The sequence below is a fragment of the Muscardinus avellanarius genome (genome assembly GCF_963383645.1).
Source record: "Muscardinus avellanarius genome assembly, chromosome: 12".
Taxonomy (NCBI): domain Eukaryota; kingdom Metazoa; phylum Chordata; class Mammalia; order Rodentia; family Gliridae; genus Muscardinus; species Muscardinus avellanarius.
Genome location: NC_137798.1, coordinates 95,963,234 through 96,072,321, shown reverse-complemented (window position 1 = coordinate 96,072,321; position 109,088 = coordinate 95,963,234). Strand labels below are relative to the sequence as shown.

The 109,088-nt window shown below is 52.4% G+C and overlaps 1 protein-coding gene across 1 annotated transcript; it reads right to left on the bottom strand.

The window, feature by feature from the left end:
* Positions 1-2,304: 2,304 nt before the first annotated feature.
* On the bottom strand, positions 2,305-78,733 carry RIN3 (Ras and Rab interactor 3; the record flags this gene model as incomplete). Its single annotated transcript, XM_080707191.1, has 10 exons — positions 2,305-2,711; positions 5,385-5,548; positions 11,592-11,723; positions 14,427-14,735; positions 18,943-20,526; positions 29,072-29,163; positions 34,216-34,288; positions 67,295-67,412; positions 76,725-76,932; positions 78,702-78,733. The coding sequence occupies 10 exons, from the start codon at positions 78,731-78,733 to the stop codon at positions 2,391-2,393; spliced, it is 3,033 nt and encodes a 1,010-aa protein (XP_080563317.1). The 3' UTR covers positions 2,305-2,390.
* Between the last annotated feature and the right edge of the window lie 30,355 nt (positions 78,734-109,088).

Here is a 109,088-nt window from a genome sequence, read left to right as displayed (position 1 = left end):
TTTCTTCTCAAGAAACTCCGTTTCATCTTTGATACACCAGGTTTCTTCTCAAGAAACCCCCCGTTTCATCTTGGGGGCTCAGAAGAAACCCCCCGCTTCACTTGTAAGCTGAGAGGTACCAGAAACACACAGGGAAAAGGCCATTTGAGGGCAGGGGAGGTGGCCCCCTGTGCGCTGTGACCCCAGCCACGGAGCCCGCTCTGAGATGGCAAGAAGGAGCTCCTGCTGGTAAGTCCAGGCTGCAGCCCTTTCTTATGCCCCCCCCCAGGCCAACTGGTTGTCCCTTCTGTGAAACTCGATGTCCTCCTTCACATATACCTCCCCAGGGGCCATTGCGTGGGACCAAATAAAGCCGTGCAGCGGTGCTGCTAGTCAGTGATAGGACCCCAGCCACTCCAGCGATGCTGTCTCGGGGCTGGGACCAGCCCCAGCCCAGCCCTGCCCTGGTTGGTTCTGTCACACTCCTCCGGGAGGCTCTGCCCGTTCTGCTCCCTGGTCTCTTCTGACAGGTGGCCCCCAGCACTGGCCTTGGGATGGGGGCCTGGCACATGTACACACACTATCCTTACAGTGATCTCCATCCAGCTCCTTGGCTTCGTCCCCTTCCTGTGAGCCAGGAATAAGACCCCCAGGACAGGGCTGGTGCCCATTTAACCCCTGACATCCACCCCAGCAAGCCTGGTCTCCTGCTTCTTGGGCAAAGGGGCCCCTCTGGCCTTCCCTGCCTAGCTCAGGCCTGGCAGGAGGCAGTGGGCATAATGCCTTCCATCTGGGGCCACATAGCCCAGCCCAGCTGAGGCCAGTGGCCATGATATACCCCTAGGAGGACGATGGTGTGCACTGGGCTGGAGGGACAGGCAATCTGGGATCATGGTTGGCCTCCCTCAACACCGGGATATTTGCCTGTTTTCACAGGGGGTACACTGGGCTTCAGGGCGAGGCTGCATCTTGGAGAATCCCCTGAGTCTGCTGAATGAGCTGGCTGGTGCCCTGGGGTTCAGCTGAGCTGAGCTCAGGCTGCTGCTCATGCTGGGGCTCCACAGGGTGAGCCTGTGCTCTCTCTCGGACCTAGCAGGGTACGGACATTTGGCAGGCACTCCACACCCCACAGATGCCTATTTTTTAATCAGTGCTAAGGACACGAATATGAATGGTCCAGATATGTTGGAGAAGGGGGATCTATAAAGGACAACTGCCTTTTGCTGGGCTTTCTCTCCTAAGAGAGGTAAGCCCAGGGGGTGGTGGAGAGAGAGACTCCTGGGAGAGAAGTTTTGAAGGAGGTGTTGACCAGGTGAATGGTATTTCTGGGAGGCAGCAAAGGCAGGAAGGTGAGGGACGGTGCTAGAAATCATCCTGACCTGGAAATAGGAACCAAGGACGGTGGGGACGCAAAAGCTAACCAGGCCGAGGGGCCAGGGTCCGGAGGGTGCGCTGGCCCTGGCAGAGCAGGGTCTTCCATGCTCCACCTGGACAGGGTGGACAGGGGCCTGCGCTGCCAGCAGAGCTCTGCGCCGTCAGAGAAGAAAATGCCATTTCCAAAGGGGCTTTTATTGAACTCCTCCACAGTGCCTGCAACACCTGCCACGGCCCTGAGGTGTCCACCAGGTGGACATGATTCACACTCATGAGTGTGAGCTGAGGTGCCCTGTCAGCTTTCCCCTGCGGCAGGGACTGGGCTTGTCCACGTGTCCGTGGAGCTGGCCATGCTTGGTGGCAGAGTGTGTCCAGTTGCCTCTGCCAAGCTCGGGTGTTGTGAGGGGGCGCCGAGGGCTGGCTCCAGGGGCAGGGGCATGGCGTCTGTCTCTTCAACACACACCCTGAGAGATAGTCCTGAGATGCTGGGCAGGTCCAAAACATCCCAGCCCCATCCTGAGTGGCACAGGGAGCAACTCTGGCCGGATCCCCCTCCTCAGCCAGTCCTGGGGAAGCTGAGCTCAGGGTTTTCCCTCGAAAGATCAAAGATGGGGTAGATGGGGGGAAGCAGAAGGAAGAGCCGAGGGGCTGTGCATGCAGGGGTGAGTCTGTTTGCTGCATCTGGCTGGAGAGTCTCTTCCCTTTCTGAGTCTCAGTTTCCCTTTCTGACTAATGAAGAACATGGCCTCTCGGGGCTATACTTCAGCCTCAGGAAGTGCCTCTGGCTGCGGCTACTTGTTATTTTCCAATTATTTTACCGCAGTGGTTCAGGCAATGTTCAGTGAACGCAATGCACGCGTCAATGCAGACAGCATGTTGGAGTGTGTGTGTGCGTGTGCGTGTGGGGTCAGATGTGGGGCCATGAGTATAACACGGTGCAGCTGTGCATGTCATGGGAGCGAGTGCCCAGTCCCTGCTCCTCTGTCCCTCTAGTCTCAGGAAATACTGTCATGGCAGAGGCCAGGGTAGCCCGGGCCTCACAGGAAGTTGGGCTCTCGCACCACAAGGCAGGGTGGGCTCCCGCTGTCCCCACCAGCATCCAAGGGCCGGTACACGAAGTGGAAGTCGCGCTTGGGCTCGCTTCGCAGCAGGTAGCCCTTGATGAGATGGGGCAGCGCCTCGTCGGCCAGCTGGAAGCAGCGCCCGTCCACCAGCACGAAGAGCCGGTGGTTCTGGGGCTGCAGCACCTCGAACTTCTCAGCGCACTGTGAGCACAGCGCCTGGGCCGCCGTGTCCGCCCGCGAGGCCAGCGTCCGTGACTGCTGCTCAGGCTCCAGGTAGGACACGCAGATGAAATCCTGCAGGGCAACATGGAGGAGGTTTGAGATCTCCCACCCCGACACCGGGAGCTCGGGCGAGCGGCGAGAAGCTGAGTGGCCAGAGACCAGCCTTTGGCCTCTCTTGGCCCCAGGCTCCTCTCTGGACAGAGGAGGGTCCTAGGAGTGGCTGTGAAGCTGAGAGTTGGAGCATTTGCCTCTGTCCTAACTGTGACTGAGACGACGGCGTGATCCTGCCCTCTAACTTCTCCACAAGGCTGACTCTTCTGGATGGAGTCATTTGTGAGTCCAGGTAACAAGGAGCACGTGCGCCCCCTGGTGGCTGTTTAGCAGGACTGTGGGCGTGCGATGCCTGTGGTGCTCTGGATGGCGGCACTCGCCCACACTAGGACAGCACGCTCATTCCACGCTCCACCAGCCAGGGAGAGGACGTATGGCCATGAGTCCCACGACGCCCTGGCTTTGAATCTGTCCTTTTCTACTGTGTGCCTTTGACCTCCACGAGCCTCAGCTTATCAACTGTAAAAGGAGGATTCCAACGGGGCTGACAGCATGGTTGCAAGGAAGCAGACACAGCTAGAGGAGGCTGGAGTCCCCTCCCTTGCACCCTGACAGCAGGTGCTCAACGGTGCATGGGACTGCCCCCTTGTGGGCATCGTAGAAACTGCAGCGCCCAGCCATGAAGATCTTGACCACCAGGAGTGGGGAGTGGCTGAGGATGGCCAGTGCTTATGAGGTCCCGAGGGCTTCCCTGGGAATGTCCGTGTTTTCTGGGAGGGACAGTCCCAGCCCCCTCGTCATAGGGCTGTCTGTGCTCTCCCTGTCCCCCAGGAGGTCTCCCATGGACCCTATATATGGGAGCACCTAGTGCTGACTGTTGGCTCTGGGCTTTCACTCCCCAGGGAAGGGCGTGTGTGTGTGTGTGTGTGCGTGTGCGTGTGCTTGGAATTGAACCCAGGGGCATTCTACCTCCAAGCTATATCCCCAACCCTATTTTACTTATTTATTTTTATTTTGAAACAAGGACTCACTAGAGTTGCAGAGGGTTGCTGAGGCTGGCCACAAACCTGTGATCCTCCTTTCTCAGCCTCCCAAGTACTAGGATTACAGGCACGTGCCGCCGCGCTCAGCTTTAAAGGGCTTGCAGGTGCAGGCACAAGGGAAGCGCAGGGAGGAGGCAGAGCTGCCCTGCCCAGGTCCCAGCAGCCATGCCCAGCGGCTTCTCTGCACGGCCTCCTCCCAAGCTCGGTCTTCCCCGTGCTTGTGTGTGGGCTCCCTCTCACCAGTGACCTGCCCGCCTCAGTAGCGGGGACCCTCAGGGTGGAAGGAAGAAGTAAGAGATGCCTGGGCCAGGCTCCAACCAAGAGCGTCCATGCCCTGGGGCTGGTGTGGGACGGGGCCTGGGGGCGATGGCTGGCTGGAGCTGGCTTGTGCCACCTCATACCAGCTCACACTTTGCCATGCAACTCCAGAGAAGCTAAATCAGAGCTTTTCTTTCTTTTTCCTTTTTGCCCTCTCCTGAGAGACAAAGTATTGTTGATTAGAAAAGGGGGTAGAAGCCGGGCGTGGTGGCGCACGCTTGTGATTCCCGCACTTGGGAGGCCGGGACAGGAGGATCGCACAGGTTCGAAGCCAACCTCAGCTACTTAGTGAGGCTCTCAGCAACTTAGTGAGACCCTGTTTCCAAATAAAATATAAAATAGGTCTGGGAATATAGCCTGGAGGTAGAAAGCCCCTGGGTTCTACCCCTAGTACCACCAAAAAGAGAAAGAAAGAAAGAAAGTAAGAAAGAAAGAAAGAAAGAGAAAAGGGGGTAGGAACCTTAGCTTGAACACGCAGTGGGGATCAGAGCTCACGGCAGGGATTGCTCTGGGTCATACAGTGAGCTAGTACAGAGCTGGGTTCAGAACTTGAGCCTCCTGCATTCCAGGCTGGGGCTTTGTTTAGTATAGATGGGCCATCTTGAAAGCTAGCAGTGGGCGTCAGGACTGGTGTGCTCTGGGTGCCAGCATAGGGGTCGAGAGCTTTGGATTGCTGCCTTGCTTGCTGCGGGACTCCCTCCACTGTCCACACACCTCAGTCCTGCTCTGTCCCACCCCTGGGTGTGGGGCCCTGAGGACGTGGACTGCAGGTGCTGCCCTCTAGAGGAGACCCCCTACATAGAGGGTACACAAATTAGAGAGGAGGGCCTCACCCAGCCGGGTGGGGGCAGAGGTGTGTGGGCACAGGGAATGCTGCCCAGAGGAGGCTGCTGGACACTGAGTTGTCTTACAGGGTTTGGTGCAGCCTGGGGCTGTGTGGGATGATGGGAAAGGAGACCAGGGCAGGAGTCTGGCCTCAAATGACCTAATATAGGGAGGCAGGCTGAGCAGCTGGTTGGCTGGGGCGGGGGAAGGGCAGATGCTGCACTGGTTCAGGGACCCAGGCGGGTAGGGTCCCTGATGCTAGGATGAAGCAGGTGCTAAGGATGACGGTCTCTTTCCTCTAAGCTCCGTCTTGTCTGCCTAGCACCCAGGCCCACCCACGTTTCCCTGTTCCCTGGCGAAGATGGACCGACACTGGCAGGCTGGGGTTGGGGGTCCCCTCCGCTGGTGTGGGGGGCCCCCTGCCTCCCCAAGGGCGGGGCTGCAAGCCGGCAGCAGGAGGAGGGTGCCTGGGCCGGGTCCTCCCCCTCCCGCCATCCTGGGGCATCACCTGCACCGAGGAGCGCGAGGCCCGGGCCTTGTTGAGCGTGCGCCGGCGCTCCCAGCGGTGGATGGAGTCCTGCACCTCCACGCTCAGCTGCCGGGTCACCGTGATCTTGTCGTAGTTCTTGATGTGCTCCAGGGCCCCGTAGGTGGTGGTCAGGTAGTAGGAACCTGGAAGGTCAAGGGCCAGGAGGCTGAGCTAGGATCGGATTGGCTCTAAAGGCGGGTCCCAGCTGGCCCGTCCCGCCCACTTCCTCCAAGCTCCACCCGCCTCCGCCGCCAGGGGGCGCCTGCATCTCGGTCTCCTGGTCCAAAGGACGAGCTGGATCCAGGACCAAAGCACAGCCTTCGCCAATGCCCCAAGTCCAGCCCTGCTTCCTATTTTTTTTTTGTTCCTGGGGATGGAACCCAGGGGCCTCTACCTCTGGGCTATGCCCCCAACCTATTTTATATTTTATTTTGAATAGAGTCTCACTAAGTTGCTGAGAGCCTCACTAAGTAGCTGAGGCTGGCTTCGAACCTGTGCGATCCTCCTGTCTCAGCCTCCCAAGCGCTGGGATTACAAATGTGCGCCACCACACTCGGCTGAAACACTTGTCTATTTTTATTTATATATTTTTTGTGTTACTGGGAGTAAAACCCAGGGGCCTTCCACCTCCAGGCAATACTCCCAGACCTATTTTATATTTTATTTGGAAACAGGGTTTCACTAAGTTGTTGAAAGCCTCACTAATTTTTTTTATGGGTCTGGGGATGGAACCCAGGGGCATTTGACTGCCACCGTCCCCCTCCGCAAAATGCAAGCGTGACAAATGCTTGCATTTGGCGAGGCCCACGGAGGCCACGCCCTGAGGAAGGAGATGTCATTTCTGGCAAAAATACTCCCTGCTCTTAGATTTCTACACTAATAAGCTCCGATGATCTAAAATAGGATCCCAAGAATTAGGACTGTGGAAGACGTTGAGTCCATGAAAGATACATTTTCTAGTAAAGGGCAGCCAGAATTCAGGGGCTGCAAAAATTCCTTTTGTCCCCCCCCCCCCCCCCCCCCGCAGGCAGGTCCTTTGGTCTAAAGATTAGCTCCCAGCACCTCTCTGCCAGCAGGGGAAGCTACAAACCCACCTCTTGCCCCATTTTCCAAAGAGATGTAAAACTGTCTCTGGAACCTGGACCATTTGTTTTTCCTCTTAAAGAGATGCTAATAAGCTCTTATCTGGCCTTAAAAAGCCCATCATTAGTGACTCAGCAGCAGGACAGTAAAAAACTCAAAAGTCTGCCTCAAAATCATGCATTAAAGAACAATTATAGAAATCCAATCACCTGTGTTATAATGTTTTTGCCCTGTTTACTAACTGTAATATAAGTATTGCCTTACAGGGGATGGCAGAGCAAACAGGACTGGACAAATCTGCAACGCAGCCCATGGATCTTGATAAAGGAGGGCCTGGACTAAGCCCTAGAGACAAAAAGACTCTGGAAGGATCAAAGGAGATCCTAGAAGACTGAATTTCCCCAAAACAAACTTTGGGTGTGACCCCCGCCTTTACAGACAGCCTGCCTGTCCCGGATGCCTTTCCAGACTCCGGACCCTAGGGCTCATCTGTGAGGACAGAAACCTGATTCCAATGACAAAGGCCAAGAGGGCTGACTTCAATCACCTAGTCCCAGACGAATCTCAAACTGTGACGCCATGGACCCTCTTTTATCCTGTTTATCTTGTTTACATTTAATGCCTCACTATTGTCCTTTGGTGCTTACATGGGGTATAAGGTATAAATACTGGTGATGGAAATTAAAACATTGTCAATTGCACAGAAGGCAGTTGTCCATGTCAATTATTTCAGATTTTTTTCCCGGAGAGGAATCTCCACTTTTAGCGCAGTGAACAGGAACTTAAAGGAGTTTATTTCATAAAAAGGGGAAAAAATCGCTGCAGATAAGTGGCTGCAGAACTGCAACGGAAGCCCTTGTCCATCTTTCTGAGGATCTCGGTCCCAAATGGACTCAGTGCCAGATTTATTGCTCCCAGGACTGAGCAAGCTCGTTGTAGCATTTGACCTCTGAGCTACACCCCCTGCCTTATTTTTTATTCTTTATTTTGAAACAGGGTCTCACTAAGTTGTGGATGGCTTCACTAAGTAGCTGAGGCTGTCTGCAAACCGTGATCCTCTGGTCTCAGCCTCCCAAATGCTGGGATTACAAGTGTGCGCCACCACGCCCGGTTTAGAAATATATATATGTGTGTGTACATATATATATTTGTGTGTGTGTGTGGTACTGGGGTTCCTGGAAGCCCTTCTACCTCTGGGCTACAATCCCTGACCTATTTCATACTTTTTTTATTTTTGGAAACAGGGTCTCTTAAGCCAGCGTGGCTGGCTTCGAACCTGCGTGATCCTCCTGTCTCCACCTTCCAAGCACGGGGATTACAAGCGTGCGTCACCACGCCCGGCTAGAAATACTTTTAAAAGCTGAAAAAGGCCAAGCGTCGTGGCACACACTTGTAATTCCAGTACTTGGGAGGCTGAGACAGGAGGATCGCAGGTTCCTTACCAGCCTCAGCTACTTAGTGAAGCCCTCTACAACTTAGTGAGACCTTGTTTCAAAATAAAGTATAAAAAATAGGGCTGGGGGTGTAGTTTGGAGGTAGAATGTCCCTGGGTCCCATCCCTAGTATTGGAAGGAAGGAAAAAAAGAAAGAATGGAAGAAAGGAAAAAGGAATAAAATAGGGCTGAGGATATGCCTCAGAGAGAGAGAGGGAGAGAGAATGCCCCGGGGTTCAATCCCCAGAACCACAAAAAGTAAAAATAAAAATAAATAAAAGCCGAGTGTGGTGGGCACACTTGTAATCTCAGTGCTTGGGAGGCTGAAACAGGAGGATCGCACAGGTTCAAAGCCAGCCTCAGCTACTTAGTGAGGCTCTCAGCAACTTAGTGAGACCCAGTTTCCAAATAAAATATAAAATAGGTCTGGGAGTGTAGCCCGGAGGTAGAAAGCCCCTGGGTTCCACCCACAGTATCACCAAAAATAAATGAATAAATAAATACTGTGAAAGAAATTTTAATTATTACATGCCCCCCCCCTTTTGCAATACCAGGGATTGAACTCAGGGGCATTCTACCTCCAAGCTAAGACCCCAGCCTTATTTTCATTCTTTATTATTATTATTTTGGTGGTCCTGGGGTTCCTGGAAACCCTTCTACCTCCGGGCTACACTCCCAGACCTATTTTATATTTTTATTTGGAAACAGGGTTTTTTAAGCCAGCAAGGCTGGCTTCGAACCTGCAAGATCCTCCTGTCTCCGCCTCCCAAGCACGGGGATTACAAGCGTGTGCCACCACACCAGGTTTCATTCTTTATTTTGAAACAGAGTCTCACTAAGTTGCAGAGGGCCTCACAATTAGCTGAGACTGGCCGAGAACCTGCCATCTTCCTGTCTCAGCCTCCCGAGTACTGGGATTACAGGCGTGCAGCACCACGCCCGGCTTTCTCATGCATATTCTTTATCCCTACTGTCTCCTGAAGTGGTTCTTCCCTTCAGAGTACTCCAGATTGCAGCATGAGGTTTTAAGGTAAAAGACATTCTTTTGCATGGATGTTTAGCTTATTATACTTAGTGTTGGTTATACAGTTTGAGAGGCATTAACCTTGTTGAGGCATAGAGGAAGGACAGGTTGGCCTAGGTCACACAGCGATGGGGCCCAGAGGAAGGGGAGGTCCTCGGCACCCTGCTCCCTTGAGACCTCAGCATGCCCTCTTCCAGGGCACTCGCTTGGGCCTCCCTATCACTCTCCAGACCTTCTCCCTAGCCCCTGAAGTGCCAAGCTCTGCCAGGGACCTCACCAACCTCCTGAGGCTGCCAGAGAACCTGCGATCTTCCAGTCTCAGCCTCCTAAGTACTGGGATTATAAGCGTGCACCACCACGACTGGCTTAGCAGGGTTTTGAGTGATTCCTCCCCGGCCCCCAGGTATAGCAGCAGCGCACGGCCTTGGGACACAGAGGGGTGAAGAGGAGCTGCGTACTGCTCTGTGCCCAGGCGCCCCTTGGTCAGCCAGGGCCCTCCTGCCCAGCCTTCAGCCCTCCAGCCACTGTGTCGCTTCTCAGTATGCATCACATGTGGTTAGATCTGCAGCAATCTTGTCCGCCCCTTTGCTTAACCCATCTGAGGACCGATTTCTTCTCTTGGCAAGAAGCTATGAGAAAGTCCACGCAGTAGAAGCCTGGTGGTATATGCTGGATGAATGAGCAGATGGCCCTTGCCAGGTGCCTGTTCAGAGTCTTAGAGCTTTTCTTGTTGATATATAAGAGCTTTCTAAAGCGAGGTGTGGTGGTGCACACTGGTAATCCCAGCATTCGGGAGGCTGAGACAGGAGGATCACAGTTCGAGGACAGCCTCAGCTACTTAGTGAGGCCCTTTGCAACTCAGTGAGACCCTGTTTCAAAATAAAGAATAAAAAATAGGGCTGGAGGTGAAGCTTGGAGGTAGAATGCCCCTGGGTTCCAGCCCCAGTACCGTACACCCCCCCAAAATAAGAGCTTTCTATATATTGAGGCTGTTAATTCTTTGTTTACTGATTTCTCTTGGTTTTCTATTAATATCTTGTATTTATAGTCATGTTCGACCTTTTGAGGTTATGTGTAGGGCAGCCCCAAGACCACAGAGAAGATTTCTGCTGAGAGTACTGGGCAGGCTGCGGTCTCTGTTAGGGGCAAGCCCTAAGAAATGGAGTGCCCAGGGTTGGGGTGGAAAGCCAGCTGGGCTCACAGCCCCTGATCCTCGCCACCTCCCACTCTCTTCTATTCTTTCCCCTCAGGCTAATGGGGCCTGTGCGGGGTGGGTCTGGTATGGATGACGCACAGGCAGAAGGATGGGTAGACAGACTGAAAGGGGAGTCGATGGGTGGATGGATGAAGGGATGAGTGGGTGGATGGACCGATGGGTGGGCAGATAGATGGGTGGATAGATGGGTGAATGGCTGAATTGATGAGTAGATGGGTGGGTGGTTTGGTGGATGGGTGAAAGGACAGATAAATAGATGGGTGGGTGGATGAGTGATGGGTAGGTGGGTGGGTGGGTGGATGGATGGATGAATGGGCTTATGGGCTTATGGGCCCATTCATGAAAATGGGTAATATGGATGGATGAGTTGATGGATAGCCGGGTGGGTGGGTGGATGGATGAGGAGATGGGTAGGTAGGTGGATGGATGGATAGCTGAGGATAAATGAATGGGTGGGTGAATACGTGGCTAGATAGATGGGTGGGCTAAAGAAAAGTTGGCTTCGGAGTTTCTGGACCTCCTGGAAGACAAGTTTTTCCAAGTGCAGAAAGCATTTAACTAAAGAGGGGGAAAAAAGTAAATCCGGAGATTCTAGAACTATGGCCCAAATTGCAAATGGTGACAGAGCCCACAGCTTTAATGCTCCCTGCCCCGAGCTGTCCAGAGCTCACAGATCACTTCAGTGAAGCTCGTACCCTGGAGACACACTACACAGGCAAACAGAGGCAAAGCAGGCCAGCTAATTTCACAACCACAAAGTCCCGAGGGCCATCAGGGTCTGGGAGAATCACTCTACCCTTCAAGGCTGACGTCTCAGAGGACAAGTCGGGCTCCATCTGAGACCGAGCTGGGCGGCTACACCTCAAGGGATTCTGGGTGGTGGTGTCAAGGCGGGGGTGGCTGAGGCTCTGTGGGTGGGAGGAAGTAGTGGGAAGGGGAGAGGGGAAGAGAAACAGGCTGGGTGCAGCAAACCCAACCCCGTCCTCTATCAGTGACCTCCTCCCACCCACAGAAGTCCTGGGGCGGCAGAGTGAGCGGGGCGAGTCTCTTGGGCCACTCTGTGTAGGTACTGATCCTCACCCCTGCCAGGCTCCTAGCATGGGCACTGCCCGCCGTTCCAGACTCATCTTTTCTTACCAGCTCCCGCTGCCCTTCCAGGTTGAGCGGCTTTCCCCTTCTCCATCTGTGGGCTCCTGCTGTGCCCGGCCCAGCCATCCTCCTCTGGGGAGCCCTCCCTGACTGCGCTGTCTGGGTAGCGTGCGCCATTCCCTCCTAGCTTCCCTGTGTCCCAGTCCAGCCTTCTCCTCCACGGGCTCCTCCGCCCTCCCAGCCTGGCCTGATTCAAGTCCCCAGAGCCCCAGCTGCCCCCCACCGCCAGAGGAGCTCGCTGGGTTTGGGGGGCATGCAATGGGCCGGGGGTGGCGACTCACCTTCTCCCAGCTGCAGGGCGGGGTCCATGAGCTCCATCATGTACTCCACATTCAGGAGCATCTCCGTGAGGTTGCTGCGGGCCAGCACATACATGAGCACGGGCAGAAAGTCGTCGGCACCGTGGGGCTTCCCTAGGAGAGGGCGGAGGGGAGGGCATGAGACCCAGCCGCGCGGGTGGGGCTGGTCACCCCGGGGAGAGGCGCATTCCTGCTGGGATCTGAGGTCCCGCAGCAAGTGAGGTGAGCCAGATCCCACCCTCTTCCTCTTTCCCAGGGCCAACCCTGCGGCTGCTCAGCCTCGTTCAGCCACCAAGTTCACGTCACGCTGATTCATAGGCGCACTGGTCGCAGCTGTGGCCTCACGCCGCCCATGTCTTCTGGGAAGGTTCCCTGTCTGTCAACCACAATACCACCACCCTCTCCTAAGGGTGGGCTTCTCCCCTAACCCTGGAGGGGACCAGCTGTCCCTGCCGCCTGTAGGGGAGGTGCAGTGACTGTGGCCTATGGCATTTCTAGGCCCAGAGATGATGTCACCGTCCTGTGGGGTTTGGTGAGAATTCTATGGCAGGATACACCCAGAATGCCCCCACCAGGCTCCCATGACAGCGTCTACTACAGAGGAACATCCCTTCTACCCTGGCTTAGATTAACACAACACCCAAATCAGAAGAGAGCCGGGCATGGTGGGTCTGGCTGTGCCCTCAACAGGAGGAAAGGAAGGCTTAGCTAAGTACCCAGGACGTCTGTACAGTCACGCAGCTCAGGGGTCGGGGCTGGAGGGACCGGGCACTTCCAGGTTGCTGAGTCCCAGGGACAATGCCCTTCCCTCTGGGGCTGCCCCAGCCAGGGCTCCTCTCCCTTCTGGCTAGACGCAGTCTCGCTACCGCCGCCCTGCAGGACACCCCAGCCCAGGCCGGCTGCTGCAGCCCTCGGCAGAGTCAGGATGGGATAGAGGTTACCGTCAGCGTACAGGTTGGCCACTTTCCCGGGGCTCTGTGGCTCTTGGCCCACCACACAGCTCTTTAGGGGCTCTGGGTTCTGTTCGCTGACCCACCTCTTACTTCCTTGAAGGATTCTTTTTTGTTGTTGTTGTTTGTACTGGGGATTGAATTTTGGGCATTCTACCTCTCAGCTAAATCCCTATCCCTATTTTATTTTTCTTTTGAAACAGGGTCTCACTAGGTTGATGAAAATCTCACTATTTGCTAAGGCTGTCCTTGAACCTATGATCCTCCTATCACTGTCCTTGAACCTACGATCCTCGTATCTCAGCCTCCCAAGCATTAGGATTATGAGCGTGTGCCACCATGCCCCACTTCTTTGGGGGATTCTCAGGTAGGTAGGTACTCAATTGTGTTTATATCTGAGCCTGTTCTGTGACTTGCAGACTGCACGAGTCACCTGGCCTCCGGTCTAATGTCCACTCCGTGAAAACCAACTGTGCACTCGCCCTGTCTCTGGAGGTCCTCATTTCCAGTTCAGCATTATGACCAGCACGGAGGTCTAGCTCAGTGCAGCTCTGCCTTTAAGGAACACTTACTTTCTTTCCTTCCTTCCTTCCCTCCCTCCCTCCCTCCCTCCCTCCCTCTCTCTCTCTTTTTTTGTGGTACTGGGGATGGAACCCGGGGCATTCTACCTCCGATCTATACCCCCAGCCCTATTTTTTATTCTTTATTTTGAAACAGGGTCTCACTGAGTTGCAAAGGGCCTAAGTAGCTGAGGCTGGCTGTGAACCGTGATCCTCCTGTCTCAGCCTCCCAAATGCTAGGATTACAAGCATGTGCCACCATGCCTGGCTCTGGAATACCTTTCTTGAAAATGGCGTTAAGACACTGATCAGTTTAATATAAAAACATGACTGGAACCTGAGACTGCAGCCTGGGCCAGGCCTGTGGGGGAGCTTTTCCAGGGGGAAAGGACCTTGCTCCATGTTCCAACTCCACACCTACATCAAAAGGTGTCTGTGGGCCTGTGGCCAAACTGGCCTGCCCTCTTGCAGGGAGCAGAGCGAGCCCCTCCTGCCAGAGCCAGGCTAGAGGCTGACATTTCAGAGACTGTCTCTAACAGTCACAAGTGATTGCCATGTTCTCTGAACCCAAGCAGTTTCTGTAAAGGGAGAAACCTCCCAGGGGTTAAGTAAATCATTCACGTTGCACAGGTAGTAGTAAGAGATGAGTCATTTGTGCCCAGGTCTGAGTAGTTACAGAGGTGACCCGTCTTTGCACTGTTTCCACGGCTGCCACGCACATGTGGACACGCTGCATGAAGGAATCCAGCTGAAGCCCCACCCCAGACCAGCCAGAGACCCCATGGACAGGCATGGCCACTCACGGCTGGCTACCCGCCGGCCGCCTCTGACTGCAGACGCATGGAGGCCAGCCCGGCTTGCGTGCGGACAGCTGAGCAGCCCTGCCCGACGGCCCACGGGCTCCTCTGCTTTACTGGAAATAGGGTGGTTGTGGATGCACTTGGCTAGGACAAGGTCAGCCTGGAGCAAGACAGTCCCTAACCTGATATGACCCCCGTCTTTGACAAAAGTGGGCATGTGGACACGGGGGACGATCTGCGTGGACTGGAGCTCTGTGTGCAGCCCGAGCAAGAGGCAGGAGGGCACAGGCCTTCCAAGGGCCTACAAAAGAGGGAGCTTTGTGCCACCTACACCTTGACCTTGACCTTGGAGCCTCCAGACCGAGACAGAGACAGTGCATTTCCGTGTTTCCAGACACCGCTGAGCTCTGCTCTAGCACACTAGATGAAGTGTATAACCTATGGCCTCGCGGCAAACTCCGGGGGATGTGGGAAGGCCGACCCCCCATTCCCAGGTCCCCCACCCACCTGGGCTGCCGATCGCCATGGAGTCATAGATGAGCTTGCAGGTCTTCAGCAGGATGGTGATCTTCTTCTCCGGGGAGTAGGCCTTGTGCATGCTGGCCAGCTTCTGCAGGATCTTCTCCATGGTGGGCGTCTCGGGCACGCTGGTGGTCACGCCCAGGTCGGTGGTGGTGGTGGCCAGGATCACCAGCTGGTTGTCCTTGAGCTGCTGCAGCGAGCCGTCTCGGCCATGGATCTCACGCAGGCTACAGTTGATGGCTTCCTTCAGGGGCTTCAGGACGCACTTGTACAGGGCCGACTCCACAATGGCTTCTGCAGGCGGCGAGAAGGCGAGGGTGAGGACCCAGGTGTGGGGACCTCGCCACCCACTGGTGCAGCCCTCCCCATCCCCAGTCCCTGGAAGGACCCAGAAGTTGTACCCCGTGGCTCCGGCATGTGGGGTAGTGCAGTACCTTCAGCAGAAAGCCACACTGCAGGGACAGCATCACAGGAGCCCCCGGGGCTAATACGCTGGTCACTCTAACCTGGTGCTTGTCACGGGGCCTGACGCAGAGGCTGCCCTGTTAGTACACAGCCTCGGAGGCCGCTGCCCCTGGTGGATCTGGGCAGTGTACAGGCCAGGCAGCCGTATGCGCAGGGCCTGAGCACTCAGTCCATGATGGGTGGAATTATTCTTGCTGTCCCACATGGGCTTGACTCTAGTCTCAAAAATAATGTCTCTCCAGACTTCTCATCACCTCTGGGGATACTATTTTGACCTGGCTGTCAGGCCACCGTCTCCACCTCTTGCCTGGGTTACATCAGTAGCCTCAGGCCCTGGCCACTAAGGTTCTTTCTCCGCAGTGACCAGTGTTATCCTGTTTGGATGTGATGTTCATCTGTTTTTTATTTTATTTTTTTATTTTTGGTGGTACTGGGGTTCCTGGAAGCCCTTCTACTTTAGGGCTACACTCCCAGACCTATTTTATATTTTTATTTGGAAACAGGGTCTCTTAAAGCCAGCGAGGCTGGCTTCGAACCTGCGTGATCCTCCTGCCTCTGCCTCCCAAGTGCGGGGATTACAAGCGTGCGCCACCACACCTGGCTGTTCATCTGTTTAGAACCTTCCGATGGCTTCCATTGGAGAAGTCCATTCTGAGCCAACCTCTCCCCACGGTCTGCACCGCCCACTGCACCTGGCCCTGCACCCTACGCACTCAGGCTGTGCTCGCTGCAGGGTGCTCCTGCTTCTCCACCGACCTGCCCGGGCTGCTTCTGGCTCAGCCTCAGCCTCAGGGCCTTGGCATGTACTAGTCCCCCCGCTTTTGCTGTCCACATGCTTTCCCTTCACCATTCTGAGGTCACCTAATCTGAGAGGTTCTTTTTTTTCCTTTTTGGTGGTACTGGGGGTGGAACCCATAGGCTTTCTACCTCCAGGCTGTGCTCTCAGACCTATTTTATATTTTATTTCAAGACAGGGTCTCACTAAGTTGCTTGAGAGCCTCACTCAGTAGCTGAGGCTGGCTTCGAACCCGTGCGATCCTCCTGTCTCAGCCTCCCAAGTGCGGGGATTACAAGCGTGCGCCACCACGCCCGGCTATCCAAGAGGTTCTGACCACCTCCTGGGATGGGGGGTCATGCACTTTGACCTCCCAGGAACTCTGCTGCGTCCTGCTATTACCCCTGCCATGGAGCGGCCAACTCTGGCTCTAGTGCGCAGGTAGGAGGCCAAATGAGGTCTGAGCTCCTGCCCCTTCCTGATGCAGCAGCAAGGAGCAAAGGCTCTGGGTGACAGCAGGGAGCCTGCTTCACCCTGTCCCATCCTCAGGGGAGGGCCCTCGGCTATTCTGTGTCCTTGGGGAGTCGCCTGGGAAGCCCTGTTTCTGGGGAGAGGAGAGGGGCACACGTTCCCATGGGGTGAGGCCTCAGCAGAGGCCCAGTGGCCCTTCCCTGCCATGCAGGTCTGTGGGTGACTGCGTGTGGGTTTGGGACCCGTCTTGGTGGTGGCCCTGGGTCCCCATCCTGCTGCCTCCCTCTTCCCCTTTCTCAGGAGAGCACATGGCTCATCTCCATCGTCAGGCTGCATCTTGACCCCATTGCCACGAGGCCCAGAGGAGCTGGGGGAGGCCTTCCTGCTGCCCGTGCCCCCGTGTGGCCTTGGCTGTGTTCTGTGTCCTCTCCCAGGAAGAGCCTGCTTCCAGGGCTCTGGTCACAGGCTGGACGGCCTCGGGCCTGGGTTGCAGTGGTGCTGCCCAGGCCCCTCAGCCCCGTCCCCTGGAGGGACCTTCTTGTGGTCCCTGCAGCCCCCTCTGCCATCCTGGGGGCCCAGCTCAGCAGCCCCCTCTCTCCGCCTGGAAGTCTCACTGGCCCACACTTGTGCCCAAGGTGGGCGCTGGGGACACCGGGCCACGTCGCTGGTTGGGGTAGATTCCAAGTCAGGCTCCTCTTGGTGCCCTGATACCTTCACAGACAGCCCTGGCGAGCCACCTGCTGCGGGCTGGCCCTCCCTGGGGATGGTGCCGTGCCTGCCCTTCTGACCAGGGCCCAGCGGCCCTCAGCCCTTTGGCCTGCCTCACCTCCCCGCCGCATCCTCTCCTGGGGACTCACCTGCCTGGCACCTCTAGGCCAAATTCTCAGCCTGCCTTTCCCAGATTTGCAGGAGGGGCCCCATGAGCCTCCTGCCTCGCCCCCACCCTTCCACCAATGTCCACAGTCTCTCCCTAGCAGGGCGACTCCTCCACCAGCCCCACAGCTTGTTCCCTTCCAGCCCCTCCTGGGTCCCAGCTCCAAGGCCTGGCCTCCCTATTCTGGGAGGCAGGGCTGCTGTGGCTTCCTGTGCAGCAGGAACCTCTGCACCCTGCCGGGGGCTCCGTCCTCACGTCACATCCGGGATGATCTCACCCGTCCCAAGGCTTTTTGTGCCCACAGCTCCCACACCTCTATCCTCAGCCCCCGCTTCTCCCCAGAACTGTGGGCTCGGCCCACGATGCTCTTTGCAACAGCACCCGGGACACCGTTTGTGTCTCTGAGGTCACCTGTTACCAGAAACACAACGCATCACCTACGCTGCAGAGTCCCAAATGTCCCTTCTTGTGCCCAGCACTGACCCTTCGATTCCTGGAAGTGGAGGAGAGGGCTGGGGCCCCAGAGGAAGTGGCACTTACAGGGATTGGGGGTGTGACCATTACCAACCAGTTCATCAGGAGCTCTGTTCTTACGGTAGCTTTGGGCCCAGCAGCGTGATATGACTGGATACTTTATTTTTTAATTTTTGCAGTACTCGGGATGGAACCCAGGGGCATTCTACCTATGAGCTACACCCTCAGCCCTATTTTTTTTTTTTTTTTTTGTGGGTCTGGGGATGGAACCCAGGGGCATTCGACCTCCAAGCTACATGCCCTGCCCTATTTTTTATTCTTTATTTTGAAACCGGGTCTCACTGAGTTGCAGAGGGCCTCACTAAGTAGCTAAGGCTGTCGGTGAACCGTGATACTCAGGTCTCAGCCTCCCAAATGCTGGGATTACAAGCGTGCACCACCACGCCCGGCTCCTATTTTTTTTTTTAAATACTTTTTTTTTTGGTGGTACTGGAGGTGGAACCCAGAGGCTTTCTACCTCCAGGCTATACTCCCAGACCCATTTTATATTTTATTTGGAAACAGGGTCTCACTTAAGTTGCTGAGAGCCTCACTAAGTAGCTGAGGCTGGCTTCGAACCTGCGTGATCCTCCTGTCTCAGCCTCCCAAGCGCAGGGATTACAAGCGTGCGCCACCACGCCCGGCTTTTTTTTTTTTTTAATACTTTAATTTCAAAAAGGGTCTCATTGAGTTGCAAAGAGCCTCACTAAGCAGCAAAGGCTGTCTGCGAACCATGATCCTCCTGTCTCAGCCTCCCAAATGCTGGGATCACAAGCTTGTGCCACCACGCCTGGCTTTGGATATTTTAAATATATAGATGTGCAGTTGATTGTGATAAAAACATATTTCTCACTGGGGATCACAATCAAGCACAAAGGCCGGTAGACTCTGGGTTAGAGGCAGGTGGGTGGGAAGGCCGGGCGACCTGAGGAGGGGCCTGCGCAGCAGTGAGCGGCCTGGAAAGAGAGCAAGAGGCATTCGGACACTTGTAGTTCACTGGGGGACAGAAGCAATGGAGCAAGGAGCGTGGGGTGCAGCAAGGAGAGGTGGGGGAGGTGAGGTCTGGCTGCAGCCTGATCCCACAGGGTGCCTGGAACACAATGGCGCACACAGGGTCCCGCCTGGGGGAAGGAGCCCTGGGGGAAAGAGCCTGGGGGTGGGGGGGAGCCCTGCACGGCAGTGGCTGTGGGCTGGGACGGTGGCACTGGGGTAAGTAGCTGGGACCTTACATGGCTGAGGTCAATGCCCTAGTGAACGGGTGGCCACGCACCTTTAGGAGCCAGCTGTTGCAGCAGCTGGAGACGGGCGCATGCCCAGGGAAGGCACCAGGTGTGTCCCGAGGGGCTCTGGAGTCAGGCCCGGCTCCCCCGCCCTCCCGCGGCCCGGCCCTGCCTGGCACTGACCGAGCTCCTCCTCCGGGCGCAGGCCGGGGTCCACCAGGGCCTGGAGCTCGGCGCTCTGCAGCAGGTAGCTCTTGAGCTGGGTCATCATGGTGCGGATTTCCTGCAGCATCTCGGTGCTGGAGGCCTGGCGCGCCATCATCTCTAGGCTGTACACCTTGTAGTCCTGCACCAGGCTGCCGAAGTACGAGCCCTTGTCCTGGGCCAGCTCCACCACCTTCTTGTACAGCTTGCGGTCGCTGGAGAGGAAGGCGTGGAAGACACTGCTGAGGCTTGCGAGGCTCAGCCGGTGCCGCGCCTTGTCCAGGATCATGGAGGGCTTCTTCTTCACGCCGGGGCTGCTGAACTCCAGCTCCTCCTCCGCGCTGCTGGTCGAGTAGGAGTCCTGGTCAGTGGCTGAGGTAAACACGCCGAGGCTGTCCACGAGGGAGGCCTGGGAGCCCTTGAACTCCGGGCAGCTCTGGGGACCGGCGCTGGCTGGGGCATGGGGGCGCAGAGTCCCGGCCTGGGTGCCAGGGCTCTGGCCTTCCTTGGGAGGACTGGGCACGGGTTTCTCAGGGGCTGCCTCCTGCGTGGGGTACTCTGCGCTCTCCGGGGGATGTGGGAGGGCTGAGGCCAGCTGCCGGGAGATCCGTTTCTTCCTGGGGGGTGGGACTGGGGGTTGCCTGGTCTTCGTGGGAGGCCCTGGCTGGATGCCCGGCTCGCTGCCTTTGGCCTCAGCCTCCTGGCCTTGCTCTGTGGTCCTTTGAGGCCTGTCCCTGGGGCTGCCCAAGGTCCCTTGGGGAGGCAGGCTGAGCGTGGCTGTCCTGGATAGGCCTGGTTGGTCCCTCTCTGCCACCATCTCCGCACTCTGGCCTTCCAGGGACATCCTCTCAGAGAGACGCCTCCTGGGGGGAGCAGAAGGAAGGCTCTTCTTGGCGGGCAGCGGGGGAGCCGACTGCAAGGGGCTGGGGGCTGTCCCCGGTTTCACCTCCTCCTCCCTGAGGGGGCTCAGGCCTGCGGTGGGGTGCAGGGGCTTCTTGCAGGCTGCCCCAGTCCCTGGCTTCATCTCCTCCTCCCTGAGGGGGCCCAGGCCCGAGGCTGGGTGCAGAAGTCTCTCACAGGCTGTCATGGGTGGCTGGCTTGGCTGGTCTGGGGGGCCTGGGGCATGGGGTGCGAGTTGGGGGGCAGATGCTGGGGGACAGGGAGCGGCAGGAAGCGCAGGAGGCCTGGTGGGGCCTGAGGGGTGCAGGGCAGTGGGCGGCGGCGGTGGTGGTGGCCTGCGCCGTGGGGTACACTTGGAAGTGGGTGAGATGGCTTCAGAGGCGGCAGGCAAGGGGCGCACGGGGCTGTCCGGAGGCGGCGGGGTGGCGGGCAGCACACCGCTGCCGCAGTCCTCGATGAAAATAGGGTTCACAAACCACAGGCGGTCGTTTCCTACGGACAGCTCGATGTCGCAGGAACAGTTTGCGTGATGAGCTGTCGACTTGAGGCTGGGGGCGGCGGAGGCCACGGGCTCCGGGTCCTTTGGGGGCTTGGCTGGATCCTTCGGGGGCTTGGCTGGGCTCCCACCTCCTCGTGGGGTGTTCAGTGAGGACTCCCAGAAGCCTGTGGAAGAGAGAGGAGAGGAGAGGCAGTAAGTCGCTGGGGAGGTGGCATTCGAGGGCGGGGCGGGGCGAGCCCTCAAAGCTTTGGCAGCTCTGGGGTGGGTTGTTTTGCCTCCTTGGACTCTTAAACCTCCCCACCACTTCCTGCCTCCCGGGGAGCCCTGGCCTCCTCAGCAGCCGCTCTGGGCAGGGCTGGGAGGGCCCTGGGAGGGGCCCAGCTCCACTTCCTTCCCCTGCTGTGACAGCCCACCGTGGGGGGCACTGATGACTCCTGGGGTGGGGGTCCCGCTGGGTGCTCTGCTCTGGGGCAGGTTGTTTGACTTTCCAAGGTCCGACTAGTCACCTCTGAAGTGGGGTCCCAACAGCACCCACGTACAGGGGAGGAAGAGGGATAGAAGAGTGCCAGGGAAGGGACTTTGGCCTGTTGGGGCCGCTCTGCTCATTACGGGCAGGAGGAATGACGCTACGGGCCATGGCTGGTGGGATCAGACCTGCTGTCGCTCTGTCGCTCGGGGAGCACCTGTCTGCTGCAAACGGAACCAGCTCTGGTGGGTGTCCACGTTAACCGGGCGCCGTGCTAGGCCTGGGGCATCAAGGCAGGCCTGGCTCGGGAGTTAGTGACTTCTAAGTACCACATCTCACCCATCACAGGCGGATGCTCGGGGCCCTCCAAAAAGGACAGGGACCTGTCTCAAGAACTTTCTGTTGGCCTGCAAGCTTCTCTGGGCCCACGCAGGCAGACCCCACCCCCCACCCCCAGGAGAGGACGGAGCGCAGGGCCTGTCTACCTGCGAGCATGGGAAGTGGAGAGGGGTCAGCGAGGCGGAGGCGGGCTGGCCTCTTGCTGGTCCCAGGTCCCTAGCTGCTGGGCGGGATTCCTTAGTAGGAAGACCTTGCAAAACCACACTGAAGGCCCTACAGGAACACAGTCAGATTCCTCCCTGGGACGCCTGTGAGCCTTGGGCTTAACTACCCTGCTGATCTCAGGGCCTCACCCCCTCCTTACAGATGACACAAGAGACTCCAGATCAAAGCCATCCGAAGGATGGAGTCAGGCCAGCCCAGCTCAAGCCTCCGAGTTGGGCGGCTGTGACTCTGGGGCCTTTCTTCACAGGAACTTGCCACACTTCCCATCCCGGTCACTCCCCAGTGTTGGGGCGGGCGGCTTGTGCCCCAGAACTGGGGATGTGGTAAGGTGAGAACACGAAGGACTCTTGACATTGAAAGAAGAGCGATGTCCCGGGATGGCGGGAGCAGCTGAGCGTGCGCCTCTCTGGGTGTTGGGCACTCTCGGGGATGTGGGCGTTGCCACCCGGTTGGCCGGGGGCTCGCAAACCCAAGAGGTGAGCAGGTGCGCTCCCAGGACCAACAGTGATCTGGGAGCCACCCAGCCATGTGCACTCCCCATGGGGGCCGTGCGGCTCACCACTCGCCCCTGTCCTGGGCCGGCTGTCAGCACACTAACAGATAAACCCCCTTCATATGCCCCTCTTCAGTACTCAACTCTTGTGCACCTCACAGCCGTAGGATATGGTGTGTGCAGCGGCCCTCCCGCGCCCCACAGGCTGCTCTGCGTGGCTGCCCGGGGCCTTGGCTTTGCTCTCCCGGGCAGCTACTGACCCCTCAGAACCCGCTCACTCTCGGGGCACCCTGCGCGGGGCACACAAGTGTCTGGCCTCGAGGAGCGTGTACTGGAAGTGCCGGGTGTGTCCTCACGAGCCCAACAGAGCTGTTTCCTTGGGAGCTTCCCTAGCCGGGAGCAGCAGCAGCTGTAGCTGGTCTGACTCAAAGATGAACCGGGCGGCGGCCGCACAGGACCTTCCTTTGGGTGCAAGTGAAGGGGGGCGGTCAGTGGTGGCTAGGACTTCCTGCAGGTGACTGGACATTCTCGTTACTGCCTGCCCAGACCATTCAAGGTCTGGGAGCTCGAATCTTTATTTTCTGGAGTCATCCGCTGAGTCTTCACCCACTCCATCTGAGCTCCCCTTTTCCTTGTTAGGCCCTGTGGTCCACCTGCAGCTCTAGGCTAATGCCGCTTGAAATTCCTTTCCCGCCCTCTCCTCCTGGCCAGCTCTCAGCCACCCTTCAAGACTCTCACCTGCACCCCTCTGCATCTCCCCAGCTCTGCCAACTCTGAGCGTACCACGGGAACGCTAGTGCTGAGCACCCACGCCACGCCCCCTCACCTGCATCTCTGCCGTCTCCAGGACAGCCCGCGGAGCAGAGCGGGGCCGGCCCCGGCCCCAGCACATGCTGACGGGTTAGCCCAGCCAGAGCGGAGGCGCTGTTCTGGTGATGGAACACAGGTGGGGTGAGCTTTGGTGGCGAGGTGGGGACAGCCTGTGACTTGGGAGGATGAGGAGAGGGGACAGTGCAGGAGGGGGACCCCAGGGCACAGGAGATCCATAGTGAGCCCGACTGTCAGCTCTCAGTCCCCCTTCAACACTCAGGTCACATGGATGCTTCATGATGCACAGATCTCACCTACATAGTGAGCCGGACTCTCAGCTGGAGCGTCTGCCCCGGGCTGCAGCGTGGGGGGGTCCCTCCTCGCAGCACAAAAGAGCACATTCTCTCCACACTACACTGGGGTGCATGGAGACGCTGCTTCCCCAACCCCAAGAAAGGCCCGGTGGCTACCCTGGCAGGACCCTGACCTCCGAGGGGATGCTGCTCCAGTTCGGGGGAAGCCGAGGCTGCAGGCTGAGGGGCTGCAGCATGGCTTCTGGGGCCATGTTAGGGGACCTGGTTGCAGTGCAGGACTTTAGGCTCAAGGAAAAAAATATTAAAAAGGGAAGTAGGTAACTTTCTCTGTAATCTGCAAAATGCCAAGGCCAGGGAAGCGGAACATCGTGACATGCAATCCTGGCGGTTGGCAAAGCCGTGGGTGCCAGCAACTACTGGCACCGCGCCAAGGCTGGACTCAGAACCGTCCGGCCCTTTGCTGCCTCTGCTCTGCCCTCCCACCAAGGCAGCTATTGCGCTGGCCCTGCGGCCTTCTGAGCCTCATCAGGGTCACCTCCTAGGAAGTCCACTTCCGCGGTCCTCAAGGTTCCTGGCCTATGTTAGGTGCTGGGCTGAGTCTGCAAGGCTAACTAAGGTTTCACCTCTGGGGATCCCTCAACAAGGGAACTGAAAGGGGATGAATATATGCAGTAATGTGCTCCAAACGCCACGGAAATAGGGTGGAAGGCCAGCGAGTTTAGGGAATGCATATCTTTTCTTCTTGCAGCTGCCCTAAAATGGGCTATGGATGGTCATTCAAAATCAAGTTTTTAATGAATTTTTGTTGTTGTTGGTGGTGGTACTGGGGATTGAACCCAAGGGCATTCTGCCTTCAAGTTACATCCTCAGCCCTATTTATTGATTATTTTGAAACAGGGTCTCACTAAGTCGTGAAGGGCCTCACTAAGTAGCTGAGGCAGGCCGCGAACCCACGATCCTCCTGTCTCAGCCTCCAAGTACTGGGATTACAAGTGTGTGCCACCACGCCCGGCGTTCAGTGAATCTTTAGTAACTAGGAAAGTTCTCACTGCATGATATAAAGGAAAGAGTAAGTTACACACAAACTTGGAAGAGCTATGGAGCATAAAACATTTCCTAAGCATATTTTAAAACATCAAACATATATACACTGCAAACATATTTGGGGACCACTGCAAATAACACCTTCATCTCTAAGTTCTGTTTGGACTTAGAATCCACTGCAGAGATTTAGTGCTAAGTTTTCCCTGCTAGCTCCATGGCCCTGCCAAGCCTGAAGTGCTTGAGGTCCACTATTAGACCTTATATAGCCTGCGCTGTTGCACGTTAGCTTTTCAAGCTTTAAACTTGGACTTCCTTATGTCAGCTCAGGAACGCACATTCTGAGCTACCACGTGGTGGTGCTGAGCCTGGAAGCAAACAGCTTCGTTTCAGTGACACCATCCTTGGCTAAACCACAAAGCTTATCCCACGCATGAGAGAGAGAAAGGGGCGGGGGTGGAGAAGAGTGCCAAAGGGGAAAAAAATTGCTACGACTAAGGCTAAGAAACACATATGCCTCAAAACCTACTAAGATCGCAAGATCATCAGGTAGACCCCAGGAACTAAATATTTCGCGGGTGCTAGGAAAACAGCACAAAGAACAAAAAACTGGTTTGAACAAGTATGTCCAAACAATATAAAATTTAAAAAGCAAAATACAAAACTGTATTTTCTGTGGCCTTTGAGGAATTACGCAATTATGAATTTTTATCCTCATTTTCTTTTGGTCTTGTCAGTTAAATTCAAAGAAGCCCAACGTACTGGATTTTTTTTTTTTTTTTTTTTTTTTTGCAGTACTAGGAATGGGACCCAAGGGCATTCTACCTCTGAGCTACACCTCCAGCTGTATTTTTTATTCTTTATTTTGAAACAGGGTCTCACTGCATTGCAAAGGGCCTCACTAAGTAGCTGAGGCTGTCCTCAAACTGTGATCCTCCTGTCTCAGCCTCCGGAATGCTGGGATTGCAAGTGTGTGCCACCACGCCCAGTTCATACCGGACTTTTATAAGAAACAATATAAGCCAGGCGAACGAACAGACATTATTGAGGAGGCCCTCTGCAACTCAGTGAGACCCTGCTTCAAAATAAAGAATAAAAAATTGGGCAGGGGGTGTAGCTCAGAGGTCAATGCCCCTGGGTTCCACCCCCAGACCCGCAAAAAAAATTATATATATATAATATATATATAAAATTATATATATAATAAAAAATGCAGCGTACACAGGGTCTGATGCAAAGGGCAGGGCTCTGCTCACCCTCTCCCAACAGCAAATCCAGGCCCTTCCTTAGCAGGTGGCCATGCTGTTTTCTACTGGAGATCTGCAAGGGAAGAGAGTTGAGGAACCTGAAGCAGAGAACAAGGCGCAGGATCAGACGGCAGGGTGTGGCACGGCGCAGTCCAGCTCGGCTCCAGTGCAAAAGGCCCAGCTTTTGTCATGTCTTAGTGTGGAAAGGCCTTAAGTGGATCGCGGGCTCCTTCTCTCTTTTCTCTTCTCTTCTCTTCTCTTCTCTTCTCTTCTCTTCTCTTCTCTTCTCTTCTCTTCCCTTCCCTTCCCTTCCCTTCCCTTCCCTTCCCTTCCCTTCCCTTCCCTTCCCTTCCCTTCTCTCTCTCTCTCTCTCTCTCTCTCTCTCTCTCTCTCTCTCTCTCTCTCTCTCTGTAATAGCTTTACTGAAATACTGTTCATGTAATTTGCCCTTTAAAAACCACCCCAGTGGTTTTTAGTGTCTTCACAGAGCTGTGAAACTGTCATCATGACCAATTTTAGGGCATTTTAATCACTCCCCAAATAAATCCAGATGCATCAGCAATCCCTCCCCTCCCAGCTACCATCCACCTGCTCTCTGCCCCATGAAGTCGCCATTTCTGAGCGTGTCACACACATGGCATCAGAGAGCATGCACCTTTAGTGTCTGGCCCCTTCCTCTGAGCAGAACATCTTCAAGGTTCGTCTGTGTTGTATCACACGCCAGTGCGTGCTTGATTTTCTTTCTTTTCCTTCCTTCCTCCCTTCCTGCTTGCTTGGGGTTTCCTGGCAATTGATCCCAGGGGCATTCTACCTCTGAGCTACACTCCAGCCTTATTTTGTCTCTCATTTTGAGACAGGGTTTTGCTAAGCTGCCAAGGCTGGCCTCGAACCTGCCTCCTGTCTCAGCCTCCCAAGCACCAGGACTACAGGTGTGCGCCCTCACACCCAGCTGTTTCTTCTGCCTTGTCAGTAAAACGGGTCTGGTTTGAATAAATGAAATAAAATGTACAGAGCTTGTCCTGTGTCAACGAACTGGCCTCCTGCTGTCCCTTTGGGTCTCCCTAAAATGCCGAGGGGAGCGGGCCGGAGGCCACCCTAGTCCTGCCTGGAGAACTGCCACCAAGGACAGGGCCAGGTGGGGTTGGAGCGGGGCAGGGTGCAGAGAGTGAAGGGCGGTGTCATCAAAACAGGGCCGTTAGCTGGGCGTGGTGGCGCACGCTTGTAATCCCCGCGCTTGGGAGGCGAAGACAGGAGGATCGCGCAGGTTCGAAGCCAGCTGCGCTGGCGTAAGAGACCCTGTTTCAAAAATATAAAATAGGTCTGGGAGTGTAGCCCGGAGGTAGAAGGGCTTCCAGGAACCCCAGTACCACCAAAAAAAAAAAAAAAAAACAAAACAAAAAAAACAGGGCCGTTGGCCTCCAAGCCCAGACCACTCTCCACCTCGACTTCCTGGAGATGCTCTCTTTTTACCACGCTAGTTTGAGTGGTCGGTTCTCTGCCAGGAGAGGCCCTGGCCTAGAATAACTTGTGACGTGCTGGGCGCCCTGCCTGAGACGCCCAGCCCTTGGCAGGCACCGCACATATTTACCTGCATATTTATTATGCTGCTGCCTGTGAGAGCGGGCGAGGCCCAAGCCTGCCCGGGCCACATTTGACAGCGTGTGCTCCGATGGCTCTGGGTCCCCGTCTCTTCAAGGGACAGACTAGAAAGTCGGCCTTTCCTTGGGAAAAACAAATCTGGTGACTTGGCTCCGTGTCCTTCAGGATTTAGGGACAGCAGCCTGAACTGAGCCCTGGGGTTCCTAAGCTGCAACACGATCGGGCTTCATGTCAATGGCGTTCTCAGATGTGAACTGCCCTTGGCCTCCCACCCTGGCCTCCCTTCTCCACATGCACACTGGCCTGGGGCGCCTCCTTTGTTCCAGGCGGGAACGTGGTTCTCCCGGGAGGAGCAGCTTGTCCCACACTCAGTGTGGTCCTGGTCTTAGGGACAATCAAGTTCTCACAGGCTCCTGTAGGAGCCCTGGGCCGTTGGTGCCAAGGACGCTGGCCTGAGCCCCGTGCAGAGCCTGGGGTACAGGAAATTGGCCCTGACTGAAGCCCTGCATTTTCCCTGAGCCTCAGTAATCCCGTACTTGGGAGCCTGAAACAGGACGGTCACAGGTTCGAGACCAGCCTGGGCAACTTAGGGAGACCCTTGGCAATACACACACACACACAAAATTGTTTCCTGTCTCTTCTGTCTTTAAAATACACAAGATCAGAGCTGTGCAGTGTTCAGAAAGCATCAACCATGTCACTGGGCCTTAGGGAAGGTCATTTGGACCGTGCGAACCATCCGTCTCACATGCTAGTTCCCGGGACAGTAATAGTCTGGAGACTAAAACATCGAGGCGTGAGCTCAGCGTTCATTACAGGATCAGCCGTGACTTCTGGGCGGATCAGCCTAGTGGAGTCTGGATAAAGGCTTGGGGGAAGCCAGAGATGAAGGTAGGTACTAGAGCTCAACTGCCCGGGTTCAAATCCCAGCCCTGCTGTGTGCTGTGACGGCGGATGTGCTATTTGACCCCTCGTGCCTCAGTTTCCCCTGCCATATGCCAAAATGTGGCCTATAATCACAGTCCTTACTCCATAGGGTTGCCTGAAGCTAGGACATAGCTGAAGACACAGAAGACGCTCACTAAATATTCACCCCCAGGGCCCGAACCTTCCACTTCCTGGCCCCTGAGCATGGGTTGCGCCCGGCTTCTCTCCCATTGGTGTCCGGAGGCCTCATGGTTGGGGGATAGCAGCCTGGGAACCAGGGGTGTCTTGTGTGACCCCAGGCCTGCCCCCGACTTCCTCTAAACCTGGTTCTGCCATCTCCGCGGTTGCTTCTTGCAGTCAATCAACAATAATGAACAGGATCCCCGCGCGGGCCGCGTGCTCAACTGCAGGCCGGGGTCGTCCCATGCCAGGCTGAGCTCGTAAGGACTTCGGGAGCCTCTGCTTTGGTCACCAACGTGACCTGGGCCCAGGTCAGGAGGCTCTGGTCTCTGCCTGGGCATTGCCGCCTGCAGAGGCCGAGGAGCAGCTGTCTAAAGCATGCTCTCCGGCCACCTGTAGGGAATTCTCTGCTCCCAACATGCTGGCAGAGGCGACTGGCCCAGCACCCCCTGCAGCTACCAGCTTGGCGAGCAGGCTCCCCAGGGTCAGCTCCGCGAGGCCCTGCTCTGTGGCCAGCGTCGGCTGAGTCTGTCCTGGAGAGCACTGGTGCAGAAGGAACAGTCCGAGAACCCGGGCTTCGCTCCGGATTACGCAGAAGCGCTCCTGCTCCGCCTCCTTCTCCTGTTCCCGATGCCATCTTGTCCCCCCAAAGCTCCAAGGGCTGAGAGGTGGGTGTGCTGGAGATCAGGGGGTTGGTAAGGGGCAGGCTAAGGGGGCGAGGGCCACACTCGGTTTATGATCTTGTCCACGCTGCTTTTCTTTCTGATGAGGGTGGGGCTCGGGTGGCTGCCGGGTGACCATCTGGCCGCCGCTCAGAAGAGTCTGGGTATTGGCCCAGCATCTCCCAGAGCCGTGGCCGGCTTCTCTAGCCATATACTGAGACTCCTGGGTCACCTTCTTAAAACCTGAGACCCTCCCTGCTCAAAGGGCAGCCTGGGTGGGGCTGGGGTGGGGCTCAGGATCCAGTCTGGTCTCACCTGAGGGGCCTCCCTCTGCACCGGCAACCTTAGGGTGCATTTCCTCAAGTACCACCCACTCCCCTGGCCCGCGGGGGTGGGGGTAACCTACCAAGGCCCAGGTTGGAGATGGTCTCTAGGTCTGCGAAGCTGGTGGCCTCGAGGACGGCGGGGGGCAGCCGCAGCGTGAAGGGCAGTAAATCTCTGTGAAGACACAAGGGGCCACGGGTCATACCTGGGGAGGGGCCTGTGCCTACCCCTCCGCTTTAAGGGCCAGACCTGCAGCCCATGAAGGAAGAGCCTGGTGTCCCGCCTCTGGGTTCTCCATGGGGACCCGAAACTTCCCTGGAGCCCAGGGTCAGGGCTGAGTCCAAGGGCACTTCCAGTCAGATAGAAGCCCCACCCCAGCCCCAGGACCCTGAGGTGCAGGAGAGCCCGCAGGTGGGGGTAGGTTGCCATTTCTCTCTGCTTTTCTCGGGGTTTCAGGTCCCCGACACCCTGCAGAGCGCAGCCACACCACAGGAGGCACAGGAGCAGTTGCCAGGCCTCAAACTCAGGAAGCGACCCGGAGAGGTGCAGTGTGGTCCCCCTAGGAGGTGGCTGGTGGGGGCTCCGCAGACCACCTGCCCAAGGCTCCCCGCGGCACGGCCCCCAGCTCCTCTCTGGAAGTGCTTTCATGGGTGGGTTCTGGTCAAGGAAGAGCAGGACGGGGGCTGAGCACAGACTCAGAGCCCTTTGTTGAGGTCACCGTGTGGCCTTTGGCTTCACCGCTGTGTGATTCTCCTGTGCACCAGGGCCGTCGGGGCCCCATGCGAGGCCTCGGCTCAACCCCAGGGCTCCGCTCCCGTCTCAGACCCCGCCTGCCACCTCTACCTCGATCTTGGATTTCAAAGTGTGGCAAAATTCATCCCCATCCTGGCTGCCTCAGTTCCCTGCGTGGTCTCGCTCGGCTCACCTGTGGCCCAACCCTGAAGCCAGGACAATCCTCTGACATCTGTCACCTGACTCAGTTCTTCTCAAGATGGCTGCCATGGCAGCTGTGCCCGGGGCAGCATCCCGGGCACCCTGCTCTGGTCCGCTCCCACCTGTCCAGCTGGCTCCCCCATGCCTGCCCACTCAGGGCCTCCCACTGCCCCCAAACACCACCCCACGGCCCCTGGTGAATGTGTCCTGCTCAGTTCCCCTTTCCTTTTTTTTTGTGGTACTAGGGATGGAACCCAGGGGTATTCGACCTCAGAGCTACACCCCCAGCCCTATTTTATATTCTTTATTTTGAAACAGGGTCTCACTAAGTTGCGGAGGCCCTCACTAAGTAGCTGAGGCTGGCCACGAACCTGCGAGCCTCCTATCTCAGCCTCCCAGGTACTGGGATTACAAGTGTGTGCCACCACTTCTGGCTTCATCTCCAGTTTTTTTTTTTTTTTTTTTTTTTTTTTTGCGGGGTTCTAGGGATGTAACCCAGGGGCATTCTACCTCCGAGCTACATGCCCTGCCCTATTTTTTATTCTTTATTTTGAAACCAGGTCTCACCGAGTTACAGAGGGCCTCACTAAGTAGCTGAGGCTGTCCTTGAACCATGATCCTCCGGTCTCGGCCCTCCCGAGTGCTGGGATGACAAGCGTGTGCCACCACGCCGGGCTCATCTCCAGTTTTTAGACATTAGGTTTTTGGTTTTCTTTGTAGTATCAGGTTTTCTTTGTAGTATCATGTGCTCTACCACTGAGCTATATCCCCAGCCCTAGAATTTCTTGTTCTTGTTTTAATTAGAAAAGAACATATTCACTGTTAAGTATACCAAAACATTTTTTTTTGGTGGTACTGGGGGTGGAACCCAGGGGCTTTTCTACCTCCGGGCTATACTCTCAGACCTATTTTATATTTTATTTGGAAACAGGGTCTCAGTAAGTTGCTGAGAGCCTCATTCAGTAGCTGAGGCTGGCTTCGAACCCGTGCGATCCTCCTGTCTCAGCCTCCCAAGTGCGGGGATTACAAGCGTGCGCCACCACGCCCAGCTAGGTATACCAAAAATTTTAAAATAAAACATGAGCCACTCCCCCTTCAGAAAGTACCTTTGTCAATGCTCCGTGTGAATGGAGGGTGACATCTTTCATCTTTTGTGCATTTACACACACACACACACACACACACACAGTATGCTAAAAATAAAACGGTATGTTTCTTTCTCTCTCTCTCTCTCTCTCCCTTTCTTTTTTTATTTTCAGGTCTGGGGATGGAACCCAGGGGCCTTCTATCTCCGAGCTACACCCCCAGCCCTATTTTTTATTCTTTATTTTGAAACCGGGTCTCACTGAGTTGCAGAGGGCCTCACTAAGTAGCTGAGGCTGTCCGCGAACCACGATCCTCCGGTCTCAGCCTCCCGAACGTGGGGATTACGAGCGTGCGCCACCACGCCTGACTTGTGTATTTCTTTATAAACTATCAAGTCCATTAAAAACCATTCCCCCAAATGGAAAAAATTTAAATGAGATTTTCAAAGTAAATGCTCTAACATTTCCCCCGCGCTCGGGGGGGGGGGGGGCTGGCTCTCCAGAGGCCCCGGGTCTAGCCTGAGCGTTTCACTTTTGACTAGGATGATGCTCAGAGAATATCTGACATCACAAGGCAGCGTGTACACACACACACACACACACACACACACACACACACACACGTACACACAGAGCTACAAGTTGAGCAGCACAAGCCTTATTCCAACACTGAGACATTCTATGTTCTCCTTACTTTTTCATTAAAAAAAAAAAAAAGAGCCGGGCACGATCCACTACACTGATTTTTGTTTTTTTTTTGGTGCTCTACTAGGGGTGGAACCCAGGGGCTTTTCTACCTCCGGGCTATACTCCCAGACCTATTTATACTTTATTTGGAAACAGGGTCTCACTAAGTTGCTGAGAGCCTCACTAAGTAGCTGAGGCTGGCTTCGAACCCGTGCGATCCTCCCGTCGCAGCCTCCCAAGCGCGGGGCTTACAAGCGTGCGCCACCATGCCTGCTACACTGATTCTTATGACCCTCTCAGAAGGGTTTTCTTATACCACCACCCGTTCTCTAATTCTCTGGACACCAGCTGAACATATAAAAGCTAAATTTTATTCTAGAATCAAGACTGGAGATTTCAAGACTTGGCCCCACAAGAGCCCCCAAACTTTTAGTGTTCTTCAACTGCCCCAAGGCCACCAGGACTTCCGAGTGACCAGCTGTCGGGTGCAGCGAGAGGAGAGTCCTTGGAAGGGGAAGGTGAGCAGGGAGCCGCCCCTCCTCCTGCCCTTTCTCCTCAGGAGGGTCTTAGGATCTTGGGAGGGCGGGCCAAGGGCTGCCCTCTTCCTGCCTCATCGCGGGCACCTGCACCCGCACCACGTCTGGAGGCAAATGACCGCTCCGCCCAGGAGGGCCGGATCTTGTGATGCTGGTCAGGGGCTCAGCAGCGTGATTGGTACCAGGAAGCGCTGGAGAAACAATCCGGTGTGTTTATACTGCTGTGGCCTGGACGGAGGTCCCTGCATCCCCAGCCTCCCCAACGCCTCCACGGAGGGCCAGCTGTCTTTGCAATCTCCTACCTCCGGTCCCATCACCACCGCAGCTGAGACGCTCTGCCAAGGCCAGTGTGACTGGACAGCTACGTGGCCCAGGGCGCCTGCGGGAGGAAGACCCCGTGACGCCCAGCACAGGGCTTTGGGCCTCCAGCATCTTATCTCCCCGTAACCCTCCGTAACCCTCCGGAGGGGAGGCTGCCCACGGCGTTCCCACGCCCGGCTGGCCTTGGCCTGTGTTCTTTCCCTGCCCTCCTCGGCTACCTTCCCACCTCCCCTCTTCAGTAAGGAGGGCCTCACCTCTCCATATATGGAGGGAGAGGCCTCAGGGGAGCCTTTCAGCCTGAAACAGCACGTCCTATTCACAGACGCAGCCGCCTGGGAGGCAGACACAATGTGCCTGTGCCCAGAGGCTGGCCGTGCCCCAGCCTCGGCGTCTTCATCTATAATGGCAAGAGCATGCCTGGTCGCTTCCGGAGCACGTAGGTGGGGCCAGCTGCTCCGCTAAGCCCCTTAAAGAGATCCTAGGGCAAGCCGGGGGGCATGGGCACTGGCCTTGTGGAGTGTTGTTGCAGGGGTTAGAAGGACTCTGTGGGCCATGCCCAGTCCACAGCCTGATGGGACACAGATGCCCAGTCAACCGGGCAGGCTTGGGAGTCCCTGCAGCCATCCCGCCCAGCCCTGGTCCCACCCAGGTCTGCGTGCCTCTTGCCTGCTGGTTGCTGCTGAGAGCTGTCTCCTGTGACCCTCAGGGGCCAACCGTGGCATTCTGGAGCCTCACAATTGCCTGGGAGTAGTCCTAGGTTGCACCCATGGGAACTGGTAGCGTGGCTTGGGGGTACAGAAGTGCAGCTCTGTGGCCGTAAGGCAGAGCAACCCCGAAGTCCATTCCATGGTCCAGAGCTGCCTGTGGGGTCAGGCTGAGGCTGGGGGTACCCTGCTGTTAATTTGAAATAGTGGGGGCACCTCACTCAGGGTGTCATGGTCAGGGTGGAAAGATGAGGGGTCTAGATGACTCTGAGTCCAGTGCCCAGTGCCCAGCGAGGCCTGGACAGGAGGCAATGTCTGGGTGAACCATCCTCAGCAGCCCCGCTGTGCCACCCATCTGCTGGGTGTCCTGGGAGGTAGGGAGGGCTTCGGTGCGTGGAGCGTGGGTTTCACCGGAGGCGGCTGGAGCCCCATGGGGAACACCCTGCCCAACTTCTAACCAGCCCGCATCAAGGTCCTGTAGCTTAAAGCACTGTCTTATGGCACCAAAATGTATTTTTACATTCTTGTTGACCTGAAACCCATACTGACGGAATGGAGCAGTACCGAGGGCGTTTACCAGACACCCGCTCCACCCAGCGGCTGCCTACTGACGACAGGCTTCCTCCTGTGCGTCCTGTGTCCTCAGCCCTTCTTTCAGGACCAGGTGCTTGCAGGACTCCAAGCCGTCCGGACACTAGCAACGCCAGGAGTTGGGAGATGGGCACAGAGGGTGGTGATTGGGGGGGGGGCTCTTGCCAGTTGCTTCAATAAAGCATTAGAATTAACACCAGCCCTGTGGTTACTACAGCGAAGTCGAGTAACCTCTCTGCATCCTCCAGGCTGCGGACTTCCTAGGACCGCCCTCCTGCCCCATGTGTCTCCACAGGACTCTGCTGCAACCCCACCTGCTAACGAGGGCGGGAAAGACGTCCTCATGGCCCATAGGCCGCGCCTACTCACCTACTGACACAGTAGAACGCCATCAGTCTGAAGATGTCCTCAAACACAAGGACCGAGCCTTCCAGGTACAGCACTGGGGAGAGATGAGAAAGGCCCTTTTGAGTATCCTCCGGGGATGGGGGGAAGGAGGGGGCTCCTCGAGGGCTGGAGGGGGTGGTGGGGATCTGCCACGTTCTTGGTGGGGCCTGGTGTCTCCTACAGGGCCCAGTCTGGCCGGTCCCATACATATCAGCTGCCAGCTGGACGTTAGGCGAGGGAGAGGTGGAATTCAAAGGTGCGAATCCACTGAGAATTCACAGGATTGCCTGTTATCATAGCTGGTGTTAACCAATACACAGTCATCATTTTTGGCAAAAGAACACAGCAGATTCTAGATTGTAAAAGCAGAATTCGGTGTGTAACTGAGTAAGGCCATCCCAAGGGACAGTCTGACAGCTTGGCCATTCTGAGGACTGAGGGGCTGGCGGGAGGGATGGTGCCCTGCTCTGCCCCAGGAGGGGCCGTGGTCCAGGAGAGCTGAGGGGGGCCACTGGCCTTTCACCCAAGAGCCCCATGGCCTGTTAGAATCTGCCCCGCTTTGGCAGCAGAGGTGCCCCAAGGGCGAGGGCAGCCCTGGTATCATACAGCTCTGACTAGGGGGAGGCATCAAAGCCTGTCTGTGATCCTGCCCTGGAGGGGCAGGTGTCATGGTGTGGCAGCAGGTGCCTGGCACCGGGAAAGGGCCTATCAGTGGAGACCAAGGGACCACATCACGGGCAAAGGGCACAGATGCTCAGCCAGCTGCCGGAGGTTTTTTACATTTATTTACTTTAAATAAAATTTTATATTTATATTACAGAAAAATTTACATTTATCTTTTTATAGCAAAGGGACCATAGTTTCCCACTAGGTTAGATATAAAATTTTAAAAGAGCTGGGTGTGGTGGTACATCCCTGTAATTTTAAGACGTGGTGGCTGAGACAAGAAGATCTCAGGTTTGAGGCAATTTGGAGAGACTCTTATCAACTTTGAGCAACCATGTTTCAAATTAAACATTAAAAGGGCTGGGAGTATAGCTTGGAGATAGAATGTTCCTGGGTTCTAGATCCAGTAAAAAAGCAATTCAAAGTTTCAAGAAAAATATTAACCAAAGTACAGTATTAGAAGCATTTGGAGGACGCCTACAAATACCTAAGCTGAGAAACTCCAGCACGAGGTGTGTTTGTTCGCTGTGAATTTCCTGTCTTGGGAACAGGTGGGGCTGGTCTCGGGTCACAGCGCCACCTGGTGCCTGCATTCGGTGCATCACCAACCCTGTCCACAAGGGGGCAGTGGAGCCTGTGGCTGAGGCTGACTGGGGCCAGAGGATGCTCCATCTGGAGGGTGGGTAAGAAAGACCTTCCTCAGAATTCCCTCAGTGGGACCAGGGGTGATGCGGCAAGGACACTTCCAAAGGCCCAGCCTAGCATACTGGGATTAGCCCACAAGTAGCAGCTCTCCCTGGCCTAAACTTTTTTTTTTTTGTATTCTTTATTTTTTTTTATTGGTGCACTGTATTCATACATCATAGTAGGATACATACTTTTGTAGACATACATGCACACTTTTCCCAGTCAGCCCCCACCCAATCCCCACTCCATTCTCTCCCTATCCCTCCCTCCCATGCTTGGCTTAGTAGTTGACATCTAGTATTATGGCAATTTATCTAAAATTAAAAACGATAATCTCACATAACAGTTTCATTTGTCTGATACCAAGCTTTTGATGACTTAAAGATAACATTTCAATATTTCTTTTTGCTTTCTTTCTTACCAGAGAATATTTTTTTCTATTTTTTAGGTGAAACTATCATATATTTATATATTTATTTTTCAGAAAAAAATCTATCCTAATATGGAATATGGACTCTAGGTACCCAAAACGATCTTGAAAAAGAACAAAGCTAGAAGATATATATTTTCTGATTTCAAACCATATAAAACTACAATAATTGAAACAGTGTACTACTATTCTAAAGGCAGATATATAAACCATTGGAGTTAAATAAAAGCCTAGAGATAAATCCTTCCCTATATTGTCAAGTTATTTTTGACAAGGTTTCCACGAACATTTGGTGGTGGAAATGATAATCTTTTAACTAAATATTGTTAAAAAATAATAATTACATGGAAAAGAATAAAATTGGACCCTTACCTAATCCCATATACAAATATTAACTCAAAATAGATAATAGACCTAAATATAAATCTTAAGACTATAAACTTTTAAGAGAAAATCTGGGTCATTAAACCTCACAACATTGAAATTGGCAGTGGTTTCTTGGTTATGATTTCAATGGCACAGGCAACAGAAGAGTATACAAACTCCCTAAAAAATAAAAAAAAAATTGTATATCCAAAGACAATGTAAGCAGAGTTAACAGTTACTAATAGAATGGGATAAAATATTTCCAATTGCTATATCTGAAGGTATATTAATATTCCAACTAGAAATCATAAAAATTAACAACAATAAAGGCAAACAATACCCTTTAGAGATAGGTAAAAGACTAACATAAATAATGAATCTCCACAGATAACCAATCTTAGTTGACTGTTGGATGGAAACTCTTGTTTCTCTAGTTCTGGAGTGTGTTACCTATTTCTTCTTTGTAGTTAATCTCTTTGAGTATTTTCTCTAGCGCTGGTTTTGAAGACATAAATTCCTTCAGTTTCTGTTTGTCATGGAAGCTTCTTATTTCTCCATCTAATTTGATAGAAAGTTTTGCTGAGTAGGAAATTTTTGGCTGGAAGTTGTTTTCTTTCAGAGTTTGGAATATGTTACTCCAAGCCCTTCTGGCTCTCATGACTTGGTTTGGGAAGTCTGTAGTGATTCTAATTGGTTTGCCTCTGAATGTCAGTTGGCCCTTTGTTTTTGTTGCCTTTAAGATTCTCTGCTTGGCTTCCACATTGGTCATTTTGACAATTATGTGGCGTGGGGATCCTCTTCTCCAATCCTGTCTAAAGGGAGTTCTATAAGTTTCCTGGACCTGCGTATCGACCTCTTGCTCTATGTCTGGAAAATTTTCTGCTATTACTTCCTTGAAGAGATTGTTGATCCCTTTGGTTTCACTTTCTTTTCCCTCCTCTATTCCAATTATTCTTAGGTTAGCTCTCTTAAAATGGGCCCATATTTCTTCAATATCAGATTTCTGCTGTCGGATATTTTTTTCTAGATTAGAAACTATGCGTTTATTTTTGGAATGATCATCTTCTAAGAGCGAGATTCTGTTCTCCATGTGTTCTAATCGGTTGTTTGTGCTTTGAATTGAGGCCTTTACTTCATTAATTGCATCCTTTATCTCTTTTTGGCTCTCTCTGAGTTCTTTTCGAAGCACCTCTATTATTTCTACAGTTATTTTCCTGATTTGATCTTCTAGAAATCTCTGATTTTCTGTTTTATCGGGTTCTGATGTTGTGGGGTAGTGGACATTTATTGCTCCAGTATTATTCCTCTTTCCCATGATTTCGGAAGTTTGTGCCTTCTCTGGGTTCTTCCCTTGGGTCACTATGACTTCACTTAAGGTGCTCTGGATCTCGAGTCAGTAGTATCTCAGACCCCACTACTCCTTTACTGGGTTGTATCACAGAGTCTCCGACCCAGAGAGTCGATAGAGGCTGCTTTAGGCTGTGGGGGGTGCCAGGTTGCACGTTCTCCTATGGTGTGATATCTCTGCCACCGCCCCTCCCCCACTGGGTCAAGTCCCAGGGAGTACAGTACTGGGATTTCTCCTCTGGGGCCCGCAATTTGACTCACTGTTCTTGAGTACGCAGATGTAGCTGTACTGGCCTCGCTGAATTCGGTGCTGCTGCCGCCGGTGGCAATATGGCGCCGCTGCTACGCCCTCAGCTGTGGGGCTGGCATTTTTCTTCTTGGTTTTGATTTCCACTCTGAATCCCTGCAGCGTGTGCTGAGCTCGGCCACTGGGAGCTTTAGATGCTCTCTGCGCGGAGAAATCCCGCCTGGCTGTTCCGCAGTGGCTCACCTCGGCTTGCTGTAGCCGTCCCGTGAATTTGCCGGTGCCGCCGGCAATATGGCGCTGCTGCCGCCTCTGCCGCGGTCTTGGGCGCGAGGCCGGTGTATCTCCTCTGTGGCTCTGAGCTCTGTTCTCAGTCCGCTTTCTCTCTGGAGCCTGGTGATTTTTTGTTTCACTGGTGATGGTGTTTTCTGGCTATGAAAGGCGCTGATTTTGTGGTAATGGAGATTTGTTGTTAGCGGGGCTCTTAAGCCCCGCTTTTCTCGGTCGCCATCTTCCCGGAAGTCCTCTCCCTGGCCTAAACTTTGAGGAGCACAGATTAAATCTGGAAGAAGGTCACTCCCCTCCGGCGTCCCCTTGCACTCACACAGAGCCTGCACTCCCTTTCAAGTCAGCAGTTTCCTGTGGCATTTTAAATTTATGTTTTGTAATACAGATTGAACCCTGGGGTGTTCTACCTCTGAGTTATACCCTGTCCCTTTTATTTTTTATATTGAAACGGAATCTCATTAAATTGCTGAGGCTGGCCTCCAACTTGCAATCCTCCTGCGTCAGCCTCCCAAGTACTGGGATGACAGGCATGTGCCACTCTTTCTGGCTCCCGTGGCTTTAGACTTAAGAGTTTCCCTCTGCGTAGACCCTCAGCCTGCAATATCAACTCTCACCTGCAGAAATCAGGGCTCAGAGGCCTTTACAGACCAAAGCCCAGCGTTGTTCTCTCTGGACACACAGGCCCAATCACACTTTTATTGCAAAACTATAGATTTGCAGATTCACAGGCGATGGGTGAGGTACATGCCGGTTTCACTGCAATTAGACCCTTCCTCTCCCAGCCCCAGCCCCTGCCCCCTGCCTCCCACCCTGACATGTAAACAGCGTCCTTCACACCAAGCCACCCATGGGACAGCTGGGTGCCAGGGTGGAGCTTTGCCAGCTTTAAGTCCACTGGGAACCCAGAACAGGACCCGGTGCCCAGTCTGGGAGACTGATGAAAGCTCCCACAGTGAGTCTGTGGGGAGACTCCAGGGGGCCGCGGCCTCCAGGCCCTCGGACCTCCCACCAGGCGGCTCATGGCCTCCCCTTCACGGCTGCAGAAGGAACCAATACTGGCGACACCTTGATTTCAGATTTCTGGTCACCCGAACGGCGAGGGAATACATTTCTGTTGTTCTAAGCCTCCCAGTTTGTGGTCCTTAGTCACAGAAGCCATAGGAAATGGACACACCACCCCACAGGCATGAAATAAAGCCCTCCTCGCGCCAGGGGTGACGGCACACACCTGTCAGCCCAGTATGTGGGAGGCCGACAGGGGGATCGCAGGTCGAGACCAGCCTCAACAACCGAGTGAGACGCTCGGCCACCTAGCAGGGCCCTGTTTGGAGATGAAAAAGTTAAAAAAAAAAGGACTGGGGTGTAGATTGGAGTTAGAATGCCCCTGGGTTCAATCCCTAGCACCACAAAACAAACCAAAACAAAACACCCCCATAAAAGCTGCTTCCAACAGCGCTCAGCACCTCCAGTCTATGGTAACATTATGAAGCCACACGGACAGTCATGGCTGGGGTAGGTGGAGGCAGAAGAATGTCATGGCCTCTGTGGCCTCGTGTTTGGCCCCCTCGGCTGGACCCTTCCCCGTCCTCCAGCCCGCGCACCCCCTTCCTGCCCTCGACCTCACTCCTGCACATCCCCGCAGACTCCTCTCTGTCCTCTCGCCTCCAGGGCTCAGCTCCGGATCCACCTTCCGCCCCGAAGCCTTTGTTTTCCCATCCCATTCTCTCTATACCCCAGCCCTTTTTATTTTTATCCTGAAATGGACTCTTGCTAAGTTGTTGACAGTTTAGCTAAGTTGCTAAAGCCAGCCTCGAGCCTCCGATCCTCTGATCTCAGCCTCCCAAGGACTGGGATCACAGGCACTGCCACGCCTGGATTCTTTTGTTCTCAAAGGAATTCTGTTTCCTCTCTCAGTGATACGAATGTCCTGACCACGGTAGTGTCTCTGTCTCCAGGGAACCTGCAGCATCTAGTGCTGCACGGGGGCACGTTGCCATTTCTCAAATAGTTATTATTTATGAACACAATGTTTGCCTTTGAAATACTTATACATTATCAGGAAGTTACAAAGCAATTTAGAGGGAAGTCCTGTGTGCCTTCTCCCACTTCCTCCAAATGGTGAGTAATCCTGTATCATTAGAAGATAATGTCAGCCGGGCACGGTGGCGCACGCCTGTAATCCCAGCACTTGGAGGCAGAGACAGGAGGATCGCGCAGGTTCCGAGCTGGCTTAAGAGACCCTGTTTCCAAATAAAAATATAAAAAATAGGTGTCTGGGAGTGTAGCCCGGAGGAGTAGAAGGGTTTCCAGGAGCCCCCATACCACCAAAAAAAAAAAAAAAAAAAAAAAAAAAAGAAAAAAAAGAAAAAAAAAGAAGAAGAAGATAATGTCAGCCGGGCATGGTGGCACGTGCTTGGGAGGCCAAGACAGGAGGGTCACAGGTTCAAGGACAGCCTCAGCAATGTAGTGAGACTCTCAGCGACCTAGCGAGACCTTGTTTCCAAACAAAAAACTAAAAAGGGCAGGGGTGTAGCTCAGAGGGAGAATGCCTCTGGGTTCAATTCACAGTACTGCATGAGAGAGAGAGAGAGAGAGAGAGAGAGAGAGAGAGAGAGAGAGAGAGAGAAGTATCAAAGCCAGGAACTTGATCTTGGTACAGTGCACAGTTACTCAGATGTCATCAGTTTTGCACGCACACAACTGAGTGTGTGTGTGTGTGTGTGTGTGTGTGTGTGTGTGTGTATACGCGCGCGCGCGTGTATGTTCCTCGGCAGATCCCTCATTTGGGTAGCTTCGTGCCCCCGCCACCAGTCAAGATGCTTCACAGCACGGGCACCACAAGGCCTTCTCACAGTCACCCCGCCCGGCCCCGTCCACTTTCCGTGGCTAACGCCGTGCCACAGACCCAGGAGGTTAGAACAAAAAGAGGCTCCTTTTGACTGATGGTTCTGCAGGTGCAGGTCGAGGGCTGCCTCCGGCGAGGGCTGCCGGCTGCAGGGCCTCGTGTGGTGAGATCCAGGAGCGTGCCTCCTCTGGTCCCCCTCTTCCTGTGAAGTCGCCAGGTTGAACCCTGGGGCTCCACCCTAAGAGCCTTACCTAACCCTGCCCACCTCCCAAAGGCGTCTAGACCCCACAGACACTCGACCTGCCACCCTCTCAAAGCCTTGCAATGGGAATTAACTTTGAATAGAGTATTGGAGGGGCAATCCATAGCAGTGGCCAACACGGATCGATCGGTCCCCATCTCTGCGGTTGTTATTTTCTGCATGTCCTATCAATGAAATCACTAAGTAGAATTCCTTTGGAAATTGGCTCCCCCACCACTGGTGTATTTTCCTTAGGAATCATCCAAGTTGCTGAGTAAATCACTTGCTGAGCAAAATTCCACGCGATACGACGTACCAGACCAGTTTATTTAGACATCCACCCACTGGAGGATGTGTCCTTGTTGTTGTTGTTGTTGTTGTTGTTGTTGTTATCACCATTCTAGTGGGTAGAAAATGTATCTTGCTGTGGTTTTCATTTGCATTTCCATAATGATTAGCAGAGCTCAGCTTCTTTTTATGAGGCTTTTGAACATTTGTATATATTCTTTGCAAAAAATATCTATTCAGATATTTTTAGTTGGGTTACTTGTCTTTGATGTTGAGTTTTGAGAGATCTTTATATATGCTAGATGCGAGTATTTTGTCAGGTTTATGATTTGCAAATATTTTTTCCCAAGCAGTAAATTTATCTTTTTTTTTTGTGTGTGTGGGTTTAGGGATGGAACCCAGGGGCATTAGACCTCTGAGCTACACCCCCTGCCCTATTTTTTATTCTTTATTTTGAAACCGGGTCTCACTGAGTTGCAGAGGGCCTCACTAAGTAGCTGAGGCTGTCCGCGAACCGTGATCCTCCGGTCTCAGCCTCCCGAATGCTGGGATTACAAGTGTGTGCCACCACACCCCTGGCTCTAAATTTATCTTTTCATTCTTTTTGTTTGTTTTTGTGGGTTTGGGGATGGAATCCAGAGGCATTTGACCTCTGAGCTATACCCCCTGCCCAATTTTTTAATTCTTTATTTTGAAACAGGGTCTCGCTGAGTTGCGGAGGGCCTCACTAAGTAGCTGAGGCTGTCCATGAACCGTGATCCTCCGGTCTCAGCCTCCCAAATGCTGGGATTACAAGCGTGCGCCACCATGCATGGCTTTATCTTTTCATTCTTTTAGCAGTCTTACAAACATTTAAGAAAGAAAAAATAATGTTATCCAAGCGTCTCTGAAAATTTTTAGGCACTCAACTGGTATTGTGTAAATAATTTAATATGGGGATTTCCAATCTGCTTTAATTAACAATCAACTTCTCTATAGATATAGTTACATACAATGAGCCTTTCACCGGTTCTTATTTAAATGAGGGTCCCCTCTGCGATCTTATTGACACTACTAGTTTTCTTTGTAGGCACTTTCTTTAGACATGGTACAAAAGTAGATTTCAGATGTGACTGGTTTTAATTATTACAAAGTCCCGGTGGTTGAGGTGAAGATATTGAACAAGTAAACATCTGTGGCTCATGATGGTCACCTTGAGCAGAGGATTCTGTAGACCTGCGCCTTCATCGCACCCGATTACCTTTGCTAGTAGAGGAAGGGCGAGCCTTCAGAAACCTAAGCCCGACCCTGAACTTTGATAAGAAAAAGACTGATGTTCGAATGATTAGACACCTCGCCACGGACTCTGCGTAGAAGCATATGTGTCCCCAGGAAACACAAGCTCAACCTTCCATGTTAGCAGAGTGCTTCGATAACTCCAGAATTTCAGGGCTAATACATTCTGGTCACCAAGAAGCATTCTTAACAAAGTTTCCAGTCATGACCCTCACCAAGCGTTTGGCAGTTGAAGGGTGCTTTGCCATCATTCACCAGCCATACTCTATTGTGCTTTCAGTCTATAGGGTAAACAAAGGGTAAATGGATAAGAGAATGGTTAGAGAGCCTCACCGTTTGAGGGTGGCGGGGACTTTGTCAGTGGCAGGGGACTTATCTGGAACTCCTTCCCTGGGCGTAAAGATTCACAGCAATCTGCTCGCTCTCTTTGGAAGATGAAGGATTTGGTCAGGTGGGTGGGAGAGGTGTCTGTTGATTTGATCTAAGAGAAAACCCGTGCTGTGCATATTCAAGGGGTGAGCACTGGGTGGTCATCACAGCTGTCCTGGAAGGATGCTCACCAGAGGAATAAGAGAAAGGCTGGACACGGCTCCTCCAGGGCAGCCACAGATCTCTCCTAGGGATGGAAGCTTGGAGAAAAAGGCCCGTCAGCCCTGGCTGGTGGGGGAGCTTTGGGAGGGCCCCAGAAGTGGCCTTATCCCAAGGTCGTCGTGTGCTGGCGCACAGCCAACCTTCTCCGAATCCTCCAGTCCTTAGAATGGGTTGGCACACGCCTTCCCGAGGTTCGACCCTTCTAGCCAGGGCACTGGGCACTGAGCTGGGCCCCGAAAGGAAAGGCTGGTGAGGGGGCAGACCCTGAGTTTAAAACAATTAAAGTCAGAGCTGGAGTAGCTCCCAGGTGGGAAGCAGGAGGACAACAGGGTCTGCAGGCGCCACGGGCGGGAAGGAGGAGGTGCACACTCTTTGGGGCCAGTGAGAGGGCTCCCTGCAGGCCACCGCAAGGGGCGGCCTCCTTCCTCATTTTGAAGGTCACAGCTGCAGTGTGTGTGTGTGTGTGTGTGTGTGTGTGTGTGTGTGTGTGTGTGTAGGGGCAGGATGCTGCTGCCCAGTAACTGCAGTTGCCATGGGACCCACCACGTGCACAGTTTGAGGCTGAGGTGGAGAAGGGCCCATTCAAAGACTCCATTTTCTTTTCTTTATTCTCTTTCTTTCTTTCTTTCTTTCTTTCTCTTTCTTCCTTTCTTTCTCTTTCTTTCTTTCTTTCCTTTCTTTCTTTCTTGTCCTGGGGAGGGAACCCAGGGCATTCTACCTCTGAGCAACAGCCCCAGCCCTATTTTTTTATTCTTTATTTTGAAACAGGGTCTCACTAAGTTGCAAAGGGCCTCACTAAGTAGCTAAGGCTGTCTGTAAACTGTGATCCTCCTGTCTCAGCCTCTCAAATGGTAGAATTACAAGTGTGCGCCTCCATACCTGGCTCCAATTTTCTGAAAAAGGTAAAAACTGTTTCCCGGGGGGTGGGAGGGGAGATGGCAACTTCTCTGGAATCCTGGGGGATCCATGGGTCCAGGCTCAGCTCTGGCCCCCCTTTCTTTGAGATAATAACTGCATGCAGCTCAGCGCTTCACCTGGGAGCTAGGAAGGGACAGAGGGAGGGAGGGACCAGAGCTGCCGGCACTGTTGGTACCAGGAAAAGGAAGAAGTTACTGGAAATAGGAGCAGAACCAACAATCCCGGGCTCATTCCTCCCGCAAACCCGACATCAGGCTGGGCTGGAGCAGGGTGGCCGAGCTGTTCCTGAACCAGGCGAAGCCCAAACCTGGATGGTACTGACTGGTGTGGACTCCAGCGTTCCACCAACCACGTACAGTGAGGCCAAAGCCCCAGAGACTCACTTTCTCCGTGTGTCAGGCATGGGTGAGGGCAACCGAGGAAGGGCAGTAGCACTCCACATGACACCTGGGGGCACGCCAGGACTCGGGCACTGGGACAGGGCGTGGAGTCAGAAAACTGTTGGCCAACAGGAAATGGACTCAGGGGCTATGGTCAGGAGTCCAAGCAGGGCCTCTCAGTGCCCCAAGTCACCCCAAAGGACAAGAGCCCACTGAGATCCAGAGAGGAAGGACCTCCAGAGACAGCTCTCATCCAGCCTCCCCGCCATTGCATAAATGGGTAAACTGAGGCCCAGATGAGAAGTATCCTCACTTGCGAGGAGGGAGTCAGCCTGGTGCTTTCTTTTTTGGGGGGGAGGGTTTAATGAGGATGGAACCCAGGGGCATTCTACCTCCGAACTACACCCCCAGCCCTATTTTTTATCCTTTATTTTGAAACAGGGTCTCACTGAGTTGCAAAGGGCCTCACTAAGAAGGAGCTGAGGCTGTTTTTGAACTGCAATCTTCCTGTCTCAGCCTTCCAAATGCTGGGATTACAAGTGTGTACCATCAGGCTTGGCTCTGGAATCTAGATTCTGATTCTGGAATCTGCTACTGTTTGATTCTTCTCCCAACTTCCCAGCACTGGGCACAGACTCGAACCTCCTGGGTAGGCTGCCAGTGGGTTTTTTTTTTGTGTGTGTGTGTGGTATTGGGGATGGAACCCTTCTACCCCTGGGCTGCACTCCCGGACCTATTTTATATTTTATTTGGAAACAGGCTATCATACTGTTTTAACAACAACAGCAGTGATAATAATTCCATCTGCCATCTGTTAGCTCCCTACCGTGCGCCAGCCTCTGCATTTTCATTCACCATGGTAACTCCATTATCTATATTTCATAGATGAGGAGACTGAGACTCAGCGATGTCGTCACCCCAACAGTAGGCCGCGCATGACTGGCAGGATGTGGCCATTTGTTCGGGAGAGGAGGTGTGGGCGCAGGGAGGGTCCCAGGCTTCCTCCGGGAATGCCATCAACATGTCCCTGCCTCCCTGTCAGCAGAGACGCCTGTTCTGTGGCTATAACCTCCTCCCCTGTCAGCGGGCGGGTCCCAAGTTACCCCGGGAGGAGCCTTCCTGGGCAGAACTGGCAGCCCCTCCCTCTGGTCCCAGCATTGGGCACGCTTTGCACCTACAGCCAGTGACACCACAGCGCGATGTGCTCAGGGCTCCAGACCGGGCCAGGAAGACGCTCCCAGAATGCAGGACCCAGGACTTACTTCTTGTCACTGCTCCAGGCCCAGGACCTTTTTATGCACTGCGTCCTATGACTCACAAGGCTAACATTTGCTGAAAGCATAATGTATCCCTGCAGGCCACTGGACTGCGGAACACCTCGCGGCGCTCTTCTTGATAAATACAAGATCTCTCCTCTTGAAAGCGGCTCTTTTATATGGAGCAAACGCAAAGACGAGGCTTCAAGAGCCTGAGAAAAGGACAGGGGCACGCTGGCACGCGCAGAGGGGATGCATTCCGGGATAGACTTAGAGGTTCAGGTGCCAAAACAGAATGGGGGCTTGGACTTACTTGCAAATTGCCAGATGTCAGGGAAGACTAGACAAGGAGTGAGAGGCAAAGAGAGCTCCTGGAGGAGGCACGGTGACGGGAGCAGGTGGCCCCCAAACAGTCCTGTCCACACTGCGGGGACACGGACACTGCTTTGACTGGACCCACCATGAAAGAGCACTTGGCCCTGTCTGAGAGCAGAGGGGACGGGAGGGGAGGCAGTGGCCCAGGGTGACCGACAGGGAGGAAGCCCTCGGTGCTGGAAGGAGAATGCCCAGCTGCAGACTCTGTGGGATGCGTTCATCTCACTCCAGAATTTGGGAAGTCTGATCCACGTTCTAGAAGAAAGTGCCGCCACCTTGGAAGGGCCATGAGACCCGGAGAGGTTCAGTGGCCTGGCCTGCTGAAGGTCATAGGGCCGGGAGGCGAAGGTGGCAGAAACGGCCTCGAGCGAGCCCAACTCCCCGGCCTGTGTCCTGGGCTGGTGGTTCTCTAGACTCCGCTGTCCAGAAGGAAGAGACGGCGGGCACATGTGCCCCTTAAGAATGCTCCAGGCTGGAGATGGAGCGCAGTGGCAGAGCGCTTGCCTAGCGTGCGTGAAGCCCTGGACTCTATGCCTAGCACTGCAAAACAAAACCAAGCAACCAGCTAAACAAACAAAAATAATACTTACACACAGCGGAAGAAATAAAACTTAAAAATGATAAGCGGTGTGCACACCTGCAATCCCAGCTGCTCAGAAGGCTGAGGCAGGAGGATCTCAAATTCAAGGCCAGCACAGGTACAGCTCAGTGGTAGAGCACTGCCCAGCGTGCACAAGGCCCTGAGTTTGCTCCACAGCACTAAAAAAAAAAAAAAAAATCTCGTAGCCACATCAGAAATAGTAAACAGAAAGAGATAAATTGGTCTCAGTAATATGTTTTATTTAGCCCGATACAACTTCATGTTGCTTAAGGATAAGTGCGCATTCTGAAAATGCATCTGTTATGGTCTGAACATAGAATGTTCCTGTGTAAAGCTCATTGTCTTGGCAATGCAGAAGCATTCAGAGGTGAAATAACTGAATCAGGGTTCTACACTCATCAGTGGGTAAATCCACCGGTAATAGTCTACATGCACCTACTGGACGGGAACAGTGGCTGGGGGAAACAGTGCACTGGGGTCTTGGGAACGACTTCTGTCCCTGCTGCCTCCCTCACTATCTGCTTCCCGCTGCCCCGGGCAGCTTCCCTCCCGCCCACCTCCCACCCCATCTCCATGCTGCTTCTCCTCTGCCTTGGAGCTGGTTGACTGTGGACTGAGCCTCCAGAATGTGAACCAAATAAACATTCCCTCTTCTAAGTTGTCCGTGTTGGGTATTTTGGCTTCTGCAGTGAAAAAGCTAACTAACGCAACATCCTTAATTAATCAGACATGCAATCAAGCATCATGGCGTGTACTTAGCAAGCCTCGATAGTACAGCCTCTACATAGGGATAAACAACTACACAGGGTCTGCCACAGACCAAAACATTGAATGACTATATGTCCCAATATTACAATATACCAAAATGATACTAAGAAATTACTAATGAGTCATGTTGCATTCTTTTCAAGTACTAAATGCTCAAAATCTGGCACACACTTTACTCTCAGAGTTCATCTCAATACAGACTAGCCATACTTCAAGCGCCCAAAGACCACATGGGCTTGTGGATACCATTCCGGAGGGTGCGGCCCTGGAGCTGTGGCTCTCACAGGATCGCAGTGATCCCCCGGGGACACTTGACCACATGTGTAGATATTTCTGGTTGTCACAGCTCTGGGGATGGCGCTGGCACCGAGTGAGCAGAGACCAGGGACGTTGCTAACATTGCACTGTGCCCAGGACAGTCCCCCACAGCAAGGAAAGACCTAGCTCCAAATGTCAAGAGCGCTGTGTGTCAGAAAGCCTGCTTTAGAGTAGGAACCAGTACGTGTGCCTCAGATACCTGGTAGGAGCCCAGGAGCGCCATGGATGCCAGCACCTGGCAGGTTGTGGGCACTCAACCTCAGGGCTTGGAACTGAATTCAATACAGCGAGGCCCACCAGGGCTCTGAACCAGGGCCTCGGTGCCAAGACATCCTGCTGCCTCGGCATCTATGTGTTGAGACCCCACTCCACATAGTTATCGGCAGAACGCCCCGAGAAAGAGGTATCGTCTCTGGCCAAAATATCCCCCACTTTTACCCTTCATGACTATTAATATTTCCTTTAACTTTCTACACGAATTGCTCCAGTGATGTGAAATTAGGACTATAAATAGAAACTGAGTCCGTGGAAATAAACGTCCTTGGCTTTGTTCAATAATAATAAAAACTGGCCAAAATTCAGATGCTGTGATAAGCATTCCAGCTGCAGCAATTACAAAGGGTCTCTGACCCTCACTATCACTAACTTAGGTTAAGCTATTAACTCAGGTAAGGTAGTTCAGTTTAAGGAAACTTTGTTTACCCTTGAGATCCTGCCTAGAGACAGAGAAGATAAAAACCTTGTGTGTGACCTTAAAGCAATTTAGTTGATAAACAACTTAGTTGCCCAAATACAATAGACTCAAGGAGAAAGATTGGTGACTTTTACGCCCAGTGTAAATATTCCTGAAGACAGAGAGGCTGATTGCATGGTTAATGAATATGACAAAATAAAGGACAGACGTTCTAAATATATATGTATGAAGGAAAGGAAATACCGTGTAAGAGTAAGAAAAGCATTTTTGCATGAAGAAGAGCTTATCATAAGAAAGTCCCAACTGGGAAAGAAAGGAATTAGAAAGTTAGAAGCAAGTTGCAGAGGGTTTGTGACAGAGAAATGGGTTATTAAAGATGGTTAGACTTTTAATAGGCTTATTGTCTAAAGAAGAGTGTTCAGCAGTTGAGGAAATATATCTGACAATTAAAACCAAGAACTTTGTGGTGTTGTTTGTGGTATTTTGTCTGCAAAACTGTGTTGTGAGTTTGCTTAAGCTTTCAGATTTAGGAGATAAAATGCCAACACCTGGAGAAACTTTATCACATCCACCTGAATCACCACGTCTCCCCACACTTACTATATGAACTGAGCCCAAAAGATGGAAAGTTCCAAGAAAGCCAAAGAAGATTCCCCGAGAAACCCCCAAGCCTTGGCCATGCTTGTTTATTTTGGGAAGTGGCCCCCTGGGACTGCTTATCTGCAAAGACCTTGGAAAAGAATCAGGAGTCAGAAGTCAATCTCTCAAGACCAACAGCCAGCTGAAGGACTAGTTTTATTACCTTTGTTTACATGTCATTCATTATTACTTCACAATGATTACACCCACCTCCCTCTCCTCTTACGATTAACTTTACTGGTGAAAGGTATAAATTTCTTGGAGTTTTTGTAATAAAGTGTCATTGGCTCAAGAAGCCTTTGTCCACCTCAGATTTCTTTCCCAAGCGTCGTACCCAAAAACTTAGGGAATTCATAGAGGGAAAGGAATCGCTGCAGATAAGTTTCTGCAGGACACCACCTGCCTTTTGTCCCATCTTTCTGAGGCTCCCGGTCGCGAGTGGACTTGCCCCCACAGGACTGAGCCAGTCGGTAACACCTCGGGCTCAGAGGGACTACCTTCCATCCTCTTAGTAGCAAGGCAAAGCCACAGGCAGCCACAAAATGAGTGGCAAAAATCAAGAACAAGGGACTGGTCTCAGGGCAACTGACATGTCACCTGCTTCGAGATACCCCTGAGCCAAGCTCCTGAAATCCTCCAGTCCAGCCATCTCCTTCTTCCTAGCCTATCTCTTTCCTCACTGGTTCTCCGTGCAGGTGGGTAGAGAGCAGTAGTATTTAGAGCGGCGGTCCTCCCTTGCCACCTCCCTGCAGGCGCAGGGCCAGGCATGCTCCAGAATCACTCTAAATGCCCATGGTCCACACCACTGTTGCTGCAAAGAGAGTGTCTGGACAGCATGGGAAGTTTCTCAGGACCGCTGGGGGTCAGGGCTCAAGGTTCTGAGAGTCACGGCATCTCAGGCTCCTCTAGCAAGATATTGAATTCAGATTCCCTTCAGCTACTAGACAGCAGGTTCACCGCCCAGTAAGGAATGGAGTGGACTCACCCCTGAACACAGAGGTGGAAAGAGATCTCTTCACCCTAAAGAACAAGAACACGACGGAGGGGTGTGGCATGGCTTAGCCTCTCACCCCATGGAATCTCCCTGTGCTGATGACTCTCAGATCTGCACCATCAACTTCACCCTCCTGAGACCCAGAATCAGACGTCTGTCCAGTTTTCATTCGTCAACTATTTGCTGAGCACCTACCATGTGTCAGCCTGCTCCAGGCTGGGGGTGGTGGGCTCTCTGGGCACTGCAGCTGGCCACGCCCCTAGCTGTTGCCCTCCCATAGCTCCACCCACTGGCTCCTCTTCCTTCCTCTGCCATCTCTGCGCATGAGTTCTGTTAGCTCTGCTCCTAAATATCCCTGGAACATCTCTCCTGTCCCCTTGCAGGCTTGTCCTTCCCCATCCAAACAGGATGTTTCTCTTCGTCCTTCAGGACCCAATCCAAATGTCCTCACCCCTCATTTTCTGGTGCCTCACACACCTGCCAGTGTGGGTTTGGGATGGGGGGGTCATTCCTGTAAATGCTATTTCCTTTCTTTCTTTCTTTTTTTGGTGGTACTGGAGATTGAACCCAGGGACATTCTACCTCTGAGCTATACCCCCAGCCCTATTTTATTTTTGTTTTGAAACAGGGCCTCACTAGGTTAATGAGGGTCTCACTACTTGCTATCCTCGAACATGCAATCCTCCTGTCTCAGCCTCCCAAGTATTGGGTGTACAGGCATGCACCAGTACGCCCAGCTCTAACATCTTTCTATTATAACCATCTCGTTCCTGGGGCCTAGTGTCCTTAGACTGACTTAGTGAATAAGCAAATGTCTTATATAATTCTCCAGGTGTGCAGGATGAGTGATTTTGCACCCCAAAGTGGACAGAGGTTTCCTTGAGAGTGGAGCCATGTTTTCAACTCAAGAGCAGTGTCACACTGTGCTGGGAGTAGGGGGCAGGTTGCTGGGGTTGAAGTCCTGGCTTTGCTACTTATAAACCTGTGACGTTGAAAAAGCCACTGGGCCCCTCTGGGCCTCAATATCTATAAAATAAGGGTTATCATTGTTCTTGTTATCTGGGGCTCTGTCACAAATGACTTGCAAAATATAGCACCTACGAGAACAGCCACCTTACGGTAGCTCATGCTTTGTGGGTCAGGAATTAGGGCAGGGCTCAGCGGGCGAGTCTTCTGCTCCTCTCGGCACTGACTACATCCCTTGGTGCCATTCCATGGGGGGATGGTCTGGTCTAAAGCATCCAGAAAGCTTGTGCTCATGCCTGGTGCTCTGGGAGCACAGCCAAGAGGTAGGCACAGCCAGGCCTGTCTCCTTCTTGGACATTTCTCTCCGGGATGGTGGTCTCAGTCACGTGACTACTTACGTGGCAACCCAGGGCTTCTAGAGTCCGAGCAGAAGCTGCCAGTTCTCTTAGCAGCTATATAAGGAACTGGCCTAGAATCACTTCTGTCTTGTTCTGTTAGTCAAAGAAGTCACAGGTCCGCCCAGATTTGGTGGGGGGGGGTGGGGGCTGGACAATAGACTCTACTTCTGAATAGGAAAAGAATGTGCAGTCATTCTTAACCTGCCACACTGCATTCTAGGGCTGAAAAGAAGATCAGATAAATTCATACACAATGTTTTTCTATGGTTAATCTAGTTGCTCAGACTCTCTCACTATACTTAGCAGAAGTCTGGCACTCAGCAAAGTTTTTACAAAGTTTTACATCGTAATTCAGTAGAGGAGAGAATATGGATGCGTTCGAGGCTCATTACATACAGCAAGTTTCTTGTATTGATCCTGGGCCACATTCTACAATTAGGAATCCAGCTGGAGTCCTAAGACCCTGGTATCAAAACGGGGAGTTCGGTGCCAGGCAAGGTGCTGCATACCTCTAATCTCAGTACCTGGGAGGCTGAGATAGGAGAATTGCAAGTTTGATGCCAGCCTCAGCAATTTAGCAAGACCCTGTTTTAAAGTAAAGAAGGGCTAGAGGTATAGCTCAGAGGAAGAATGTCCCTGGATTCAATATCCAGTAGGAAGGAAGGAAGGAAGGAAGGAAGGAAGGAAGGAAGGAAGGAAGGAAGGGAGTTCTGATACTCAGCAGAGAAAGCAGATTTCACCGAGGTCTAACATGCATTCTACTCTTCTTTAAGGGTTTCCCCAGACCTGATTAGGGAGGTCCCATATTTTACAGAGGAGACTGAGCTCAAAAAGTGTCAGGAACCTGCCCAAGTTCAACCAGGTAAGTGACATACCAGATTCCGAACCTCTGTCTGTCCGTTGTTGGCTCTTTCTACCATAGCCACTGCCGCTGGCCTTTCTCAAAACCGTGAGAAGTGCCCCACCGTGACCTTTCAGTGAACGATGGGTGGCAGGGCTCTGGTCCTCAGATCCCTGAGGACCACTGTGAATTACCATCTGATCTCAAAGTTATTCACGAGCAGACCCCATCTCACATTATCCATCTCTTTTCTCTGGGGATCTATGATTCTGTTGCATTATGCCCAGATTCCAATTTATTTCCTGTTTCTGCACATACAGTTTTTTTTTTTGTTGTTGTTTTTTTGTTTTTGGTTGTACTGGGGTTCCTGGAAGCCCTTCTACCTCCGGGCTACACTCCCAGACCTATTTTTACATTTTTATTTGGAAACAGGGTCTCCTAAGCCAGCACGCGCGGCTGGCTTTGAACCTGCGCCATCCTCCTGTCTCTGCCTCCCAAGCGCGGGGATTACAAGCGTGCGCCACCATGCCCGGCTTCACATACAGTTTTTTATGTAAGAAGTATAAAAATGTATATATGAGCACACATCACAGTTACATACACATACATGTCACCCTTGGGTTTACAAAATGCCCACATCCGCATCACCTCTCAAGGGTCCTTGGAGGTGGGTAATTCCACCCCCAGTTTACAGAGGGGGAAACCCAAGCAGCAGTGTGCTGCTTGGACAACCCTCTCTCCTTGGGAAAACCGACTCTGCCCTACACACTCACCAGTTCCAGTTCCCATAACGCGCTTACTCCCAAGCTGGGGAGGGGTGCACGGAGCCAGCTCTGGCGTGGTGATCTGAGTCTGCCCCGGGGAACCACTAACACCACAGCCCACAGACAAATCCACCTTCACTCAGCGGACCAAGAGGCCCAGCCAGGCTGCAAACTCCAGGCCGTCCTCCCACAGCCATCCTCCCCACGCCCGGCTAGTCCACCGGCTCCCTTTCTGTCCAGCTCTGTTGAACTCTGTTTCTCTGCAGTGAACATAAAGCCCTTTGGTTCACTCCGCATTAGCTTCATATTCTGAGGGTAATTCCAGAGTTCTTTGTTAAATAAATGTCCTGCTAAAAGAGGAAGGGAGAAGACCCAGCCCACCAGGTGTACTGGCCATTCCACGGTTACCTGCTTGACTTCCCTCTCTGGTGCCTTCCCCTCCCCCTGACTGAAGAGTCATCTGCAGGAAGAATCTGGGAGACAAGACAGGAATGCTTGGTTCCGGTGAAAGAGCTTGGCTGGTGGCATCTACAGGCCTTGGCTGACTCCCAGTTGCAAAACGGAAACCCTAGTACCCGCTTCCTAGGTGGTAAAGACAGAGGAGCTGAGAGCCCCCTTGTCCCTGCCACACTCTGACTGGTCTAAAGCAGAGTAAGATTTCAGGGGTGACTTAGGGGGAGCTGGGTTTCACCAGGAGGACCCCACTTTTGTAGGTGCTAAGGGACAGCCTCAGACTGGAAACTACCTTAGAGGAACATTCCAAAAGGGGAAATCTCTCTGGGGCAAGTTCCCTAAAAGTTTCCACTGTGAAAACCAAGACCCAGATAGTAATAAAACCCATGTAGGCAGACCAGGACTGTTGATAAAAGTTCTAATTATTCACCAATCCTGGGTGTATAAGGGAAGACGGACACAAAGAACCACAGAACACATCAGTCCATTTCGGTGGAACTTTCCAGGCTTCTGTAAATTTGGGCAGAAAGGAGAAGTTGCTGGGACAGGCATAAAGTATGGCTTCCCAAGAGCCCCGTGAGGCTGCTGGATACTCTGCAATACATATTTTCCTTGGCTGTGATGAGGCTTTCTAATCCAAGTGCTTGGGACATGGGGGGTTGAGCGGATGTGTGGAGCTTTATCCCTCTAAGATGACATATCTATCTCTCCCAAGTGAGGTCGGGGGTCCTTTCTTCCAGGAGGCCCAGGGACGCTGGGCAACCTGCTTAAGGTCTCTGATGAGAACCCAGCCCACCGACAGCACACACAGCTCTGCCATGCTCACACTGGCTCCGAAACACTCACACTTCCTAGAGCGAAGGCCCCTGGGAACTCCCAGAGCAGAGCAAATCTGGGAAGTGGACCACAGGTGCTCAGCGGTAAGGGTCAACTTCCCTTTGGGGACAACTTTCCCAGAGCTGAGTCCCCTGGGAGCAACTCCTCAGACGTCCTCCCTGCTCAGCACAGGCTGGGCCTCCATGCAGGAGAACAGTAAGAACCACAGGCATTTGCAAAGACCCTCTGCCTCATTTGTTCCACGCTTACTCCATGCACTCGGACACCCGCACGAGCCTCCTAGGAGCAGACATGGGTCCACCTCTCCATCTGTCCTGTGTGAGGACCTTCGGCTGGGATCTGCCTCCCTGGCCAGACTCGAGCTTTTGGAATGCAGGGAGCCCTGTCTTACCATGACTCAGGGCTCAATAGGTGCTGGAATATATATATATATATATATATATATATATATATATATATATATATATATCCACACACACATGTATGTATGTATGTACGTATGTATGTATGTATATGTGTATGTATATGTATATTCATGAGCAAATGGATAAATCCACGCGGCAGTAGTCACGCACTTTCTGCCAGATTCTCAGTATGTTCACATCTTTTCTTGTCTGCTCCTCCTAACAACTTCCTCGACACTTCCATGATACTTCCTCGGAGGCCTCGTGAACCCCACTGTGTTAATGGAAATCAGGATCCGATGTCAAATCATTTGCTTTAATTTCCAGAGCTGCTTAAATGAGGGAACTGCATACGAATCCAGGTTGTGTCCTTTTTCCAATATATGTGTCAATGCTATAAATTTCCCTCTGGGCACTGATTTCACTATATCCTACAGGTTTTTATAAGTTGTGTTTTCATTTTCATTTACGTGCAAGTACTTTTAAATTTCTCTTTGGATTTCTTCTTTCACCCGCATGGCATTCAGATCTCCAACTACTCTGGGATTCGCCACTGTCCTTCTGTTACTGGTTTCTAGTTTAATTCCATTGTGGTCTGAGAGCAGACATTGTATGATGTCTATTTTATAAATTTGTTAAGGTATACATTGTGACTCACAACGTGGTCTATTTGCCAAATATTCCATGTGAGTTTGAGCATGTGCACGCGGCTCCCGCTGGATGGAGACGTCTATGGATGTCTGCCGTATCCAGTTGACTGATGGTGGTGTTGAGTTCAACTATGTCCTCGCTGACTTTCTGCCTGCTGGGTCCGTCCATGACTGATAGAGGGGCTTTGAAGTTTGCAACTGTGGTCGGGATTCATCTGTTTCTCTTTGCAGCTTTATCAGTTTTTGCTTCGTACATTTTGACATGCTGTTAGGCACATATGTTATGGATTACAATGTCTTCTTCGACAACTGACTCTTTCCAATTATGTGATGTCCTTTTATTCCTGGTAACTTTCCTTCGTCTGAAGTCTGCTCTGTTTGAAATTAAAATAGCTATTTTTGCCCTTTTGATTAGTGTTAGTATGAAATGTCTTTTTCCATCTATTTAGTATATGTGTCTTTATATTATTATTATTATTATTATTATTATTATTATTATTATTATTTGGTGGTACTGGGGTTCCTGGAAGCCCTTCTATCTCTGGGCTACACTCCCAGACCTATTTTTACATTTTTTTAATTTTGAAACAGGGTCTCCTAAGCCTGCGCGCGGGGCTGGCTTCAAACCTGCGTGATCCTCCTGTCTCTGCCTCCCAAGCACGAGGATTACAAGTGTGCGCCACCACGCCTGGCCTATTTTTTTATTTTTATTTTTGGTGGTACTGGGGCTTTCTACCTCCGGATTATACTCCCAGACCCATTTTATATTTTATTTGGAAACAGGGTCTCACTAAGTTGCTGAGAGCCTCATTAAGCAGCTGAGGCTGGCTTCGAACCTGCGCTATCCTCCTGTCTCAGCCTCCCAAGCGCGGGGATTATAAGCATGCGCCACCACGCCCGGCGTATATGTGTCTTTAAAATCTCTGTGTGAGCCAGGCGTGGCGGCGCATGCTTGTAATCCCAGCATTTGGGAGGCTGAGACAGGAGGATCATGTAGGTTCGAAGCCAGCCTCAGCTACTTAGTGACACCCTTTGCAACTCAGTGAGACCCTGTTTCAAAATAGAAAATAAAAAATAGGGCTGGGTGTGTCACGTCGAGGTAGAATGCCCCTGGGTTCCATCCCCAGTACCACAAAACAGAACAAAATAGCCAAAAAAACCCCTATTGTGTATTTATAATTGAAGCAGGTTCCTTGTAGACAACATATAGTTGGGTTTTGTTTTGTAATCCACTCTGATAACCTGTGTCTTTATTGGTGCATTTAGACCATTGATATTTGACATCATGATTGATATAGTTGGATTGCCACCTGCCATATTTGTATTTGTTTTCTATTTGCTGTCATTTTTGTTTTCTACCTTTGTAATTTTAACTGAACACTTTATATGGTTCCATTTTAACTGTTTTGTTAGCATCAGCAATACTTCTTTTTAAACTTTCATTTTTAGTGGTCTCCAAAGGTTTTCGATCTACGAGTACTTCAAGTCCGCTTTTAAATAATATTACACTGCTTCACAGATAGTGTAAGGACCTTCTAATAAAACAATCCTGATTCCTCCTGGCCATTCCTGAATCATTGCTGTCACTCACTTTGCAAGTAAACACACACATATATATATATATAAAGGATATTGTTGCTGCTTCCATTTTGGACAAACCATTATCTGTTAGATCAATTTAGAGTAAAAAAAAGTCATTTCACCTTCATTTATTCCTCTCTGATTCTCTCCCTTTCTTCATGTAGATTTAAAAGTCTTACCTTTATAGTTTTCCTTTTTTTAAAAAAAAAAATCTTAACATTTGCAAGGCAGGTTCTTTGTTTTAGATATGGGATGTTCCTCGAGGTTTCATGTGTTGAAACGGCTTGGTCTCCAGCACAGCAATATTTAGAAGTGGAGATTCTAGGAAATGACTGCATCATAAGGACTCTGATCTCTGCAGCAAATAAATCCATCTGGTGAATTAATTCTTTTAATGGACCACTGGGAGGTGGAGGAGGCAGGGAGGTAGCTGGGCATGTTTGGAAGAAGTAGGTCTCTGGGGCTGAGCCCTTACGGGCTGGATCTTGCCCCTGCCTGGCCTCCTCTGCCAGGAGTTGAGCAGCTCTCCTTGCATGCCCTTCCGCCATGATGCTTTGCCTGACCTCAGGCCCAGAGCAATGGCGCCCGCCAACCATGGACTGAAACTGTGAGTCAAAAGAAATCTTTCCTCTTCCGAGATGTCTGTCAGATATTTTGGTCATAGTGGCAAAAGGCTAACACATAGGTCTACTGGCAACAAACGCCCTCACTCTTTTGTTTGTCTGAGAAAATCTTTATTTCTCCTTCACTTTTAGAGGATAATTTCACAGAATTTCTAATTCTCAATTGGTGTTTTTTCTCCTCAACACTTGAATTATTTCATTCCCCTCTCTTCTTAATCATCTGACTCCTTGTCAGAAGATAAGTCCTTGTAATTCTTATCTTTTTCTTCCCCTCTGACTTCTTCTGGTATCTTTTCTTCATCTATGGTTTTCTACAGAAAGCAAATGCTAGGCCTACATTGCTTCTGTGGGTTTTAAAATTTTTCTCGATTTGTTTATCTTGGCATTCATCCTGCTCAGTGTCTTCTGACCTTCTGGGTTCTGTGGTCTGGTATCTGGCATTTATTAGAGGGAAATTCTCAGTTATTGTTTTAAATATTTCTTTGTTCCCTTTTCTCTAACCCAGAAAAGAATACCTTTTGTAGTTGTCCACGGTTATTGAATATTCTGGTTTATTCCAGTCTTTGTTCCCTTTGGTTTTCAAGGTAGGTGGTTTCCACTGGGATAGCCTCAAACCCATAGCTTTCCCTTAGCCCTGCCCAGCTGCCCACTGCGCCCGGCCGGGGCATCCTGCATGTGTGTTGTTTGATCCTGGTTAGCGCTTCCCTCTCTTTACCCGCCCGTGGGTTCCTGCACGTGGTCTACTTGATCCACGAGTGCTCTGAGCATCTTGATTATAGCTGTGTTAACTCCTGGGTGTGGTCATCCCACCTCTTTGCTGTATATGAGTGTGTGCTAATGCTTTCTCTGTCCCTCTGAACGTTGTAACTTTTCCCTGATGGCCAGACGTGCTGCACCAGAGGAAAGATGCTGCCGTAAGCCGGGCTTTAGTGGAGGGACAGGAGGTGGAGCGCGGTGGGTGCCTTTCTGTAGGTCCCTGCCTGTGGGCTGAGAACGTCACAGGTGCTCCCAGTGTCCTCCCCTCTCGGGGACCAGATGGCCAGAACAGGCGTTTCCCTCACAGTCCCTCTGCCCTCCCCTGCTGCTAGAAGCACCAGAAATCCTTCCCTGACATTCAGCTCCTGATGATAAAACCAGAGGGAGCGAGGCCCCCTTCACTTCCCAGACTTGCTCCAAATCTTTGCAGGGCTTAGAGGACGCTACGAACCAAATCCCAGCACCGTGTCCGGTTGCCACTGCCCTCCGCAATCCAGTCAAATCCCACCCTCCCCTTCCTGGCGCCGCACCCCAGCGGAGCTCCGCGTTACCCTGATTCTCTTCTCTGTCTCTGGGCTTGGCCGCGGGCCTCCCCAACCGCTAGGCCTGGCTGATTGCCCTCAGTCCAGCGCGATTGGCTTTGATGCCCCCAAAGTGCACACGTGCGCCCGAGCGCTGGGGACTGTCTGGCTCGTGTCCTTGGTGAAGTACACGTGTCTGTCTCCTCCTGGTCAACGGCAGGATCTTAGTGGGCCGGTCATCAGCGCCCTCCCCCAGAAACCTCTCGGCACTCATGTGAGTGGTGGCAGAGTCCTTGAAAGGTTTGAAAACACAGAGAAAGCTTGACTGTTGAAGCAAAAAGGGGAAGACTAAAAGACTCTATGTATCAGCCGGGTGTGGTGGCGCACGCTTGTAATCCCAGTGCTTGGGAGGCTGAGACAGGAGGATCGCGCAGGTTCGAAGCCAGCCTCAGCTACTTAGTGAGGCTCTCAGCAACTTAGTGAGACCCTGTTTCCAAATATTTAAAAAAAGGTCTGAGAGTGTAGCCCGGAGGTAGAAAGCCCGTGGGTTCCACCCCCGGTACCACACACACACACACACACACACAAAGGCTCTATGCATCACTGTGATGCGAAATTCAATACAAAAAGAAAAAAAAAATCCATCGAAGTTGTACAATAATGTTCTTGGAGTTAGATTGTCCTATATTATTATTTTTTCCTGGTCAAAGCCCAGTTTGGAGAGCTGAAAAGGGGGCTGCTGAAAAGAGAAAGAAACACACTGTGGTTATGTGAGCCCAAACCCTGTGGGTAATGAGCGATGCGAGAAGCATCGGCTTCTCCGACGCCTCCTCCGGGAGCGAGGCGTCGCAGGAAATGAGGGGCTTGGAGGTATGAACACGCGGCCCCACCCCGAGGCTATTTATAACTGCTAGTATTTATTGAGTGCCATCTGGGGGCACCGTGGGCTTCTCACAGGGGCTCTTCAAGGTGGGCACTGGAAGAGGGTTTTTATCTACGTGTCTCCGTTTGGAGGTGGAGCCACTGAGGGTTTCCCACGTGCCAGGCAACACTATTTCAGGTCCCTGCATGTCCCTGCTGGTCAGTCCTCATCAGTCCTCCACTGGCTATGCAGGGATGTTCTCATCCCATCCAGGAGGAAATGAGCACAGGGAGGTTAGGTAGCCCAGCTCATCTGATGTCACAAGAGTGAGAAACCAGAACAGTCGGACTCTCCAGAGCCCACAGTCTCAGCAGAGGCTCGCGCTGACCAAGATGCAACAGTGCAGCCTCCCTGCTGAAACGTCGAGAGGCCGCCTGCCTTCTCCCTACCAAAGCTCCTCTTCTAGTACTGGTTTGGACCCAGGGGCATTCTATCTCTGAGCTATACCCTCTGCTCTTTTTATTCTTTATTTTAAAATGTGAGTTTGAGCTGGACATGGTGGCGCACGCTTGTAATCCCAGCATCTGGGAGGCTGAGACAGGAGGATTGTGGTTTGCGAGACAGCCTCAGGTACTTAGTGAGGCCTTTTGTAAAAAAAAAAAAAAAAAAAAAGAAGAAAAGAAAGAAAGAAAGAAAGAAAGAAAGAAAGAAAGAAAGAAAGAAAGAGGATCTCTAAGTAGCTGAGGGTCCCACCAATTTGCAAAGGCTGGCCTTGAACCCTGCAATTCTCCTGCCTCAGCCTCCCAAATACTAGGACTGCAGGCGTGTACCACCATGCCTAGCTCCAACACTGCTTTAATAATCATAATCATTGCCCACCTTTTTATGGACCTAGTACATCCTGATTCAAATATTTTAGGATGATGGGTCAGTTGGTGACAGAGTCAACTCCACGATCATGGAGAGACATCAGAGGCATCCTGGGGTGCGCTGCCCTGCCCGTCATTCAGACTCTACTGCCCAGGAGGACTAACTCAGAATCTCTCCCTCACTTGGTTTCAGGGCCCCCAGGCCATGGTAGTGAGGACCAACCAGCACAGGGATTCCCCATGCTTGCCCAGAGAAAGGGCTCCCTTCCCTGGTGCGAACGTATCTACCCACAGCTAAGACCACACGCCCACAGTGGGAGATTCGCTGAGGCAAGAACTCCTACCTAAGCTGGACAGCAGGCCTTTCCCCGGCCAGCTGGGCAGTAGGGACAGGCAGAGAGTGAAGTGGGGCTGCGACTGGGCTGCCGGGCAGCTCACTTCCTGTGTGGGCTGGACCACACCATCTGTCATGTTCATGGTTCTTCTTCCAACTGGGTTTCTCTACTCTTTATTAGGCAGCAAAACAAACAAACAAGAAAGAAAGAAAGAAAAAAAGAAAGAAAGAAAGAAAGAAAGAAAGCCCCAAACATCCCATGAATATGTCACTGTCACCATCTTTAAAGCACATTATTAGAGTTAGTACAGGTTGACCATCCCTAATCCAAAAGCCTGAAATCCAAAATGTTCCAAAATCTAAGCCAGGCGTGATGGCACACACTTGTAATCCCAGCATTCAGAAGGCTGAGACAGGAGGATTGAGGTTCGCGGCCAGCCTCAGTTAATTAGTGAGGCCCTCTGCAACTCAGTGAGACCCTGTTTCAAAATAAAGGATAAAAAATAGGTCTGGGGATGCAGCTCGGAGGTAGAATGCCCCTGGGTTCCATCCCCAGTACTGTTAAAAGAAAAAAAACTGTCATGGGCACGCATGCTTATAATCTCAGCATTTGGGAGGCTGAGACAGGAGGACTGCAGTTTGCAGCCAGCCTCAGCTACTCAGTGAGGCCCTCTGCAACTCAATGAGACCCTGTTTCAAAATAAAGATTAAAAAAATAGGGCTGGTGGTATAGCTCGGAGGTAAAATGCCCCTGTATTCCATCCCCAATATTTAAAAAAAACCCAAATGTTCCAAAATCTAATACTTTCTGAGCAGTGACCTGCCACCACAGGTGGAAACCGTGCACCTGAGCTCACAGGATGGCTTCAGTCAAGGCGCAGGTGCGCTGAAAATACTGTATGAAACCGCCTTCAGGTCAGTTGTATAAAATTATCTTCTGGCTATGTGAATAAGGTATATATGGAACATGAACAACTTTTGTATTTAGAGTTGGGTCCCATTCTCCAAGATATCTCATTCTATATATGCAAATATTCCAAACTCTGCAAAAAAAAAAAAAAAAACTAACAAAATCTGAAATCCCTCCCTTCTGGTCTCAAGCATTTGGCACGAGGAATGCTCAGCCTGTAGTATCCTCCTGGCCAAATGGCTCATTTCAGCCATCAGGAGCCAGGGCTGCCACCCAGAAGCTGGCCTAGCCTCCGTCCATCCCGGTCCTTCTCCTTCTTCTGTACAGCCCTGTTCTAGCACCTCTTTTGCTGGCTCTCGGCCCCAGGACCCAACATTGCTTGCTCTAGAATTGCGACCTGCCCCTGCCTGTCACGTGTACGGGAGGATTACACTTCTCATCCCCTGGGTCAGGGCTGGCCTGGTCATGTGACCTCTCTGGGCACAGGTGTCTAGGCACTTCCCATGTGATGGAAGTGGTACCTGTTGTCTCAGCCTGTCCAGGTCGCGATGGAACTCTGCTTCCCCCTCCTCCCTCTGCCCACATGGGTGCTTTTCTGTGGTCTGCCTAGTTGCATTAAGATATTACAGTGAGTCTCGGCTTCCACATCACATGAGTAAGAGACAGCCTCACGTCACTTTGTATGTATATGTCATGCACGGACACACACACCCGTATATCCGTGTTACTCTATGTATGAGCCACTGGGGTGGAGGGCTGTTTGTTATCGCAGCAGCATCTGCCCGAGATGACTGGCTCGAGTTTCTGAGACACTCTTCACGAGAAGCAAGAGGGCAGAGTGGCCAGAACTGGGGTTTCTCCTCCAAAGCAAATAGCAAGATCGCAGATGAAGCTGACCACACACTCTCGGGGCATCCCCAGCCTCCTTCCCTTGCCTCTTCTCAGAATGGGGAACCCTAACATGAGCCCCAGTTCCGGGACTGGGCCTTCCCCTTGCCCACTTCCTCCTCAGACCCCCCACTGCATCCACCACAGCCACAGTGCCCGAGTCCTGGGCAGCCTGGACACACTGACTCCTCCCAGGACCAGGCGGAGGCACCATCAGTGTACCCACTTCACAGACGAAGCTGCCAAAGCTGGAGAGAGATGCAGTGCCCTGCCAAGGGCCGCACAGGGAAGAGGCAGGGCTGGCTTCCACAGGCTGTGAGGCCCCCACGGTCCATGTTCCACCTAGTGCTGAGGGACCGCTTGGAGCAGGAAGAGAGATGACAGAGAGGTGGAAACAGGGCCAAGGACCAGCCACATACTGCTCCATTACGTTGCCTGGGTTTGACCAGTGGCCGACCTAAACAGGGTGAGGCTTGGGGACTGTGGAATCGTGTAAGGGAAGAGCCAAAGAAAATGCATACGAGCTTCCAGCGACGCTGTCCTCGGGGAGCACCCAAGGATGAGGATGGGAGGCTTGGATGCACCTAGGACTTTCAGTTTTTGTCTTTTCAGCAAAGTTGCACAGCGTATGTATGTATGTATGTATGTATGTGTGTATGTATGTGGTGCTGAGGACTGAATCCAGGGGCATTCTATCTCCAAGGTACATCCCCAGCTCTCTGTAACTTTTTTTTTTCTTGAAACAGGGTCTCGCTAGGTTGCTGACGGTCTCACTCCATTCTTACAGGCTGTCCTTGAATACACGATCCTTCTGTCTTGGCCTCCAAGTACTGGGATTACAGGTGTGCCCACGCCTGGCTGAACAGTGCATTGTAAAAAGTGTTTAAATGGAAAGTGAGATTCTACCGCATGGTCCTAGTAGGAAGAGGTAGAGGAGACTTCCAGGAGGTAAGCTCTTTCCATCTTTGAGTGCCCTGGTTTGTCACTTGGGCTTGGCAAAACTTCACCCAATTTTAATCAGGCTCCTAGACCTTTCTGTGCATTTCCTTGTAAAATCCAGTCTTAGCAAGAACCCCTGTTCCTATCCTCAACAATATCTTATGGGGTTCTTCATCCTCCACCCATTCCCAGGTGACATGATCACCCTGGCCTGCCTTCAGCAAGACTCCTGGTACATCAGTGTAGCCAGAACCACCCTCTACCCTCTAGTGTCTTCTGAGTTCTTTTTTTTTTTTTGGTGGTACTGGGGTTCCTGGAAGCTCCTCTACCTCCGGGCTACACTCCCAGACCTATTTTATACTTTTTTTAATATTTAAAAACAGGGTCTCTTAAGCCAGCATGGCTGGCTTCGAACCTGCGTGATCCTCCTGTCTCTGCCTCCCAAGTGCAGGGATTACAAGCGTGTGCCACCACGCCTGGCTTCTGAGTTCTTTTTTAATTCCTGGGCCCCCACCCTGTTCCTTGGCTACAATTCCCACTTGCCCACTCTCTGTGTAGAACTGGGCCAGTTCTAGACTGAGTTCTCTTTTCCCCTGTTGTGATGGTTCTGTACAAAATCAGCCATTTCCCCTGTAACCACGTCCAGCTCTGGCTTCCCTTTGAGAGGCTCCTAGTTGGAAACTAGATGTTGAAATCAGACGCAAAGGTGTCCAGGGACTGCACTGCACTGGGGCTGGAGAAACCGAGATACGATGAGTCTGGGGCCTGGGGCGAGCAGGTGGGGAGGCGCAGGGACCAGGGAGAGCAGAGCTCCAGCTTCCATCTCCCTTGGCTTCGCCTAAGGGGCTTCCGCGCCCTGCCCTTGAGCATCCCATTCCCCCCTCAGCCACCATCCCAGCACTGGTGCTAAAACACAAGGCACAGTGGCTTTGAGGCCCTAAAGGACTGTGGGTAACGAGTAGCTGGGACTCTGGGTAGAAGGCAGTTCTGGACCTGCTGGCCTCGCCAGTCTAGAAGAAGATAGGTTTGCTGGTCATCTCTCGGGAGGCCATAAACACACCCAAGGGCTGTGTGCCCCAGACATGCCTGCAGAAACACTTTCCCCTGGCCACCTAAGAAAGGACCTAGGTTTGTGGTGAGCAGTAGACATCCCGAATGATTCCACCCCTTCTGTAGCCATCCGACACTATATACTTGGTCTAGAAAGGCCTACTCCCACACTTTTTACTCTCTGGGATTCATAAGATGGGGAGGTCACTTGGGTTGTCAGTATTAATTAATTACCTGTCCCCAGACACAAACTTCCTGTTCCTCTATCCAGGGCGCAGAATCCTAGCAGGCCATTAAAATCCAGGCTCTCTGCTTTTTCCTGGGCACGTGGCTGAACTACATTTCCCAATCTCCCTTACAATGAGGCATGGTCATGTGACTGAGTTCCAGCCAATGGAATGTGGCCACAGAAGACACACCTACTTCCAGGCCTTGGTGGTTAAGACTCATCCATAAAGCCCCCTCCCTTCTCGTTCCCCTCCAGCCTATGGGACCCTGGGCCTAACCTCAAGAGACTGGAGGCCACATGCTGAAGGTGGCAGAGCCTGTCAGCTGGGGCCCTTGAAGACAAGAACTCTTGCTTGTGAGTGGAAACTAGCTTCTTGGGGGTTTACACCATTACACCTGTTACCGCAGCAGCGAGCTAATCTTGCAGGCTTCTGCGTCCCCCAGCATGACTCTGTCTCACAGTCACCCACACTGCTGCTTCTTACTGTCCTCTCCCGCCACCGGAAGGATGTGCTGAGACAGGAGGCTTTTTTGTCATGGTGCTGCCCACAACTGTGTAGCAGGGCCTGGTACAGTTCAAACCCTCCATAGCTATGTATCAAATACGTGAACAGACGGGGTGTGCGGCCTGGGGCTCTGTGCAAACACCCTCTCCAGCAGGAAGCAGCATCTGCTTTCATTTTCTAGGAAATTAGCCTTAAGGGAACTATAGCTGCAACTTTAGGACCCAGCCTGAAAGCTCCCTCCTCATGGACACCCTCTCTGAGTCCTGCCCACAGTCACCTGCGCCCTCCGAGCCCCTCTCAGGGGACCTCTGCACAGCAAGTGCTGTCTGCCTCCCAGCCTCCAAACAACCGGAGGCCGGAGGCAGGAGCTCGGCCTGCTCCTCTCTGCACATCCGGGGGTAGTGCTCATAGTTCTTAAGCAATAAGTACCCGAGAATATTTAATGATCCCTCTCTGGAGTCACCGTACTGCTGACCAAGGGTAAAACGCACCGTATGCCGCCCTGGATCCATTTCTAAGACGGTATACACCCGTGCTTGGAATATCCCATGGATTCTTCTAATAGGCAAAAGCCTATTAGATTTTAATCCTGTCATATGCACACATAGCCCATGAGCTGGGGAGACCAGTCCAGCTGGTAAGCCCAGTGGTCTAGAAGGGGGCCCAGACCTGAACATGTACCCATCATTACAAATGCCCCCAGCCGGGCATGGTGGCGCACGCTTGTAATCCCCACGCTTGGGAGGCAGAGACAGGAGGATCTCGCAGGTTCGAAGCCAGGCGCGTGTGCTGGCTTAAGAGACCCTGTTTCCAAATAAAAATACAAAATAGGTGTCTGGGAGTGTAGCCCGGAGGTAGAAGGGCTTCCAGGAACCCCAGTACCACAAAAAACAAAACAAAACAAACGCCCCCAGACCAGGATACCGGAACATTTCCCAGCGAGGCACAGGCATGCTTCTGGCAGCCCTGCACACACACAGGACTTCTGCCTTTCAAAGTGCGTGCACATTTGGCCCTCACAAAGCTCTTTGATACAGTAGGACAGTGACTATTATGTCCATTTGACAGAAGAGCAGACTGAGGCTCAGAGAGGCCCAGACACTTGTCCCCACTCATGGTATAAGCAAAAGCTGAGCTGATGCTTGGACCCGAGGGCCCACATATTTATTTATTTCCTGTCCTTTTCTTCCCTTTCTCCAGCATCCTCGAGCTACCCTAGCGGAAACTTCACCGTGGCCACAGGAGGGAAAGCCAGAGAGCAGAGAAGAGGGTAAGTGGAAATTCATGTCGATCTTCAAGTGATAAGCTGAGTTCAGAGCAAGCCTGGCCAGGTGCCACGAGCAGGCTGAATGGTGTCCCTTCTCATTTAAAATACGGTAGGCACAGCTGGAGGGGCTGCGGCTCGCAGGTGCCACATCTGCTGCTGCTGCTGCACTAAGCTGGAGCCAGAACCAGGAAGACAGCACTTACGTGACTTTTCTTCTTTGATGGTGTACTCCAGCACGTCGGGGGAGCTGTCGTTCTGGGAGGGGAAGTGGACACAGAGTACCAGGCGCTTCAGGCTGCTGTCTCGGCGGACGAGAAAGATCTGAAACCAGAGAAAAGAGGCAGCTCTGTGAATTGAGGGTTCAGACGGAGGCTAACAGGACAGGTGTGACGTGAGTCTCCTGGAAGACCCCTGGAGCCAGGAGCAGGTGAGGGCTCAAGCATCCTTCAGGAGACCTGAGGCTTCTGCCCGGAGCCACGTCTAAACTGAGTCTCCATGAGTCGTGGACCAAGTCCATGCACTGGGGTTAGATTCCTGTGTCCCCGCTCCCTGGGATGCTGGCTCCGCAGGTGCCCAGATCTAGGGAAGCCCTGATGATCGGGGGTCAGGTTGAATTTCACCTCACACCCTCACACATGGCTCTAGGGAGGGGGCTGTTAGAAATAGTTACAGGTATCAATTCAAATTTTTGTTTTTCCCTGAAAAAATAAAAGTACTTCTGTTGGGCATGGTGTGCACGCTTATAATCCCAGCGTTTGGGAGCCAGAGACCAGAGGATCACAGTTCGCAGACAGCCTCAGCTACTTAGTGAGGCCCTTCGCAACTCAGTGAGACCCTGTTTCAAAAATAAAAAAACCATAAAATATAGGGCTGGGAGTGTAGCTCAGAGGTAAAATGCCCCTGGGTTCCATCCCTGGTACTGCAATAAATAAATAAAATAAAAGTACTTCTATGGAGTTCTCTCTGGGGCAGGAATTGTTATGCTGCTTTGCATATACGAACTGGTTCCATCTTCTCAGTTACCCCAGGGCGCAAGTTTTCTCATTAGCCCCACTTCCCAGGTGAAGAAACAGAGGCACTCTCTGCTGTGAGAGTGTGTAATAATATGTATATGTGTGTAAGAGAACGAGAGTGGGCGTGTGTGTGTCTGTGAGTATACATATGTGTGTGAGTGTGACGTTGCTTCGTGGCCTCCCTCTGAGGTAGGATGGAGAGAGAGAGGCCCCGAGGAACCTGAAAAGGCCCAGGAAGCACATGTTGCCCCTTGACCCTTGGCCCTGGAAGCATACTTTGCCCCTTGACCCTGAGCCCAGGCAGGGCCTGGGACTGGCACCCTTCCTAACTGGAACCAAACCAGCAGTTTCTGTCTTCACTGGGACGACGCGTCCTTTGTACATGTGGCGCTTATCAGGGGACACACGCTCAGTCATCGTTTAAGCTCAGGCACGTGGCAGAGCTGAGGGGTCAGAGGTGACGCAAAGCAAATTTGCTTTTCAAATTGTATGTCCTAACTCTTGGGGGTGAATGCCACTAACATTTCCCCCAAAATAAAAGAGAAGAGGATAAGAGAGAAGATGGTTGCTTATCACCAGGTGGGCTTTTTGTTGGAGTCTCCGTGAGGCCCACACAGGGCAGGGTCACAGAGCAGCGTGGAGAACACCTTTTCTTTCCTCCTTTGCAGTGCTGGGGATGAACCCAGGGCGCTCTATCACTTAGCTGCATCCCCGGGCCCTTTCCATTTTACCTCGAGGCACAGTCTCGCTAAGTTGCTGAGGCTGGCTTTCAACTTGTGGCCTTCCCGCTTCAGCTTCCTGAGCTGAAGGATCACGGGCGTGGACCACCATACCTGGCGCGCACTGAATTTCTACTGTACTGATGGCTACTTCCTCTCTTTGCTATGATGGCTACTTCCTCTCTTTGCTATGTGGTCCCCCTCACTGGTCTCCTCTGAGTGACCCATGTGACGAATCCCAACTGCCAGCCTCAACTGATACCTCCCTCCACACGCCCTGCGAGCCAGTGGGCTCTTTGGCACCCAGGACATAAGTATTTTAGACTTAACCACTTTGCTCAGACACGGACTCTTGTGTTGCTCAGAGGGAGAGAAAGAAGACAGGAGGCCTCAGACAGCTCTTCCCATGGTGCGGGGCTCCATCTGCGTTTCTGTTTAGCTCCCACACGGCCCTGTGACCCTGGGTGATTGTGTGGCTTTGCTGAGCCTCAGTGTTCTGCTCTGTAAGCGGGGATAACAGCACCTACCACCACCCAGAAGAAACAAAACATGAAGCCCGCACCCTGCCTCTCTGTGTTGGAAGAGGCCGGGGAAGTCACAGAAGAATGAAGCCCCTGTCAGACTGCACTCTGAGAGCGAATTCTCCACCGCCCGCCCCCACCCCACGGCCCAGCGGCTCCTTCCGTCTCCCAGTCTCAGCCCCAACTGGGGATTTATCCCCTGCATGCTGCATGCGTTTATTGGGAAAAAGAATCAGATTTCCTGGAGGCAGGAGTTGGGACGACAAAAGGTACAGATCTGGGACAAGAAGAGGCAACATAAAAAAGAATGCTTCAGAGGATGGGAAGAGGCTCCCATGTAAAACAGCAGCCGATGCTTGTGCTCTGTGCCAACATCTGGTCCCACTTGTTCCCATATGCCCTCGGGGGCAGGTGCAGAAGCAGGACTCGGGCTGGGACCCACCACCACGCCAGGCAGCATCTCTCGTCGCCTAATGCCTGTTATCTGTGCGTGAGGGATGTGGTGTCAGCGGAGTAGAGAGTCCACAAGGACGGGCTCTGCACACCCGCCACCCACCCGTGCAGCTGGCCACGGAGCTCTTCTGCCTGGGCTGAGTCACCTGCTCCTAAGTGAAAACCACGATAAGGTGCTGGCCTAGGGGGCTGGGGTGGGGAGCCTGACTGTGGCCTGGCCAGAGGCTCCTCCCACACTTCCTGCCCAGGGTCCAAGGGAGCAGAGCCCTGTCAGCAGCCATATTGGCCTGCTGGAATAAGAAGGTCTGCTCTGTTCCCGGCTGGGGAGGTTTAGCCCCTGAGCTACTCATGGAGGCCCTTCTAGGAGGAACCCGTGGCACCTCTGGGCAGCGGGGACTCCTGAAGAACATTCTAGCTTGTGATCAATTCCTTGTGCTTAAGCCTGGCAGAGTCAAGGCAAAGGCGGCCCCTTCACGTCTCCTTTAGTGCCAAGGCCAGCTGTTTAGAGATAAGGCACAGCATAAATTCCAGCTCTGTCCTCCGGCCAGTACCCTTTACAGAATTTGAGAACAAGGTCCGAGTTTACTCATCTGAACATGAGCATAGGAGCATCCATTACGCAGAAGTTACTGTAAGAGGTGTTGGTCGTGTGTCTAAGATGCCCCACAGATTCCACACTTAATAATAGTTATATTATTATTATTGTGTGTGTGTGTGTGTGTGTGTGTGTGTGTGTGTGTGTGGTACAGTGGGTTGAATCCAGAGGCATCCTACTTCTAAGCTACACTCCCAGCCCTATTTTCTTCTCCTTCTCTTCCTCCTCCTCCTCCTCCTCCTCTTCCTCCTCCTCCTCCTCCTCCCTCCTCCTCCTCCTCCTCCCTCCTCCTCCTCCTCCTTCCTCCTCCTCCTCCTTCCTCCTCCTCCTCCTTCTTCCTCCTCCTCCTCCTCCTTCTTCCTCCTCCTCCTCCTCCTTCCTCCTCCTCCTCCTCCTTCCTCCTCCTCCTCCTCCTTCTTCCTCCTCCTCCTCCTCCTCCTTCTTCCTCCTCCTCCTCCTCCTTCTTCTTCCTCCTCCTCCTCCTTCCTCCTCCTCCTCCTTCTTCCTCCTCCTCCTCCTCCTCTCCTCCTCCTCCTCCTCTCCTCCTCCCCCTCCTTCTCCTTCTTTTTGGTGTGTGTGTGTGTGTGTGTGTGTGTGTGTGTGTGTTACTGGGGATGGAACCCAAAGCTTTTCTACTTCTGGGCTACACTCCCAGATCTGTTTAATATTTTATTTGGAAACAGGGTCTCACTAAGCTGCTGAGGCTGGCTTCGAACCTGTGCGATCCTCCTGTCTCAGCCTCCCAAGTACTGGGATTATAAGTGTGAGCCACCACACCTGCTCAGTAAAGAAATTTTTTTTTTTTGCAGTATTGGGGATGAAACCCAGGGGTACCTCTGATACCCTTAGCCCTATTTTTTAGTCTTAAAAAAATTTTTTTTTTGAAACAAGGTTTCACTGAGTTGCGAAAGGCCTCGCTAAGTAGCTGAGGCTGTCCGTGAACTGTGATCCTCCTGCCTCAGCCTTCTGAATGCTGGGATTACAAGCATGTGCCTCCACGCCCGGCTCCTATTGTATTTTTGAATCAGGGTCTTGTTAAGTTGCTGTGAGGGTCTCAGTTGATACAGGCAGCCCAGGCTGAGACCCCAGAATGCAGGACAAGTTAAATGGTGACTGTTTCCAGCTACAGACTATTGGCGTGGTTTGCTATGATATGGCCGTGGGAATATGGCCACAGGGCCTCAGGTTCTGGTAGCCCTCCCCTCTTCTCCTTCCATGAGGTGCTGCTGAGGAAGGCACAGGGCTCTTGGGGAACTCTGAAGGCCCTGATGTTGCCCAGACCCTCCCTCTGTGGCCAGAGCAACCAAGACCCACCAGTAGAAGAAGATTTCCTCAGGCCACACCCCCATTAGTGTCAGGAACAGACGAGAGGACCAGCTTGCTCAGGCCAGGGTTGTGACCTCTGCAATACACAACCACCACCCAGGCCAACCCTCCTTGTTTAGTGAGAGTGTACTCTATACCAGGCTCCAGGCTGGAGGCATGGGTACCTCACAACTCCTCTCTCCCTAGGGCTTGGAATGTTATACCCCCATGCCCAGAAGAGAAAACAGTGTGGGTTTATTGGAAGAGAGACAGGGAAGAAGTTGGGCACCCGAGGGCATCGGTCCTAGGGTCCCTTTCATGTAAGACTCGGCCTGCTGTCCCTAGAGCTGGTCTCAAGTCCAGTCCTCGGTTGGCCACTCTCATCTGTGTGATCTCTCCCGGCTGCTTATTCCTCTGCAGAATGGGGTCATGATAGCTCTGGCCTGCGACAGTCTCTGAGTTAGCTCACCAAGACCCAGTCCCCTCTCCTTCCCTGCTGCAGGACCTGGTCCTGACTCGGAGACTACAAGCTCCGGCTCAGAGGTGCATCATGTTTGGTCAAAGCTAATCATGGTTGTACTGCTCCCCTTTGACATTCGCCCCGTCTCCCAGCTGTCCTCAGCTAGGGGTGGCCAGTAAGACATTCGGAAAAACATGTGTCCCCTAAGAAGAAGAGCCTAACAGACAGCCCTTTACCTGTGACCTCCTGTCTCTGAATGAGAGAGTTGGCTGGAGCGGCAGCTACCATTTTGCAACCACCAGGTAACAAACCTGAGGAACAAAATCCAGTGCCCAGAAGATGGGGGAACAGAAAGGGAGAAAGGACCTGGGACCTGAAGACATCACAGGGCTGGTTCAACCCCGCACCCAACCCCCAGGCTTCTCACTGGGTGAACATCAGTACCCATATGGCTGAAAACACCATCAGTGGTACCAACACGTTGTTGTTTGAGAGTGGAAGCGTTTGCCCCGACTCGGTGCCTCAGAGGCTGTTGAACAGCCGCACAGGTATCTATTCAGCAGACGGAGCTCGGCTGCAGAATGAGCCCTGGGTGTGATGTGTGGCCCTTGCACCTGCCCCCCAGCCCCAAGCACAAAGCCCCCAGCACACCTGCCCTATGTGATCATGAGTCAGAAAGCCAGTGGGGTGGGAATCAGGCAGGGAGCGGCCAGCTTGCAGCTCCAGGCTTCAGGCCTCGGCCCTGGAGGGAGGAGGAGGAGCCAGGTGGGTATGTGCATTGACAGGTGTGGGCCTGGGGCCTTCTCTGTCACCCCCAGGACCTGACCTCCATCACTGCACATGGAGTGGTTCCCATTCCTGCCACAGTGGGACCTCCATCACGCTTCTCCCAAAGCCTTTGCAGATTAACCCAGCTGCCAGCCAGCCTCGCTGGGCCCTGGCGTCCTCACCCGACCTCTCCCCTCTCCAGGGACACACGGCCGCATCTTGCTGGGCTGATGTCTGAGTCAGATGCTCTGTTCCCTCTTTTTCCTTCTCCTCCTTTGTCATCTTCCCGACACACTGGATTAGGAACTCTCAGAAAGCCCTTCCTGCAACTGTACAAACTGTTGGGTGCCGTGCCCACTCTGGGGGGCCAATTCCCTTTGAGGAGCAAGGATTCTCCCATCCAAACTCTCTCCAAATGCCAGTGGCAGAACCCTGGACACTGGTGTCCTTTCTGGGTCTGACACAGGTCACCTCTGTGGCCTTTGGCAGGTTGCTTTCTGCTAAAGGACAGGACCCCACGACTCCTTTTGTCTAGAAAATACTCGGCTAGCATCAGTGACCCTGGGGTCTTTCCCAGCCTCCACGAAAGAGAGTTAGTTTGCAAGAACAGTTCATTTTGCAGTCAATGAATGCAAGTCAGGAGGTTGGTACCACAGGCCCTGGGTCCCCTCCTGGCCACCTCAGCCAGCATGGGTTCTGGAAAGGCCATTGATTTCAGCAGCAACCGGGAAAGAAAGTGCTTAAGGAGAGCGCCCAGCAGCCACTGCGCTCCCTCTTCTCCACTACACAAGAATCAAAGCCAAGTACACTAGAAATGGTTCTGTTTTTGCTATCTGGGTTTTTTTTTTTTTTTGGCCCACATAATCAGATTTTTCTGCTTTTCCACTTTTGTTATTTTAGGATTATTTTCCAGTTGCACGGGGAAAATTTCCAATCATGCCCATTAGGGAAGGAAGAGAAGTGGCTGGTTCTGCTGAGAGACCATGACCGCAGGGGCGGCTGTGCCCATGAGGGCGGTGGCCCAGAGGACAGAGCCCCCCAGGTACAGGGGGCATGGTGGGCAAACCCATGGCCAAGGTCCTTGCATCCCCAGTCCTGACCCTAACACTGCTGGGGAGTGAGTGCAGACTCCCAGGGGCAGAAAGTGGAAAAAGGATATACTGGCCAGTACCTTTATCTTACATCTGGGGAAACTGAGTCTCACTTTTCTCATTACTTATAAAGGATCATAGCACAGCACACAGCAGCATTTCTCCAGGTGGCTGCGGAACAGAATCACCGAGGGAGCTTTTAAAACATGCTGATGAGCCAGGCGTGGTGGCGCACGCTTGTAATCCCAGCATTTGGGAGGCTGAGACAGAAGGATCACGGTTCGAGGACAGCCTCAGCTACTTAGTGAGGCCCTCTAAAACTCAGTGAGACCCTGTTTTAAAATGAAGAATAAGCCAGGCGTGGTGGCGCACACTTGTAATCCCTGCGCTTGGGAGGCAGAGACAGGAGGATTGCGCAGGTTCGAAGCCAGCCTTGCTGGCTTAAGAGACCCTGTTTCCAAATAAAAATATAAAAAGATAGGTCTGGGAGTGTAGCCCAGAGGTAGAAGGGCTTCCAGGAACCTCAGTACCACCAAAAAGAAAAAAAAAAAAAAAGAAAAGAATAAAAAATAGGGATAGGGGGTGTAGCTAGGAGGCAGGATGCCCCTGGTTTCCATTCTCAGCACCAAAATAAAATAAAAATAAACATGCTGATGGCCAAGGCCCACTGCAAACCAGAGAAGTAAGCATTTTGAAGCATGCGGCTGCGACGCTGTAGTTCTTAGAAGCCTCTGAAGGCCATCTGTATAAATACACACATACACACACACACACACACACACACACACACACACAATAATGGGGAGTAAGTCAAAGAGACACAGGAGCCAATGGGAAGACCCCCAAAGGCACAGTTGGGATAACCTGAGCAACAAATGAAACTGTACTGTAACCCAAACTATGAAATAAGAATTCATGACTCCATACGGGTATTAACTAAATAAATGAATAAATAAACAGACGGAGGCGAGAGACAAATCTCTTGTGCAGAAGAATTCTAACTAACTCATGTAGATTCTTAATCAAGGAAGTGGAGCGTAACTCCCCACTCGTTAGTGGGTGGGCTGAGCCAGTGGCAGCCTTCCCAAGAAGACCATCTAGAAAGAGAAGAAAAGAGAAACTTTGAAGGGAAGAACCAGGACAAACACTATCTTAGCGCTATCTCAGGGGGTCGAGGCCAAGGTCGCCAGGTGAGTCACGCTGAGAGATGTGATGACAATATGTCCTCCGTGTCTCCTCCCCAAACTCCCGAACCCAGTCTAACCACCAGAAAAATCTCAATGGAGGGACATCCCACCACGCACCCCACCAGGCCCCCTCAAAAGTAGCGAGGTCATCAAAACACAGCCTGAGAAACTCACAACCAAGAGGCGTCTAGGGAGACACGATGACTATGTGTGTGTGGTGCTCTGGAAGGGAGCATGGGACAGAAAAAAAGACAGTAGATAAAAACTAAGGAAGTCTGAAATATGGGTTGTAGTTTATACTAAAGTATCAAGATGGGCTCAATCATTGCGGCTACTGTTCATGGCAGGAGACACCCAGTAAGAAGTATCTGGAACTTTCTGTACTATCTTTGAAACTTTTCTGTAAATCAAAACCATTCTAAATTAAAAAAAAAAAAACAACTTTGAGTGCAAAATAGATAAAGGTGGCTTTTTTTTATTGTCGTGTTGGTGGATACACAAAAATTTAAAAAATGAGCCACTTGTGTTCCAATATCTTATCAGAGAGGCTGCAGGGAGGGGAGGTGGGACGTGGGGGAGGGATGGGATGTGGTCAAGGCCACACAGATTCTGGGGACAAGGGGCTGGATCCGCAGCCTCCTGAGCACTGGCTGCAGATACGCTGGAGCCCTGCCTCTCACTGGTGTGTCCAGGTGGACCCAAGAGGCCCCGAGAGCCATCATCCCACCGGGGCCACCCATGGTGTCTGGAGCTTTCAAAACAATGAAGTCATACAGTGGTGGAAATTTGCACAGAGTTATGGGAGTGATGTTAAACAGCAAATGGTGTTTCCAGGATCATCTATCTATGTATCCATCCAGCATCTATTCATCCATTGATCTACCCATCATCTACCTGTCCATTCATTCTCCATCCACCCATCCACCAATCATTTACTTGTCCATTTACGCATTCATTATCATCTATGTCTTCATTATCTATTGGTCACCTAGCCATCCATTATCTATCTATCTATCTATCTATCTATCTATCATCTATCTATCTATCTATCTATCATCATCATCATCATCATTCTCTCCTCTCATATAATAGGAAAGGCACCTCTGGGAGGGAATGTTTATGTGCCCTTTTCAAAGTGAGTCTCAGAAAACAATTCCTTTGTCCAACTCAAACAGCCCAATTCCCAAACAGCTTTAGACCACCACACAGCCTCTTATTTTGACCCTCTGGTCCCCAGTCGCCTGGCTGAGCTCTTGGGTGGGAGCCAGCCAGCATGGTCCTCCTGATGGCACCCAGATGCCCAGAGAGCCTTGCCAGCCACCTATTCTTTGCTCCCCAAGACAGAAACCAGTCCTCCTCTCAGACCCCACCCTGAGTTCTGGAAAAGCACAGTGGCTGAAAAGCAGGTCGAGGCAAGACAGGCGAGCAGACAGGCAGCTCTCGGCAGCTGCTTCTACATGGGGCAGGCCGAGCGCCTCGTGGCCGTGCCTACCCCCACCAGCAGGTGCAGAGACGACTCACCCCCACCGCCTCGTGCTGCAGGATCCTGGCCGCCTCGGCCTGGCCCAGCCCCAGTTGCAGCCACACAGGGCACGTTTTGACCAACTTCTCCATCACACTGATGCCCCGGCGAGGTGGAAGGCAGTTCTTTGGGGCGGCTGGCAGACAAAGTCCCGTGCCATCTTCTTTCTCCTCTTCTCCATCTTCTCTGGCAACATCTGGAGTAGGACTGAGAAACAGAACTGAATGATCAAGCTGCCCGGTTCTGCAGCCCGCCCAGGAAGGGTGTACAACAAATGGGGATCTTAAATTTGATTATGATTATTTAGCATCTATGTGGTTGGGGGCCCTTGGGGGAACTACAAAATGAACGACGCAGTCTCCATCTTAAGGCATTTATAACAAAGTGGGCGGGGCGCCGGGCATAGTGGCGCACGCTTGTCATCCCCGCGCTTGGGAGGCAGAGACAGGAGGATCGCGCAGGTTCGAAGTCAGCCGCGCGCGCTGGCTTAGGAGACCCTGTTTCCAAATAAAAATGTAAAAATAGGTCTGGGAGTGTAGCCCGGAGGTAGAAGGGCTTCCAGGAACCCCAGTACCACCACAAACAAACAAACAAACAAACAAAACGAAGTGGGCGGGACACGCACAGAAACGGCCAGCTGCAGAACGAGGAGGGGGCAAATGTGCCAAAAGCGGAGTGTCAAAGTGGCTCAGTTCAACCCAGGTGGGCTCAGAGATGCACGGGTGGCTTCTGGGTGGATCCCGGAAGAGGATTTTAAAATATTTTTAACTGAAGAGACACTTATGGAGTGAAATGCACACACCTCTGGTGTATGGGCAGCTCTATTTGTACACATCCACCCGTGTAACTACCACCCACGTCGAGAGAAGCACCTGTGCTGTCCAAAACCGAGGTGCGTGTGAATGTAAAACACACAGGCTTTCCAAGACTTGGGACGAAGGAAAGAGAGGCTCATTTACGATGTTTTACGTTGATCCTACGCTGAAATAAAATTGTAGGTATGTTGGGTTAAACAAAATATTTAATTTTATATCTTTTAAAACTGTTTTCATGTGGATACTAGAAAATTTTAAATGACTACGTGCCTTGCATTATATCTCTGTCTGACAGTGCCAATACAAAGCATTTCTGGAAGGTTCCTGTGCCTCCTCCCGGTCCACACTCCCCATCTTCCCAGAGCGAGGATGTGATAACACATTGAGGCGAATGGAGGAAGAGGATCAGAGACCTGAGAAACTGCGTCCCCTGGCCCACTGGGGATGGGCACTGCCCGCTGTACACCGCTCCGCCTTGTCTAAGAGACCCAGTATGTGCCCGATAGCCACCCCCCACACACAGGCTAGTTCTGACTCCAGGAAGGAGATCTTTGGCTGTATCTGAGGTGCTGGGAACTTTGATCAGACAGGACGAGGGTCAGGGGCAAAGCAAGCAGGGTTAGCGTTCCTTCCGGAAGTGTCTCCAGTGCGAGCCCTGAGGAAGCGCAGCCCCGAGGAGACCTTTGAGGAACCCAGGAAAGCGGAGCCAGCCTGGACCAGGACCGCAAGGCCTGCCCAGGGAAGAGTGCTTCCTGGGAGCAGCAGGAATCCCAGGCTCCATAGGGGTGGGGAGGGCGGCCCTGTGTGTGTCCAAGGCTGTGAAGCTGTGAATGGTGGGTCTCTTTCGGAGCTCAAGGCCAGAGCGGCCCAGCTGGTCCTGATGTTAGTACTTTGTGTGTGTTTGTGTGTGGCACTGGGGATTGTTGAACCCAGATGCATTCTACCTTTGAGCTAAACCTCCAACCTGATTTTATTTCTTATTTGGAAACAGGGTCTCACTAAGTTGCAGAGGGCCTAAGTTGTTGAGGGGGCTTCAAACCTGCAATCTTGTCTCAGCCTCCCAAGTACTGGGATTACAAGCACGTGCCACCACGCCCGGCTATGTGAGTACTTTCTAATCAAGCATCTCCTCTGGGGAGGAGCTGAGATGGTGCCACCTACAACTGGCCAGCAAAGAAGCACTCTGGGGCCATCGGGTCCCCCAACCCTACTTGGAAACACGACACTGTCTTCTAACATCAAAAGAGGCCACAACCCTCCTATAACACCCTTGCTGGCCGGGGCCTTCCCCAGGGCCAGGCAGGGCTCTCCATGGCAGCTGGGAGTGTGCACCATGGGCCTCCCAGGCCCTCCCCTCTCTGGTCTTCAGTCTCCTCAACTTCGAGGTGGGCTGGACAATTCCTGCATTGACTGCAAGGCCCGGGGTAGCCCGGGATCATCCCTACCTTCTGTTGACCCTGGAGAAATTAGGGGCTTTTAAAAAAATTTTGCTTTTGTGGTGCGGGGAATTGAACCCAGAGACATTTTACCTCTGCGTTACACCCCCAGTCCTATTTTACTTTGAAGCAGGGTCTCACTAGGTTGCTGAATGTCTTACCACATTGCTGAGGCTGGTCTTGAGCCTGCGATCATCCAGTCTCAGCCTCCCCAAGTACTGCGATTACAGGCCTGCACCACCACATCCAGCTGGGCATGAGTGTTTTCTGAGGACCTTCAAGCGCCAGATGTTGCTCTAGCCATGAATCAGCGCAGTGAACGAAATGCAAGGGGCAGGGGCAAGGAGGATGAACCCCGAATCTCCGTGCACTTACATTCCGGGGCAGGGGACAAGCGGCACATAGGTGAAGGACCAGGTGGCTGGAGCGTGCTGGGTGGCCATACAGCCAGAGAGATAGAGGGAAGGACCTCGGGAGTAGATCCAAACCCAGAGGCCTTGTCAGAAAGGTGACTTTGGACTCCACACCCGGAAGCAGGAATCCAGGAAGAGATGCCCAGGCCAAAGGAAGAGCTAGCACCACAGCCTTGAGTTCTTGCCCCTGGAGGAGCTTCGAGGGGGTTGAGGGATGAGGTGAGGCCTGAGGATTCAGGGCCACCGGGAGCACAGGCTCTAAACCTCTGTATGGCAGCAACTCCGTCAGGGCCAAGGAAGGGCTGGGCCTCTGGCTCACTGCTACCCAGATCAGCCCTTAAGCTTCCTGGGCAAAAAAGGAGACCTGCTGGCTTGGCGTGGTGGTGCATACCTACAATCTTAGCACTTGGGAGGCTGAGACAGGAGGATTGAGGCCAGCGAAGACCTTCAGAAAGAAGACCTGCTGGGACCTGGGGAGTCTTCAGGGATCCACAGAGATGAATCTACTCCCTCTCTGTAGGTTCTAGGCTTCCTGGGAAGCAAGGCTACTGCCCTCAGGGTGACCAAGTGGAAACTCTGCCCGAGGCTCCAACATGAGTCACAGGAGCTGTGCGACCCCCATCCCTTGTGACTGCCTCTCCTCCCTTCTCTATGAGCCTTAGTGCCTCCCACCAACTGAAGAATCCAGGCCAGTCCCTAAATGCTGAAGACATTCTCTTTCTGGGCCTGTTCCCAAAGATGCCCCTCCCCAGGCTGCGCTCCACCACCCCGTCAATCCCGCACTTCCCACCTGTCCCTCCTCAGGCTGCCCCATCCACCTGAGGCCTCTCCTGCCGGGCTCTATTCTCTCGCACAGCACAAGATGCTCCCCAGCTGGTAGGCAAAGGCATCCCAGGGCACACAGCAAGCAACATCCACAAAAGAAAGAGTAGGTAAAGTAGACTGCGTCCATGTTTAAAACATCTGCCCATTTGCCTGGGAGAAGATATTTGCAAAACGTGTATCTAACAGAGAACCAGCGAGTCACTTTGGGGAGGAGGTAAAAAAAAAAATTTTAACAGATTCTTAAAAAAAAAGGCTTACAAATGGGACAATAAGCAGGTGAAAAAGTGCTGAGTCCTCAGTCAGTAGGGACGTGCAAAAGAAAAGCAAGGTGACACCACCACTCAACCACTAGAACGGCTGAAATTAAGAAGTAATCTGTATGTCAGGGGAGAGCGGGAAATACAACTTTCAGGTATTATTGGTGAAAATGTAAATTGAAGAGCCAGGAGTGGTGGCACACGCTTGTAATCCCAGTATTCAGGAGGCTGAGACCAGAGGATCGCGGTTCGTGGACAGCCTCAGCTACTTAGTGAGACCCGGTTTCAAAATAAAGAATAAAAAATAGGGCAGGGGGTGTAGCTTGGAAGTCAAATGCCCCTGGGTTCCACCCCAGACCCTCAAAAAAAAAAAAAAAAAAAAAAGCAAATTGAGATGACTACTCTGGAAAAAGATATAGCAGGTTTTTTCTTTTTTTGTGTGTGTGGTATTGGGGAAGGAACCCAGGGGCCTTCTACCTCTAGGCTACACCCCACCCCCAGCCCTATTTTATTTCTTAAATTTGGAAACAGTGTCTCACTAAGTTGCCGAGAGCCTCTCTAAGTTGTTGAGGTTGGCTTCGAACCTGTGATCCTCCTTTTGAACCTGTCTCAGCCTCCCAAGTACTGGGATTACAGGTGTGTGCCACCACACTCGGCCGACACAGCAGTTTTCTATAAAACTATTTGTGTGTGTCCTCGATGGCCCGGCCACTCCACTTTTAGGTGTACACCCCAGAGAAGTGAAAAGTACGGATTCATAAAAAGACGTGTGTGTGTGTGTGTGTGTGTGTGTGTGTGTGTGTGTGTGTGTGTATATATATATATATATATATATATATATTCATAGCAGCCGCACTTGCAGCAGTTCAAAATCAGACCAGGTATCTATAAGTGGGGAAGGGATAAGCCAGCTGTGGTAGATGTGCAGGACTAGTTGTTAGTGATACAAAGGAACTACTGATACGATCACAAGGATGAGTCTCAAAAACATTATGCTGAGTTGGCTGGGCGTGGTAGCTCACACTTGTAATTGAAGGCAGAGACCGGAGGATCACAGGTTCAAGGACAGGCTTAGCTACTTAGTGAGGTCTTCCACAACTTGGTGAGACCCTGATTCAAAAATTAAAAAGACTAAGCCGGGCATGGTGGCGCACGCTTGTAATCCTAGCATTTGGGAGGCTGAGGCAGGAGGATCACCGTTCGCAGACAGCCTCAGCTACTTAGTTAGGCCTTTGGCAACTCGGTGAGACCCTGTTTCAAAATAAAGAATAAAAAATAGGATTGGGGGCATAGCTCGGAGATAGAATTCCCCTGAGTTCCATCCATAGTACTGCAAAAAAAAAAAAAAAAAGATTAAAAAATAGGGCTGGGGGTGTAGCTCAGTGGTACAATGACCCTGGGTTCCATCCCCAGTACCTAATAAAAAACACAAAACATTATGCTGAGTCACAGATGCTAAGTACAAAATATTGTATGAACCAGTTTATATGACATACAAACAGCATATTTAGATACATGTATTTACTTTGTTCACATATACATTTTACACCAGAGCAATAAAAAACATAGGTAAATATCGAACTCTAGCTAATAATACACATCCATACTTACCTATTCAGGGGGTCTATAGCTCTTAAAAAATAAGGTGATTCATGGCTGGGCAAAGATATGTAATAAAGCAAATACAGAAAAATGCAGAGGGTAAGGGGTGGGTATGTGGGCATTCACTGCAAAATTCTTTCAACCCCTCTGAAGGCTTAACCTACTTTTATGGGGAGCCATGGGGAAGGAAGTTCTCCCTGTCTGTTAAGGCCCATTCAGATGGGGCCTCCTGGCTGTACCAAGAGCCTGAGGTTCCAATCCAGACCGCGTGACCTCTGGCCAGTTCCTTTGGCTTTCTAGTTTTCAGTTTAATCACCTGTACAATAATGATCATCTTGGCTTAAATCTTGGAAACGTGTTGAGATGTCTGTTAGGTACCGAGCACGGTGCCTGGCACTCAGTTCAGTAAATGTTAGCTGTTGTTTTCCTGTCCCTCCAGCTCTGCGGCTGGAATTCTTTTCTTCCCGCTGCAATCCGTCCCCTCTGCAGCCTTGATTTTAGGACTTGGCACCTTTGTTTGGAGTGACTGCGGCCTGCGTCTGGGCCCAGGACAACATCTGTCCCTGGCGGTCACCCACAAGTTCAAGTGCCTGGGAAACACGTGGCCCGACTTGAACACCGACACAATTGCCAAGAAACCCCAATTTCCTCGGCAGGGTAACAAACCACTGGCAGGATTCCTTTCATGCCTTGGGCTCAGTTAGCGGCGGTGAAAAGACAAATAAGGCCCAGGCTCAGCCCAGACACCTGGCTGTGGAGTGCTCAGGGCGACCTCGGCTGCAGAGGCCCAAAGCTTTCCAGGAAAGCCCGGCCCCTGTGACATTCTCCCAGGGAGGCTTGCTGGGGCCCCTGGGCGGTGGGTCAGCATAGCAGAATGCCCGGTGGAGAGGAATCTGCACAAGATCAAAGGCGATAGCCCCCTGCCTTTGAGCAAGGTCTAGAAGTGAGGTCACATGCCAGGGACTGAGCCGGGAGCAGTGGAAGGGTGGAACTGCTGAGCTGGCCCCATGCCAGGCTTTGGTTTATGACTGCAGTTACTGCTGTCAACCAGCCCAGCCACATCAGCTCCAACTGTCAGGGTCTGTCGCTCAGTCTCCATGTAACTGTGTCTGTCATCTGTTGACAGAGCAGGAAGTCTGACACCCCGGCCTCCCTCTCACCAGCCAAGCTGCCTGCCACGGGTTGGGCAAAGGCAGCGACAGGAGCCTGGGTCAGGAGCAGCCCTGAGGTTGCAGGAGCCTCTCTACCGCAAAGAGGAATCCTTGCACACACAGGGCCCAGAACAATGAGCCCTGGCCGGGCCTACGAGCCTCCACCCACCGCTGTCCACCGACACCCGGATGCCTCTAGGTGTATGCGGTCAGACACTCAGGAGAACCCACACTCGATGGCAGGTGCCCCAAGGACTTGGGGTCCAGCAAGTGGCCTGGCTCCTGGAAGGGAGGCCTGTGTCTGTCCCAGGCCCACTAAACCTGCTCAGGAAGAGGATGCCCGAGGGGACTAGCCAGGGACGGGGTCAGAGCAGCAGACAGCCCTTGTAGATACCAGTCCCCTGGAAGGAAGAGGTTCTGGGCCTCCTGCATCAGCCCCGGGGAAACATCTTTGAGCAGCTAGGAAACAAGCAGCCTTAAAGGGAAGAGAATTGAGGCCCCTGGTCTACACGTGGTCAGAGGTCAGAGGAGAGGGGGACGGGAGGGGAGGACCAGGAAAAGGCTCTGGCCACCCACCCCCCATGATCCTGACCTGAGGCAGGCTGGCACCCAGCTTCAACAGGACAAGGGGGGTCTACAGGGATGGAGGCTTAGACCTTGTTCTCAGAGGGCTCTCAGGCCAGTAGGCCAGGTGTGGCTGGGTGGTTAAGTGTGATGTAGGGGCCCCATGGCTCTGGACAGGCCCCTGGAGTACACAGAGGGCACGGGGTGCTGGGAGGGATGGGCAGAGGGAGGGCCTGGTAATGCCCCGAGCAGCCCCCTGCCGTTCCAGCCCACACAGCTAGCAGCTCAGTTCCTGATGTAAACACCATACAAGTTCTATGAGCCTGGCCAACCTCATGCCTGCTGTAGGTTGAATTGTGTCCCCACGAAAGATGCGTCCAAATCCTAAGCCCCAGTTCCTGTGAATACGACTTGGAAAAAGGACCTTTGCAGACATGAAGTTAAGGATACCCAAACGAGATCCAACGAGAGGGGTCTTTATAAAGAGAGAGGAAGATGCGGACACAGGCCATCTCCATGTGAAGGTGGAGGCAGAGACCGGAACTAGGATGCCCCAAGCTACGGAGCACTAGGGGTGACGCCACCGGCAGGTGCCAGGAAAGAGGTGCAGACCCATCGTCCCTCGGAGCTTCCAGAGGAACCAGTCCTGCTGACACCTTGAATTTCGGGGCTTGTGGCATTCAGAACTGTGAGAAAATGCGTTACACTATTTTAGGCTGCAATGTCAGTGGATAGTTTGCTACTGCAGCCCAAGGAAACTAGTACACCTAACCTCCACCTAATAGTCCCGGTAATGACAACGGTGGTGAGGCACAGAAAGATTAAATAACCCGCCCGAGGCCACACAGTCAATAAAGCGCAGGGCCAGGACTGAAACCCAGAAATCTGGCTCTAGAATCTGTGCTTCCAGCCACTGTACTAAAAAGTTTCAAAATGGTGAGTATTTTAATTTTTTATTTTTACTTTTTGTGATACTGTGGGGATTGAACTCAGCGTTCTACCTTTGAGCTAATTCTAGCTCTATCTTATATTTTATCTTTTTATTTGGTGCTGGGGATTCCATCCAGGGGTCTTCTACCTTTGAGCTATACATGCAGCCCTATTTTATTTTTTATCTGGAAACAAGGTCTCACTAAGTTGTGGAGGGCTTCAACTAAGATGCTAAGGCTGGCTGCTAACCTGAGATCAAACCTGCGATCCTCCTGTCCCCGCCTCCCAAGTACTGGGATTACAAGGGTGCACCGCCATGCCCGGCTTATTTTCTATTTTATTCTGGGACAGGGTCTCACTAAGTTGCTGAGGGTTCTTGAACCTGCAATCTCTCTGTCTCTGCCTCCCAAGTGCTGGGGTTACAGGCATGGGCCCTCTTGCCTAGCATGTTTGAACTTTTGAATTCAGAAAAAGTTTTTTAAAGTTCCCATGTCTGTGTATCCTTGTGGTAACCATCAGAGAAAGTTTAATAATTTTTTCACCTCATTTGGAAATATATACAAACATACACAGAGACATATCAATATTAACAAAAATAAGTTTCAGAAGGCTATGCGAGGCATTGGTAATGATAATCATTTCTCAGAAGTACAGGGGATTTGTTTCAAATTTTTATAAAATTATCAAATTTTATAAAATTTCATCATAAGAGTACAATTACTCTTATGATGAAAAAAATGTGTGTGTGTGTGTGTGTGTGTGTGTGTGAGAGAGAGAGAGAGAGAGAGAGAGAGAGAGAGAGAGAGAGAGAGAGAGAGAGGATGAACCCAGGGGCATTCTACCTCTCAGCTACCTCCCTAGCCATATAAATATTCATTAATATATATTTTTAAAACTTTGAAACAGGGTCTCGCAAAGTTGCCGAGGGCCTCGCTTTGTTGCTGAGGCTGGTCACGAACCTGCAATCCTTTGTCCCTGTGGCAGTTCCCGTCTCACCAGCCAGTCCCCACACAGGCCCTCTCTCCTGGTCCCCCTGGCAATGCCCCTGGCAATGCCAGGAACTAGCCCAAGGACGGTGAGAACCTCCGCTTGGCTCCTAGAAATCCCTGGAGCACCGAGAATAAAATCAGCGGCGCCCGTGGAGTCAGCCACATCCCGGCGGCCCATCTGTGGGGACAACACGCAGGGGCCGTGGCGGAGGGCCTCGGGGACGCAGCATTCACAGGGATGGAATGGGAAAAAACAGGCTTCCTCCGTGAGATGGAAGCAGCCCGGACTATCACAGAGCTGGAACTAGGGGCCAACATCACCAGGTTGTCTTTTATTTGGGGGGTACTCAGTATTGAACCCAAAGCATTCTACCCCTAAGCTACATCCCCAGCCCTTTTTAATTTTTTTTAAAATTTTGAAATCATCTTACTAGGCTGTTGAGAGTCTCTCTGAGTTGCTGAGGCTGGCCTCTCAAACCTGTGATCCTCCCATCTCAGCCTCCCAAGTACCCGGAGGACAGGTGTGCACCACCACGCCCGACCTGGTTTTCTTAAAATCCTGATTATGATATGAGGTGAATTTTAATTCCTTGGTTTCCATTCTTGTACCTAGGTTCAGTGGATGCCCTTGGGATTGAGAAATGCCCACCGGAGTGGGGGCGGGGCAAAGAGATAAAATGCTAGCGGACCGACTGGGGGCAGAAAGCAGGACTGAAAACCAGCAGATGGGGAAACACTGTTGCTAACTTCCGGATCTCAGGAATTCGGTGTTCTATTCCTGGAACTCGCCTGGGAGTTTGCAAACATGTCAAAGTTGAAAGAAAAAGTCCTAGAATCAAACAAACAAGAAGCCGCCATGTGGAGTACAACAAGCAAATTAAAGAAGGAATGAAAACATTTATATAAAGTATGAAAACACACACAATGCTGCCTGGGTGGTGGATGGCGCTCCCGGCAGATGCAGGACTACGGAGTCCCTGGGGCGGAGGGAGGGGCCTGGGGATGCCTGTACCAGTTCTGCAAGATTGATTGATTGATTAAAAAACCCAGGCAAATAGGGCCAAATGATAGGACTTCACAGAGCTGCACAAAGTGTTGTCATGTTTTTCTCTAGATTCCTTTCAGCTTGAAATATTTGATTACAGAACAAAATGCCCCCATGCGTACACACCAAGCTCCGAGCCCCTCTCCCTGCAAGGCCAAGCCCCGCCCCTTCTTGGCCTTTTGTTTTCTTGTGATACTAGAGATTGAACCCAGGAGCGGGTGTTCTATCTCTGAGCTACATCCCCAGCCCTATTTTATTTTTTTTATTTTGAAACAGAGGCTTGTTAAGTTGCCTAAGCTGGCCCCAACCTGCAATCCTCCTGTCTCGGTCTCCTGAGTACTGGCGTTACAGGCGTGCACCCCCGCACCCAGCTCTTTCTTGGTGTTTTCCAATCAGTCCGGAAGCCCAAAGTCCTGTGTTGGGAGGTAGGCAAGATGTCGCCAGCCCCAGGATGGATTCCAACACCACCTGGGCTTCTAAGGACATCCTGGGATTGCTGGCATGACACCCACAGGATGGAAGCCGGGGAAGGTTGCTAGGTACTACTTCCCTCTCCTTTGATGGCCTTCACATTTGGACCAAAGAGCAGAGACTGGTACCCCAGGACGGCATGCCCTGAATTCCTGATTCCACACTGGGTCCTGGCAGATGGATGGGGAGGGTGTAGAGGCGGACGAACACACAGAAAGGATACCTGGGATCAGTGGTGTGCTAATAAAGCACCTGTCTGGGACAAGAGATCAATCGGTCAATCCCTCAAAGGCCAAAGCCCTGACTGGTAATGTCTGCCAGTTTCCCTGGTGTAAAGCTCCCATCACCGATGACGTCATACACTGCATGGTTTAAAAAACAGCCCTTGAAACTTCTGGATACTTAACAGCAGGCCTTTCTGAGCCTACCAGCTTCACTGCCACAGTGAATTGGGGAGGAGGCCCCCACCTCCTGCCCCTCAAGCACCTGTGCCTCCCCCACCAGGTGCCACCCTACTGAGGAACTGCATCTGCTTGAAGGACTTTAAGGACAGGAGCTCCCCACCTCCTGGGCAGTCCCCCCAAAGCAACCTCTGTGTCCACTGAGATGAAATCCGTCCCCCTGAAGTTTTCCCTTTCGTTGGTTTTTCTATACCTTACAGGGCTGTGGAGTGAACTTCCCTGCACCCATAGAACCCTCCACCTATGCGGAGATGGCTTGTATATATTATCTCCATCCTGGGGTCTCTGCCTGCCAGGCTGAACTGTTCCTCCTCTCCTATTCGGCTGCTGAGAGGTGACTCTATCTACCACTTTCCCCAGATGGACACTGAGCCGAGAGCTGACGTACACTGTCAGGAATTTGTAGATGGACTGGTTTCTTTTTTTAATAGCCCTTAAATGTCTAATCCAATCCTTTTTAATAAAGTCAGAGTGTTGCACAACCATCACCACAGCCAATTTTAGAACGTCTGCATCACCCCCGAAAGGAACTCCTTCCTCAGGAGCAGCCACGCCCGACTGCTCCCAGCCACGCCCTCCCCTCGCTCATCTTCCAGCAGGCGCCCCAGCCGCAGCGACCTCTACCGCCATTCTGCTCTCCGCTTTCTAGATTAGCCTCTTGTGGATATTTCCTCTTAAGTGGAACGATACATTTTGCAGGGTTTTTGGCTTTGTTCTTTTTGTGTGTATGTGTTTGGTTTCTCTCACTTGGCATGATGTTTTCAAAGTCCATCTACACTGCAGTGGCTACTAGAATTTATCAGTGCTTTGGGGACCAATATTTTACTGACAAATAATGTTCCACACCACATTTTACTTATCCAGTCAACAGTTGGTGAACAACAATAAAGGACATTAACAATGATGTGGTTAATATTCATGTGCAATTTTTTTGTCTGGGAGCTATGTTTTTGGTTCCCTGGGTATTGATCCAGCATGCAGTTGTGGGGTCCTATGATAAATCCAGGGATAGCATTTCTAGGTCCTGACTGGGAGCCAAAGGGGCCGTGCTGCTTTACTTTCCCATTGGCAGTAGACAGGATTCTAACATCTCCAAAACCTTCCAACACGTGTTTTTGTCTTCTCGATTACAGCCATTTGGGTGGGTGTGAAGCAGAATCTGATTGTGGTTCTGATTTGCCATTTTCTGATGGGTATTGATACTGAGCATCTTTTCATGATTGGCCATTTTTTATCTTCGCTGGAGAAATGTTTATTCATTTGCCTACTGAATTGGGTTGTTTATTCTTCTGTTGTAAGTTCTTATATTTTCTAAAAATATTGTCCCTTATCAGATATTTGATTTGCAAATATTTTCCCATTCTGTGGACTGTCTCTTCATTTTATTGAGAATGTGTTCTGAAACATGAAAATTTAAAATTTTGATGGAACCCAACTTGCATATGTTTCCTTTGGTTATTATGGTTTTGGGATCCTGTATAAGACACCATTACCTAATTTGAGGTCATGAAAATCTCCTGCTGTATCATTCTGAGAGTTTTATAGTTTTAGCTATTGAATTTAGGTCTTTGTTCCATTTTGAGTTGATGTTTACGTACGGTGTGAGGTAGGGGCTCAGCATCCTCTTACTGCATTACATCCTCCTTCTGTGGATATCAAGTTGTCCCAGCAACATTTGTTGAAAAGATGACTCTTTCTCCCTTGAACTGTCTTCTCAGCCTTGTTGAAATTGACCAGAGATTGCACGGTGGTTTTGAGTCTCCTCGTTGTATTGCTTTTGTCTTTCTAGCTATGCTTAGTATTTTTCAGTCTGCACTGCTGAAATGTGGAGTCCCCAAATGGGAAAACAACCGATCCCCTGGGTGTGTGCCCTAGCGTCACGGAGAGGAGCGGAACCATCACTTCCCTCGTCCAGATACACTATTCCTAGTAACAAGACCCAAGGCAGCATCAACCCTCCTACAGCTACACCATACTTTGGGAAAATTAATTTGGAATCCCAGGGTGGGAGCATGCTGCGGCAATGAAGGGAGATCACGAGGGTTTCTGGGATGAGAAGTAGTACTGCGTCTACCATATTCATCAGGAGGACAGGTATAATAGAGGGCGTGGCACTGATCTTGGAATCAAGATATCGTGGTCTGCTTCTGGTGCTTCCCATGAGATTTGGGGTAATTTACTACCTCTCTAAGGGTTCAGCAGCCTCTTCAGTAAAATGAGAGGGTTGTACAGGACCCAGGATGGTGAGTAGGTTGAATGTCCAGTGGAGAGAGATCGTGGGGATCGACTGGTGATGTCTGCCAGGGCTCCATAGGCAAGAGCAGCAGCAGCTGTGCCATGTATCTGCTGAGCCTGGGCTAAGCGGGGGACTCAGGCTTCTTCCAGCAAAGTGGAATCCACGACTCCGTGACTTAGCTAACCCTTGGCTAAGCGTCTCACGGAACCCCGCTGGCCCTGCCCCCGCGCACAGCCAGAGAGAAGGCAGGCGGCCAGGCTGGCTTCTCTGCGGCTTCCTCTTCGCCAGATCATTTTTCCTGAATGTGTGCGAAGCTGAGCTTCAGCTGTGGCCTCCTTCCACCTCTGGCCCCAGCTTTGTTGCCTGCAGGACCCAAAACACTGTTCCAGGCTGACCACGGAGGTCTGTGGGGATGGAAGAAGAGTGGCCAGTTTCAGAGATCTCCCTCACCAACACTCAACTAGTCCCTGCAGCCCAGTTCCAGGGGCGAAAAAAGAGGATCCGAGAACAACAGAAAACCGTGTCCTGGGAACCCTGTTCTCCTCACCCAGAAAACCAAAGGCCTTGCATGGTGAAGCAGGGCCCGGGTGCAGCTTTAAGGCCCAGGGCCGGGGCACAGCTCTGTGGCTCCTGCCCACAGCCTCTCAGAGCAGAAGTCACTCCGGCAGGTCTTCTGGTCCCTGGGAGCGCTGACAGCAGGTCAGGCTGCTTCGGTCCACACGTCATAGCTCACCTGAGGGGCCTGGTGACAAAGGCCCGCCAAGTTTGCACATCTGTGTGCTGCAGGCCGCTGCTGTTCAGGTACTGCCCAGCTCCCTGTATCCAGCTGGGGGCTCTGCTCTTTTCTCTGGGCTCTGCCAGCCCACACCGACCCCACACCGGCCCTGGGAGAGCCCGCAGAGGTTTTGGTCCAGTGCTGAGGACCTTCTAGTGTCTGCTCCCACTGGGCCAGCCTGTCCCTGCACCACTTCCCAGATGTGCTGACAGATGTCTTGCATTGCCGTGGCCCTCCATCTGGCCTCTGGCCTTGACTGTTCCATCGGCAATCTGAGTTCAAGACGCCCACAGCACCCTAGGGGTCTGACCTGAGTCCTTCTACCTCCCTCTAGAACCCCTCTGGCTCACAGATCCCAGCTCCTTGCTGCCAGAGCCTGACTGATTCAGCCAGTCCTGCAGCCCACCCACCCCATGCCTGTCAGGCCAAGCTGACAGTACCAATTCTGTTTCCAGTGCTGCGTGCAATGATGCTTTTAGTTTGACATAGGCTGTTTCGACTAAGAGTTTAAATACAAGCTTGAAAAGCAGGCAACCTGCACTGGAATCCCAGCTTGGTGGCCTCTGCAAGTGACTCTGTGCTGCAATTTGCTTGTATTTATTTATTTGTTTTGTTTTGCGGTACTGGGGATGGAACCCAGGGGCATTCTACCTCCAAGCTCCACCCCCAGCCCTATTTTTTATTCTTTATTTTGAAACAGGGTCTCACTGAGTTGCAAAAGATCTCATTAAGTAGCTGAGGCTGGCTGTGAACTGCGATCCTCCTGTCTCAGCCTCCCGAGGACTGGGATTACAAGCGTGCACCGCCACGCCCAGCTTGTTTGCTTGTATTTAAAAAGAGGGCTCTAAGCATTATCGCCTTATGCAGGTTTTGCAAGGACAGTGACATCCACTAACAGCACCAGGCGGTAAGCAATGCTTCAACAATACTATGGGCCAGACACCAGTCTAGGCTTATCATAATAATAATTACAATAATATTCACACAAAGCTGCAGGTATCCTGCCCCGCTCCCCAAAACCCAGGAACCCCCCAGATGGTTACTGGAAAAGACAGGATGGAGGGACCCGTGTCCCGGCCAGGGCTGAAGACAGAGACCCCAAGGGCACAGGGACCAGGTCACCAAGGGCAATGGGCAGGTCTGGGCACCTGGAAGGCCCTCTTGTTTGGCTAAGACTATACACTGGAGGCCATTTTCCTTCTAGAATCTTCCTCAAAGAGGTCCTTTTGAAATACAAATAAAGCTTAATGGACAGAGATGCTCATTGCAATGTGACTCCTGGTTGTGGAAAAGTGGACACAACCAAATGGAGAAGAATCCTGCTCCGTGACGGTCCCTGGGCCTCCCGGGCTCTGTGTCTGGTGCTGGTCCTACCCCCCCGGCCGGCTGCTCAGAAAAAACCAAACCCTAACAACTGAGTGGGTAAGAAAATATCAGTACTGTGGGGAACTGGCAACGTGTAACCGCTTCTAACCTACAGAGAAAGAGGTTTTAGATGTTTAACCTACTATCAACACTGAAAGCACACTCAGCCATTATTATAAATGTTCCCTGAAGTCATCCCCAGCTGCCAGGAGTGCTAACTAGCGCAGCCTTCATCCAGGGCTATTTAGTAACTTCTGACACAATTGCAAACACACATCCCTTCCACCCGCAACTTGGGAAACATCCTTACACACACAGTCCTGTGTGTGCAAAAGTGACGCATCGATAAAGAGACTCAGAAACTAAGGAGTCGCTCATTGACCATAATGGAAAAAATGATTGGAAACAACCTACGTGTCCATCAACAGGGGACCAAGGGAAAAATGGAAGACGACTATGGGACTGAAAAAAAAAATGAGGAAGCTCTCTGTGTACTGATAAAGATTTCCAGGACACGGGGCTAAGGGACAAGAGCAAAATACAGGACAGTATGTACGCTGTGTTCCCTTGCTGAAAAAAAAAGTAATTATTTGTATTTGCATAAAAAGGCAAAGGGGCGGAACCAGCACATGGGGGACAAAGGTGAGGAAACTTTTCTTTCTTTCTTTCTTTTTTTTTTTTTTGCAGTATTGGGGATGGAACCCAGGGGCATTCTACCTCTTAGATACATCCCGAGCCCTGTTTTTTGTTTTAATTATTATTCTTTATTTTGAAACAGGATCTCACTGAGTTGCAAAGAGCCTCACTAAGTAGTAGCTGAGGCTGTCCTGGAACCACGATCCTCCTGTCTCAGCCTCCCAAATGCTGGGATTACAAGCGTGAGCCACCACGCCCGGTGAAACTTTTCTACTGTACATCTTTATCTTCATATCTTTTTATTTTGCATCCTAGGAATATATCGCCTTCTCAAAAACAAGTGAATCATGTGTGCACACACAGTGTGCCATTTATTGCCTGCCAGGCTCTGCTTCTCATGTGTCAACTGCCTTAAATCCTCTCAAAGAACCCTTTAAGATAACTCTGGGGTCCTTCCATTTTACAGAGGAAGAAACTGAGAGAGAATTGAGCGACTTCTAAGTCTGCGAGTGAGCAGGTGGCGGAACTGGGAGAGGGGCCCTTGAGGTCCCCGAGTCTGTAGTCTACGCTCTTAATCACGTGCCAAAGACTCCCAGATTCCAGCTGACAATACAAATTAAGCATTGTATGCCTACAAACAAGACAAAAAGATGGAAGGAGAGATATTGCTTATGGGTGGAAGACTTCATGGCTTCAAGATGTCAATTCTATACAAATCGACCAGCAGTGTCAGTGTGATGCCGAGTCCCAAAGGCGCTCTGTGGAAGGGTGCAGAGAAGGGCAAAGGGCTGAGAACAGCCAAGGGTCTGTTCTGCAGCATGTCAGAGTCTGCTACCAAGCGCAGTGATGACGGTGGTGTGGGCTCGGTGCAGGAATAGACACGCAGGTTAGCTGGATGGCACAGTCCAGAAACACATACACAGTCACGTGGTTCTTTATTAATATTATTATTATTTGTGGGTACTAGGGATGGAAGCTAGGGGCATTCTACTTCTGAGCTACACCCCAGCCCTATTTTTTATTCTCTATTTTTTGAAACAGGGTCTCACTAAGTTGCAGAGGGCCTCACGAGTGGCTGAGGCTGGCTGTAAACCTGCCATCCTCCTGTCTCAGCCTCCCAAGTGCTGGGATTACAAGTGTGTGCCACCGCACCTGGGTTATTATTCTTAATTCTTTCTCTTTTGCCCTTTTTTCGTATATTCCAAACTTTTACAAGGAACTCATTTTAGTATTATTGGTTATTGTCACTGGAAAATAACAAGTGAAAATTTCAGGGGAAAGAATTAACACGGAAGGACAGACACCTAGGAACTCCCAGGTGCACCTGCTGGTCTGTGAGATCTGACACTGGATACACGGGGCACTCAGGGGTGTACGACGGCCACAGGACCCATGTCTATGCACCTCGGCTGCCCGGGCAAACCAAGGGAACACACCTGCTCCCAGCCCCAGCTGACTGTAGCCCAGGTACCTTCTCTGTGCCTGTTCCCTCAAATGTAAAAACAGAAACAGCATTCTGCTATCCACAGGGCCAAGAAACTGAGCAGATCAGATAGACTCCTGAGTGCAGAGGGGTTTTATAAACTCAGGAATGCTGTCTCCATGGAGACCACACAGATGTCGATACATGGGATGGGTCCAAAGGAGCCCAACTGATTCCAGAGCCTATTTCTTGGCAGGTGGTAGGTTTTTCCTAGTTGACAGTCTAGCCAGTGCTGTCTCATAGAATCCTGTGTGGTGAAGGAAATGTTCTGTGTCTGCACTGTCCATACAGTCATCCCTGCACTGTCCATACAGTCATCCCTGCACTGTCCATACAGTCATCCCTGCACTGTCCATACAGTCATCCCTGCACTGTCCATACAGTCATCCCCGCACTGTCCATACAGTCATCCCTGCACTGTCCATACAGTCATCCCTGCACTGTCCATACAGTCATCCCCGCACTGTCCTTACAGTCATCCCCGCACTGTCCATACAGTCATCCCCGCACTGTCCATACAGTCATCCCCGCACTGTCCATACAGTCATCCCCGCACTATCCATAGTCATCCCTGCACTGTCCATACAGTCATCCCTACACTATCCATAGTCATCCCTGCACTGTCCATACAGTCATCCCTACACTGTCCATACAGTCATCCCTGCACTGTCCATACAGTCATCCCTGCACTGTCCATACAGTCATCCCTGCACTGTCCATACAGTCATCCCTACACTATCCATACAGTCATCCCTACACTGTCCATACAGTCATCCCTGCACTGTCCATACAGTCATCCCTGCACTGTCCATACAGTCATCCCTACACTGTCCATACAGTCATCCCTGCACTGTCCATACAGTCATCCCTGCACTGTCCATACAGTCATCCCCGCACTGTCCATACAGTCATCCCCGCACTATCCATAGTCATCCCTGCACTGTCCATACAGTCATCCCTGCACTGTCCATACAGTCATCCCTACACTATCCATAGTCATCCCTGCACTGTCCATACAGTCATCCCTGCACTGTCCATACAGTCATCCCTACACTGTCCATACAGTCATCCCTACACTGTCCATACAGTCATCCCTGCACTGTCCATACAGTCATCCCTACACTGTCCATACAGTCATCCCTGCACTGTCCATACAGTCATCCCTGCACTGTCCATACAGTCATCCCTGCACTGTCCATACAGTCATCCCTACACTGTCCATACAGTCATCCCTGCACTGTCCATACAGTCATCCCTGCACTGTCCATACAGTCATCCCTACACTGTCCATACAGTCATCCCTGCACTGTCCATACAGTCATCCCTGCACTGTCCATACAGTCATCCCCGCACTGTCCATACAGTCATCCCCGCACTATCCATAGTCATCCCTGCACTGTCCATACAGTCATCCCTGCACTGTCCATACAGTCATCCCTACACTATCCATAGTCATCCCTGCACTGTCCATACAGTCATCCCTGCACTGTCCATACAGTCATCCCTGCACTATCCATACAGTCATCCCTACACTGTCCATACAGTCATCCCTGCACTGTCCATACAGTCATCCCTGCACTGTCCATACAGTCATCCCTGCACTGTCCACACAGTCATCCCTGCACTGTCCATACAGTCATCCCTGCACTGTCCATACAGTCATCCCTGCACTGTCCATAGTCATCCCCGCACTATCCATAGTCATCCCTGCACTGTCCATACAGTCATCCCTGCACTGTCCATACAGTCATCCCTGCACTGTCCATACAGTCATCCCTGCACTGTCCACACAGTCATCCCTGCACTGTCCATACAGTCATCCCTGCACTGTCCATACAGTCATCCCTGCACTGTCCATAGTCATCCCCGCACTATCCATAGTCATCCCTGCACTGTCCATACAGTCATCCCTGCACTGTCCATACAGTCATCCCTGCACTGTCCATACAGTCATCCCTGCACTGTCCACACAGTCATCCCTGCACTGTCCATACAGTCATCCCTGCACTATCCATAGTCATCCCTACACTGTCCATACAGTCATCCCTACACTGTCCACACAGTCATCCCTACACTGTCCATACAGTCATCCCTGCACTGTCCATACAGTCATCCCTACACTGTCCATACAGTCATCCCTGCACTATCCATAGTCATCCCTACACTGTCCATACAGTCATCCCTGCACTGTCCATACAGTCATCCCTGCACTGTCCATACAGTCATCCCTACACTATCCATACAGTCATCCCTGCACTGTCCATACAGTCATCCCTACACTGTCCATACAGTCATCCCCGCACTGTCCATACAGTCATCCCCGCACTGTCCATACAGTCATCCCCGCACTGTCCATACAGTCATCCCCGCACTGTCCATACAGTCATCCCCGCACTATCCATAGTCATCCCTGCACTGTCCATACAGTCATCCCTGCACTGTCCATACAGTCATCCCTACACTATCCATAGTCATCCCTGCACTGTCCATACAGTCATCCCTACACTGTACATACAGTCATCCCTGCACTATCCATACAGTCATCCCTACACTGTCCATACAGTCATCCCTGCACTGTCCATACAGTCATCCCTGCACTGTCCATACAGTCATCCCTACACTGTCAATACAGTCATCCCCACACTGTCCATACAGTCATCCCCGCACTGTCCATAGTCATCCCCGCACTGTCCATACAGTCATCCCTACACTATCCATACAGTCATCCCTGTACTGTCCACACAGTCATCCCTGCACTGTCCATACAGTCATCCCTGCACTGTCCATACAGTCATCCCCGCACTGTCCATAGTCATCCCCGCACTATCCATAGTCATCCCTGCACTGTCCATACAGTCATCCCTGCACTGTCCATACAGTCATCCCTGCACTGTCCATAGTCATCCCCGCACTGTCCATACAGTCATCCCTACACTATCCACACAGTCATCCCTGCACTGTCCATACAGTCATCCCTGCACTGTCCATACAGTCATCCCTGCACTGTCCATAGTCATCCCCGCACTGTCCATACAGTCATCCCTACACTATCCATACAGTCATCCCTGCACTGTCCATACAGTCATCCCTGCACTATCCATAGTCATCCCTACACTGTCCATACAGTCATCCCTACACTGTCCACATAGTCATCCCTACACTGTCCATACAGTCATCCCTGCAATGTCCATACAGTCATCCCTGCACTGTCCATACAGTCATCCCTGCACTATCCATAGTCATCCCTACACTGTCCATACAGTCATCCCTGCACTGTCCATACAGTCATCCCTGCACTGTCCATAGTCATCCCCGCACTGTCCATACAGTCATCCCTACACTATCCATACAGTCATCCCTGCACTGTTCATACAGTCATCCCCGCACTATCCATAGTCATCCCTGCACTGTCCATACAGTCATCCCTGCACTGTCCATACAGTCATCCCTACACTATCCATAGTCATCCCTGCACTGTCCATACAGTCATCCCTACACTGTCCATACAGTCATCCCTGCACTGTCCATACAGTCATCCCTGCACTGTCCATACAGTCATCCCTGCACTGTCCATAGTCATCCCTACACTGTCCATACAGTCATCCCTACACTGTCCACACAGTCATCCCTACACTGTCCATACAGTCATCCCTGCACTGTCCATACAGTCATCCCTGCACTGTCCATACAGTCATCCCTACACTATCCATACAGTCATCCCTACACTATCCATACAGTCGTCCCTGCACTGTCCATACAGTCATCCCTGCACTGTCCATACAGTCATCCCTGCACTGTCCATACAGTCATCCCTGCACTGTCCATACAGTCATCCCTACACTGTCCATACAGTCATCCCTGCACTGTTCATACAGTCATCCCTGCACTGTCCATAGTCATCCCTGCACTGTCCATACAGTCATCCCTGCACTGTCCATACAGTCATCCCTACACTGTCCATACAGTCATCCCTGCACTGTCCATACAGTCGTCCCTGCACTGTCCATACAGTCATCCCTGCACTGTCCATACAGTCATCCCTGCCTCCGAGTGCCTGAAATCTGGCCTGTGTAACTGTGACTTCATCTTCATCGGCTTCACTTAATTTGTGAAATAGTCCCATGTGTCTAGTGGCTACGATGTTGGACAGTGCAGATCTAGACTCCTCTATTTTTTAAAGGCACTGGGGATTGAACCCAAAGATACTCTACTTTCAAGCTACAACCCCCACCCAGCCCGATTTTATTTCTTACTGGAAGCAGAGTCTCACTAGGTTGATGAGAGTCTCACTACTTGCTGAGGCTGTCCTTGAACCTCTGATCCTCATGTCTCCACCTCCCAAGTTACAGGGATTGCATGCGCGGTCCATCACACCTGGCTAGACTTCTCTATTGTTTGAATCTTGTCTGTGCATATATGTGTGTGTGTGTGTGGGTGTGTGTGTGTGTGTGTGTGTGTGTGTTTGTGCACGCATGTGCACGCATGTAAGAGAGAATTCATGTATTACTCAGAAGATTTGGCATTAATTAGAAAGGAAAGTAGCCGGGTGTGGTGGCGCACGCTTGTAATCCCAGCATTTGGGAGGCTGAAACAGGAGGATCCGGGTTCGCAGCCAGCCTCAACTACTTAGTGAGGCCCTTTGCAAATCAGTGAGACCCTGTTTCCAAATAAAGAATAAAAATTAGGGCTGGGGGTGGAGCTCAGAGGTAGAATACACCTGGGTTCCAACCCTAGTACCGCCAAAACAAAAAAAAGAAAGAAAAAAAAAACAAGTAAAGAAAAGATAGCTTAAGAAGGAGAACTGCATGCGTGGAGAGTGTCCTACCGTTCACCACTCTGACAGACGTTCTTTAAAAGCCTCTCTAGCCCCGGGCCACCTGCCTTGTGCCCCAGGCCCCTGCTCTTCAGAGCTGCTACCCGAGGCCGGGGCTCGTCCCCACTGGCTTTGCACACAAATCCTGGCCCTGCCTGGACTTCCAGAGACCCCTGGCTTCTGCACCCACCTTCCTTCCACAGCCTTCTCATCCCCAGGGATAGCCAGACAGGAAAACAGGAGCAAAAGAGGCTCGATCCCCTGTCCCTGAAGCCCACCCTCCAGGAGCATCATGGCCCCGGTGACCTGCACATCCCACTGTGACCCCACCTCTGCCCTGTCCGCTTGGTGGCTCCCACCATCTGCGGTTGGGGTGGGCAAAGGGAAGGGGACAGCACCCCCAGGCCCATGACATGGGGGCTGGGGAGGGGACAGAGGGCGTCGTGGCTTTGTGGTGGACACCATCACCCCAGAAGAGGAGGAAAGGGGCCCCGGCGACCTCACCTGGGCGCCTGCCTGCATCGCACCCAGACTGGTCTTTCAACATCTGTAAAAATCAAACCACTAACAGCACCAGCCTCAGGGGCCCTGCGAGGCTAGAAGGACAGCGGGAGTCAGCAACAGCTCAGTAAGTGGCTGCTGTGGGCACCGGTCACCCTGGGCAGCTGAGGAAGGCAGAACACGCTTCACCCTGGCAAGGGAGTCTGGTCTCTGCAGGCCTCTGCCGCAGGCCTGCCGTGTGACCCTCTCTGGGCCTCAGCTCCCTCAACGGTCCTCGCCCCAGCTGCTTCACGGGGTTGTGGGGAGGGTGACAGGGACTATGCGGTGGGCGGTGGCGGGGTCAGAAGGCACGACGGCTCTCGACGGCCGCCTTCCAGTGGGTGCTGCCAGTGTCACGGAGGCGCAGACCAGGGACCCTGGCCCGCCCACAGCGTGCAGGAAACAAACGGGCCGTGTCACCTCCCCGCCCTGTGACACTGAGTCACCGAGCCCACGGTGTGGGGACCGTACTTCCTCTCCTGGGGAACAAGTGACGAGCGTCCCCAGCTCACCGCAGCTTCTTGAAGAGGCTGCCCACCTCCCCTGGCCCGGGATCACCTTTGGGCTTTTGTGGCCTGTTAGCATAGAGGCCATCATCAGCTGTTATCAGGATTTTTTCTCTTTTATTTTTGGTATTGAAGACCAAACCCAGGAGCATTCTGCCTCCAAGCTATGCCCCAAACCCCTTTTAGTTTTTATTTTGAAACAAGGTCTTGCTAAGTGGCTGATGGTCTCAATAAACTGTTGAGGCTGGCCTCAAACTTGTGACCCTCCTGTCTCAGCCTCCCAAGTACTGGGATTATAGGCATATACCACAGCACCTGGGTCCTTGTCAATTTTCTTTTTTTTCTTTTTCTTTTTTCTTCTTGAGATTCTGGGAGAGGAAACCCAGGGACATTCTACCTCCAAGCTACACCCCCAGCCTGATTTTTTATTATTTATTTCGAAACAGTGTCTCACTAAGTAGCTGAGGCTGACTTGAAACCGTCTCAGCCTCCCAAGTACTGGGATTACCATGCCCAACTGGGTCTCCCTAAATTGCTACAGGCCTTCGCTGGCCTCAATCCTCCTGTCTCAGCCTCCCACGTGCTAGGATTACAGGTGTGCGCCACCATGCTGAGCTCCTGTCAGATTTGAAAGTCTGTACAGTCCCTCCTGGTGCCGCACAAGGTCACCTTGGGGAGTGTTTGCGGGGAGGCTGGAGGAGGCCAAGGCCTGGCTGCCACCACCTGGGCTCATGTTGAAAGCCAGCCCTGCAGAATGGCCAGAGACAGGCCTCTGGGGGGTGAGCAGGTGCTGAGGGTGCAGCCTCAAAACTGCATTAGAGCCGGGCGTGGTGGGCATGCTTGTAATCCCCGCGCTTGGGAGGCGGAGACAGGAGGATCACGCAGGTTTGAAGCCAGCCTCACTGGCTTAAGAGACCCTGTTTCCAAATAAAAATATAAAATAGGTCTGGGAGTGTAGCCCGGAGGTAAAAGGGTTCCATCCCCAGTACCACCAAAAAAAAAAAAATAATAATAATAATAAATAGGGCAGGGGGTGTAGCTTGGAGGTTGAATGTTCCCTGGGTTCCATCCCAGACCTGCCAAAAAAATAAAAAATAAAAAAGAATAATAAAAAAAAATCGGGCTGGGGGTATAGCTCGGAGGTAGAACGCCCCTGGATTCCATCCCAAATGCTGCAAAAAATAACTGCATTAGTGCCCCTAAAGGAGAGGCTCTTGCCCCGCTGCCTGCCTCTGCCATGTAGGACCACAAGAAGGCAGCTGTCTGCGAACCGGGAAATGGCTCTCGCCAGACGCAGCATCTGCCTGCACCTTGACCTTGGACATCCCAGACCCCAGCATGGCGAGAAGTCCGCTCCCACTGCTCACAGGCCACACCGTCAGTGATGCTTGGGTCCAACAGCCCACGCTGACCAGCATGCTGCCGGATTAACTTTGGGGGCCACGGGAAGGGTAGGGGGAGAGGGATGCGAGCTCTAAGAGGCGTCCTGAGGCATGATGAACAGCCTCTGCGCCATCCAGGTGGGAATGACCCCCAGAGACTCCAAGAACCGGGGCTGTCAGGGGAGAGCGTGCCAGGTAGGCCGGGCAGCCCGTCTGCACCTCCGGGGTCCTTCAGTGCTGCTGGTTTAGGGCTGAGGCCGGGGAGTGACCCCTCAGGGCTGGGAGGGCTGCGGAGGTCACGGCAGCAGCCCTTCGAGGACCCAGGCGCCCTTGCAGGTCCAGTCCGTGGCAGGGAGAACCCCGCTTTCCACTTGTCGTGGCTGATGATCAGAGAGTCCCCAAGGATTCTCCCGCTAGAACCACACGACAGGCGGTGCAAGCAGGACCACTGTCCCCCTCACACGCCGTCCTTTCCAAGCTCACTCTTCAGTGGGGGTCAGAGGGGAACACGGCCCCAAGACGGGGGAAGAGGGAACACCCCAAGATCATGTGTGTTTTCCAGAAAGACCACAGACATGGCCGCACTTCAGGCCCAGGCGGGAGGCCTAGAGGGTTTCTCCATTCGAGACTGACACAGCGGGCTCTCCTTCCCGGGATGGAAGTCACTGGGTGCGCTGACTTAGTGAACAACGGCCTGCTGCCCCCAGGGAACGCGGGGTCAGGTTTGCTCCTGCAAGCCCTGGGCAAAAAGTCAACACATCATCTCCCTGCCTGTGTGTCTAAAAGCACTTCACTGAATATATATTCTAGATTTGTTAACAGTGAACACACACAACAGCACCGCAGCCCAGGCCTGGAAGAAGCTAATCTAACCAACGTTTTCTCCCCAAGGCTTTGGACAGCCCCCCCCCCCCCCCCCGTACTGGGGATTGAATTCAGGCTCATTCTACCTCCAAACGACATCCTCAGCCCTATTTTTTTGTTAGGGGTGGTACTGGGGATTGAACCCAGGGGGCATTCTACTTCAGAGTTACACCACCAGCCTTTCTTTTTTCTTTCTTTCTTTCTTTCTTTTTTTCTTTCTTTCTTTCTTTCTTTCCCTTCTTCTTATTCCTCATCCTCCTCCTCATCCTCCTCCTCCTCCTCCTCTTCTTCTTCTTCTTCTTCTTCTTCTTCTTCTTCTTCTTCTTCTTCTTTCTCTCCCTCTCTCTCTCTCTCTCTCTCTCTCTCTCTCTCTCTCTCTCTTCTTATTTATTTTTGCAGTACTGGGGATGGAACCCAGGGGCATTCTACTTCCAAGCTACACCCCTAGCCCTCTTCTTTTATTCCTTATTTTTAAAACAGGGTCTCACTGAGTTGCAAAGGGCCTCACTAAGTATTAGCTGAGGCTTTCTGAGAACCACAGTCCTCCCATCTCAGCCTCCCAAATACTGGGAGTACAAGTGTGCGCCACCATGCCCTGAACTGTATTTTGAAACAGGGTCTCGCTAAGTTGCAGAAGACCTCTCTAAGTAGCTAAGACGGCTTCGAACCTGCGATCCTCCTGTCTCAGGCTCCCCAATGCTGGGATTACAATCATGAGCCACCACGCCCAGCTGTACAGCTCTTTCATACTCCGAGGCAGCCAGTTGAACAGTGACGTCACCAGCAGAGAATGACAAAAATGTAAAATCACGGCATGAGCCCGACCTGCAGTGAGCTGAGACGGGAAGGCGGGCGCAGCCTACCCTGGCGGTGCCGCTAGCTGAGTGCCTGTGCGTGTCCTCCAATGACCTGGAAGGTGTTGCAAATACATGTCAGCAGGCAGGCAGATCCATCCTAGCCCCAGAACTGTGAACCACAGAACCCACTGTAAACGTCCCTTTGATGACAGACACCAACTGTGGTCAAGCTGGACGGGAATGCTGTCCTTGGCACGGCTCCCCATCAGCCGGGCTGCACCCTGGGGCACAGCGACATCTGGACCCGGACCCGCCTCCCCTCTTGGTGCCGGGCCAGGCGCCAGCTCTCCACTGATCAGGCAGCTGCAGAGGCCACTGGGACCTCAGCTTGCTCAGTTCTGACCAACCAAAGGCAGAGGATACATTTGGGAAGAAAAGGGGAGGGTGGTATTGGTGGCAGCTATAGGGGAACCTCCATCAGCCCTCAAGCTTAGGGGTGTCCCAAGAGGCCCTCCCCACTTCATGAGACTGTGTCTCTGTAGACACCTACTGTGTGGGGCACCATACTGCCTGGCACACAGTGAGGCTGCATACTTCCATACTATTTTAATGCAGGAAGCAACGATCAGAGAGGTCAAGGAACCAGCCTGAGGTCTCCCAGCAAGTCAGGACAGACCTTGAACAGTGGGCCTGGCCTCTGGGCTCCCAGATAAGACGCTGTCCATGAACCTGGCTTTGAATCTGCGATCACCCTGTCTCAGCGTCCCCAGTGCTGGCGTGGTGGCACATGATTGTTTACAGGGCCACAAGGGCACTGTCGACAGGCTCATTCCAAAGCAATCGGTGGTGTGGGCAGAGGGGGTGGAGTTGAGCCCTTCAGAAGACTCTGAACACAGCTCCTGTCTCCTGAACCCCTCCTCGGCGTCCCCGTGTGTTCCAGCGCCTCACACATACTAACTCGGGCACTGTGGCAACTCTGCGTTGGAACGATGGCGGTCCTTGCTTGACAGATGAAGAAAGTGCAAGGAAAATCGAAATGTGAGCCCTGACCACAAGCTAGGGTTTCTCTTCCCAATTCCACAGGTCCATAGCCACACCCACCCTCAGTCCCAGCTGCTGCCCCCTGCAGAGGGAAGGGGCGGCCTCCCCAGGCACAGCCACAGCCACCAGGCTCCTTCTTCTCAGTTCAGCCCAGGGCCCATCGGCCCTGTCCCCGCTGCCCAGACCTGGTCCAGGCCGCCAGGGCTGAGGGGAACCCTGTGGCAGCCTCCTGGGATCTGGCCCCACCCTGCTCCACACAGCAGCCCCAGCACCAGCCCAAGCGTGGTTCCCTATGAAAACCCATGTGTGTAAATATTTGCAGCACCTTTATCTGTGATCACTCACCCCCAACTGGAAGCAAGGCACGTGGGCCTCAGCGGGGGTGTGGGTAGACAAACTGGCACACGCATCTCATGAGGTATTCTATGTGATCTGAGGGGAGCCGAGGGTGTACCTCTGATGCCATTCTTAGAGCATGGGCAGAGCAAAACCCAAGAAAGGAGAAGCAGCCGGGGCGCCCGCTGCTGCCTGGGGACGGAGGATTCTGGGCGTGAATTAAACTGTTCAGTGTCTCGGTCGGGGTGGTGGCTGCGCATGGCTGTGTTCGTCAGAAATGTGCAGGAGTGTACCCTGAAGAGAGCGGATTTTATTCTATGTGAATCCTAGTTCACGATAGGCTAAATTGTGTCCCCAGAAAGATACCGTCCTGACCCCTAGACCCTCGGAATGCGACCTTATTTGGGAAAGGGTAGTTGCAGATAGAACTAGTTTAGGCGAGGTCACTTGGGAGCAGGGTGGGCCTGTAGTCCAGTGCACTGGTGTCCTTCTAAGAAGAGGCGGGATGCGCAGAGACACACGGAGAAGACATCAGGCAGGGACCAGCACAGGGGGGGATGTGGCCCCAGCCACGTAACGCTGGGGACTGCCTGGGCCCCAAGACGCTAAGAATCAAGGAAGGAGCCCCTCCCAGGGGCTCAAGGGGGGAGGTGCCCAGCCCACACCCTGAGGTCAGATTCCTGGTCTCTGAAACTGGGAAAGAATCAATTTCTGTTTTAAGTCACTTCCTCTGTGGCTCTGTGTCCCAGCAGCCCAGCAACTCACTACAGAGCTCAGCTTTCCCATAAGCTCCATAAGACCTCTGGGGCTGTTCCCTCCCCTCATCCCCACCCCTCACTGCTCCCGCAACACGCCCTGCTGCTCCCCCACCCCCAGATGCACTGGGACCCGCAGTGCAGATGGGCTCTCACCTCCCAGGGCCGAGCAGGACACCCCACAGCCCGTGGTGACCTCCATTAATCATCCTGTATCCCAGGACCTCAGCACTACCTATGGTCCATGTCCCAGGATGGGGTCCTTGGGTCACTGCTGGGCCAGCACACTCCAGGACACTGTGCTGAAGGGCGGGGAGGGGTTAGGGGATGTCATCGCCTCCCTTGAACCGTGCCCGCTCTGCCCTGACTGTGCAGCAGAGACCCGGCCAGCTGGACCCCTGGTTTCCCAGCCACGCTCTGCAGTTAGGGCCTCTGCTGCCCACACGCTTCATGAGCCTTTAGGTTCACAGCCCTCCACGTGCTACAGGTGGACCAGCAGGCCCTGCCCCTTCTCCCAGAGACTGACATTGTATTCATCCAACCTGCCATGTATTCATTCAACAAACATCAACCAAGCCGGGACCCTTCTTTCCAGGCCTCAGGACTGTCATCGGCACAAAGGTCCTCTGAGTTGCTGCTCTGTGCTCTGCACGGTGCTGATAGGTAATGACACCCCTGCACCCCACCAGGAAGAGTCACACTGTCCCTGGCAGGGGCTTGAAATGTAGCCGGCCACAGACAAAGAATAAGCTGCTCTAGGCCTGAGCAGCCAGCTCCCAGATGGCTCTCCTCTGGCTAGAGTCCCCACCATCCACGTGGTGCCCCGTATAAACTAGAAAGGTGTTCCTTGCTCCCCAGGGGTGCAGGCCAAGCCCTGCCCGCCTTCCACACAGCCCTCAGCCCTCGTGACACCTGATACAGCCCGGAAGGCTTCCTGCAGGAGGTGGAGATGGGCCCCAGGTGCTGCAGAGGAAAGAGCTTGGCACGGTCCAGAGGCCCAGGAAAGGCAGCACCGCTCATCCCTGGAACCTGGGCGTCTGCACAGAGACTTGAAAAGGGCTGGGGTCCTGCTGTGTGACCCCAGGAGAGCCACATCTCCTCTCTGAGCCGTGGACTCCTCTGCAATCAGGGCTGGATGGAGGGTCGCTGGAGCAGGGATCTGGTACTGGTGGCACCGTAGCCAAGGGAGGGGCCGCTTTAGCTGGAGGAACCAGACCCCTGAGTAAACTCAAGAGGCCCTGGCTCAGCCTGTGAACGTACATGCCTGCTTATCCCAGGCCAGATGTTCAGTAAATGGACAGATGGGTGGTAGAGAGATGGACAGGTGGATGTATGGGTGGATGGGCCGGGGGATGGGTAAGGAAGAGAGTCACTGAGAGAACAAGGCCTAGACGTATTTCAGGTGGGTGCTCCAACTAAACTGTCAAGAACAGAAAGATGCAGGCATAACCGAGGCTCTGACTGGACGCAGGCGGCAGAGGCCAAGTCTTTGCTTCGAACTGCAAAGTCCTAAGACATGATGTGCTCCATCTGGACACTGCCTGAGATTAGGGACGCTGGGGATGGGCGTGAAGATCGGGGCAAGAGGTCCTGGAGAATTCTTTGACAGTCTGACCTTAGCCATGTGGCTGTGCACTCAGATGCCGGGCCTTGGACTTCTCCAGGGGGCCTCTTGTGACCCACCTATTGAGTGCTGGGACACCCAGGGCTGGGGGGCTTCTCTGCTACGTATGGTCCCCTCTCCCTCCTCTGGGCTGGCCACCTGCAGCTGACCTTTGAGAAAACGGGCTCCTGCATCCATCCCAATACATGCTGAATGTCAGGCAGGAGGCGGGGAGGTGTTTGGCATTTAAAGTCTCACCTCTTAACTAGGGAATAAAAAGTCCCTGGCTTTGCTGAAGACGCAGGAGGCAGTCATGAGATGGAGAGGCGTCCTGCAGAGCCCCTTCTGGGCGCAGAGACCCCGCTCCACACCCGCTTCTGCAATCCCCCTGCCTGGACCCTGGGTGGGAGGGGGCGGGGGGCTCATCCGCAGGATGTGGCCTGAGCAAGCCGCACTAAGGCTTCAAATGCAGACGGTGTTGACCACAGTGGCTGCCTGGCCGCCGCCTCTAGAAGGGCCCAGCACTCTGCAGTAGGCTGTTTCATCTTTTCAAGCAGGTACCTACTGGGGTGCAGGCACCCCCAGGGGTGGGGGATGAGAGTTCCAGAATCTTCTATAAGTGGCGGAGGTTGATAGACACAGCGCTGTGGGGATGGGAGGTGCAGGACCCCCGCCGCCCTACCCCACAGGGCAGTCTAGGGCCAGGAACCCCAAAGGCTACCTATGACTGGCCTCCTCAGCATCTCCATAGCTCCCTGGAGTGGCCAGAGTAGGCTCCGCTCACCACACCCCTCGGGCTCAGAGAAGCCACTGAGCAGGGCCCGGCAGCTCCCGCTGGAGGATCCCCAGCTCAACGTCCAGGCAGAAAGTTCTTCCAGGAAGCCACGGCCTTGGCCTAGAGTGGGTCCCGAAAACTGAATGTACCTTTTTAAGAGGTAGTTTTTTGTTGTTGTTGTTGTTTGGGTTTTTTTTTCTTTGTTTTTCAAAATAAACCCACAGCAGGGAAAAACATTTCCTACTAGTACTTGGTAGGGTGATATTCCAGAAGTCTCCTCTCTGGGTCTTCGTTGTACCTGCAAGTTCTAGACTCTCCCGTCGGCTGCCCTCCTCCCTCAGCAGGAGCAAGTGCTGTCTCGTGTTGGGCGGGCACTTCAACCCCGGGCCCCAGTGTCTAGGACCTCGCCTCTGCTGCCTGTGGGCCAGTACTTGAGGGGAACCACTGGACACAAAACCCAGCCGGGACCTCAGAGATCGTGAGCTCATGTGGGGAAACTGAGGCCAGAGGGAATCAGGGACTTGCTTTCTAGAAAAAGAATCACAAAACACCAGAAGAGACAGGACACTAGAGACATCCTCCAGCCCTACTGATATCTTACAACACACGAGCTTCCAAGGATTGCCCAAACCAACAAAGGACAGTCATGCCCAGAGAAAGACAGTTGGGTCACCTTGGCTCAGATGCACGCCAGCACAGTACCTTAAATCCCAGATTCTCAGCGGCCCAGGAACCTGCATTTGGGACCCACTGGGGTAGCCACGGGTGCCGAGTCCGCATACCAAGCTGGCATGGTTGCTCTGGATGGAGACATGGCCTTACTGAATCCAGAGCTTGTCCTCCTCGTCCTCCTCCTCCCCCTGCCTTTCCTCTCTCCACACTTCTCAAGAGTTTGGGGAGCATGTGATTAAGAGATCAGGGGCTAACTGGTGGCTGGCCACTTCCTCCTAGGTTAGGACTGCGACGACCTGGTAGGGGTCCCCATCTGCTGCAGAGGGGAGTTGGGCTGCCCCGCACCCCTAGTCCTGGACCACCCTATAAACACCTCCAGAGTTCAGGCACCTTGAGAAACAAGTCTGCGCAGAGCTTTTTAGAATTCTGTTTAGCATATCATAGTCTGCATGCATTTATTGAGTGTCAACTGTATGCAGGACCCGAGGACATGAACATAAAAGATGCAACTGCTTTCTGTGGAAGTTTATAATCTGAGTAGGAAGGCGTGATATTAAAGGGGCTTTAGCGTCTCTAAAATTAGGAGGTTTGAAAAACAATTTAGGTTCATTTACAAAAGGGCACAAGTGTAGAGGCACCCCTGTGAGCTGATGTGGGAGGAAGGCTTCCTGGAGGAAGCAGGCCTTCATAAAAGGCCAGAGAGGAGGCAGGAGCTTCATCGGCAAAGTGTGAGGTGACGTGTTGGGAACAGCAAACGCACTGGCTCACAACAGGGCTTCCTGGAAGGGCCTTTAAAAAAATTTATATTCCTGGTACTGGAGAGTG